Source organism: Anoplolepis gracilipes, chromosome 9, assembly GCF_047496725.1.
Source record: "Anoplolepis gracilipes chromosome 9, ASM4749672v1, whole genome shotgun sequence".
In the NCBI taxonomy this organism is placed as follows: domain Eukaryota; kingdom Metazoa; phylum Arthropoda; class Insecta; order Hymenoptera; family Formicidae; genus Anoplolepis; species Anoplolepis gracilipes.
Window position 1 is genome coordinate 8,540,444 of NC_132978.1, and position 144,179 is coordinate 8,684,622.

At 34.4% G+C, this 144,179-nt stretch overlaps 10 protein-coding genes across 23 annotated transcripts in view; 5 read left to right on the plus strand and 5 right to left on the minus strand.

The window, feature by feature from the left end:
• Positions 1 to 773: 773 nt before the first annotated feature.
• On the minus strand, positions 774 to 4,291 carry LOC140669729 (saccharopine dehydrogenase-like oxidoreductase). Of its 4 annotated transcripts, none has more exons than XM_072899790.1 (9): positions 4,103 to 4,288; positions 3,025 to 3,209; positions 2,701 to 2,876; positions 2,309 to 2,628; positions 1,874 to 2,017; positions 1,705 to 1,795; positions 1,335 to 1,594; positions 1,086 to 1,240; positions 774 to 1,012 (listed from the first exon to the last, which is right to left on the minus strand). In XM_072899790.1, exons 2-8 carry the CDS (start codon positions 3,194 to 3,196, stop codon positions 1,135 to 1,137), a joined length of 1,269 nt encoding a protein of 422 aa, XP_072755891.1. In that variant the 5' UTR covers positions 3,197 to 3,209; positions 4,103 to 4,288; the 3' UTR covers positions 774 to 1,012; positions 1,086 to 1,134. The 4 variants fall into 4 exon arrangements, with proteins under 4 accessions (XP_072755891.1, XP_072755889.1, XP_072755893.1 ...); XM_072899788.1 differs by adding an exon at positions 3,348 to 3,515 and having other exon boundaries at positions 774 to 1,240; XM_072899792.1 differs by having other exon boundaries at positions 774 to 1,240; positions 2,701 to 2,873; positions 4,103 to 4,291.
• Positions 4,292 to 5,543: 1,252 nt separating this feature from the next.
• On the minus strand, positions 5,544 to 26,595 carry Chd1 (chromodomain-helicase-DNA-binding protein 1). Of its 7 annotated transcripts, XM_072899786.1 has the most exons (27): positions 26,338 to 26,595; positions 25,718 to 25,851; positions 25,198 to 25,642; positions 24,800 to 25,105; positions 24,586 to 24,717; positions 18,639 to 18,751; positions 17,060 to 17,344; positions 15,593 to 15,781; positions 15,329 to 15,498; positions 15,062 to 15,225; positions 14,820 to 14,979; positions 14,419 to 14,731; positions 14,103 to 14,310; positions 13,631 to 13,911; positions 12,782 to 13,508; positions 12,447 to 12,692; positions 11,820 to 11,990; positions 11,541 to 11,664; positions 11,304 to 11,458; positions 10,880 to 11,229; positions 10,525 to 10,759; positions 10,069 to 10,188; positions 9,757 to 9,984; positions 9,277 to 9,606; positions 8,664 to 9,151; positions 8,321 to 8,434; positions 5,544 to 8,235 (listed from the first exon to the last, which is right to left on the minus strand). In XM_072899786.1, the coding sequence occupies exons 1-27, from the start codon at positions 26,368 to 26,370 to the stop codon at positions 8,013 to 8,015; spliced, it is 6,444 nt and encodes a 2,147-aa protein (XP_072755887.1). In that variant the 5' UTR covers positions 26,371 to 26,595; the 3' UTR covers positions 5,544 to 8,012. The 7 variants fall into 7 exon arrangements, 5 of the variants coding, with proteins under 5 accessions (XP_072755887.1, XP_072755884.1, XP_072755885.1 ...); XM_072899783.1 differs by lacking the exons at positions 24,586 to 24,717; positions 24,800 to 25,105; positions 25,198 to 25,642; positions 25,718 to 25,851; positions 26,338 to 26,595 and adding exons at positions 21,876 to 23,223; positions 23,526 to 23,678; positions 23,817 to 23,942; XM_072899784.1 differs by lacking the exons at positions 24,586 to 24,717; positions 24,800 to 25,105; positions 25,198 to 25,642; positions 25,718 to 25,851; positions 26,338 to 26,595 and adding exons at positions 21,876 to 23,678; positions 23,817 to 23,942 and having other exon boundaries at positions 8,670 to 9,151.
• Positions 26,596 to 26,703: 108 nt separating this feature from the next.
• Positions 26,704 to 31,496, plus strand: Ints7 (Integrator complex subunit 7). Its single transcript, XM_072899787.1, has 13 exons — positions 26,704 to 27,068; positions 27,215 to 27,534; positions 27,621 to 27,845; positions 27,970 to 28,219; positions 28,303 to 28,376; positions 28,479 to 28,624; positions 28,688 to 29,033; positions 29,154 to 29,413; positions 29,495 to 29,695; positions 29,768 to 29,861; positions 29,975 to 30,078; positions 30,171 to 30,675; positions 31,134 to 31,496. Exons 1-13 carry the CDS (start codon positions 26,978 to 26,980, stop codon positions 31,407 to 31,409), a joined length of 2,892 nt encoding a protein of 963 aa, XP_072755888.1. The 5' UTR covers positions 26,704 to 26,977; the 3' UTR covers positions 31,410 to 31,496.
• A 688-nt stretch (positions 31,497 to 32,184) lies between these two features.
• Positions 32,185 to 84,592, plus strand: LOC140669617 (lachesin). 4 transcript variants are annotated; one of them, XM_072899614.1, is made up of 10 exons: positions 32,185 to 32,432; positions 32,797 to 33,098; positions 70,873 to 70,962; positions 73,386 to 73,507; positions 78,150 to 78,335; positions 80,647 to 80,836; positions 82,189 to 82,317; positions 82,401 to 82,517; positions 82,996 to 83,190; positions 83,487 to 84,592. In XM_072899614.1, the coding sequence occupies exons 3-10, from the start codon at positions 70,878 to 70,880 to the stop codon at positions 83,813 to 83,815; spliced, it is 1,353 nt and encodes a 450-aa protein (XP_072755715.1). In that variant the 5' UTR covers positions 32,185 to 32,432; positions 32,797 to 33,098; positions 70,873 to 70,877; the 3' UTR covers positions 83,816 to 84,592. The 4 variants fall into 4 exon arrangements, with proteins under 4 accessions (XP_072755715.1, XP_072755716.1, XP_072755718.1 ...); XM_072899617.1 differs by having other exon boundaries at positions 32,188 to 32,432; positions 83,020 to 83,190; XM_072899615.1 differs by having other exon boundaries at positions 32,185 to 33,098.
• Positions 42,759 to 44,465, plus strand: LOC140669288 (uncharacterized). Its single transcript, XM_072898974.1, has one exon. It carries the CDS (start codon positions 43,332 to 43,334, stop codon positions 44,463 to 44,465), a length of 1,134 nt encoding a protein of 377 aa, XP_072755075.1. The 5' UTR covers positions 42,759 to 43,331.
• LOC140669290 (uncharacterized) lies at positions 49,410 to 50,085 on the minus strand. Its single transcript, XM_072898975.1, has one exon. It carries the CDS (start codon positions 50,067 to 50,069, stop codon positions 49,410 to 49,412), a length of 660 nt encoding a protein of 219 aa, XP_072755076.1. The 5' UTR covers positions 50,070 to 50,085.
• A 443-nt stretch (positions 84,593 to 85,035) lies between the features above and the next one.
• LOC140669324 (uncharacterized) lies at positions 85,036 to 86,820 on the plus strand. Its single transcript, XM_072899049.1, has 3 exons — positions 85,036 to 85,304; positions 85,657 to 86,013; positions 86,333 to 86,820. The coding sequence occupies exons 1-3, from the start codon at positions 85,090 to 85,092 to the stop codon at positions 86,709 to 86,711; spliced, it is 951 nt and encodes a 316-aa protein (XP_072755150.1). The 5' UTR covers positions 85,036 to 85,089; the 3' UTR covers positions 86,712 to 86,820.
• Positions 86,821 to 87,675: 855 nt separating this feature from the next.
• Positions 87,676 to 91,496, minus strand: LOC140669715 (probable RNA-binding protein 46). Its single transcript, XM_072899772.1, has 6 exons — positions 91,348 to 91,496; positions 90,236 to 90,829; positions 89,268 to 89,442; positions 88,633 to 88,952; positions 88,415 to 88,544; positions 87,676 to 88,124 (listed from the first exon to the last, which is right to left on the minus strand). Exons 1-6 carry the CDS (start codon positions 91,441 to 91,443, stop codon positions 88,036 to 88,038), a joined length of 1,404 nt encoding a protein of 467 aa, XP_072755873.1. The 5' UTR covers positions 91,444 to 91,496; the 3' UTR covers positions 87,676 to 88,035.
• Positions 91,497 to 93,459: 1,963 nt separating this feature from the next.
• LOC140669320 (uncharacterized) lies at positions 93,460 to 95,418 on the minus strand. Its single transcript, XM_072899043.1, has 4 exons — positions 95,128 to 95,418; positions 94,214 to 94,380; positions 93,924 to 94,061; positions 93,460 to 93,843 (listed from the first exon to the last, which is right to left on the minus strand). The coding sequence occupies exons 1-4, from the start codon at positions 95,312 to 95,314 to the stop codon at positions 93,565 to 93,567; spliced, it is 771 nt and encodes a 256-aa protein (XP_072755144.1). The 5' UTR covers positions 95,315 to 95,418; the 3' UTR covers positions 93,460 to 93,564.
• Positions 95,419 to 98,401: 2,983 nt separating this feature from the next.
• LOC140669363 (lachesin) overlaps positions 98,402 to 144,179 on the plus strand; it is a 61,245-nt gene continuing 15,467 nt past the window's right edge. Inside the window, exon 1 of one of the 2 annotated variants that reach the window (XM_072899151.1) lies at positions 98,402 to 98,763. In XM_072899151.1, coding sequence (XP_072755252.1) covers positions 98,712 to 98,763 — 52 coding nt within the window. In that variant the 5' untranslated portion in view covers positions 98,402 to 98,711. The remainder of the gene's footprint in view (positions 98,764 to 144,179) is intronic. The other variant, XM_072899150.1, reaches the window with a different exon arrangement.

Genomic DNA, 144,179 nt, shown 5'->3' on the forward strand with positions numbered 1-144,179 from the left:
ACGACGGAAGAAGGAGCAATGTTTGTCGTGGCATAAACGAAGAAATGATTCGAAAAGATCCGCGGGCGTGAGACACGCGTGTCTATGGATCGCAAAGCGAACACGTGCCAAATGAAGGAAAGAAAAAACGACGAAACGAGAAGCCGGCACCGCATGCGATGACTGATCGGACGCGCGGAGGAGCGTCCCGACGCGTGCACATTAATCAGGACGGACGGAACGCGACTGATGCGAAACTGGAGACTGGACTGGAATTAAACCGAACGGCGGCGGCGGGAATGAACGTCACCCATAAATCCTTCTGAAACTGTATATATGCGCGACCGTCTCTCTCCATCTCCTTCTCTCTTTGACTCTTTTCCTTTTTCTCTCCGTCTCTTTACCTATCACATGGTATTCCTGTTGTATCCATAAACAGCCTACCTCGTGATAAGGATTGTGGGAAAGAATTTAGTCAACGGCAATATTCCTCCCTGTACAACCAATTTCTGACGTATTTTATTATGACGTAAAACGCATGTTGAAATGTCTGAATAATTCTAGTATGTCGCGATGAATTCTTGGTGCTACAATCTATTGACTTTAAAAAATGTATTACCTTTCTTTCACTTACAGTTATCAAAAAGTAAAACTCTAAAAATGAACATTCATTAATGATATTATTTTTGATTTTCCTAAATGTCAATGACGATTTTAATTATAATTCAATTATGGAATGCATACTCTGGAATAGTATTAGTTTCATATGGTAAAAAAATTTGCTCCTATGAATGTAATCATAAAATGTAATAATAATTTTAATTTTCCATATATTAAAATATTCATGATATAAATTCCACATATTAAAATGTTATATTATCTCAATCTTAACATACGTATTATGCATAATTATTTCAAAATTTGTTAGTTCGTCTATTATAAGATATATAGATAAATGCAATTAAATATAATTTTTGGTTCTCTTAAAGCATTATGGAATATGCATGTAAAGCGTAACAAGTTTGCTCAAAAGCTATAAAAATATAATATATAATGCAAATCTGGTTACACAAAGTGCATTAAAAAAAATTCCACTATATCCTCACCTTCACCAAAAATATATTCAAAGAAAGTGTCTAAAATCTTTTGAAATTTCTACTTTTCGATGGATGATATCACCTCGAATTTAATATCATGTTTATTCAATTGCTCGATCAAAGAAGTTTTACCGAATGCAGCACCAGGTGTAAACACTCCTCCACTGTAAAAATATAATTGATAAGAATAAGATTAAAGTTAAATTAATTAAATTGGAATGGAGAGTCACACACATTGTTAACTGATGAATCACTTACTTGTCAGGCATTTTGTCAGCTTCCTTAAGAACTGTAAATGCCGATAGAATAGCTGCAATGCTAGTTATGTTATATGCAGAAACAAAGCTGCATTTTGTAATTACTTTTTTATTAGGTGGATTTGTATGTTTATCTGTAGGTTCAGCCAATTTTTCAGTCCATCCCAGGGCTTTGAATGTTACAGAAAAACGTGTTTTTTCGTGCGCTTCTGGTTTTGGGCTTTCGTGGCTTATCAAACCGCATGAAAATAGAGCCGGATACTGTAAGCATTACGTTTGATTGATACCTTACTTTCATGTAAAATGTAATTTATGGATATATTACACATATTATACTTTTATAGTATAATTACAAATACACTCATACATACTTTCAGGAGTAAATTACAACCGAATGTTGTGCGAGTCATTAAGCCGAAAATCATACCAAAAATGGCAATCATTATGAAAGTAAAGAGAGATCTGATAAAAATGTGAAAAAAATACATTAATACACAAATTACTTTCCAATATTTGCAACATTTCTAATACAATACTGACCGAAATGTGACATAAGTTTGCACTTGTGCAGGTCTCTCTTTATATTTATCGTATAAGAATCGTTGTGTACTCATAGCAATACTACGATCGCCACCCAAAAATAGAGTTGACCATCCTTGAGAAACATCACTTTTATGTAGTATCCTGCAATAAATAAAAATTGCAAAAATTAAAATATATACAAATTGCAAAAAATGAAATATATAAAAAATAATAAAATAATTGTTTTCATCTTCATCTTTACTTCGATTGTTTTTGTAATAAGAAATAATAATGCACGCTTATTATCATAATGTTACTTCTAGAGCATTACTTATCTTCATCTATATGATATGTACATTAATATAAACATATTAAAAATACCACACACACACACACACACACACACATACACATACATACATACATAAAATATTTGAAAAACAAGATTCATACTTTGATTTCAGTTTTGGTGTGTATTCGGGTAATTTAGTAGGGTATAATTTTGTACGCAATGCTCGTAATTCACTTGCATTAGCTACACCATGTATCAGACTTTCCCAAGTGCCATAATTAATAATAGACCCTTTCACATTTTTATTAGTTGTCCACACGTTTAGATATGTTTCAATAGTATTCACTTCTCCTCCAAATTGTTGCTGTGTAAAAATAATTCCCATATCGCAAGGAATACTATCAAAGCCACAAGCACTCACTATATAAATACCAGCTTCTTGCGCTGCTTTGTTATATTTCAATTGCATTGTTTGTATGTACTGTAAAATATTTAAAATATCAACATATAAATGAATAGTTTTTATAATATTCGTTGTAAAGCTATGTATTACCTGTGGTTCGCCAGTGACGTCAACACTATGAGTACAAGTAGCAATACAAGCCTTAACGACTGGTTCTCCATAAAATCTATATGGGCCGCAACAATTAATAATTATCTTGGCTTGTTTTGTCATTTTTGTAAGAGACTCGTCATCCTTTACATCAGCCAAAATAACAGGTATATCTTCTAAAAAAAAATGTGTAACATATAATAAATATTATCAATAATAATATAGAAGATGATCTAGATAGATGTTATCAGATCTTGAAATAATTAAATTTAAATCTGAAATTTTAAGTCTTAAAAAGTAAAAACATAATAAATTTAATTTTACCAATATCTGAGGCAAATTCCTTAATAACCGCTTCCAAAGCTTCCTTCCTACGACCAGCAACACCAAACGTCAGTTTGTGCTCCTTGCAGAAACGTGCTGCATCTTTTACTACATATTTTCCAGTAAATCCAGTAGCACCAAATATTACTATGTCCAAACGATCGTTCGCCATTTTTTTAATTAATCTGCAGCAAAACAATAATATTTATTAGTAAAATAACTTTTTAGTTTTTTTATTTAACAAAAATTTTTCTTTTTTATTTAGAGGCATAAGAATAACAAAAATATCTAGTACAAATATAAATAGACTAGGAAAATCAAACCTGAATCTTTATGTAACTACATTATTACTAAGTTATTCAAATTCTATTCAGTAATGTTTTTTTGCTCATCTACATATATCTGTCTGTAGCTAATGACAGTAGGCTTACATATTAGTAAGAAAATTTTTAAAAAATTTAAGAAATATCTATTAAAATATAATATATATTCTGAAACAAAAAAAACAAATAAAAAAGATAAAAAATAGAAAAAGTAGATAATTTAAGATGATATTAACATAAAAAAATTCTGAATTAATACGAAATATACTAAAAATAACGAAAGAGATATTGTTAAAAAGTTATAACAATAAAATTTTTAACGTATTTTAAAATATTTATACAGTCGGACCTCTTATCCTACGACAAAAAATCCTCTCATGCTACGACAGCGAAAGGGGAATTATACCTCCACTCTCAAATTTTTGTCGTAGGATCAGAGATTTAAGGGAAAGATTTCGAACCGAAAATGTCGTAGGATGAGGTCCGACTGTAAATGTAAATATTATCCAATCCAGTAATCTACGATCATATTTTATATAATGTATGATAAAATGTAAATGACGATTTTATAAATTATAATTAAACACAATTTGGACTTTGTTCAGACAATTTTTCTGAAGTTTTACAACTCGTCTTTCAACAGAAATTCTTTTGCCAGTAACACGTCCGGTTACATACGACATATAAAAAAAAATTTAAATTTAAAAAGTTATCAATTGCGTGCTCATTAAACTTACATGCACGAAATACAATACCTTGATTAAAGCGAATTAACAATTGTGAGTTTTCTTCAAAAATGTAACTGCGTCGCACAAAGTAATAAATGTTAGCCGAACGCATACGTGTCTGCAGTCTGCAGCGATATACATTGAGAAAATGTTGGCTGTCTGGTATCGACTATCGACTTATTGACAGACACATAAAAAATGGCATCCTCATCGTGCCGATGATATCATGGGCATGAGCTGACATTCCTGAAAACATATACTGAAAATAGGCACACTTAAGACATGACATAGCGCATTTAATTGCCGCCAGCTGCCGCTACTGCGAGTACATATTAGATATATCGATTATTTTCTAAATAAAAAATAAAAATTAGATGAATTCTTACATAAATTCATATTATTTATATTTACGCATCATGCAAATTGCGTGAATTATAAAATTGATACAAAAATTATAGAATTCAAATTCATCAAAGAAATAATCAGTAAAAACAAGCTTAATAAATCATATAAGTTAATGAATATTCACTCCGTTAATAAATGCTGGAGGTTATACGATTAAAACTGATACACCATAAAAACTTTGATACAAATTAAAGACAAAATAAAAACAATTATTGATGATTTCAGCTGCCTCACTTTTATCCTATAATTAGTTTTTACATTTTATAAACTATATAGCTATTTGTTAAAGTTTTTTTAATATCTTAAAGAATTGAAATAATACTATTTCTCGTAGAAACATAAATGACGCTCACAATTATACCATGAAAAATTTTTCTGCAGATATATTTTCAGAAACGCTGAATAATCTACAATAGATAAAATACGTTGTTATAATCGCTTTACATATATCTTAATATGATTATAAACTATTTCGCTATACATATCATTTAAATTTATTTTAATCTTTGAATATTTACAATGTATCTTTTTCTTTTCTTTCTTTACTTTGTAATCGTTCTCATCGCTGTTTTTTCATCGGCCACTAATATAATAAATTAGAAACAGTTCATTATTTTTATTTCAACATTATTTCGCAAATGAAAATCTAAGAGTATAAATTTTCATCATTCAATGAATAATATTATCCTGTCTCTAAAGGTGATTAAAAGATGAATTAGCATTTTTCTTTCATATTAACCAGTTTATTGATAATGACTCATATATAGGCAAAAAAGAAAATCATGCCGCAACTGGTAATGGCTCTGCCAATTTCCAACAGATATATGAGCTCTGCCAACTTTTAATAGATTTTTATTACGCATCTATGTTTTTGAGTCGTTGACTGAAGAATGTAAAACACGAAATTATTCGTTCTCACCAGTTTTGGCACAAAGTTGATTTCAAGTTTACCAGTGAACTGGTTAATATGAATCTGTATAATCGCGAATATTCTTTTGCTTACTAAATACATGTTATTATTTACACAAATGCACACAATAATTGCAGTTTGACGAGCATAAAATATATATAAAATAATTTATTTTGTATATGCTAAAGATAGTTTTCAGCATATAATCTCGATAATCTTGAGTTATACAGGATAACATACATTTTCATTTACGAAAAATCTACAAGAATACACATGCATGCGCGCACATATACACATAAACGTACGTACGTATGTACATACATACACACATACATTGTTCTTTTTCTCATAAAAACTATAATTGCGATAAGAGTCCGACTTTCAATTGTTTTTTTCTTTTTTTTTTTTTACGAATATAAAATTTCAGAAGACGTACAGAAATTATTAGCTGTTCTTTATTAATTAGAGCAAACATGGTTAATTATCCCTATAAATGTTTCTTCGAAATCTGTCGAAACTCTTTGAACTAAAAATATATGAATATATATATTCTACACAAAAAAGATTTCCAATTACAGATAATATAAAACCCTTTACATATAATTTTCTTTTCTTTTTTTTAACTAACACAAAATTGAGTTGTAAATCTCCTCATATCCTATTAAATAAAGAAAGCGTAATGCTGCATTAGATGTGATTCAATAGTTCAATATAAACATAATATAACTATCTTATACTAATATTTACATTATGTCACATTGGTTTCGTAGGTTTAGATTAAAAAACTATTAGTATCATAAAATAATGAACGTAAAAATAGTATTCTTGTCTATTTATATTCTCCTTAAATCACGAACGTCAGAAGACTGTGGAAAAAAAGTGCAGCCTGAATTATATTTCTGTTTTGATTTGTATATAGGTAATTTCAATGAATACTAAATAAATGTACGAATTGTCCCTTTGCTGCCGATATTTTATCAAGCAAAATAGATCGATATATATTTCCCGATCAAATCGAACAATTTCATATAATTGTATTTCTTTGGAATATTTATTTAATATATATTTAATATATGTTCAATCTTTTTTTATAAAAAATTTATGATAATGATCAATAAAACAATTTGTACAATTTTAGACATTGCACCTACGTGTCCATTTACATTTAATTGTTAACATTACATGCGAATCAAAATAAAAATATAATTCAGACCGTATTTTTTTTCCATATTCTTCCGACATTTTGATTTAAGGAAAATAAAATAAGCAAAAATACTATTTTTGTGTTTATTATTTTATGATACAATAGTTTTTTAACTTAAACCTATGAAAAATGTGACATACTGTAAATATGTTAGATAAAACCGATAGTTTTATTCCGTTTGTAACGAATTATTGAATTATACTTAATGCAACATTACGCTACTTTGTTTAGGTACGTTCCGAAACCGAGGAAAATTTTACTAAGTAATAGATCGAAAACGTTCGAAATGGTTTCGAAACAACCATCGAGTAAAATTTTCCTCGGAGGAGACGTTTCGGAATCTTAATGGGATATGAGAAGATTTATAATTCAATTTTATGTTAGTCAAAAAAACCTAAAGAAAATCATGCATTTAATATAACTCAATACTTTGAATATGAACAAAATATAACTATCAGCTTATGTCAATTTTACACTAATATTTACATATGTCACATTGGTTTCATAAGTTTAAATTATAAAACTATTGTATCATAAAATGATAAAGGCAAAAACATTCTTGTTTATTTCTATTTTCTACGAATCATAAACATTAGAAGGGAACAAATGTAAAAATAATATCCTGAATTATATTTGATTTGTATTTGATTTGCATGTAGATTAATTTCAGTAAATATTAAATTAATATATGAATGTCCCTTTGTTGCCAATATTTTGTCAAGCAAAATAGATTGATATATATATATATATATATATTACCTAATCAAATCGAGCAATTAGGTACAACTGTATTTCTTTGTAGTACATATTCAATCTTTTCTATAAAATTTGACTGTAATAAAACAATTTGTACAATTTCTTGTAAATATTGCGTTATACCATGTCCAGTTTGATTTAATTGTAAATGTATTCAAATGTTGGATAATGTCGGCATCATCAAAAATCAGAATAAATTGTAATGATAGGTTAAACGAAGTCATCGTGGAAATTGAACCCTTACGATCGTGTGCGCAAACTATAAATGATTTTACGTACATATTTATGTATATAATTAATATCGAAAATGCAAAATATATGCGCAAAGCGCGGAAGCAGTTTATTTATTATAACAAAAAAATATTCAGGCAGAAAATATACGATTCAATTGACGCCATCAATGCTCTGGAGTGTTTAGAATACATTCCGTTTAGTATTTTAGAGTATTCTATAGCAACCAATGCGCCACAGTATCAAGATTTTTAATATATATATATATATATATATATATACATATATATGAACCATCATGTCACAAAAACACCGTGCACGGCGCGTTTATCACCATTTCTTACACTTAGAGACACGTATAACCAACTTTCATTCAAAATCATACATAAGACGGTACTGCTACCGTATCACAACCGAAGAGAAAAGAAGCACTAGGAGTTGGCGTTTGGTGGTGGTGGCCTCCTATCATAGTCTCGCCTATAATCCTTATTCGGTCGCCAATCACCGGAATAGCCATCTCCTGGATATCCACGACCTCTGAAGTGACCCGGTGCAATATCTGTTGGAGGATAACCACCGCCACCACTGCTACTGCCATAACTACCTGGATTATATCCGTAACTCGGCGGCCCCGATGAATATCGGTAATAATCACTGAAAATCCGTTTATTTAATTTCACGTGTACAGATTACAAATTAGATTTGTAAATGAGATTAAATAAAGATCATTACTACCCACCTTCTCTTGTCATTCATGTGCATACCACGATCTCGATCCCTGTCCCTGTCTCTGTGATAACCGCCAGACATTCGGCCATAAATGTCGAAGCGGTCGCGTTTGTGATCTCCGAATCTGTCGGAAAGCAAAATTATAACACAGTTAAAGCAATTAATATAAATAGTAATTTCTATTCAATACCGCACACTTGATACTCTTAAGTATTTTTATATTAAGGTTAAATTAAACAACGAAGATTAAACTATAAATGTAAAAATATAAATTTATATATATATTCTGGAATATATACTTGTCTTTTAATATCATGATATATATCTATATATGTAAAATAAAATGATCTTACCCATACCTGCCGTCTCTCATGTCTCTTCCATCTCTGGATAACCAATGATCGTCGTCCCTGCTGCCACTATAATGCCCCATATTGTATCCTCCACTGTCTCTCCTAAGCCTGTCGTCTTTTCCTCCGCTTATCCTATCCATACCCCTGTCGTTGTGTCCTCTATCTCTGTCTCGCTCTCTATCTCTTTTCATATCTTTATGCTTCGATTCTTTTTGCTCTTTATGTCGTGATGCTTCTGCGCTATTAGTGGTACTTGATGTGGAATTTGGCGTTGATGTTATAGGAGTAATGGTAATAGCACCGATAGTAACTGTGGACGTGCTGCTGACATTGCTGCTGACAGCAGAAATATTCTGTTTCTTACTTTGTGTACTGCTATTTGAATTCTCCTCAACATCGTCTATTTTACGTTTCGTTATTCTGCTGTCCTTATTACCGCTACTACTGTCCGCTTGTTGTTTATCGTGAGATGACCTCTCATTATGTTTCTAATAAATAAAACAAAAATTACAATTTAAATCTGTTATATTTTCTATAAGAAAAACTAAAAAAATTGGATCCAGTATTATCTTCGTATTATTATTATTATTATTATTATTATTATTATTATTACCTTCGTAGTATTGGAAGCATCCTCTTTTTTGTCGGGACTCGACGTAGTACCGCCATTACTATCGCCACCTTGCTTTACCAAGTTCTTGTACATCCTATAAAGCTTTCTCGCTTTAAAGTTTGTGAACTTTGAAGCAAAATACCAAAGGTTACTTTTCCATTCACTAGTTTGTTCAGGGTTTCTATATTCCGTAAGACATGTATTGATATGGTTTCCAATTTGATAGAGGCACCGACGCGCACGAGCAACTCGTTCCTCCTCGCTCAAAGACATATCTGGGGTATCTAAAGCCTTTAATGCTTTTTTTACTGGTCTCATCTTCTCTTTACACTGTATGAGAAAATATAATACTATTATTTCATACAATACATAATATACAAATTTTTTGTTTTAATTATTTTTCATATACATTTTATATAGTCGGTATATACAGACTTGAAGAAAAGTACAAGCTAAACTTGTTAAAAAAATGACATTAACCTCATCAAATATCGCAGGATCCAATTCTCCAATTACATCAACAGCCCTTGGTTCATTGTTCGCAGTAAAATGCATAGGACCTGCAGCTTGTTTATTTTTCTTTGCTTTCTTATTTTCTTTCTTCTCCTTTTTAACTTTCTTATCTTTTTTCTTGTCGTCAGATAAATCATCTATTTCATCTTTGACCTCTTTCTTTATAACAGTATCTTCTTCTTTCTTAATTTCAGACTATAATAGTGAAACATATAGATAAATATGTGAGCATTAAACTTACAAAATATAAAAAACTAATCTCTCTTTTTTAAAACTCACTTTATCATTTTTGGATTTTGATTTTTTAGTTTCATCACCAGAAGTGTCGTTATCTTCTACAATCTCTTTAGTGATTGCTGTTTTCATCTCTTTGGGCTTCCTTGGTTTTCTCATTCGTGTCTGAAATAATTGTTTAACTTACATACAATAAACAATAAACAGAATACATTTTATGTAGTAATGTAAATTATAAATAAAGTATAAAAAAATTTAAATGTTTAACAGCTATTCTAGCATAAAGATCCTCACACATTTAAATATATATTAATATTTCATAGGTCACACTTTTTTTCAAGATTATTGTCAAGGTATGGGAAGGAATAAATGGATGGAGAAGAGTAAGGGTGTTACCTCATATTCAGTTTCTAATTGTAGGAGAAAGACATAATCCTGTTGAAAAATAAAAGGACAAATAAAAATACACTCGTTAATATGTCGTATGCAAAATGACCTTACCACTCCTAATTTAAGATCAATTTGTTTCTTTAAAATCTTGAGAAGATATTCCGCGCGTGCATTCACACGTTTGAGTTGTACTTTATTGCCATTAGGGAAGATCTTATCCCCCAGTTCCAAACTAGTATCCATTTTTATCGCTTCCCACGAACCCATACCATGTTGATATATACCCCTTAATAATCTTGAATCATCCTCGGAAGTCCATTCGCAATCAAAGTTTGCTGGTTTCGACCTAAAATCAAAATCTCTTTAAAAATATTCTGTATTTGATATTTTTCATATTACTTATTTCGATTTTTTTAAATCTAGCTCGACATAAAAAAGATACAACTGATTTAAATTTTAAACTTACTTAATGTCAAGATGCCAATTGGCGCGTTGCTCGGGATCGGATGGCAAAGCTTGTTCCAAAGGCTCAAGTTCTTTAACCGCGGCCGAGAATGATTTCGCGTTTACCATAACATTACCCATCTTGAAAGTAGGTCCCCTCTTACGACCGGGCCCCTTGCCTTCTTCAGTTTTATTCTCCTTTGCCATATTCTCGAATTCCATTAAGCACATGTCGCATCTAGATTTTAATTGTTCGCCTAAGAAACGCAATTCCGACATTGGTTTCTCTTGTAAATCAGCATCAGCCGCGATGTCCTCCAACCGTTTCAAAGGTGCCGGGAACTTCTTGTAACTTTTGACGAATCTTCGTATCTGCGGAAAATTATTATATTAAAGAACATAGAAACAAAAGAATAATTTTGCATAAAATAAAACTTGTTACAAACCTCAACATCCGTGAAACTCTTGATGTGTTCGCGTGGCAAGATTCTCGGTCTACCTCTTTTCTTGGGTCTTTCGTCGTCGCTACCTTCTGCCTCGCTATCCGACTCCTCATCTTCTTCGCTGTCATCCTGTACTTTTTTGCGTTTTCTGCCTTTTCCTTTAAGTATAGCATTTGCTTTTGTTTTTATATATTTCACATTTACAAAAAAAGTGCAAGTTTGTATCATAAAAGTACATACCTTCGCTCTGATTAATTTGCTGAAGTGTTTTCCGACTTCTTGGTGGCAAATAAAGATCCTCCATTTCCTTCGACTTCTCCTCTTCTTCTACTTTTTTTCTAAAGTTCTCCGGAATAATTTCAGCCTAAAGAGTAAGACAATGTTAAATAAATAACAATTTTTCTTCACAAAAACTTGTAATTCTAGTATAAACAGTTTACTCATTCAGATATTAAAAATATTTAAGATTAAAAAGTAAAAAAAAAAAAGAGAGATAAAGAATAAAAAAAAGATGCTTACCCAGTCCTTACTTTCATCGTCGTTATCATTCGGCTGATTAGAAGGTTCTAAATCTTCCTCAAAAGTAGGTTTAAAACTGGCGACTTTAAAAGCAGATAACAATTCATCGCCAACCGTCGTCGGTGCTTCGTCTCTTGTTTCGGCTCTTTTTAGTATTTCATCAATATCGCACTAATTGTACAGAAATTCATAAATGTTTAGACTGGAGTTTCTTTAAGATTTTCTTTTAATTCTAATCCTTATACTTATGCAAAATAAAAATATGCATTATATGTTCTTTCTTTTAGTTACTCTTTTATTTTAATATAATTATGTTGTTTAATATAATGAGTGGAGAAAAATAATTCAACAAGAAAATCCTACTTACAATTAGAGAAAATCAACTGATTTAAAATAGAAACTTTTGGAGATAAAAATGTATTACAGTAAATTACTAAGGAAAAAATTGTTGCGCAAAACATTCCGTGAAATATATAATAAATCATTTATTTACAATTATATTCAAAGTTGATAATATTATTATATAATGTTATAAGTATTATATAATAGAATATATCATATTATTTCGAATTAAACAGTTCTGCATTAACGTTAATTAGAAAATGTAAAAGACAACAATAAACTTACAGCTGGCTCCTCGTCTCCGTCTTCTTCATCTTTAAACAGATCCTCCGCACCGAATTTTAAAATAGCAGTTAAATCTTCTTTGGTAAATGGATTGTTATTGGTCCCTGCATTCTTCTTATCCAATACTGTTCTTCCAGTTGTATCCATTCGCTGTATCACTAAATGGTCCAAGACCATTTTCTGCTTTGCACGTTCCACAATTTCTTCCTCGACTGATTTTTTGGTAACCAGTCGATAAATATTGACCTATACGCAATATAAATCGGGTTATAAGATTGAAGTTGTTCGAAAATTGATACAAATGAGCATCAAATTAGAGACAATTGCAATCGCACCTTATTCTTTTGTCCTATTCGGTGCGCTCTAGCCTGGGCCTGCAAATCGTTTTGCGGATTCCAGTCAGAATCGAAAATTATCACAGTATCTGCGGTGGCAAGATTAATGCCAAGACCGCCAGCTCGCGTCGATAATAAGAAACAAAAATCCTGTGATCCTTCAGCATTGAAGTGATCTAATGCCTGTTTTCTCAATTCCCCTTTTATACTGCCGTCTAATCTTTGGAATGGAAAATGTCTCTTTTGCAGATATTCACCAAGAATGTCTAACATCTTGACCATTTGGCTGAATATTAATACTCTGTGTCCTGTATCACGCAATCTCACTAATAATTTATCTAGAAGTACTAATTTCCCAGAACCGCGAATAAGTGTCTGCAAATAATCTTCATTGCCCTTCTCTCTTTCTGCCTCGATCGGTTTTGTAAGGAAAGCATGATTGCAACATTTTTTTAATTCAATTACGATGTTCAAAAACGTTGAACTGGATCCTTTCATGCCTTTTCTTAATGCGTCGTAATTTTTAGTCAATATCCATTTATAATATTGTCTCTGCAGGGACGACATCTCTACTCGTAAAATTTGTTCAACTTTAGGGGGCAGAGATTTTTCAACGTCCTTCTTAACTCGGCGCAGGATAAATGGCTCCAATTGTTTGTGTAGTTTAGAGTATCCTTTTTGTGCAGCATTGTCATGTTGTTTCTCAAATTCTTCCCATGAGACAAATCTATATTAAAATAATGCAGTAAATGTAAATATAAGAATTAAATAAAAAATGAAAAACACTATATATATTATCAGAAGTACTACATACTATATATAGAGAAATTCGAGTAAACAGAAACTAACTTGGTAGGCATAATGAAGTGCAATAGAGCCCACAACTCTTTCAAACTGTTCTGTAATGGAGTACCGGTGATCAACAAACGATGATTAGTGTGAAACTCGCTAAGTGCTTTGTACAGAAGAGAATCGTCGTTCTTCAATCGATGAGCTTCATCCACTAGTAGCACTGCCCAATTTAAGGCACCCAACAGTGCTTTATCTTTAAGTACTATCTCGTATGTCGTAAGTATGACATTGAACTTAAGTCTCTTCGATCCTTGATAGCACCATTCATATTCTCTAATCTGAAAAGAATTAATACGAGTTTTATTAGATTTATTATATCAATTTATTTTACATTATAAATTATTATTAAATTATTTATATTAGATCATATTAAATTTACTTAGAGTTTATACATTAAGTATATATAATATATAGATATATATTAGAATTATTTAATATTTTAGAAAAAATTGTAAAAAATAATACATACAACATTACGCGAATTAACATCGCCCAAATAAATAACGAAATTCAAATCAGGTGCCCATTGAGACATCTCTCTTTGCCAGGAAGTCATTGTTGACAGAGGAACTACTAGTAAAAACGGCCCGTGAAGTTGTTGCGTATGAAAAAGATAATAAAGGAAGCATATTGTTTGGATTGTTTTGCCGAGACCCATCTCATCAGCTAATATAACACTACAAAAAGATTTAATAATTAATCAAAATAGATTGTAATATAAATATAATAATTTCAAACACATTGTTATTACTCATTACAAAAGTAATAGAGTAGTACTTGCATACCTGTTTTCCTTACACCAGGAGTGAATCATCCAGTTAACTCCATCCATTTGATAATCCCTCAATACTAAATCTTTTTCCTTGCCCATATAAGTTGGCTGTTCGTTCAATTGATAAAATTTAGGTCTAGATTTAAGGACTTTACAATGTTTGCTTGGTGTTCTTTTAGAATCTTCCCTGTCACGGAATTCCTTTATCTTTTCTGGCCATTTTTTCACTATCAATGCTCCATCTTCCCATGTGGCCTCAGCATATGGTAGATTCTCCCATTTACAGAAATAATCAGGATGTTCCGAGTCTGGTTTCTTATACTCAGCTGACAAAAAAATGCGTATAATGGTTTATATAATAATTTAAGATATTCTCTCAAAATAAAAATATCAGTACAATTCAAAATATTATACCAATAATCCTCTCAACGTTGTTGTAACTTTTCAGAAGATCTTGCTTAAGTTCCAATTGACATTCAAAGTATTCCAATTCCTCTGGTTCAGCGTATTCTTTCATCTGTTCCATTCTGCGTTCACGTTTGATAAAATTGTCTAACTTTTTCAACCCTTTTACCTAATAAGGATTAATAAAAATTCTAATATTAAGAAAAATTCATAAAGACTTAATAAAGATTAGAAAATACATTAATAATGACTTTTTGTGCTTTCAAGGATTCTTCCGATTCCCATGTATTGTGTATGTGAGACCAGCCTTTCCATTTTATCCAATATTGTACTTCGGTTTCTACATTATTTAGATCCTCTGGATTAGGATCGCCATTTTCTTCGACAGCATAGATTGTCGTCACGTTACCGGTAACTGCAAATAATTACGTAATGTATATACTTACAATTTTTTTATTAGTATCTTGATTATAATTATGTATAACTATTATAATTATGTATGTAAAACACAAACCAACCTCCTTTCTTGCCCACTCTCTGTCCCAAAATTTGTTCAATAGTTTCTGCATTATCAGGTTCTGTTGACGCAGCATTCGATTCGTCAACTTCAACCAAATCTTCACTATCAGTACCTTCTTCACTTTCTTCTTTATAACTAACTGCTGTACCAGTCCGTCTAGTGACTTGCCTGATAATTAAGTGTATTATAATTAAACGAAATTTGTTATGTATATTTTTATATATACATTCTTCTTTTTTATTTAATTTCTCTTAATATATACCTCCTATTGTCATCACTATCAAAGGAAGAATTTTCAGATGATTCAGAAATCCGCTTCTTTCGCACTCTAGCTTTCTCTTTCGCTTTTTGGGCCGCGCGTCTGTTTAGAGACTTGCTAGGAGGAGGCCTTCGATTTTCAATTTCGTCAGATTCAGAATCTGAACTCTCTGAATTCCAGGAATTGTGTGAACTAAAAAGTAGAGTAAATCATACATATGTATAAAAATGTGTAAATTTAAAAATCAATAGATTTGTGACTATAATTGTCATATGTTTATTAAATATGTGAATTTAATTAAATCAGATATTACTAAACTTTAATTTTCTTATATAATTTTTATGTAATACAGAAAACTGTATATGTATATAAAATTATATACATAATAACAAATGCAAAATTAAACATATGACATAATTTATATTAAAAAAATATAATTATAAAAAATTATATAAAAATTAAAATTCGAATTTTATTTCCAATTTTTATTTTTTGTTATTTATGATTAAAATTGATATAAGAAATAAAGCTATAATAATTTAAGAAAATGTTGTATGAATCATACATTTTACAATACATAAAACTTATGTCTATTAAGTTTTTAATATATTCAAGGTAACATATAGAAAGTAAAACACATTGTGAAGTAAATTGTAAAGTGTAATAAGCACAGAAAGTAATAAGTTATATGCAAAATCAAAGTGAAATCCAATTAGTGCAAACCAAGAGAAAAAACGTATACACACTTATAAATGAGCTTATATATCAAAATATGTATATACATGTGTAGCGTACAACAGACTTTATAAATGTATGTAAAAATGTATTAAAATAAAAAGTAAAATAATTTTGCTATGACTGTTGTGTTAAAAAAAAAGTGTTACAAACGTAGCAATAAATTCTTACATTCATATTTGATTATCAGATAATAAAATATTAAAATTATGCTACATTATGTCAAGATCAATATTGAGAAGTTATAGATATACTATTTATAAATTTACATGTGTAGTTATAACATGTATTTATTGTATATAGTAAATATATGTCTAATGATAACAATGTAAACAGAAATTAGCACAAACATAGATACAAAATCAATTCGTACAGATTCTTCAGACATAAATATATGTATCGAGAGATTTTGACGGAGCAATACTAATGATAGCGATACATAATTGTAAGATGTATAGCTTATATAATAATGAATGTGATATAATTAAAGATCAATATACAGGTTAACTGTATCTAATAGTCATATAATAATCATATTTGGTTCTAGTGATAATTATGAACTGATTATCATCTCTGAACTAGCATGGCACTTCATATAATTCAATAATATACATATAATTTGTAATTTCTCTTACATTACAGTTCTGTAACTTTTTGTAATTGTAGTAACCCGGCCAGTCAAGTTATACATCGATCATTAGATACCGAGGTTTTTCCCTTGATATTTTTACTTACCCTTTCTTTTTAAACTTCTTGCGACCATCGCTGTCGCTCTCGCGATTCGTCGCGAGCCTGTCGGGCTCCTTCCTGGAACGCCCGGATCTCCTGATGCCGTATATGTCAGGATTCTCATCCCACTCACGGCTAGACTCATGTTTAACTCTAAGCTTTGTTTCTGTGCTGTGATTCGAGCTTTTGCTCTGGAAGCTATCACTTTGTGCAGCAGGTGCATCCGACTTCTCTGACTTTCCTGAATCGGAGCCAGATCCGGAACCGGAACCGCTCGAGGAGCTAGAGTCACTGCGTTAGCAGCCAGGCAATATTTCACTAATTATGTATGGACGTTTTACAAGGACGCAATCTTTTTCGAAATATACTTATTTAGATGATAATTAATATACTCTAAGATAACGTAATTAAAAAAAAATAATCGTAAATATAAAATTGCTAACAATTATTAAATATATTGTAATCCAAGTTTTTGCTCGTGTAAATATCTATTAAGAGATATATATAAAAGCTCTAAGATTTTATTTAATTTTTATTTTTGTAATAATCTACACATTGCAGATATATGTCAGATATAATCAAGTGTTAATCTAAACAGTTTAATATCTAAATGTGTAAATTCTTTATAAGATGTAAAGATAAAAATACATTACAAAATATATTTATATATTTATATATTACAAAATATATTTATATATTTATATATTATTACGTAAAACTCATATTTCAAACATAATTATTATAATAAAAGATATAAAATCTCTTTTCTACACATAATATTATTAAGTACAAAAGAAATGTCGAAATCTTAAAAATTAAAATAAAAATGAATATTTGAAATGAATTGTTTTGCAATGAAATTTTCCAAGATTAAAGATATACTTAGAAACACTATTTTTACAGTGTGAAAAAAAAATGTATTTAATAACTTTATAATTTTACACAGATGTGTAAGTACTATTGACTGATCAAAAGTATCAAGTAATGCTACAAGATAATAATAGAACTTCTAGCATTGCACAGATAATTTTCGAGAAAGCAAACATTATGACACAAGTAGGATATATAAAAGGAGTGCTCACAAAAAATCCAAAATAAAAAAAAATGGTACATAAAGTTAGCAAAATTGTTAAAACGTTGTTAGAGCTATATGAAAAGCTGTAGCAGTACACAAGTAGCTAACTGTGAATGGCACTAATTCTGATAAACCCCCCCCCCTTATACACAAGAGAAACCTGATATATACTTGTATTCAGTTCAATTTCTTATACTTTGTTGCATATTAATATCACATATTGTAAACTATCCGTTCTATGCTAAATAAAATAAACACTTGCCTCAATATACAATAACCATTGATCAATCAAATAAAAATTAAAGAATTATCACAATTAAACAGAATTAAAGTTTTTATTCATTTTTTTAAAATAAAAACAAACTCATCTATTATAAAACTAATGGAAATTTTCAAATATCAGATACGTCTCTACGTTCTCAAGCGCAAAAAGTACATAAAATCATACAAGTTTCTGTATCAGGTCTTGCGATTTTCAGGGGATTTTAGCCGAATCTAGTCTATACCCACCTGTCAGATCCTGATCCTGAACCGCTATTGCTCCCGGAAGAGGAGCTATCGCTTTTGCTGTCATTCTCCGAATCAGATCCGGTTTCCTTACCGGATTCGGATTCTAATGTTTTCTGTAAGTTAATATGGCTACATGTGATTTTAATTTTATCTTTACATAAGATATCGCTCGCCATGTGTTGTTTGGAATAGTTCATTTCCCAATTATCACTTATCGCCATACTTTGAAATATTACTAAATTTTCAAGAAATTCTTTTTTTAAATCAATGATAAAATTATAATAACAAAATAAATCCGCAGTTTAAAAAAGCAACCGAATTTTCTTGCACATCCTCTCTTTCATTTTCTTTAAATCGCCTGAAATACCGCAGAAATATCGCTGCCAGCAACTCATCATCCCAACAGTCCGTCCTTCATTTTGTGTCGTCTGCCATTTTGTCTTCTTGAAAGCGCAACACGAATTTCTTGAGAAACTCCTTAAATAATTGCCTTATACTTGTACAATATAATTTTGATCTATATACAAAATAACATTGTCTTGCGCAGCCACTTTTTTATTTGCTTTAATCGCCTAAAATATTGCAGAAATATTACTGCCAGCAATTATTGCAACTGCCTTCATTTTGTGACTGTAGTCTGCCATTTTGTCTTCTCATAAGTGCAACATAAATTTGCTAAGAAACTCTTTAAATAATTCTTTATACTTGTTTGATATAATTTTAACTTAAATAATAAAGCAGCAGGAAATAATAATACACACTTGCAATATTTAACATATTAATTTTAAATTCTTTATGTATTTAACAGATGAATTTAATCCCTTGTTTGTTTATATTCAATGAATTCAATTTTTTATTTATCCACGTTTATTCTTGCAAGATTAAATATAGGTAGACGAAATTTTTCCAAATTCCAATGTATTTTGCATGTTTGTCACAAATGCATGACTGCAGCCATTTCCAAATTCGCACAGAAGGAACATGTGTGTAAAGGTGTTCAATCTAGGTCTGGACACTAATAAATATATAATAGAAATTGCCATTGCAGTACATTTATATGTTTATTAAATTTTTCCATAAAATTACATCTCGGTCATTAATGACCAAGATATCTAAATGTATATATAAATATATTTGATTAATAACACGTTTATATGCTATTTAATTTATAACAGATGATACACTATGTGTGCTATGTTATATACTATTTTGTTATTTTTTAAAAGATTAAAAGTAAATTGGTGTAATAACTAACAATAACTGTATTCACTAATCTCATCAATATAAATCTTAAATAATTGTTAATAAAAACGTTACCTATAATTTTGCTACTAAAAATGTTATTTATGATTTTATTCAAAGTATTAGTATTTTATAAAATATATTTACATTATAACTATATGTAGAAAAATTATATAACATAATTTCACCTATCTGTAAATCTGTGAATAATATATCAATGAATAATAATATAATATTTATATAACTATGTCACAGATATATTGAAAAAAAATGCTAAATTATAATGTACAGAGAGCAAAGTAAAACTCTTTTGCAATCAATGTAGAGTTTTATTCGCATAGCTACATAAATTGAATATAGAGTAAGGGTTCCTGGTTCTTTTTCTGTAACAGAAGTTAGTAATATATACTATGTTTTCCCACATATCAACCCATATATCAATAGTATAACGTGTGATTAAACATTAAATAGACCAGATTATAAACTATAACATTGTTGACATTGTAAACCATTGTTAAACATATATATATGAGTATAAAATTGATAATTTTATTTATAATATATTTTTATAAAGTTTTATTAAATGTATAAAATAATGTGTGTAACGTATTATCAAAAAATTTATGACTGACACAAGAATTCGAGCTTGAATATTGTTAAAGAAATATTAGTCAATTTTGATTTTATTCATTCGGATTGTCCAATCTTATTAATGCATTATGATAATTAACAGATATATTTTGTTAATTAAGAAAAATAAAGTATAAACAAATGCAAATATAATTAAATGATTATTGAGTTTGTCTTACAATTACATCTTTTATATATTTAAGACATCTTTTTACAGCGCTGCTGTCAAAAGATGATGATTTCCACATTTTATACACATATAACAGCAAAAACATATATAATAAATGTATTATTTTAAAATTTTACCAAATTTTGCAATGTATATTAATTGATCTTGTTACTATCTCAAAAATTATATATTTTTTTAAAGAAATTTATAATTAATAAGTATACATTTTCTTTTAGTATTACTTTTTGTGACATATCAAGATGAATCTATTATCAAATTGAATCAAACGTATCACAATACAATGTAGTTTCATTCAAAATATACTTTATTATTATATATAGTATATTTTATGATATAATACAATGATGATTATAATGAAACATGAATGCAAAAGAAATCTATGATTATAAAAGCCTCTAAGAATGGCATGTAGAGACTTTTACAGCATACACAAAGGTTATAAAACCCCTTGACAGATCCAATCATGTCTCAATCACACACTAAAATTGCAAAATTACAATTAAAATTTCTCTGAGACTTTTAGAGGTTGAAACTATAGAGTATTTCTTACATTATCCTAATGAAAATGCGTTAAAATAATGGACAATTGCTGTAAGAATTGTGTAGCACATTCCTGATTACCATATAAGACTGTACACGACGATATTCAAGCTCATTTTGCAAAAATGGGTACATTTTTGATTTTTGAATAAGTGTGACGCCAGGCCGAAGGAAAGTGTGAGAAATCGTTTACAATGAAAATTAGAATGGTACAACAATATTTTCTGTGAAAAATGTCACGTTAACGCGACGTAAACAAACCTTATAGGTTATTGAGAGGCTGGAAAAGTGTGTAAAGTCGCGAAAAATCGTGGCGAAGGAGGGTAAAGTTCCTGAGTCCGGACGGTCCGTGGGACCCCGCCCTATGTGTAGAAACCCTTTGCGATCGAGCTACGAGGATTTTTTCTAATTTTTATGACACTTTTGTCGAACATCATAGACCGAAACGCATACGAGCAACAACGATTTTCCCCTATTCCAAACAACTTCACGGCGGCGACGCGCAATTCGCACGCATGCATAAATGTACGCATAAACGCATCGTCCTTTCGTTCGCGATGACAATTCTCGCGAAAATCCGTGGACACGTGGATAAAATCGCATCTGAATCTCAGGTATCTCGAAAGTACACTCACCTGCATGGTCCCCGTCTACGCGTCGAACCGACGATCCCTCGTATTCTTAACGATCCGCATGCAAATCACGCTAAATCCAATCGTAGCACCGTCACGCATACACGTGTCCGCGATAAAAGATCCTTATTAATGTCGGCGGTCCGACATCACGGTAAACTATTCGAGTATCGTGCACTGTATGGTCACGGACTTGCTAGCTACACCGCCATTTTGTGAACTCGAGTCGCTTCTTCTCTCTCCCCCCCCCTCCTCTCGACCTCGTCCCGACATGCAACGCGCGCGCCATCTTGTCACCAGATCCTCCCCCTCGGCAGCGAATTCCGTCGTCACAACGTAAAGACGACGAAGGCCATTGGACGCGGCGGCGATGGATCAGCTGGGAGGAGAGAGGAGAATCGAGTGGCGCACGCGTCGTACGAACCTTTAACCGTGCGTGCGTGCGTGCGCGGACCGGAAAAGCAATTATTAAAGCGTAAAAAAGTATCTACCTGAGAAACTTTCGCGATGCCAAATGTCGCGATGGGGGATAGATTGATTCGGCAAAAATTTTCTCCAAATTTTTTCCACGTCAATTCGACGATCCGCGCGTCCCTACCTCACGACGAACCCAACGCGAATATCGAACGCGGACCTTGAAACGGAAATCACTCGTCCGACAGCCATTTTGAGCAGTAGCAACGATTTTACCCAGAATGCGTGCGTCACGACGCTCTTTCCATTACCTCGTCACTCGGTTATATGTATTTTATGCGCAATTACTTAGCTGCAGAAAATGGCGCAGGCCTGAACAGTTTGACACTCTCGAAAATATTTTCTGCAAATTTTTTTTTTCTCAAAAATCGACTGAGCAGAAATAGCTTTTACGATCGAGATGAGCGTTATTAAATAAATGGAAAATTATATAGCCCCAATTTCAAAAAGTATCGCGTTATGGGCGAACTGATCTCGTTGTATAAATACATATTGCACGATAGAGAATCTTATGTGTCATCGATGTCTAAAATTTTAACGTCAAATACAGTAAAATACGAGGTCTCTGTAAGCTGATTCTAATCGCGTCACGATTATGAAAAGGGGAAAATCGTATAAAATAATCGTCGCAAACCGAAATAATCTAAATATTCAAATAGGATGTCTTGTCAAACTTTTCGCGATTTTCGCGTGGAACTATCTAGAAAAAAAAATTTTTTTGCAAACGCCTGCGTCACATAATATTATAAATACATACCCGTGCAAGAAAGAATGAATATTTTTGAGGACTCAGGAACCGCGCTCCTAATTTTACCTCGAATCCTTCTCGTTACGTACGTAGGTAGATAGGATGAATCACACCAACCGTCGGCGACGTCTGAACGAACGAAATGAAGACTGACTCTACGAATGTTGACGACGACGTCGCCATGCGAAATGCGCAAGCGAAGACGTTGTAACAAACGGAGCGTTGGTTTTCCATTAAATCGGGACAGGATGGTGCCAGATCGAGAAGCTACTTCTTCTCGATTTTCGACCGATTATACGTGTCGCGATGGCGAAAAAACGATGTCGACTGAACGAGGAACCGCGCCCGTTTTAATGGAAAGCCAACACACCGTCTCGCAGTCGATGAAACTAACGTATTGTGTAGTGATAATGTAAGACGAAAAATATTACCTATACGCCTGTGACACGCCGCACCGGAAAAGATCGAGTTGGCCGAGCTTCCGGTATATGTAGGCTGTCGTGGCTCGATCTAGTGCTCGATTCTCGCTGCTCCAAAGATTCGAACTTGATGGCGGGAAACTTTGAAAACTGAGAGCGACAGGACTGCAAGAAACAATATTAAATGTCGTTGAACGTTACAATAGATACTTAAAAGACAAATTGCTCACAATAAACAAAATATCATAAATCGAAACAATATCATATATACTACAATATAAATTCAGCAAAAAAGAAACATACTTGATGTAAATTGTGATATTTTTGATTTGATAAGTAGATTATTCCTTATATTCCTTTCTTTATAAATTAGCCTCTTCTCAGAATAAATACAAAATATTATAAAAATATGTACAGAATTAGTTGAGAGCTAAAACAATAATTTAAGATATTATGATTTTAATATTGTAGAGACATTTTAAGTATATATTTTTATTTACACAACAATATTGTTTTTGGATTAGTACAATGCTAATATAGTGAGGTGTGCAAAATTGAAATAATGATCAACTGCAATTTTAACAAGGTATATATACATATATGGGTGTGTGTGTATATATATATATATATATATATATATATAGGAAGGTAATTTTTGTACTAACACCAACCATATACTCTAAACAGAAGTATATAGCATTCTTTGACACTAGTATTTGTGATAATGAATAATTCTTATTTCAAATATATATGTCAAATTTTCTATTTATGAAATAATAGTTTAGTCATATAAATTAATTCAGTTTAATAGCATGTCAACGTGAAGCGATATTATTGCGATTATGAAAGAAGAAGCTGATGGAGATAATAATTACATTGTCAAAGTTCGCAAAGATGACAACTTTATTGTTAATGTACCTGTTTCATATTATGCGTAAAGAATACTCCTGTATAACTGAGATATTGATTTTCACTGAGTATTGATAGTGGTACATAGTCGCGATCAAATAAAATGCCGTTATTCCAGATCTGGTATTTCTTTTGCGTTTAGTTGTTTCTCCTTTTCCTTGGCTTTTGCATCGGGAACCCATAGACCGCTATCAACGCAACGCTTCATGTGATATGTCGCCTCTTCCTCCGACATTGACTCTATTGTTTGTTGCAACAAAGGGATATCTTGCGTTTCGAAACACTTTCGTAAAGACTGAAACAAAGAGCGAAAGAATGAAAAAAAAAGGAACCTATCTAGTATCGGCTTTGATATTACAGAACAAATTTTTATTTACCTCTGGAAGACTTTCGAACACTTCGACCGGATCAAGTCCACCAGGACCCAGACGAGCTTTCCTCTCTTCCTCTTCAGCCTCTTTCACCGCATCAGCTATCTTTTCTGCTGCTCTCTTGCGTATTCTGTCCTTAAACGCTCTCAGTTCATCATCAAAGGAATTTTTATACTCTACTTCAGCAATTTGAATACGACTGAAAAAGGATCCAACACACGCTCGTGGGTCAACATCCAATTGCTTGGATAATTCCAATATGTATTGCATACATATACATTGATGAGCAACATGCTCCATCAAATCGTGTTTCTGAAAATACGATAAATATGATAAATATTGCAATACAGAATTAATGATAATTATCAACTGTTAAAAGCTATCTGTTGCAAGACACTACTTACTTCTTCCATTTCTAAATTAATGCACCAGATGACTAAATAATTTGCTGTATTTTCGCAAACCAAATGTGGGTACTCCAGCAAGAATTTCTTACTGTCATCGTATTTTCTCAGCATGCCAAATTCTTTTAATTTTTTCTCATTCTCTTTAACAAATTGCTTCATTTGTTTCTCCTTTTCTTCATCAGATAAACCAGCATCGACATCCTTCCTAAGAGGCTTTGTATTTATCACAGTTTTTGTAAAACCATCTTGGCCAATGGTATCTACATTCCAAGGGGTTAATCTCTCTTTTTTCTGCATTTCCTCCTCCTTCTGTTTAATTTTCTTCTCTTCTTCTTCAAGATCTTGAAGAACCTTCTTCAATGTAGTTAAATCAGCTGAATCATTTTGTTCACTTTCTAATTTAGCTAACTTTTCTTTTGTATCCTTTAATTTCTGTAATGTCCTAAAATAATAAGTAAAATATAAATTAACTTAATTTTATAGAGAGAATATTTATTCAACAAATATCTGTTCATACTCTGCTTTCTTCCTGTTGTGTTCCTCCTGCTCTTTCTTACGTTCTTCCATTCTTTCAATTCGTGCCTGATGACGCCATCTGAATAAGGATGGGGTGTCAATGTTTGGATGTGTATCATCTTCATCGTCTGAAATCTGATAAGAATATTTACCAATTTCATGTATAAAATCTAATACATATACAATGTTATTATATTTTGTTTCGTACAGTTATACAGGGTGTCCCCAATTTAAATGGCAATTGATTTTTTGTGATTTTCTCCAAAATCGAGCAAATCTCTAAAGTAGTTTTTGTCTTAGTTACTCGATCCCGAAGTTTTGCCGTTTAAATTGGGGACACCCTGTATAATTCTACAAAAATTACTTATTAATCAAGACACTAAGTAATTTCCAATATATGATAGCGCATTAAAATATATAACAAATATTTTATTCTCTATTTTTACAATAAATGTACAACTCTCAATCTCTGAATCACAAAATAATTAACGTTTCAGCAGTAATATAATAAGATAGCTTTCGACATAAAAAATTATACATAATCAACCGGCAAGAGTCAATTCCGCGTCTAGAATATTCCACAAGAACGCAGGACCCGGAAAATGAGCGACATATTCTTACTTCGATGTTTTTCCATTTGCTGTAATCCACCATCGTAGCGCCTGGATATACCAGTCGTCGTTCCTCGAGTCGCTCTTAATAACTCCTTCAGTTACACAAGTTTTCTTTTTTTTTTTTTTTTTTTTTTTTTTTTTTTCTTACCGCGAATATCGCGCAGGAAAACCTCAAAATGTTGCTTTTTTCTGCTTTCGCGAGAGCACCAATCCTTGAATCGCACTTGCCAATTTGATTATCAATTGCACGACGACCCTGTCGTCTGTCGTCATGAACTTTGGACCCCTATAAGTGCCGAGGGGGATAAGAGATGTCGTGCCAGTGTCAATCGATAATTCACACATCCAAGCCTACCATCTAGATCCATTTTTGATTATTCATAACCTTAGTAGATTTTGCGATCGCCGTGATGGCGGGCTGGATCAAAGAGTTGAAATAAAGATAGCAGTGGATAGTAAATAATAAATAATTAATTACGCATTCAGTAATTTTTTTCTGTATAGCTCGATATTTTGTTAAATCTGCTTCTGCGGACTTTACGTAAGAATTGTCAAAGAATTATTTCAAGTTAGGTTGTGACACTACTAACAATAGCTGTTAGCATAGTTTTTAAGTTATTTTACGTGTAATCTGTATTGTGAAAAATATGATTGGAATGAGAATGAATGCGTTTAACGATACTGGTCTTGGGGAACCTGAACAAGATGCGAATACAGCGCTTATAGAGCTTGACAAAGGTTTGTTTATATTATGTATTTTCTTATCTTTAGTATATAACTATTTCAAATATGTGTAAAAGAAATAATAGTAATATTTATAACTAATTAAATATTATAGTGTAATTATTGTATAAATATTAATTTTTGTTGGATATGGGTTGTAGGTTTACGTTCTACCAAAACTGGAGAACAATGCGAAGCTATAGTACGTTTTCCTAGATTGTTTGAAAAGTATCCATTTCCAATTTTGATAAATTCATCTCTGTTGAAATTGGCTGAAGTATTCCGCACTGGCAGCAACTTTTTACGAGTATGGGTCCTAAGAGTGTGTCAGCAGAGCGAAAAACATCTTGATAAAATCTTGAATGTTGATGAATTTGTAAGACGCATCTACAGTGTTATACATTCAAATGATCCAGTTGCCAGAGCTCTTACTTTGCGTACATTAGGCAGTGTAGCTGGTATTATTCCTGAAAGACAACAAGTAATTTAACTATTTAATAGAAAATATAAATGCATGTAAATATTTGACTTTATAAAATTGATAAAATTATCAATTATTATTGCAAGGTACATCATAGCATAAGAAGATCCTTGGACTCTCATGATTCAGTTGAAGTAGAAGCTGCAATATATGCTGCCCAAATGTTTGCAGCACAGTCCAAGTTATTTGCTGTATCAATGTGCAGTAAAATTTCTGATATGATCAGAGGTCAAGCTACACCTGCCTCGATGAAAATGCAGCTTATACCGATTCTACAATATATGCATCACGATATTTTCACAGCATCAATGGTATGTAATACTGTTTGTGTACATTTTATAATGTGTTTCATATATTTTACATGCAAATTTAAAATTAATATAAGTACATATACAAATATATTTATTATTAAATATATATATTATTATATTGAAGGTAAATGAATTATGTATGGAACTGCTTGCAAGTTATCCAGCAGCTGAATTTGTTAGAGTCACTCTAAGTGCACTAAGTACACTGGCCTCTGCAACTTTAATAGACGTGCCACAACAAGTTGTGTTATTATTACGCTATTTACAAGATGATCCAAGATTGTCAGTAAAACGTCACGCCTTACATCTTCTACATAGTTTAGCAAGAAGAGGAGCGCATCTCTGGCCACAGGGTGCTCTTAATAACTTAATTGGTACACAAATATATTTGTAATATACTTGCATCGTATATTTGATATTTTTATAAATTATATAATTAGTATCTAATAATTCACAGAAAGTACCACGACACTTTTGCAAGATGGTGCAGGAAATACGGATCTTCTTATACGCACTTTAGATGTAATTGAGGTCAGTTAAATTATATATATAATATAAATTCAGTTGTAAAAATTTATCATGTATGTATTTATATACATGAATACATATTTATTTAAATTTTTTAATGAACAGGTACTTAGTCAAAATGCTGTGACATGTGATGCAAATATGGAAGAAAATAGTCCTTTACTACAGTTGTGTCTGAATGCATGTTATTCTCCTGATCCGTTTGTTGCAGTAAAAGCAATTACTATACTTTCCAGAGTTGCTTGTTATTGGTATATATACATATATTTCTCTTACCCACACATAAAAGATATTTAATGTAAATTATTTCACAGTTACGAAGAAGGATTGCCCGCTTATGGTATACAAGATGTTATTTCTTGTCTCGAATCTCTGATTGTATTACTGGCCTTGGACGACAAACATTTGTATCAATTAAAAGTGTGCTTACGTTCGACGGTAAAACTATGTCAATCGCATCCTAGTCATTGCGCTATATTTGTTGACGCTATTGGTTCCACCCTTATCAATGCCAGTGCAGAAAATGGTCAGAACGAGAAGCAAACAGTCGCTCTGTGCGAAGCCTTAGGCGCTATTGGTAGCTTAGGAGAAAATACGCTGCTGCCGCTTTTAGCAGACATTTTGGTAAAGCTTAAACAAACTACACATGTACATACAAAGGTAATATATTATTCTTTCATATAATACATGAAGAGAATTATCTCTTTTGTCTAGAAAAATTTAGTTTCTTGATTAACAATTATGTTTGTGAAAAATTTTATTCCAATTCAATTTTCAAAGGTAATGCTTTGTACATTATTATTTCAAATGGTGGCTGGAGGATATGAATGGAATTTGGAGTGCTTGGAAGCAGTAGACAATATTGTAAAAAACGTAGATGGTTGGGCGAAATATCGTATTGCGCGTAGCGCCGCAAGATACGGTCATCATACAATTGCCACCGAAATATTTAAGAGTTTAAAAGAAACTGTAGCATCAGAGCAGCTGCATTTCTGGCTGTCTGGTTTAGAATTAGTTACAAAAGCAGAATGCTGTCTCATGTGAGTATTATTTGCATTCACATAAATATATTATATGTCTTCATATTCTTTTTATAACAACATAATGTATAATACATATAGGGATAAAAAGGAAGGCGATGAAAATTTAACTAAAGCTGAGATTGTGGAGAAATTGAATGGAGCGATAGCGCGTTATGCGAGCGCTTGCGCGTCTCTTAAAGCTGCCAGCACTCCCCTACGCAGTTTGCAGTTTCCAAGTGAATACTCGAAATTGCGTTGTGAATTCTTACAGTCTATAGTTCAGCTGTTACATTCATGCATGTAAGCAACAGTATAATATATGTATAAGTAAAAAAATACATTACAGAAAAAACAAAAATTACTTAATTTTAGATCTTTGTGCACTGCACCACCACCTGCAATAGCTGTCACCGTTGTCATTGCAACGAAAGATGATCTTCAAAGATATGGTCGTGTTACACATCAGGCATGATTTCTACAATTATAATTGCGAAATGATTTAAATTTGATTAGATAACATATACTTATACAGTACATGCTACAATATGATATATATTATTAAATTAGACTTTTTTTCAGTTAAGGAAATCAGCGCAAGATTTGAAAAACTGTGCGGACAATTACCAAAAATTGTACCAGTCAGCTTTTGATGCTGATCCAGGATCATTGGCGAATATTCGAGCGTATCCTTTCATTAATGAGTTATTAATTGATTAATTGTCGTTTCTTTAATTATGTGACACTTTGGATATTTATCTTAATTGATCTCATGTAGATTACAAGAAATGTGCCGATTACTCGCGAACAGTGTAGAGCGAGTTTGTGGTGGCCCCAGTATCTCAATGTATCAACAACAGAACGATTCCGTGAATTTTTATTTCGGCGAGTCCGTGGAAATGCGGCAGTTGGCTCGTTGTTGCGCCGAGTTACGTTGTTTAGCACCACCATGGGTGGGCGCCGACAGCAAGACTGGAGCTATCAGTCACTTGAGAGTTAGTTGTTTGATATCGCAAGTCACGTTACTCGCAGGTGGAACGATGAGATTGCCGATACCGAGGTATTTCTTTCAAACGCTGCAGACGACTAGCATTAAGCTCTCGGTATCGCCTCAACCGCGTGTTCTCGGTGAACCCGTTTCTGTGCCTCAAGGTAGTCAACTGGCACTTAAAGTTGAAGGTGTATTACGACACGGTCGAAGAGCATCCCTTTTCCGTTCTGTTGCTGCCGTGTGCATTTCCATCTCGACAACGCCGCCTTCGAAAATAAATTCTGATCAAAAAGTAAATAAAACATTTAATATCGCATCTCTCATAATTATACAAATGAAATTATTAAGCTGTTTAGAATTAGTTAATTATTATCAAAGGCTTATGAGCGTCTCTCATTTCTTCTTTCTATCTTCTCTGTTATATGCGTGCTTTTAAATAACATTAACGTTTTTATTTTATATAAATATTTGTCTCTTCTTCACATTATGCAAAATTCTTTGTTAAATGTTTTTCTTTTAGTTTTTACTTTGTATTGTTTTTTTCTTTGGATCATATATTTATAAGATGGTGTTAGTGGATATCCTTTTTTACATTTATTATTGTATTTTTTTCTTAATCATTGTGATAAAATAAGATTAATATTTTGATACTATTTATTTTTTATTGAATTTCTAACAGCTCTCTCTTATATATTACTATAGTTATTAAAGAATTAGCAGTAATATCAAATAATGTGTTTTTTTTTACAGGATTCTAATATAAATGAATTGCAGCAAACGGTAATACCTCATCGTGATTTCTTCGCTTGTGAGTTCTTACTTTCCTTAGGAATTCCTGGATCTGCGATTGTATTTCCGTGCGGAGCTGGTGGAAATACTGCTGGAGGTACAGGTAGCGGTGGTCAATATCAAATTACAGCAAGCGCGAGTATCCTCGACAAGGATGGTAATGTGTGGAAGTGTGGTCCACGCTCTACACTTCCTGTTAGAGTACATGAAGAACCTGCAAAGAGAAAATTACCTTAATAAAAATATTGTGCCAATAATATGATAATACTTATTATACATATTCAAATCAATTCTTATATAAAAATATATCTTATTACCATTTTATTGTGTGATATCTTTTATACAACTTGATTGTGTGATGTCTTTTATAGAACTTGATTTTTACTTCTAAATGCAGATTACTATAAGAATATATATTCATGTTGATAATTATGCTTATATATTGCAAATATTTTTTTGTTTAGTTCATTTTTTTATAAATAAGACTATTTGAACGCATGCGCATTTATACTGGCGCAAAAGTTTCTCGTGAATTAACCGCATATCAGAGTTATATATGAGAAATTATATATATATATAACGGAAAAATAAAAAAAAAATATATATATATTTTTTATGTTATATGTATAAATATCAAGTCTCAAAATATAGTTCTAATAAGAGAGAGAGAGAGAGAGAGAGAGAGAGAGAGAGAGAAAAAGATATGTCTATAATTATAAATTATTTTTTGAAGAAATATGTTCTTTAAATGGTCTTTTATTTGACAAAATCCAGGATAAAATTCTATTTTATGTGCCGATTTTATATCATTTTATGTTATGTTATATACATATGTAAAATCTGATATATATTGTATGATTTATATGTTCTCAGATTGTTTAAATATTTTTATTATAGATCATTTTTATCATACAAATTGCATCCAAAAATAGGTTAAAGAAATTAATAATATACAATCTTGTTTTAATTTTAAATAATATAGAATATAATAGTTTTAAAAAAATAATTTATTCGCGGGCATTTATTATGAGAGTGACGTTAGCTGTCAATGTCGTGAATGTGACGCTGGTGGACGCGCCAACGATTATAAAAGGAAGCTCGCAAAAGTGGCGGACGCACAGTCGCATCTGTTCGTTTAGAACGCGCAACAGCCTGATGCTATTCAACGTATCCGACTAACATTTAGCATTAGAAAAAATAGTTAATTTATCTTTAAAAATCGTCGCTGTCTGTCGATCTACCGTTAAACTTTGTTGTCTGGTGAGTCAAACTTTTTTAACGGTCTAACGTAAGATTTTTGCGTTCTCGCACTTTGCGTCAATTATCCCAACGAGATTCAAAGTTTAGTCTGACAAAATTACATATTCTAAATGTTCCGTTAAAGAACCTGATTTTAATTTTTAATAGCCGTACTCGGTAAAGTTTCAGTAACATCATTTTAAGTCTATCTACCCACAGATATATATTTGTAATTTACATAAATTTCCTCGACACTAAAAAGACGTCCGTGAAAGCGGGCGCCATTTTTCTCTCAACATCAAATAATATTTGGATGATATAAAATTTATTTAAGAAAATTGCATTTCGGGGCTTAGGACACTAATTGTACGTTATCTTTTTTTAGTTGAAAATAACGCTACGATGAGCGATGCAGGATTCATTGTCGCATGCGAGCGACGTTAGCCGTCAAGTAGCGAGTGTCGACGTTTGAGTGGACGCGCGTGCGACGACCCATAAAAGGGGGACCGCGAGAGTGGCGGACGCACAGTCGCGCACCGTCTACCCGTTGGTACGGAACGCGCGGTAACGTATTCTATTCGGCGTATCGTTCTGCTATCATTTAGCGTCAGAAGCAACAATTATGTTAGCGAAGATCATCGCACCGCTGGCCGCCAACCCGCTACGCTATTGAAACTTCGTCGTGCGGTGAGTGATATATAATTTTTTAACGTGGATTTGTTGCGTTCTCATATTTTGCATCGTCGTCGCTTTTCACAAGATTCAACTTAACAAAGTTACATATTCTGAATGTTTCGTTAAAGTATCTGATTTTAATTTTTAAAAGTCGTGCTCGGTAAAGTTTTTACCGAGTTAGTGACGTCGTTTTAAATGTATCTACATATATTTAAAATTTGCTTAATTTGTCTCGACACACACACACACACACCACACACACATACACACACATACACACACATACACGCACATACACACACACACACACACACACGAAAAAGTAAACTTGTGAAAGCGAGCGCCATTTTTGAAATCACAATATTTACCTGATATATAAAATATATTTCAGAAAACTTGCTTGCACATTGAATAACGTTTCAATAAAAATCATAATTTTTATTTTTATATAAGAATTTACTAATTATATATTAACTCATATTTACGTGCATTATATATATATATATATATATGTTTGAAACTTTATTAAATAACTGAGTATGAAAAATTGAATAGGATGCTCACAATAATTGCAATAAATTATATTTTCATTTTTTTACGTTCATGATTGAACATTTGACTAATTATCGAGAAACTTATCTCTTAAATTGAAAAAGATTTATTATATCTTATTTTCACGTCATGAATATCCCATTGATTGTATATATGTTGGTAAGTAAATATTCACACAAGTTTCGACTATAAAAATAGTTCAATGTAATAAGAATTTTACGTTAAACCATAACTCAATTTACCATGCCTATAGTGCTCAGAATAAAAGCAGTGAGTAAGAACTGATTTTTATTGACAATAATAAGACAATAGATAATCGATTTTTTAATCGATTTTATATTTTTATTTTCTTTAAAATTATAATATATACATTTCTCTCTCTCTCTCTCTCTCTCTCTCTCTCTTTCTATATATATAATTAATAAAAATTATTCTGAAATTGTGTGATTTGTTTCCATCTTCCTTTGACAAATATACGATAAACAATATTAGAATAAAGTTAAAAATAAAATGTCACATAGTTTATAAATATTTTTTATTAATTAGAGTAGTTATTTACAGGGTGATTTTAACATATCATTTTTATATAGAAAGAAGCTCTCGTTTTGATTTTCTTTTTAGAAAACTGATATTTAAAATATAATTAAAAAAACGCGCGGAATGAATCCTTTGCAACAATCTCTAATATATAAATATTACTTTTTTCTATTACTATTTATTTAATAAGTAATTTTGCACATACAGAAGACGAAACCGTGATTTAGGAGAAACGAAAATTGAGCAGCGCGTCCGAACTCTACCAAACTTTGAATCTTGAGATTAATTTGTCGGTACCCCTCGGGAGTTTCAGAAGCCTCGTCCGACGTCCGCGGCTTCTTGAGCAAGAAGATTGAGTCAGGAATATCGTATATGAGATCAAATCAAGCGAGCGCGCTTTCAACTTTGGCAATAGAGCACGGCGAATCTTGAAATTGCACGCGATTATGTTCGTTGCTGTTAACCGAAACGTGAGAATTGCCGTCATAATTCACGATGAAATTCGGCGATTCGCAAGGTCATTCACATGATCTTACCGTTTCTGAGTAAAGATTTTTCTCTCGTTGTATTATCGAGAGACGTTAGTTGATTATACGCATAATTGAATTCGCCGAACATGTTACCAAAATTAAATTTAATTACATTATTTTACGCAGAATTAGATATTATTTTTGTAACACCTTTTGATATATAATAAGTACAATTTCTCATTAGATTCTTCAGTAAGACAGTGAGAAGGTTTAGTTCGTAATTCAAAATTTTTGCAATTAATCTGATTTACTTAAATTCATTATCCTATCGGAAATTCTCGAACGCAAATTCTGTTATCGCTACACTCTAAAATAATCATCCTTTAAGAAAAGCAGATTTCCAGAGTATTGCGTAAAATCGCTACATAATTATTATACGCGACTTTAACGAGTTTGTAAAAAAAAGCGAAAGGTAAATGAAAAGGAAACGCTTGGATGTAATAACATTTTTACGCGACAAATTTGACGAGCCTTTTTTTTAGAAAAATTTAAAAACCATATATATAAATAAAATATTTTACAGGTACAAGTTTTACATGATAAAATATTAGAATTTTACACGTTTGAATCGCTTTTTTGTTCCTTACCTTTCCTTCCAATATTTATTTGATTTTTTAACAATTTTGCCACAAAAACTAAGCGCAACGTATTGTTAAAAAAATATATATTTAAATTATTTTCAATTAAAATAATATAATTGGTTATGATGTGTAATATAATTAATACATTATGTATATTGGTTTTATTTAATCTAAAGTAAAGCAAAAAAGTTTCTCTATAAGTTCTGTATACATTTCTGCAAAAAAGATAGAAAAAGCAAATTCAAAAAGTATCTGAAAATAATCAATTGACTTCAAATGTACCCTGTGGTTAAGTTTAAGCGAATCTCGCTCAAATTACAAGAAAGCTGAAATTTCTCGATGAAATTTCTTCCAGTGAAGACGTATCCTTCGGAAGGTCCGCCACGCGCATCACCCAGGCTTAATGCACAATGACTATATCGCGTACCGTTGTGGTTAAATCTATACGTACAAGCAAGGGGGGTAAAGGGGGCATACGATGTATGCAATAGCTGCGTGATTCCAACTGCTGCCTGTATAGATAGAGAGAAGGAGAAGACGGAAACCGTAGAGTAGTTGTGTGTGCTAAATGGTTCGCAAACTAATGTTCAAAATTCGGGCATTGCCGTGAGACTTATACTGGAGCGGCGAGGTCGACGGTGTATGTGTACTACAATATGTAGTACTTCTGTCTAAAATACTTGCCACAGTATGTTCCGCACGCGAGCGTGTTATCATGAATTATTAAACAGTAGCCTTTCGTCTACCGCGTCTTTAATTTTATCAGTCGGAAAGGGACATGACACTATAATATGCATTAGCCGAATTTGAAAATTAAATGATTGTCAAATAGACCTATCTGAAATTAAAATCACAATTTAAATAATTAACAAATATGGTCGATATCCGTATTATCGATTAAGATCACACGGTGATCTTATCGAAACTTGTGTGATACCGAAACGATCGTTTTCCAACTGAATTTCTAGTGAAGCTTTTGCGACGCGGATAGGGTGCGTGCCAGAAAATGGAAATAAGATTTTGTCCATTTTTCTATGCATAGAAAGTGTCGTTTCCTTTGTATGCGAAACAGATATCTTATTTTCTGCTACGTGATCGAAACACGATTTTCTTGAATTGCTCGTGCGCAAGTTTTATAGATCTCCTTCGAGCTCACAATGATTGGTTTGTATCACTCACAGAGACACGTCTACATAACTTACATCATTTCTCAATGCAACATATGAAACTTTAAATGTTGAATGTTGAACGATCATGCAAAAAGAATAAAATGAATATACATATAATTCAAAATTAATGGTAAACATTATTTTTCTATACACATTTTATAAATGCTTTGTAAATACATATATAAATTTTACCGGTTCCGTTACTTATTAGTTATGTTTTTCACGTAGCTGCAACATGTTAAATTGCCGTATCTATACGACACACGTTCCTACACTATAGTAGATTTGAATGAAAATACTCTACAATACAGCAGCGCGCGCTGTACGTCTGGTCACTTTATTGTTGGAAGAAGTATGTCCAAGCCGCAACAGCATTTTGTTGAAAACTCGGCTCATATATATCGGTATCGGCGAGTTCCGCTCGACAAAACAAATTGCTTATACCTTCGATAGAACTTCGTCGGAAGTGTTTGGCTACGTATATCGATACTTCATATGGACCGTTTGTTTAACTTCGAAAGTAGGAAAAAAAGCGACTCACTTGCGAGACGGTAGACGGAAAACTGGGAAAAATTCCGCTTTCCAAGGGGGTATGACAAAATATAGAGGGTCGCGTGTTAGAAGATGCGTCGCAAAATTCCTAGATAAATACAAGTTTCTGTTCCGGGATATAATCTCCCGACCGTTTGTCTATATATCGAATGCAATCGGTACAATAACGTGTAATATAATTTTTGTATATACAAGATATACTGAAAGCAAGTAAAATCATGAAAACACGCATATACACGTTTCATTTTTCCGAAATAATGACGTTTATTTTTAGATTTAAATAATGAAGTATATATTTTTGTTTAACCAGTCGAAAGTCTAGATTAGAGAACGCTGACAATGAGCGCGTGAAATTTTCTCTACTAGATATATGTATATAATTTAACAGAAGTTATACAGTGTATATACATAATAATACGAAATTTAATTAATAGGATGGATTATACTTATACGCGCAACAAGTAATTATAAAATATAAAATTACGCGTTGGCTCGGTATGCTATTATGCAGCATGATAAAACTACATCATATTATATTAATATTGTTATATTGTATGTATATAAAATATAGCAATAGACGCCGCAATCTCAAGCGAGAAATTCAATTCTACGTAAATTGTGATTCTGTTTTCGTAAATGACAGACTCACCGCTTGAGAAGATAATTGAGAATAAAATTATTTCCAACGCGATTGTCGAGATGCAACGTTGCGAAAAGACAATCAAGAGTTGTTTGTAGTGCTTTAAAGAAAATTCCAGTTTGAATTTAGCAAAGGAGTCTCAGTATGCTTTTCGTGATTTAATTCCAAGGTTACGCAAAGTGGACACGCGAAAATTATAATCTGTACTTGAAATGTATTGTTCTCCGCGGTAATGCATTCAAGCTATTCTTTTTTAATTTGAACTTACTATTAATTATCATGCTCATAGGCTAAATATCGCATTTTACAAATGCGATTTTGGCAATATATTATAACACGCGAATTAATTTAATATTAATTACTCGTGGAAACTTATTAATAATGTGAAATTAATTAGTACAATGCTTGATACTTGCCACGAATGATTGTAGATTATTCCAAATTATTAATAGATATGTAATCGTCATTAACAGTGTGTATAAACGAAAAAATGATATAATATGATGTAAATATACATAACTAATACATAACATATATAATTTTATATTTTTATATTTATTTATATAATAATATTCGAAATTTGGCGCAATATATTCTTATCTTTACATATTCGACTAAATTTGTTTTTATATATAATCAGATCTATAATTAGATTATATAACATACAATCATATCGCGCCAAAATTCGAATTTAATTATATATAGGATTATATAATTATACATAAATCCATTTTTTTGGGGTAATTATTAACAATACTCAATTTTGCTGCTAACTTTTTAGTCGCAACACAAACTGTACATTTAAACTAAAATATATGATTTAAATAGTTGAGCACATTTTCAAATTTTCATTTTTTTAAGTTTCAATCATGTTTTACTATCGTGCGGATTTTTGCATCAATTTTCGGCAGATAAATTGTTGAAATACGTTTACATATATGTAGGTAGACATGCGTTATTGCATTTTATCGGAAATATGCTTGAAAATTTTCCCCGGGATGAAGATCACAAAAAATGATAACAATGCATTGGGGGCTTGTCACATTCCTGCACACGCATGTAAAACAGATAGAATTTTACATGCACGCGTACGATCTCCATTTTTAAAAGCTTAGAAAATTAAACTATCTTACTTCGTTTCCCATCCACTGTCTTTCCAACATTCTTGTCTCGCTCCTAGCACGCTTTTTGTGTGCACACATGCATGTTATATTTTTGAAGCTGAATAATATATACATATATATATATATAAAGTAAAGTTTGTGAATAAATTAATATCTTGAGCATATAAAGAGGAAAATGTTAAACTTTGATGTAACAGTCCATCGACTTCGAGGGCATATTAACGACAATTAAATATCGAATGTGTGCACACGTGCATGTGTATGTGTGTATTACATTCTTGGCAAAGCATATATATACAATATTGCATAATAATTATATAGTAATTATACAAATCAATATTTTTATTCGATATATTTAGAAATGATCAAAATTTCCACCATACGCACTCAATTTCGCTTTTGTCTTCTTCCTAACAGTTCAGTATAAGAATGCATATGCAGCCACTTAGAATTAACCACGTGCTTATAAGAATGTTTTTCCTCGCAAAGTACATACTTTCAACTACCGTGCTTTCAAACATTGACCTTTCCTCGCCGGATCACCATCTAAATTTCGCGCAAAAATACACGGGCGTGTAAAGGAAGTGACGAAAGTGAAGGACAGGAGTAAATGGACAAGTCTGGGGTGGAGTGGCTTCCGTTCTCTCAGTGTAGAGGCATTTGTACCGTCGACACGAAAACGCGCGCGCGCGCGCGCGCCTCGTAATAAACATGCCGACGGACTGACTGATGATACCGTTCACCGGTAGATCTATGTTATTGGTTACCTCACCCGATACCGATGAGCCATTGAACAGAGCGAGAGGAAGCATCCGTTGTGCCCAAAACTAACGGCAGTAATTATCGCGGTCGTTTTTCTTCCTACCGTAACTCTTCCTTCCGGCCGATCTTTCCGGTTTTATGCACGCTCGCACAGAGAAAATATAAAACTTATTTTGCCCTGTATTTCCTCTCGTTGAATAAAGGGTTTAACCACAAACAGCTCCACATATTATGCGAGATAAAGATATTTTTATGTGCGGTTTTAATTTAATTTTAATTTTGCGTAAATTAAATTAAATTTTATAAATTATAATAAAATTATTAAAAAATTAAATTTCTTAATTGTTTTGTACAATTAATTTTTTTATAACATATTTCTTTTATTTAAATTGATTTTATTAATACAATATTCATTTTATAATATAATTATTCTATTCTCTCCAAAATTGATCATAATTTTTTAATGATCGTTTAATGCACACAGCTATTATTTTTTTTTTATTCGCTTTGACATTTTTGAAATATATCGCACCTCGCTTTCGCGCGCGGAGAAAAGTCGCACGTGGAAGATTACAGATATACAAAATATAAATTAAGTAATGTTGTCCATATCGAATACGCTACGTGTTATTGGTTGATAGACTTGCACTTTACGTAAATGAAAACGCCCGTCGCTGCGCGCGCGAGTTGCATAGTTTACAACTTTCAACGTTGGTTGAAATGTTGGCGAGACATGTGTAAATCACCCTTTGATCTTCGTTTATATGGTGCGGTACGAAACGTGTCGAAATGTGTGTTGGATAGTCCCTCATTCATGACGCGTATTTAATGTTAAATGCGGCCGTTTGATACTAATCCCCTTATTAATGTCGATTGCGTATCCGATATGCAACAGATACTAAAGTAAAACCAAATTGTTGCAATTAAATACAAACCGATCAATCTGCGTAATTGCGTGTTACTTTTTTTGTGTAACTAAAATGAAATTATATTTATAGTACATTATGAGTTGATAAAATAATTGATATTGCAATTAAACACTTATCCTTTGCCAAGTGAAATATCTCGATCATGGTGGAAGATATTGCATTAAAATATGTTACGTAAAATGATGTTTATGAAATTTATAAATCTTTTGGTGATGTCACGCGGTTAAATTCAGGATGTAAAAAAGTCTAGAAATATTGGAGGAATTTGCAAAGAGGTGTTGGCGAAGTCCATTTCCTGAATAGGGAAGCCATCGCTTAGCATAAATCTTTCCATGTGTCAACTATTTATCTTTAAAAAGCATTGGCCAGCGACACGGTAACCCCATATGAGTCGCGTGCTTTTTCGAACAATCACTTCAAGTATAGTATGTCATCATATTCACATTACAATTTGATGTGTTTTCTTACCAGAAATTCCATGACCTATAATCATGACGTATTAATTTTTATCTCTCTCTCACACATTTATTATATTTATAATTTTAAACATATAATTATGAGATGTTGTCATTTTCTAAAGAAAGATTTATTTTTTATAAGATTTTATGTACTATTAATTACGTCAAAATTGTGAAAGACATTCGATGTGTAATATTATCGTATAATAAATTTGAAATTAGCACAACATATATATATATATATATATAATACAAAGGCAAAATGCGCATCGTAAATAGTAAATATACATCACGTAAAATATTTCGACTATGTATGTGTGTGTTATGTGATATATAATTTCAATGTAGCATCAGGTAGCTTTGATGCTATTACGATAACGCCGCTATGACAATTGAAATTGTTATCGATGTTACCGCATCGTATCGTGTTGTCCGTCAGTCTATCTGACAGATTAACGAACAACCAACAAAACAAGAAAACAACTAATTGTACATCTCGCGCGGAATTTTATCATAATAATTTCTTATTATCTTTTTTTATTCGTTAATAACGAGCAATTATATTATGAATTGCCAGTAAAAATTTTATATTTTAAAACGCAAACGCGTGCGCATACACTCGCGGATTTATTTATCTACCTAAAAATCTCTCGACGGTTTTAGCGAAATCACTTTGCGTTTAGAAGGAAGATTTAATATTTGAAACGTAATTCATTTGGATTATGCGAATGCATTAGAATGATCCTACCGTCCGAGTAACACGTTTCAAACATCCTCGCGCTAATTAAAATTGCATCGCGTGACGTTTCTCATTATCGCCATAACGTAATTGGTGTAACTGCCCGAAGGGAAAAACGTTGTAACGGCGTACGAGTGGCGCGTAACCGAAATGCGTTAGTAGTGTTATAGTGGGGATTCTAAGCCATGGGGCGTTGAGGGGGGTGTGGGGACGGGGGTATCTGGGAGGCGCGAGGGGTCTGATATTAGGGAAAGGGGGGTGGGGGGGGGGGGGTCCTACACACGTTCGAAAGTAGATCTGTTTATCTTTGCGGTTGATTTATAGCCGGGGGTATTTTAGAAGTCGTAAAACCTTTTTTTTTTCTAGTTTTATGTTCATTTTATGACCATTAGAATATTATGGAAAAAAGAGATTTTAAGCGCCGGCGTTCGGCAGCTTTGTATCCTCGCGGAAAATCTCCCATGAAACTGGAGCGAAACATGTTCCGAAATTTTTAGGGAAAGACCTGCAACTGCAAGGTGTTTATTTTTGTAGTTGATTTATAGCCGGGGGACATTTTAGAAACCATAAAAGTGTTTTTTTCTTTTTTTTCTAATTTTTATGTTCATTTTATGACCATTAGAATATTATGGAAAAAAGAGATTTTAAGCGCCGGCGTTCGGCAGCTTTGTACCCTCGCGGAAACTCTCCCATAAAACTGGAGCGAAACATGTTCCGAAATTTTTAGGGAAAGAACTGCAACTGCAAGGTGTTTATTTTTGTGGTTGATTTATAGCCGGGGGACATTTTAGAAACCATAAAAGTGTTTTTTTCTTTTTTTCTAATTTTTATGTTCATTTTATGACCATTAGAATATTATGGAAAGAAGAGATTTTAAGCGCCGGCGTTCGGCAGCTTTGCACCCTCGCGGAAAATCTCCCATGAAACTGGAGCGAAACATCTTCCGAAATTTTTAAGGAAAGAACTGCAACTGCAAGGTGTTTATCTTTGTGGTTGATTTATAGCCGGGGGACATTTTAGAAGCCATAAAAGTCGTGGGAAAGCAATAGAAATTTTTGGCCAACGCTGCGACGAACATGTTGGAACGTTTTTATAGATGCAAAAGCGTTGACGTTCGGTAGGATGTGTTAAGACAGCATTAGGCGAAATATAAGAAGAATGAGAGCCCCGTCAAACCATAGTACGATTTGAAAGGGCATAGAGGAAGCTGTGGAAAAAAAAAAAATTGAGTGGTTACTATCAGGCATTAGAATTGTTAGTGACAGTGAATAGTGAATAGTGAATAAATGGAAAATATTAATTTTGAAGCGATAATAGACGAGTCGTCAGACGAAGAGCATGCGTTGTCGGACGATAGTAATTATATTAGTGATTGCAGTAATACCGATTTTGACGACAACGTAGTTGAAAATGAACAACTCCGTGCGCAAAATCAACGTAAGATTTGCGCCATACACTTTTATTATTCAACGGGTGGTGCTCTAGCTCTCTGTGCTTCGTGTATGGACACCTTTCGAGATGACATCGGATTAATATACGAAATACGGAGACATAAAGTTACATCGCCCGATGAGGTGGATATGCGATGGTGCAGTAGCTGTCAAATTTTATTACATATAATAATGTCGCGTAATATGTGTTATGTTTGCACACCAAAATAGAGAGAGAAAAAATGGAAAACGTGCAGCAGAAAGAACGCGACTTGTTGGAGCGTTCCCACCAAGTCACCACATTGGGTGAATATTTTGGATGGCTGCAGCATTGCGAGGAGTTTATCGAAGAGCTTGAAGAACGCAGCCGTGTCAAGCGTCCACGACTCTCGATCGGAAATAGACAATCTTTGGTGACAAGAATTGCGCGACTCGAGGGTGCAAAAACTCGATTGCAGAGACAGTTTATACCCAGTGGTGGTGATTATAGTAGTGAAAATAACTCGGAGAGACTCATATGGCGAGAGATTGATACGGCGTTTGAGAGCCGCATCTTGACTGGTGCGGTTATAAATTATAATCACATCGAACCTCGTCAATTTTTGGAAGATGCGAGTGACATTGTGCTCGAGCACGTGCGAGACGTTATGCAAAAACATAACAGTGTGAAAGTGAATACAGTGTTTAACGGCGAGTTTGTGGCGGGCGATAAGCATGCCAATAAATCAATCAATACGAGAAACTGTGAACTCTTACATACATCCGATTTACGCGAGTGGTATGAGCGGCGAGTCGTCGAGCCAATCCTTGCATCGCTCGAAGAATTTCAGGAACGCGATAGCGGATGGGCATTATCGCGTATACTAAATTTGACTGTAAATATAAATAAATATAATCCTATGCGCGCCGGATGTTACGTGCAATTATCGCGAAAGATAATAATGAAACGCGCAGTGGTTAACGTGCAATCTAAAGACAATGCATGTTTTGCGTGGGCGGTAGTGGCTGCTCTGTATCCAGCTGAAAGATGCGCACACCGACAATCATCGTACCCGCATTATACAACAGTACTAAATCTCCAAGATATTGAGTTTCCAGTCACTCTTAATCAAATTAAAAAATTTGAAATTTATAATGACATTTCAATCAACGTGTACAGTTTTGAAAATGAAAACATTGTCCCTATTCACCTTACGGAGCAAAAGAGAGACAAGCACGTCAACTTGCTCTACGTGCAAGATGCGCAAGATATCGGACATTTTGCATGGATCAAGAATCTATCTAGACTTGTTAGTATGCAACTCAGCAAACACAAGACTAAAAAATATATCTGCGATCGGTATGTATATTTAATAAAACTGTCTAAAAATATTTAAAACAAGGATATAAAAATTTTAACTTTTATTTTACAGATGCATGCACTATTTTCACTCGGTCGAGAAATTGCAATCACATACAGTAGACTGTGGAAAGATGAACGACTGCGCTATCCGATTACCGAGCGATAAGGATAAGTGGCTCGCATTTACCAACTACAACAGGAAGGAGCGACTACCTTTCGTCGTGTACGCCGACCTGGAGTGCGTTTTGGTGAAAAAAAAAGAAGAAAATTTTTATCAACATCACCAAGTATTTAGTATAGCTTATTATGTACATTGCTCGTACGATAATTCGTTATCCGCGTATCATTCTCGTCGCGAAGCCAATTGCGTTGCATGGTTCACCGACGAACTTAAAAATTTGGCGCAACATGTAGAAAATATTTTAACAACCAATGTCCCCATGGTAAATTTAACGCAAAATGAATGGAAAGAATTTCGAAGTGCGACTCAGTGTCATATATGTGAGAAACCATTCGTAGAAGATGATACGCGCGTACGCGATCATTGTCATTTGACCGGGCGGTACAGAGGTCCCGCGCATTCAAATTGCAATCTAAATTACAAAGAATCTTTTTGCATTCCAATAGTATTTCACAATTTATCTGGTTATGATTCTCACTTTATAATCGAGGAAATAGCCACAGCGTTCGAAGGGGGAATCGATTTACTTCCGATAACAAAAGAAAAATATATTTCATTTACAAAACATGTTAAAGGTACGAAAAACAAACCGGGAAATCACATTAAATTACGTTTCATAGATTCATATAAATTTCTCACAACAAGTCTCGACAAATTGGCGTCTTTTCTGAGCAAGGATAAACTCAAAATTTTACAATCGGAATATAAAAATTTATCCGCCGAAGATTTCAATTTATTAACAAGAAAAGGTGTCTTCCCGTACGAGTACATTGACTGCGTAGATAAATTGCAAGATGCGTGTTTACCATCACGAGAATCATTTTACAGTTCCTTGACAGGTAACACAGTATCTGAGAGCGATTACGCGCACGCTGAGATTGTGTGGAAGCGATTCTCCATTCGAACGCTAGGCGAATATAGCGATCTGTATTTAAAAATCGATGTTTTGTTATTAGCAGACATTTTTGAAAATTTCCGAGAGAGTTGTATCAAGAGTTATGGACTCGACCCCGCGTATTACTATACTCTTCCCGGTTACACGTGGGACGCCATGTTAAAGTATACGAAAATTATATTTGAATTACTCACAGACATTGACATGGTTATGTTTATCGAACGAGGTATACGCGGTGGTCTGAGTCAATGTTCCAACAGGTACGCGCGTGCTAATAACAAGTACATGCAGTCGTATGACTTATCAAAACCATCAACGTACTTGATGTATTTCGATGTTAATAATTTATACGGATGGGCAATGTGTCAACCATTGCCCTACGCCGATTTTCAGTGGGTCGATAATGTTTCCAATTTTGATGTATCATCGATCGCGCTCGATTCGTCTACAGGCTACATCCTCGAAGTCGATCTCGAGTATCCGCAGCATCTTCACGATTCGCACACTGACCTACCGTTTTGTCCGACACACGACAAACCACCCGGCAAGCGCGAGGGCAAGCTTCTCGCAACCGTATACGATAAGAAGCGTTACGTGATACACTACCGCAACCTGCAGCAATGTTCACGTCACGGTCTTCGTGTTACAAAAATTCATCGTATATTACAATTCACTCAATCTCCGTGGCTCCGTACTTATATAGAACTCAACACAAAATTTAGAACACTGGCAAAAAATGATTTTGAAAAAAATTTGTACAAACTAATGAATAATGCAGTGTTTGGCAAAACGATGGAAAATGTGCGCAATCGCGTAGATGTTAAACTTTTAACAAAATGGGACGGAAGGTACGGCGCAGAGACATTGATTGCAAAACCAAATTTTCATAGCAGAAGCATTTTTTCGGAAAATCTAATCGCTGTAGAATTACGTAAACTCGAGGTGAAATTCTACAAACCAATTTACGTAGGTATGTGTATTCTCGATATATCCAAGATATGTTTGTACGAATTTCACCACGATTATATGGTACCAATGTATCGGGAGAGATGCAAAGTCATGTACACTGATACGGATAGTCTTATATATCACATTGAGTGCGACGATGTGTACGAGAATATGAAACGCGACATCAGCAGATTTGATACGAGCGACTATGCGATAGACAATGCGTACGGTATACCGCTCGTGAATAAAAAGGTACCGGGTCTAATGAAGGATGAAAACAATGGTACCATAATGACTGAATTTGTCGGGCTTAGAGCAAAAATGTATGCGTTGCGCGTGGATGGTAAGAAGGATACGAAAAAGGTAAAAGGCGTCAAGAGTAACGTTGTTGCGAGAACGATAACGTTTGACGATTACACGCGGTGTTTGAACGAAGAGATTGAAATAACGCGTAGTCAATCGTGTATAAGATCAAAATTACACAAGGTATACACCATTCGCGAAACAAAAATTGCTCTAAGTCCGTACGACGACAAGCGGTATATCGTACCTACAACTATTGATACGTTACCGTGGGGACATTATAAGATATCTTTATAAAATATAATGTGTGTGTGTGTGTGTGTGTGTGTGTGTGTGATTTTTTTTTCTTGTATGTATATTTCATATTTTTTTTATATATTGTAATGACTATTGGAAAGGATCTATTAATAAAGATTTTGTATATTTCAAATATTTCATATATTTTTTTTTTTATATTGAATACATTGTATTTCTTATAAAATTAAATTACATGATCCTTATGTACCCAAGAATTGTGCGAGCTATCAAATCCCAACCATTTCACGTAAACCTCGTCACCCCTCCTGCGCAGTACTTTCTCCACGAGATACACATCTGGATAATTCGCGCGATGCAACTCGTGCTCGTAAAATGCTCCAGCGATAGATTTTTTGCGATAATCCTCGAGTAGATATGTTACGGGATTAGTATGTTGCACTTTAACAATCTTAAACACCTCGGTTGTCCAATTTGGCGTGTAACCCTTTTCGAAAAGTTTTTTGTATTTGCTAACGCGTACCAGGTCACCTACTTTAAACTTTGCAGGAGCAGCAATTTTTATACTGTTGTATACAGTATTTAAAAGTCTATCAGCGATCGTGGGAGTAACATCGATAGGTCTCATATTAATAGTGCGATGTTTTCGCGCGTTATATTCTGCAACGAGTCGGGATAGCGCGTCAATCCACTTGTAAGTTCCGTTCAGCGTAAACATCTTCCACATGTCGTTCTTCAGCGTGCGATTGAATCGCTCGACGACAGACGCCTTCAATACCGAATATGTGGAATAGTGATTAATGTTATGTTTCCGTATAAGCCGTTGCACATCGGTATTGTAAAATTCCTTCCCGTTATCAGTTTGTATGTTTTTCGGGCATCTCTTGCTATCTCGAATTATTTTGGCGATTGCATCAGCCGTCTCCCTTCCACCTTTACTCTTGAGTGGTGCAGCCCATGCATACTTGCTCAACACATCGATGACGGTGAGTATGTAGTGGTAACCTTTGTTGAAACGAGAATACGGACGCATCTCGACGATGTCGGCTTGCCACAGATCATCGTATCCCCGCACTATGACGTGTCTTCGGGGAAAATTTTTTCTCGCTGGCGCATGCAGTTCGTTCACCAACTGTCGTCTCTCCAAACTATGTTGATTCTTTGCTTTGTCAGTTTTTCTCGATGTCCGTTTGTTGTTGTTAACATTTTTTTCACTCATTTTCGTTTATCGCCTTTAATAGCCGTTCTTGACCTGTTCTGACCTGTTTTTGACCTGTTCTTGGCCTGTTCTGACCTGTTCTTGACCTGTTCTTGACCTGTTCTTGACTTGTTCTGACCTGTTCTTGACCTGTTCTTGGCCTGTTCTTGGCCTGTTCTGACCTGTTCTTGACCTGTTCTTGACCTGTTCTTGACCTGTTCTGGCCTGTTCTTGACCTGTTCTGACCTGTTCTTGACCTGTTCTTGACCTGTTCTTGACCTGTTCTGGCCTGTTCTTGACCTGTTCTTGACCTGTTCTGACCTGTTCTTGACCTGTTCTTGACCTGTTCTTGGCCTGTTCTTGATCTGTTCATCGCCGTCCTTCACCCATTCGAAAATCGTTCTTGACCCGTTCGCAGCCTTTTTCACAGTCGTTTTTGACTCGTTCGTAGCCGCTTCTGACCCGTTCGTAGCCTCGTTCACAGACGTCTTTTGACCGATCGTAGGAGTTCTTGAGTTGTTTGTAACCTTGAGTGTAGCCGTTAAGAACGTGTTCGTAGCCTCGTTCGCAGCCCTGCTTGAGATGCTGATAGCCTCGTTCGAAGCTGTTGCAGCTGCTGCTAGGTCGTTCACTGCCACTGCCACTGCCACTCATTGTAGTTTAGATAGCAGTTCGATAATTCTTCGTAGCTGTTCGATAATTGTTCGCAGCCGTTCTATAATCCTTCGTAGCTGTTCGATAACCGTTTGATAGCTGCTCCTAACCCGTTCACTGATGCTCATTTAGGTTTGATAGCTGTTTCTGAGTTAGCGTTAGCCGGGCGTTGAAGTTCGTTTAGCACAATCTGTATTGCTCGCACGTCCTTCTCAAGCGAAATCAGCTTCTCGTCTGATTCTTTCTGTTGATTCATTAATCTTTTAACGCAGGACTCCACGTACAGTTTGTTGACGGCATCGGTGTCAGCCTCTGGTTGCGCTACACGGCGAATCTTACGTGACCTTGCATCGAAGTCTGTAACGACGCGACACAAAGCGTTTTCGTGCACATAACTTTTTACCAATCTATCCCAAGAACCGTTTGTGCCGGTTGCATCATTTCTTGGATCGAATAATCCAAATTTGTTGATAGGCATTTTTTCTGATGCTTCGTAAAGTGTCACGCAACGCTGATCGACTGATTAGTTTTATCGAGACACCATTTAATTTATAATAATTCCTGCTTCACGAAGTTCCTCGATGATCGACTGGATCTCGTTGTCGTGAGCGTTGTGACCAGCTTGGCGCGAAGCGTTGAGCAATCGTAGCCGATCCACTAGTTCGTTGGGATCGTCCCAGTGCACGTAATCAATCATATTGTTGGTTAGCGTCATAGCGCGAGGCATAGATATCTCCCCTCCAAATTTTGTATTTTTCGATTCGAGCGACATCAACGGTGCAATTATATGTTTGTACTTGTACCCCCTGTTACCCTTCAAATGGCCCTGCGCATCATAATCGCGTCTATGCGCGTTCGTCACCAATAATATGCTCTTGTATTTTTCCAAATCGTCCCCCCTCGTGTAAAGTTCGTCATCGGGAATTCTCTTGAAGATCAGCTCGTACAATCCTGGCGTTCCAATGTACCGCACGTCGTCTATGATAATAGAGTCATCTTTGTTGATGTTGAATTGTTTGTTGCCGAGTCGCAGTTCATTCATTCTGTCAAAATAGACTCCATACACATGATCAATCTCGTGATTTTTGTCGCCACTAAACAAAGCGCCTAAGTACTTTTGCCCAAGTGGCCCAAAGTACTCCCGCAACGTTTCTTGAACTTCCGGCGTTTGTAACTTGTTTCGAAAAAACGATGATTCGAGCATGTTGCCCGAGGTTTCGAAAACATCTTCGTTTCCGCTTGTTGGTGCGGTTAACGGCGTAGAGGCTATCGACGGTTCATACAGTAAAACGTCCGATCGTTTCCTTTTTTTCGGTGTCGCATCTTCCTCTTCCTCTTCCTCTTTCTCTACCTCCTCATCTTTAGCCTCTTCCTTCTCATCCTCCTTGTATCGCTTGATTTTAATCTTTGCGCTACTCTCCGACTTATTTTTCACCGCGAACGAGTTGTCGACAATCTTTTGCAGCGGCTCGATAATAGGTTTAAAATGGGTCTTGACCGCGATATCGTCATCGATGTTACCGGTCTTCAAAGCGCGATGTTTCTTGCGGATCGATTCGCTCGTTTTCGCAATCTCCTTCGCCATCTTTTCACGCTCGCGAATATTATCGCTCCCAGCCATATCGATAGAGAGTGTTGAACGCTCGCGTTTCACCCTTCACGACAGAATGTAGGCAACGACTAATCATTTTGTGGTATCGCAAACACGTTAAATCCGTTTCTGTATCGCCCGTTTGTAAGCAAGCTATCCTTGTCTATCACGAGAAATCCATACTTTTGCTGCCAACAAGTACGACATAACTCACTGAAATCCTCGTATGACATGTCGGTATTCACGTGATCGTTGTACACGTGTTTCAAGTTGGTGCCATCCTGTTTAAACAAGATTAGCAGGTTCGCATTGTCGCGTAAAAGATGTTTCGGTATTCTCGCGTATGTCTGGCAGAGATAGAAGCAGTCGACGTTCGAGTGGCGTCCCATTGAGAAATATTCTCTTATCGTATTTTGTTTGTCGCACGCCACGTCATCGAAAACGAAAATCGAGTTTGGACGTGCTTCGCTCGGTGGAATGACGTCACTGTTATTGGAGAATGTAAAATAGCCGATTTCATCGATCGACGTTAACAAATTCTCCAAATATTGATATTTTGGCTGTTGCAGTGACTTTGAATACACGTACACATTTTCAAAGCGGACGCCGTGCGGGCTTTCTATCAAACTAATCAACACGTTAGTTTTACCGCAATTCGAGGGGCCGCAAACGATTGCGCGTATAGTATTCGGCAGCATCGTACCATGTCTACGCATCTCCGCATTGTCACCCATCGAGCGTAATCTGACGTCGTAATTTGTCACGCGTATCGCGAAAGGTTGTCGCACGAATTTCATTTTCCCACTTCCGATTCGGATCGCACGCCTGTCTATTTATAGCTGCGCGGAACTACAAAGTGTTCAGTAACGAAAAAATGTTTGTCCTGCTATCAAGTCCTTACGATATTCTCGATTTGAGTGCCGAACAGCTACAGTTTGTATCTAAAGCAGTTTTATTGCAAATGTGTGGCAATCACGTCCACTACGTGTGGGACAAACTTCCGGAATACATAAAGGCGGATTCGGAGGTTCAGACCTATCGTCGCTGTTTCGAACATTACAATCAACCGTGGCAACAAACGCACATTGACGGTCCAGCGCCAATGATAAAAGATTGTCGTGAATGTCAACGCAAATAAGCAGAGGTCTATTAAATCGTGCAATAAACGCGCTTCCTATCGAATTACATATTCCTGGATACCAGTTTTGCGGTCCGGGCACGCGGCTAGAAGAACGATTGGCTAGAGGTGATCGAGGTATCAACCCATTGGACGCAGCGTGTCGTGAACACGATATAGCGTACTTTCGGAGTAACGATCTTGCCGAAAGACACGCGGCGGATAGGATACTCGCCAAAAAGGCGCAAACTCGCATCACTGCGAAAGATTCGTCTCTCGGTGAGAGAGCCGCAGCCACAGCTGTCTGGATAGCGATGAAAACCAAAACGAAGTTCGGTATGGGTCTAAAGACGAAAACGAAGAAAAAGATGGTGAAAAAACGAATACTTCCGGTAGCGAAACGCGGGGGTGTATTACCGATTCTACCAGTGTTGGGCGCTCTCGGATCTCTGATTGGTGGAGCGGCTGGTGTAGCAAAGATGGTGAACGATGGAAAAGCTACACAACGTCAGTTTCAAGAAATGCTACGTCACAATCGTGCCATGGAAGGTCGCGGATTGTATCTCGCACCATACAAATACGGACGAGGAGTCTCAATGAAAAAGAAGAAAAAAAAAAACATCAAAGAGACGCTAAAAATGCCAGAGGGCGTAACTACCAACGTACAATTGCTGCAACTAGCAAAACGTATGCACATTCCATATTTTAGAGGTGTTTTTATGCGTAACTCATTACCGATCGGTGGTATATATCGAAACGAGAGCGGGATCATAAATTTGGATAACGCTAAAGGCTCGGGTACTCACTGGGTAGCGTATGCAAAGAGGGGGAATTGTGCTATATATTTTGATAGTTTTGGCAATCTTCGACCGCCGAATGAATTGGTGCGATATTTAAATGTGACAAAAATAGAATATAATCACACATCCTATCAAACTTATAATCAAAGCATCTGTGGACAATTGTGCTTGCAGTTTCTCCGAACGGTTGATGCACGCGAATTTAAAGACATACATTGTGCTATTTAACTTAGTATTCGTTAAACAGTTTGGCCAACATGTCTATGACATTCACGCTGACTGGAAAGAGCAGCGTTCTCGCGGCAAACTACTTTCCCAACGTAGATTTAAGCGACGGTGAATACGAGCTTGGTCTAGCGGATTTTGAAAGTTATCACACGATATCGAACGTGAATTCCTCGAATAATAAATTTTATTTTGGCAAAGACGATGCGGAAATTACGATTCCCGAGGGATCGTACGAGCTGCAAGCGATAAATGAATTTTTGAAACATACAATTTTACGAAAACGTTCGCAACACACAGTTCGTGATGGTGATAAAAAACACACTGACGACGACGATAACTTTGAGCCTGGAGAATGGCCTATAGTGCTCCGCGCTAATTACAATACGATGAGGAGCGAGATCAAATGCGCCTACAGATTAAATTTTAGCAAGCCTAACAATATTGGATCGCTGCTAGGATTCTCGAACCGTATACTGCAGCCGCGAAAATGGTACGAGTCGGACGTGCCGATTAACATTATCAACGTGAACATTATCCGCGTCGAATGTAATGTGACCGCGGGTGCGTACAACAACGGCAAACTCGTTCATACGATACACGAATTTTCACCGAGGGTACCACCAGGATATAAGATATCGGAAACACCGGCGAACATCATTTACCTACCGATCATCGTGCGGTGCATTACGGATTTAACGTTACGCGTTGTCGACCAGGAAGGACGATTACTCGATTTTCGAGGAGAAGAGATCACCATTAGATTGCATGTACGGCGGCGGCGGTAAAATTAGCGTGTGATGCTCGTGTTGAACGGATCGAAAGACGTGAGAGACAATACAATCTTTACGACGTCAGCGACAACAACATCGACATTTGCTAATATCCAATCATCCGGCACTAAGAAAAAGAAATTGAACGCATCAAACGTTGCGTTTTTACAATCTTTGGGATTCGTGGTGCGAAACATTTAAACGATGACTGACATTCTCGACATCGCGGATGAGCCAATCTTTGACGATCGCATCGTCAAGATTGAGACTCACTCCTATAACCCATTCGCCAACACAACGTTCGGACACAGTGATGAGATAAGAATACCCATACAACAACAGGATCTGTATACATTGCCGTACGAGAGTTTCTTATACATCGAGGGAGAATTAAAGATAAAGAAGCCAGCTGGAGGATTCAATGTAGTACTGCAAAATAATTGCGTTGCATTCATGTTTGACGAGATTCGATATGAACTCGATGGTGTGGAGATTGATCGAAATAGAAACGTGGGAATAACAAGTATGCTCAAAAACTATGTAACAATATCATCCGATAGAAGCGTGATTATGAGAAATGCTGGCTGGAGTGAGCCAACTATTGTGGATGGACACTTTAATTTTTGCGTACCGCTCTACATGTTATTGGGATTTTGCGAGGATTACAGACGCATAGTAATTAACGCTCGTCACGAATTGATCTTAATACGATCGCGCAATGACAACAATTGTCTGCTTGGAGCTTCGACGCTGGAGCCTGTGATCAACATATTCAAGATACAATGGCGAATGCCACATGTGTTGTTGAGTGAAATTAAAAAGCTGTCTATGCTGCGCGCTCTGGAAAGCGGACGCTACCTCAGCATGGGTTTTCGCTCGTGGGATCTGTACGAGTTTCCGCTGTTGCAGCGTACAACCAAACATTCGTGGGCCATTAAGACCGCGACTCAGCTGGAGAAACCACGATACGTTATCTTTGCTCTGCAGACAGGCCGGAAGAATGTTATGTCCGAAGATGCGAGTAAATTCGACGACTGTAAATTAACAAACGTGAAACTCTATCTGAACTCGGAATGTTATCCGTACGATGACATGAATCTGGATTTCGATAAAAACAGATGGTCGATTCTGTACGATACATACGCGCGTTTCTGCAAAAACTATTACGGATACGAGTACCTCGAACCGAGTCTCACTGTCTCACTGTTTCTACAGTACGGTCCGTTTGTGATCATCGATTGTTCTCGACAAAACGAATCGGTCAAGAGTGCAACCGTGGATGTGCGATTGGAATTTGAGTGTAAGGAGAATGTGGCTAATAATACGACTGCGTACTGTCTCATCATACACGATCGCGTAATCCAGTACAACCCGTTGACCAACGTTGTGCGCAAAATTACCTAAGTGTTTGCAACAATAATTTAGAGAGAGGGAAAGCTGGATATAAATCCGAGTGTTACGAGATGGTTGTCATTCTTCTTAACTGACGAAAAGAGATCTCATCATGTCTGTACCAACGTTTGTCGATCTGCAAGGATTTGTCGTTTCGAATAAATTCATCGCAAAGGAGGTGGCGGTGCTGAGAAGAGGAACTGTTCTCGCACACTACATTTTTCGGAGTCCTATACCATGGCATCTCCTTACAAAATCCGAAAAGTGTCAAGCTTCATGGTTGATGGCGAATCATCATGGACTACAATGGGAGGATGGAATCGTTGCGTACAGCATGGCGAAACGATTGATTACAACAGCTGTAGTTGAAGAAGAAGATGATAAAATGCAGTGTATCGTATACGTTAAAGGATGCCAGAAACGAGAATGGCTTGCTAATATGCTCGGCGACGATGCGAGAGAAAATTTAATCATTGAGACCTTGGATGCTGATTACGACGATATCGAATCTCTAAATAATCTAGATGTTAAAAATACTATACGATGTGAAAAACATGTTAAGAATTGCGCATTACAAAATGTATTCAAAATATTTAACTGGTGGTCGCAACGCCAGAAAGAATTACAAGATTTGGAAAAATAAAATATTTAAACACTAATATGTTTTATTTCTTATTCCCCCTCCTCATTCCCTCCCTCCCTCACGAGTCATTTAAGAATTCTTTTTATCCGAGTATCGTCTCTCTCTCCCTTCTAAAAATTTCAGAGCACTAAAGTATTCTAGAATCTCCCACCACATTTACCACTAATCTCCCACTAATCTCCCACTACTTTGAAAAACGGGATGTCACGTATATTTGATTCTTCATACGGTCAGTGTTGCGTTAACCGTTCGTGAAAGTGTTCCACTTTTGAAATCTGGAAATATGTACTACGTCGAAAGAAGCAGTGGCGGCCCCAGCAGAAGCGTGAATAATTACGTACCGAATCGTTATGAAACTCCATTGTTTGAGAACAAATGTGACAAGTAAGTTTTTGTTTAACTTCTTTCTATTTTTTTCACAAATTGTTTTTAAACTAATTTTTTTTTATTTTATTTTTCTACAGCATTTCGTTGAAGCGTCGTGCGATTCGTATACTAAGTAGACGATACGCATTGACAACCACGGAATTCAAATTCCTTGAAATTGGTATCAACGTGGGTACACCGAGTTACGTGGAAATTGTCATAGGAGATCATCAAGGAAAGGAACTGGTATTATCTCTCGAAACGTGGAAGGGACTCTACGAGCAACGTCGCAATATTCACGATTTACTGCGAAAGGACTCTAAAGATACCTATAATTTTATAAGCGTTGGACCGCTAACAGTGCGAGTTCATACGATTAACGATACTAAACTTATAAGTCTCGAATCTTTAAACGTACGCATGATGATGATTGAACCGACGTTACACCGTATGTTTAATCTCGATCAATGCATCGATGTAACCTTTGATCGATTGGTTAGAATCACCGAGACAGTCGATACTAAGTTTACACAATTCTCCAATATCGCGTCCACTATAACGGATAATAAAAAAGTGTCAAATGTAATATGCGCCAGCGACGCCTTCAATAAACATCAACTCGTCGATTGCGAACTGGTAGCTTTAGTTTTTAGTCACAATATGTAATAAAAAAAAAAAATATATAAAAAAGAGAAGAATAAAGTTTTTTTAAATTTAAATCATGATATAATTTACTCGCACGCATTTCCCATCCGTGCTTCCTCCCACCCGTAAACAGTCCCAGTTCTCATATGTAGCTTGTTGCGGGGAATGACGTCATGCTAGGAAGGGAGATGCGAAGCTAGGGACCGCGAGAGAGTAAGCGCTAGGAAAGAAAGAGATAGCGCGAGGCGAAGGAGAGCGAGAGAGTAAACGCTAGGAAAGAAAGGGATAGCGCGAGGCGAAGGAGAGCGAGAGAGTAAACGCTAGGAAAGAAAGAGATAGCGCGAGGCGAAGGAGAGCGAGAGAGTAAACGCTAGGAAAGAAAGAGATAGCGCGAGGCGAAGGAGAGCGAGAGAGTAAACGCTAGGAAAGAAAGAGATAGCGCGAGGCGAAGGAGAGCGAGAGAGTAAACGCTAGGAAAGAAAGAGATAGCGCGAGGCGAAGGAGAGCGAGAGAGTAAACGCTAGGAAAGAAAGAGATAGCGCGAGGCGAAGGAGAGCGAGAGAGTAAACGCTAGGAAAGAAAGAGATAGCGCGAGGTGAAGGAAAGCGAGAACGCAAACAGTAATTATTTTTCTTTTTTCTTTTTATAATTTTTTTCTTTTTTCTTTTTATTATTTTTTTTCCTTTTTATTATTTTTTTTCTTCCTTTTTATTATTTTTTTTCCTTTTTATTATTTTTTCTTCCTTTTTATTATTTTTTTTCTTTTTTTTTTCTTTTTATTTTTTTTTTTTTATATTAAATATTAAGTTATTATATCTAATTATATCTAGTATATGAAGGAAGAAGGATGGGATAGATGAAGGAAGCGCAAGCAAGCAATTATATGTGTTTTAACATAATTTTTTTTTATTTAAAAAGTGTGTGTTTATTTACAAAAATGTGTGTGTGTGTGTGTGTGTGTGTGTGTGTGTGTGTGTGTGTGTGTGAATTTAAAAATAAAAAGAAAAAGATATAAAAAAAAAAAAAAAAAAAAAAAAAAAAAATATATATAAGAGATTGCACGCCGATGGTCGAGCGGTACGGCACGACGGCGACTGCTGCTGCTGCGAGGCGCTGGAGGGGATGACCGGGCGGTCGTGGTGGCGTCCAGGTAGGGCTCCTGCATAACAGAAAAAAAAAATTTATTAATATTTTCATAATTTGAAAAAGAATACTTACACATCAAGGATTACTTACAATTACTGATCAGAATCTGAATCATTGTCGATAACATGTTGTAGATACAACATGTTATCGATATGTTGACGGATTTCCCGATGGATTTCTTGTAACTGCTCAGGACATGCTTGCCGATTTCCGCCTGGTAAACAGCAATTCTCGCAAGGCTTTCCCCTTAGTCTGTTGTTTTCATTCGTCCATATATAACTTTGTAGTTTAAAGATCACTGTTGAGGAATTTTTTATGCCAAGTTCGCGATTTCGTTGAAACTCCACCACCGCATTCAATAGTTTTTTGGTCACCATTTTTCACAGCACTTAATCCTAGCAAATGTCTACAAAAGTTTATTGCTGCGCACAAAAACGGCACACACTACATGCTATTACTTGGCACAGTGAGTGTCCACAATTATTACACGAGTTCCAACAGTGATAAATATATTGTCCTGTGTTATGTTTATACACAATTTTACCTTGTGTATATAAATCTTGAACTTCGATGAAACATCCCGAACAAAATTTTTCACTATTTTCCTCGTCGTTGTCATACTTTTTTACTTCGTAATAAAATATTATGTTACACATTTCCTGCCGTTCAGTTATAATTCGTAAATCTTTACGCACTAACGGCACTACTTGTTCATTCAAATAGTCTTCCGGATCACTCTCATAATCAGAGTCATTTACTATTTCCACTTCTTCATCGCTGTCGTCGATAATAACCACATCTTCATTGTCTTCATTGTCTTCATTGTCTTCGATGACAATCACATCTTCTATATCCATTTTAGCACTAAATCGAAAGACACTCGACGACTGTTGAATACGTTTTAACGCGGAGACAGATTCTCAAATTCGAGCAGCCGAATGTTGGCGCTGGTGCGTTGCATTCTTTCCTTAAAAATTTCGGAAGATGTTTCGCTCCAGTTTCATGGGAGATTTTCCGCGAGGGTGCAAAGCTGCCGAACGCCGGCGCTTAAAATCTCTTCTTTCCATAATATTCTAATGGTCATAAAATGAACATAAAAATTAGAAAAAAAGAAAAAAACACTTTTATGGTTTCTAAAATGTCCCCCGGCTATAAATCAACCACAAAAATAAACACCTTGCAGTTGCAGTTCTTTCCCTAAAAATTTCGGAACATGTTTCGCTCCAGTTTTATGGGAGAGTTTCCGCGAGGGTACAAAGCTGCCGAACGCCGGCGCTTAAAATCTCTTTTTTCCATAATATTCTAATGGTCATAAAATGAACATAAAAATTAGAAAAAAAAGAAAAAAACACTTTTATGGTTTCTAAAATGTCCCCCGGCTATAAATCAACTACAAAAATAAACACCTTGCAGTTGCAGGTCTTTCCCTAAAAATTTCGGAACATGTTTCGCTCCAGTTTCATGGGAGATTTTCCGCGAGGATACAAAGCTGCCGAACGCCGGCGCTTAAAATCTCTTTTTTCCATAATATTCTAATGGTCATAAAATGAACATAAAACTAGAAAAAAAAAAGGTTTTACGACTTCTAAAATACCCCCGGCTATAAATCAACCGCAAAGATAAACAGATCTACTTTCGAACGTGTGTAGGACCCTCCCCCCCCCCCCACCCCCCCTTTCCCTAATATCAGACCCCTCGCGCCTCCCAGATACCCCCGTCCCCACACCCCCCTCAACGCCCCATGGCTTAGAATCCCCACTATAACACTACTTGCGTTTACCGGTACGGCTTACCGAACGGAAATCGTATAAAAATTAATGCGCTAATCTACCGCGTGGATTTATTTTAATTCAGTCTACCGTAACTAGCTCGTTTCACATTCATTCTAAATCTCGAATTCATTCGCATAGATTCGAATTGCACTTTCCTCTCCTTCTTCTCTTTCCTTCCTTCTTCCCTCCATCTCCCTGCATCACACCTCGCACTCTTTTGATTACAACGTCGATTCGTCTTTCACGCTGCGAAACGCTTAATAGAATCGTATCTACCGCGTATTCGCTATTACTGTGTTAACAAATAGAATAACTCTCGTTACTCGGATCTCGCATTTCTCGTACATTCCGGACAAAACATGAAATCGTTATAGCGATTTGCAGCGCACTTCGAAAACAGAGAACGTGTCCGCTTCTCCATCTCTTCCCTCTCATCCCTTGCATAAATCCTTCTCTTCTCTCTCTCTCTTTCCAAAAGCGGGCTAATCCCCCTTCGTACAAACCGATTCAGTTATCCCGTGACGAACTAACGGATACTCCCGTTACCATTCTAAATGGATCGATATTTATTCGGGATAGAGGATCCGCGAAAGCGGATCCTCTCGCTCGAACCTCTCATTCGTTCAGCACGAGATGGTTCCTTCACCAGCTATAAACATTGAACAATTGGTAGAATGACTTTGATATACCGTCGAATTACATTCGCACTCACAATTTAAGTCCTAATTTTAATTATAATTACTTGGCATTTATAGAAACTCTTGAAAAAATTTTATTCTGTTTTATTATAATTTTGGTATTATAACAAATTTATTTATATAATTATAAATATATTATTCAATTATATATTTATTATTTTTAATTATTTTTTATTTAATAATATTAAATGATTTCGAAAAAATAAAATAAATATTAATGAAATAAATATTTTCAAGTAAAATTAAAATTAATGTATTAATATAATAACATATGATATATGTATGTACATATATACATTCCACAAAAATTTAATATAAAGATATAATTTTTTTTTTATTAATATTGTTCTTCAATTGTTAATTTGATTTTCCGATATACACGAAAAACCTTTTATTCTAATACATGCTCTTTTTTAATTCTATTCATATCATTAAATGAGCCTTCGCATAGGCAGTGATTTACAAAAATGTACAGATTCACAAAAACGATTGTCGGGAAAAAAGCAGAGGAAAATGCATCGCGAAAATGTTCGACCTCGCGATATACTACCTTCATTATCATAATTTTTTGCCAATGACGCTTAACGAACGACGTAACGCGTACGATGCGTGGCACGATAGATAACGGAGGGGGTTGAGCGAGACAGGTATCCGAGGGGCGTAGAGAAGCAGGTAGGATGGAGATGCGCGACGATGAAAAGGGGCATCTGCTGTATCTCTGTGTATGCATCCAGCCTGCGGGGTGCAACTTAATGAGCTTCCTGTGTTGGTTCCGCTTTTAGCGCGTAACTCGTCTCTTGCGCACCCCTTCCTTCGTCCTCTCTCTCTCCCTCTCACTCTCTCTCTCTCTCTCTCTCTCTCTCTCTCTCTTTTTAGTTTGTGCACTATGTCCGTCATCATCCTCCATCATCACGAGCATCATCACTAGCGCGTATATCTCGGAAGAGGATCTTTTCCCAGTGCTGGAAGCTGCATTAAGATGCAATCACGGCGAGTCGTAAATTAGCCGGTTGTCCATCTCGAGAATCCAATTCTCGAGTTCTGAATATTGGAAGCGGACAGTAACTTGTCATAGAGGGAAGAATTTCTGTGTTTGTTAGTTTTGAATATAATTGCATAAATTATTGTCTGTTTTAGTGAAGCTAGCATTTTTTATGTGTAGAAATTAAATGTTAGATCTGTTTCATCCCACGCGACTTGCAGCTGAAGGATATATGGAGATTGAAAAAATACCTCGAGAGAGAGAGAGAGAGAGAGAGAGAGAGAGAGAGAGAGATTATTAATATTTATAATTAATTAGAGTCATCAGTCTTTTGTATAATAAATTACATAGTTTTTCAATTTGTACAAAACGTAATTTCGAGATATTAAGCGATAATAGTTTTTCTTTGTGCGATTAGCATATACTTTTTTTTTACAAGAAAAATAATTTTTCATTTATACTTGAGATATAGTTACCTCGCGGATAAACTTCTACTTTGCTGTCGCTTTGTGTGTTATTTTCTCTCGATTCGACATTAGGTTACTCGCGCGGATATCAATTCCTTCATTCTACCACAATTCCATCGGATCCGCTTTGTACGGCGTCTGAGAAATAACAAATTCTCCAATTTTTCGACTCCCGTTCTCGTCATGAAACCGATTGTTCGTTACCTCGCGAACGAACCGAGGAAATCATGTATCGATCTTTGCCGAGTTACGAGTGTTGCTCGCACAGTTTCCTTCCCGCGTTATGTACCTTCTAATTTCGCTGCTCGCCTCCTCCGCCAACTTCCGGCACATTTTTATTATCTGCATATCTCGATGTGGTATGTGTCTCTCTTTCTCTCTCTCACACACACATATACATACATATATTTCTCTGTTACATTTTTATTTAAATTCCCTTTTTATTTTATTACTTTAAAACAGCATCACGCTTTATTCTTGGTTTGATTTTTATCGAATTTATTCTTTTTATTGGTGCATTCTGTTTTATGAAGAGAATAAAAAGAACAAATATTGCAATACTTTATTCATTTGTGTGTTTTTTTTCGATATGTAAAAACAAGTCAATATTTTTTTCTCTCAATTTGTTGCAATTTGTGTGAATATATATATATATATATATATATATAGAATTGTAATTTTTTATTTATTCAAGTTCAAAAAAGTAAAATTAATTGTGAAAGTAGATTTTTTCAATATAATCTTTAAGTTTCTTTAATACATTAACAAAGAATCACGAAAATTAATCAGGAAAAGTATTACTCATAACATAAATATTAAATGATAGAAATTTACATGAGTTAATTAATTAATATAGACAAATCTGCAAAGTAATTAGGTTACAACATTAAATAATATATTATCAGAATATTTGGCAAATTCCTTTGCAAGATTTCGTCATTTTCCTACATTTGACCGCTCTCGAAAAATACAAGGGAGACATGAATCAAGATGTAGTCACGACTGCATTTATCGCGAAACTCTTTCGTTCACATCACAAGTGAGCGTCATCCGTCTGCGCGTATGTAAATACACCGTTCTTTTCTCATTCTGAGCTACTAATTCTCCAAGAGAAATTCGCACTATCGTCTCACCTCTCTCGCTTCTCTCACGTTACAAATCCACGTCGTATTACTGAGAGATCAACGACACCCTCGCACACAATGCCGGTGCGCCACTCGACGTTTGAACGTCACCGAACCCTGTTACAGAGGTAGTCCTTGTATTGGAAGCGAGAGAAGATGTCCGGATATATCTATACATCTATATGCAACACTCCCGGTGTTGTAAAGTGCTACGTGACGGCGCCGATTTATCGCCTCTTTACGAATGTAGTCTTTTTTTGCTCTCGCGATTTCTTCGTGACCTGATTTATCGCTGAATAAATTTGCACATGTTGCTCGATTTAAAAGCAAACAAAAATTAAGTTATCGATTTTGATTTAGATTATGTGCAATGATGTTAAGGGAAGTTTTATTCTAAAATAGTTTATTTTATTTATTTAAAAACCTGCGTTATAGCTATTTTTTACAAAATTATCAAAATAAATAATAGAATTCATATAAAAAAATTCTTTTGTATATGTATGTAATTTATTGTACATATATTAGTGTGATGGTACATTAAATGAAGGATTGTATATATATATATATATTGTAAATGAAATCGTCGAGTAGTAAGTATTTTCGCTAACATCCTATCGCTTAACTCTCACGTCAAAGTGCATATATTGTGCTCGCATTTATCCGCGTATTTTATTTCTTACGGCTTGATTTAACAATTGACATGAGAATACATAAGTAAAAATTGCTCCTTTCTCAGCTGATATTTCGATATTTTTATAAAGTCGCTATATTTTTGAAGCTGTTACACGCGAGAAAAACGTACAGAAGATGTAAGTAGCTCTTGGGATATGGTAAACGAAAACTATAGTACCGTATGCACGCGGGTCGCATCTCGGGATGCGGGGTGAGTCAGGGTTACTCCTAACTTTGCAGACAGTTTGAACCACGATCCTTAAGTTCTGTCGCGCGAGAGGCGAATTCCCCACGAAACCCATCCTAACCGTTGCTCCACGACGATGGCGTTACACTCATCGATAGTCGATTGCTATTTCACGGCGTCCTTTGCATGCCAGTGTGTCATGTTAACGCGTAAGGAACTCAGAGAGCGAGCATGAGAAAGAGAGAGAGAGAGAGAGAAGAGAAGAGAAGAGGGAGGCTGGAAAAGCAATTCGAGTTTCTCACGTCGTATACTCGCTCGTCATTACGACACCGGGCCGCTTCCTCTCGTGTCGCCTTGAGCGATGGTCAACCGCATATGAATGGCGCGATGTAAGGTTTGACAAGTACATATTACCTACTCCAGTAAAGTAAAGATAGTTAGTGGAAAAGTTGAACAATGTTCCGACATATTCGGTCACAAAAAGTCGCTTTTATAAATATTAGTTGAATCATACAAATATATTTTTATTAAAAAAAAAAAAAGTTTAATTTTTTAATGAAATGCATATGTATATATCGGCGTGTTGATAAAAATAAATATTACTTATTCGAATGAAAAGAGAAGACATTTTTAAGAAAATTAATAAATGTTTTATATTCTCGAGTAAGAGCGGAGCTAACTCTTTGTGCGCATGTAAAATATGTAGACAAGTACTTTCTCTAAAAACATTATATGCAAGAATGACATGTAATTCACTGTCCACGAGCTCGACATTATTTTTTGATACGACATGTTTGTCGGACAGAAATGGCGCTTATAATACTAGTAAAGTCGCGATGTACCAAAAGATGACTAAATATTCGCATTTATTGCCACGAGAGCACGTTTGTAGTGACTCTACAAAGACTAAACAAAACAATTTAAATCTGTTTAATGTATTTTATAGAATGCAAGTATTTTATATATATGTATATGTATCACCGGCACGACTTGTCACGGTTTGTTCGGCGAACGACACGGAAACCAAAACGAAGAGATGACCCGCTGACAAAAGTTAGATACTAAAAGATGGTAAATTAAGTTTAACAGGACAGGGAGCGGAAAGGAATGAAGAGGGTGACGCCGACTCCGGAAAAGCTGGCGAACGCAGACGGACATATAACTTCTTTTACAGGAACTTCAGTGGCAATCCTTGTAACATAATTAGTAAAGTAGCTCGCGCAACGATATCGTGAGGGAATATTTATTTTAAGCTCAGGAGGAGGAGGAGTAATAGGGAGGGAAAAAGTTGGCCGACAAGTTCGCCGGAGCGTGGAGAGAAATTTAGAGATCGTGAGTTTGACGGTGGTAGGTATATGTGCGAGAGCAAAATTCATTCGGATGGAATATTTGTCGCGTAATATTGTAACGTATATTTTATTATATCCGCGCATTATACAGTGACGTGACATTATTGAGATTTGTTTTAATTCCTGAATTTTTCGCGATATTTGTTCGTTGATCTTTCAATATTTGACAGCAGTAATATAATGCAAAGCGAATACGATTATTATAATCGTTTAGTCTGGAAGTCACATACTTTTTTGGCGTTTTTTTGCGTTTGTGAAGCATTACCGTGCATATACAAGTAATTCATTTTCAATTTCACATATATTGTGAGAACATCAAATTTTACACATTTTTTCGAAATAATATGCTGTTGATCTGTTTAATTCACAAAAAAATTAAATGATGTACATTTCGATGATAAACATAAAATTGAAACGTAAGATAAAATTGAACGAAAGATAAAATTGAAACAAACTATGATTAAATAACATTTATATAATATTATAATAAAAACTATCATATATATATATATATACATATATAAAAATCTTAAGTTTTATCATCATAAGCCTTTTTATCTATTTGCCAATTTTTTTCTCTTGAAAAGTAAAGCTCATTTTTATTATAATCTTTTATAGAAATAAATATGTCTATTTTTTGATTAAATCAATGTTTATAATAAACTTTTACAATAAACTTTTAAATATGAACGTTTTTTCGTTAAATAAATATTTTATTGCGTTATTTTTTAAAACTCCGTGAGTATTTTCAACACAAGAAATACGCGAAAATAACACGTGAATTATAGAATTATAATCGTTTGAATATATTTAAATTTGTGCGCGATGTGATAATATCGTATTTTTTGCTGTCGCAAGCTTTTATTATGTACATACATCGAACGAGAGAAGTATGATACTCTTATGCATCCTTATATTATAAGTTGCAAAGAACATCAACAACAAGACGTTATAATTACTGCTGTAATTATATTGAATCCGTTCTTATATAACCGGTTATATAATGCATAGTTAACGAAGAAATTTAATATGCTGTAGTGCGGGTTTCGTTGTTGCAATACTATATAAGATATGGCTGTAGTATTGGTATAGGTTATTGTATAGGAGTTTATCAGGCATAGAATTCGATAACGAAAATATATACTATAAATATATAGATTCAGTCGCGCACACGTGCAAGGAATCGTTATCTAGCTTAAGTGTCAGATTGTAAATGAAACAAGCTATTGTATCATAATGTATACAGTGATATCTTCAATAGAAAGTTTAATTTTAAAAAATTATTTGTCACAAAAAAGAAATAAAACACAATACAATAATATAATTATAATAATATAATCGATACTGAGAGATATATTTTTCTTTGACATCGAGACTGAATATTATTAGAATCGACAAGAAAGTAGTAGTAGCAAATATATTCGACTAATTTTGATCTCTCTGTCACTTTTAAAAATTTACAAGTTGTCTTATAAAGTTAAATCTAAACTTGTGAAGGTACGGGGAATTACAAGATTCGTATTAAACGTTTTCGCAACTTATATCGTCGTTGATAAGCGCGTATTAAGTAATCATAAACCAACGTGGTTACGAAAATCCTTCGAATAATCTCGAGAGCCTCCGTCACGAGAAACAGCACCTTATCAATAATCAATCGCCATTTCCGCGCTCTTGTCGCGTTGAGGAAAGTTTCACAATTGGTGAAAGAAAAGTAGAGAAACGAAGCTACGGATATGAGAGTAAGAAAGAGAATGACGGAAACTGCAATTTCTTATTGTTAAGTCAAGTTGGTGAACGGATGAATATGCTATGGAAGTTTCGTTGTCTGTCTTATTGTATCGGAGATGAAATTTTATTGGAAAGAGAAAGCTCCTTTTTTCAACTGTAAATGATATATATATCACCTTTTCGATGGAGAAAGGAATCGATAAATCTCTCATTCATAAATGTCGAGAGGATGATTGATCAAATTTCTTTGTTACGCGAAACCATTTCGGGGTAATGTTTGAGGAATGCATTTATCATTGTTTTATTCACGATTTGAAATAACTTGGTATCTTTATAATTAGCAATGGAAATCGAATATTTATAAATTAATCGGTACGCTGCCAATTCCGTAATTTGAGAAAAATGTACTTGAAAAATTGAATTCTGCATTTTATGCAACGATTTTATATTTTTTTTAAACGTTATCCGATACGTATTGAATCTTATATTATTTGGCATACGCATTTTTTACACGTTTATTAATTGAAAGCTTTATGGAGATATTGTACGATACTGTTACTTCTAAAAATCTCCGGTGTTTCATATGCTACGGTCTGGATATATGTATGGATCATTTTAGAACAGTAATCCTCAGTAGAACGAGAGATGTATTAGCCTTGCTTCTCACGTCGATACTTGATTTCCTGGATAGCTTTACATGCGTTCAGCATTACGTACAGCTTTTCAATGCTTTACCAAACTCGACATGTGAATTACTCTAACGTACTCACTTGCAGACGCAAAGGTGGTATTATCTGCCGGAAAACAGTCAACTCGAATTAATGTGTAGATTATCAAATTAATTAGTTTTTCTTATCCCACGTGTTATTTAAGCGTGTGCGTTATAAAAGAAATTATTTTCTATATTTTTTTAAAATTTTACTTTTTGTACACTTTTACAATTGAGCACTCAAAAAGAATGTAATGTTCATGGAAAGTAGTAATTTGGAAAGTTTGTAGTTAATAATTCTGATGACTCTTTTATATACATATATTCTCACATTCGCTAAATTCAAGATTCAAGTTTTCTAGATTATAGTTTATGATGTATGCACTAAATTAATTTTTACCGCTCTTTTAACACTTATAACTATTAATGTAGATTAAACGAAATTAAATCGTAATCAAGATTCATATTTTGAAAAAAAAATGTAAAGCATATACCCTTAGAAGCAAATATATTTGCTTCACGCGCAAACTAAACCAATATTCAAGATTGCTAGCGCGGATATTAAGAGAGGAATATAAACCCTCGCGGGCGGAAAAGATCCGGCGATCCTCTTCTAACGAAGAACTCTGAATATTTACTTCTTTTCGGGCCGGGATACATAAAGAAACGGACCGCCGGCAAATCCGGTGAGAAGATTAGCCGTATGCAAAAGAGTACGGAGGTGCGCCGACGAGAGGATAAGTGTATTCGTTAAGTGCACGTGAGAATTTCACTGAGAAAGGCGAAATGCATAAAAAGAAAAAAGAAGTAGAAACCGAAATAAAAGATACCGCTATGGAAACGTGTAAGTAATATCTCTGGCGGGGCGAATTTGATGAAACGAACGGGTAAGTGATGCCACCGTGGCTTTTATTTCTTCTCGCGTGTTTCTAAGAATCGAAAGTGCTAAAATGGATGAGAAAGAATGTGAAAATGAGAAATACTAACTAAAAGCAAAAAAACGAAAGATAAGAAGTTATTTTTTTGAGTCTACGGAGAGTCCTTTCTTCAGCAGAAGAAATTTTGCCATTATCAATATCGCTAATGTCAAACTTGTCAGAAATGCGATTCAACAATTCGAAATGTAATAAGTTCTGTAATTTTTCATATATGTATAATTGTAATTACATATAATGATATTATATAATATATAAATATTTCTTATATATAACATTTCTATATATAATCTTATTATTAGATAAAACTCTTATTTATTTTATATGAAAAATTTCTCGCGCGCGCATCAGCCTTAGATTTCAAAAGTTATTAATGACAGAGGAATTTTTCAGTTTTAATTCAATAAATTCCTCAGTTTTATATTTAATATATATATTTATTTTATGCATTTCTAAACAAAAAAGGGGATAAGAAAAAGCAATTATGCAGTTCTCTCCACATATGTACATACATACATACATTCAAATATTTTCACGACATAAATGTGAACATACGCTGCTATTTTTTAATTTTCAACTTTTTATAACCTGTTGACATCAATCGAAATAATACCAAGCTTTTTTAAAAAAAGCCGTGTAGTTGGATCATATATTTCGATATTAGCGATGATTTATGTTTAATTGATTTTTTTACCTTATCATAAATATTCATATATAAATGATTGAAAATCAAAAACATAGAACATGCAGAATTCTATTCATTCTACAACTAACTCTAAATCCGATAATTGATAGCAAATAATCATTTTTGCAATTATTTTGTAAAAAACTATTTTCAAAGTTAGCATTTCTTATTATTACTATTAATACTATTAATTATTGTTAATTAATTACTAATAATCTTATTATTATTATTAATTAATCCATACAGAAAAATTTGTATAAGAATTATTGTTTCTGTATGAAATATATGACAAATACATTAATATGTATGTGTATATGTTCATAATTCAATTAACTACATGTTACGAACGATCATACTTTAATTACACACATATATATGTGCCGTTAAACGTCTGCTTTCAAGTAAATTACACATCTAAATTATCTTATACAATTCCAAGCCGGACGCAGATAGATATGCTTGATTAACTATCAGAAGGAAATAGTTAAATGTACTTGCGCATTAAAGGAACAAAGTTGCACGCTTGAAATCAAAGAGCGATTTGATATTCTTACCTAAAACTGCCCATTGGTTCTTGTACGCGTAATACGCAATTCTACCTTCACGTACTCACGTTTACGACCACATACTTACGCGTATACGTTATCAATTTATCATAATAAAATTCGGTGTTTTAATGTTTTGTAATGCGGGTATTAAATCGGTCACACAAAAAGACATAGAAAAGAAAAGAAAAAGAGGGGTTGCTTTTATTAACTTGTCGTTTAACTCGCAGGCATATACGATAGCAGAATTTTTGATAGACCCGAAGGTGAAGGCCGAGTGAGGTCATAAAGGGCGAACTCGAGTGCGAGCGAAATTTCCATTTGACCATTGGACTGTGGTCGTTACGTACGTAATATATCCATCTACATACATACGCGTACGTGTGTCCCCGAGACGCGACGTGTGCGTATCGCGAGAGGGTGCGGAAAGCATGGAGGGGGTGTACCTACTGCCGTCCGAGAGTATTATTGCGGAGCTAGTCGGTGGGAAGAGGATGGCAGCGGGCAAACGGGGGATATATCAGCGGGTTGGCGTTTATGTGGCGACCAACTGTCGAGTTAATATTCACGCGATTCGGAGCTGACTCTTCCCTTCCTCCTCTTTTCCTCCTCTTCCAACCTCGCGTTCCGAGTACGACATCGTGAAATTCTCGATTCCGACCCCCGACCTCGCTTTTCTCTTACCCTCGTCATCTTGTCGCAAAAGTCTTCTCTAGATCGGGTGTCTTCCGTTTTATATTTTATAATTTTATATCGTGATGAATATTTTACTTAAGTTTTCAAAATTTTGAAAGCTTAATATAGAAAATAACTGGGAAATTATTAATATGCACCTAAATAAGATATAAAAGCCAACATAAAATGTCAATATCGCTGCGCGCACACACATACACACACATACATACACACTCCTTTCACTAAATTAAATTTTCCGGAATATTTCGAGATCCCTATATAATTATGAGCCTTTTTACACACGTCGTCGTACAATCTTTTTTTTTTACATTTATAGACAATTTACAAGTATAGAAATGAATAAAACATGAATGAGTAAAAAGAAGAAAACAATACAAAAATTTATAATAAAAAGAGTTTTTTAATCGAAATTTATAATATATGATGAGTTTTACAAATAAAGACTCACAGGAATTCCGAGATAAAATGTCAGAAGAGCCTACGTAGTAGTAGTGTTCTCGTAGCTGATTGAAGACCGAGAATATAATAACAAATCGATCAGCTGGGAAAAAGAACAATAATGGAAAAATTGTAAACACAAGCGATATAAGAATTATAAATGACAACATTGGAAAGAATATATGCGTTCGCAAGTTTCAAACATTTAAAACAGCAATAATCTTATCAAAGAATAATTAAATAATTTTGTTTTATTTTCTAATATGTATTGTTTCGGAAAAAGAACGCTCCATTTTAATGTATTTTACAATTCTCGTTGCAGTACGTATGGCGTATGGCTTACCCTATGGCATGGCATCGCAGAACGTCGCACTGTGCGTCTTTATCGCCGCATTTCTCCACGTCACTCTCGGTAAGACTTGAATATACCGCTTTCAAGAAGGTAAGTATATCTTCGCGATGTAGATCCTTTGAAAAATAGGAAAAAAAAAAAGGATTGGTCGGAAGTTACGGGAAAGGAGAAGCAAAAGTTACGAGTTTTTAATCCGCACGGAGAATCACAGAAATCCTCCTTTTACCCCGCCACCGATCGCCGCGACAGTATCGTGCCCGTTACTTTTGCGCCGTCTTTCTTTGCTCCAGTTTCGGTAAGAATCAAATGGAATCTTTCCGGAGACATCGCTATCGGTAGCTTCGCGTTTCCGCGAAAGCTTAAAAAGGCTCCTTGCTTAAAAAGAAGCAGGAATTGCAAAGTGGTACAAGCCGCCGACTTTTCTCCAGCTTCGAGAGAAATGTTTCGCGTTCCATTGTTATATTTACTTATTTATTACTGTACTATTGATTTATCCTGTAATCAGATATGTAAATTGTGAGATTTTTCAGAGGAGAAATAATGTTTAATTTTGAACTTGAAAAAAATCTAAAATGTGTGCGGAAAATTAATTAATCAATCGAAGCGCGAATATGAGAAAATTGAAGACTGTTGTACACTGTCTTTTAAAACAAAAGTTACTTATAGAAAAGATACTGAATTTATAAAAAAGAATACAAGAAGTACGTAAATACAATTTACGAAAATTTTAAGGAATTTATTTCCTTATTATCGAATCTTTTCAATGAAGTTTTCTTTTTATTCGATGTTCGTGTCAGGTTGATTTCTCATTACATAGAAGAGACATGAATTGCAATGAATCGTCGAGCACTTGACTTGCATGTACGAACTAACAAAAATGTTATCCGGTCTTCGCAGTAGCTTTTCCACGCGATAGATCATGATAGATGATGATTACTCCACAAGTCAGCGAACTTTCGTTCGGCCGTGTTCCACGTGATTAATAAACACCCCGTTTCTCGCGAAACTTTCTCCCTTTTCCTTCGTACTCGCGTGCTCGCTTCGAGAAGTTAACCGGAAAGGATATAGAAAGAATACATCTCCTTTTTTGTCTATTAAATATCATTCTGTTATTGCGAGGATGATCAATGCACGATTTCTGTCTGAAACGTAATGTCGCGAGTTATCATCTCACCATGCGAGGGACGAATATCATTGATGACATACCGGTGATCAGAGGATTTATAAGGATTTGACGTGACCAATAAATATCCTGTTTTACAGCCTACTGATTTTTGCAATTTGCGTAATACAATATACAAATAATCATTTTAGAAAATCTAGAATATAATTATAATATAGAAGAAAGAACGCAAAAGAGAATGCATAAAAAAATATTGATTTTATTACATTTAAATATATACATATAATATCTATAATACAAACGCGTAAAGCGTAACGAATGAATATTTTCTATAATATGATACAGAAAAATTTTATTAGGCCAATTTCTTTTAAGGTGTACACATATTTTTTGAACGTATATATTTTGTTTTGAAGGAAGAAAGAGTTCGAAGTCAATAGAATAACCGCTTGTTTTCTATCCGTTATTTTCATTAATATTGAACGATGATCGCAGATTGCTTAAATTGTGAACTGCAATTTTATATGCATATTAAAAAATATATCATTTTATTTTAAAAAAATTGTCGACCTCAAAAATTTTTTAGCATTTTCATATAAAAAATAATGTATTAAATGTTATAAATAAAAAATAAATATTAAATATATTAAATAAAAATAATAAAAGATAAAAATAGCCAAGATGCAAAAGATGCAGAAGCTTTCCAAAACATTTTATTTTTGTTTTCTAATAAAACTTATTTATCAATATTTAACACAAACTTATTATCAATATTTTTAAAATATATTTTTTTATTTAACTGCGACTGTATATATATTTATAATTAAAACTCTTTACGTTTTGTTCTACATATATATATATATATATATGTATATGTTTATATGCAACAATGAATTGAGAGAATTAAGAATAGACAATATAAATTAATTTGTATCTATTGTATGAAAAGCTAACAAAAAATTTTTGCATTTTTTCAAAATTAATTTTTATGAAATTATTAAAAAATTTTCTGAGTTATCTCCATTGTATCATAGTGGATACTGGTCAGCCATATATCAAATATGCGTATACCGAAAGAATCATGATTGCACGTTGCACGATGAGATGTGGTCTCGCTCGTTACGAGCATAAATAACGCAGCGATCTAGATTAAATTTTGCGCGCGCGCACGCGATGCAAAAAGATGACGGGCATTCGGCTACCATTCCCGAAATTTCCTCTAATGCACCGTTCATACATCATATTCGTAACGACGGCGTATCGGCGGCAAGTTGGTGGCTAAGGGCACTAATTAAGGATTAACTTTATGGATCGTTAGCCATAATCGTTAGCGCATATAATCGTTAATTGCATAATTCAGGTCAAACACCGCCCAAATCCGAGGTCCTGCCCGAATTTCTGGCACTCTTGGAGAATCACACGGTCACTCAAGGTCGCGACGTCTTCTTCACCTGCGTCGTTAATCATCTTCAGTCTTACAAGGTAAACGTACTCGTGCTGTTCGCGCAAGTGTAATTAAGTAGTCGATTAGGGCCATTGCTTGAAATAGTTAGTAATATGACCTGCATCATATTTTCACAAAATATATTGAACGAATTATCATGAACGATTTAGGGTTTAAGATAATAACGTGCCGAAATATATTATTCTATTACCAATTACTAAACGCGAGAACCACTACTAACTCAGAGCGACAGGCTGTCAAGCGCTTTAAATAAACGAACATGGATTGTACAGTAAAAAAAAAATAATAACACGCAATAATATATGAAATATTTATTCTTAAGAAATTGAGAGAGAAATATATAAAAAACGTTGCAAATACATATATTAAATTAAATATATTTATATATAAATATTTTATTAAAATTAATAAATTCTTTCATAAATTGATTACATTTTTTGATTCTTAAACAAAATTTATATTATAGTTGAAAATTTAAAAAATGTAGATTTTAAGAGAATGTAAATTTTTTAGTCTAATTCGCGAATATTATTTTCTTTTTTTATCAATTTTATTGAGTATTGTCAGATTACACTGGCTGTATTCTTATTGTTAGTATTAGTTACGTTATATTATGATAAGAAAAAAGAAGGCCAGTTCGTATATAGAGAGATAACTTAGTTCTCGTAAAAATATCACAAGAATTCTTCGACAAATATCCTTGTTCAATTCCTAAGAGAGAAGCCGCGAGCGACGCCACAAACGTCAAGATGTTTTCCTTGGATCTGAATAGCGAAACAATGCAAATCAAGCGGAACTATCGAGTATTCGATGTATTTTCCAACGGCAAGAAGAGAATGTATACTCAAAACGTCGCTTACATATCGACTAAACTAGCTATTCCGATCCGTTTCGCTGTACAACTTCTTCCATCCTCAATATACTTACATACATTGCAATGACAATAGATACATAAAAATCGAACATTGACTTTAATTGCACAAGATGATATAAATAAATTAAATACAAACGAGAATAAAAATTAACTCAAATAATGATAAATCTTTATTACATATATACATATATATATATTCTATATAATTTTGCATAATTTAATATAAATCTGAATTCTACTTTTTTTACATCATCATTTACTATTAATCTTCAATTTTTAACTTTACATATTTCCGCAATTATAAATTTCAAATTAAAATTCTATTAAAGTAAAATCTATTTGAAATTAGTTATAGATTTTAGATTTCTCGTCTATTTGCTTTTCCGCAAAGCTCGGTTTGCGAAGAGAGCTCTTTATTTTACCATTGATTACTTGAGAACTATCCTTTTGAATTTTTATTGAACGGAAATCACGTTCAAATTAAATGAAGAACTTATCGTTATAACAATGATCCTTTTTCACAATTTTGCACATTTTTCAATATTTATATCTTTAATATTCATATCTATAATCGGATGTTGTCTAATTTATTTAATTAGTTACGGGCCAATAATTTGCATATTTCACGACGCGATTTTGTCAGAATATTGGTCATGATTTAAAACGGAAACATTCGGTCTCAGCTATCTACAGTCACTCGCGTGTGCGTTTGCGTGTGAAGAAAGTGTTCAATTGTATATACCAGAGTCCAGGGAAACCCTTCTAGGATACGCGGCGAGTAATTCACTTTCAAGAAGAAGTCTAAGTTTGATTGCGCGCTCGGATAGCGACAATCGTTTCTATCGCATTTCTAACGCTGTCGGAGCGTGCTTGCGGGAGCTTGAGGAAGAAGAGGAAAAGGAGGAAAGATGCGCCCGTCTTGTCGCTTGCGGCTGTCCCCTGAAGAGTACCTCTCTCTCTCTCTCTCTCTCTCTCTCTCTCTCTCTCTCTCTCTCTCTCTCTGGAAAGAGAATGGAAACGACGGAAGAAAGAACATAAATCAAATCCGCTAATATAGTGTCGATGAATAGCCCTCATTTTTGCCACCGACTTCTTCATGCTTCTCGTGCAATTGCGTCATCGTGCTGACTTTGCGATATCGTTTATATGCACCTTTCAGCATGATGACGATTAGAGGGAAACTGTGCAAAGAATATATTTTTTCTTATGTAATTATCAGTGTTGACTTTAAATTCGTGACTTTAGAATACATTATATATATAGAATAAGAAAAATGATTCTTCTTCTTTGATAAGTGATGATATAAATTTGACATATTTTGATTAACAGTGAATTATTATTATATCAGACTTTTCAAGTTGTAGCTTAGTTTATATGTAAAATTCTAGACCTGACAATTGTCACAAGCGAGACAAAAATCGCGGAAAAAGGTAAAAATCTCCCAATTACGAAGCGAAAAAACTTTAACGATTTTCTGCGTATTGTATTCATTTATATATATTTTTCATATATTTTGCAATTGTATTTATTTATATTTCTATGTAGAATTTCGGAAGCTTTAATATCAATTTCGTTCAAATTTCCGATAAATGATTCTGATAACTCGTTTACCATCTATCTTGTTTTACTTCCCATCTCGTTTAGATATATTGTTGTCGCAGAGAAACCTGGCGCGCACGCAAAATATTATATTTTTACACTCTTTGTTTTTTTTTTTTTTTTTTTTTTTCAATCAATGTACATTTTTTTCACGTGATTTTATTTTTATGGATTTTTATTTTATCTCTAACGTCGAGAAGATATGTTTACGCGATTAAATCGCTTATAAATAAAACAAAATTTATTGCGGAAACAAAAATGTGCGTATGTAGGTATACTTGCCGCACATCTAAAACTGTTTAATTTGGCAGCCGTCTGTCGTCGCGTTACATGTAACCGTGTCTCATATATCCCGTAACATCTAATCTCAGAAATTTAACCCTTTACAGTCCTATGTAGCAAACTGATGCAGCTGTATCTAAAGCTTCCGGTGTCTCTCCACGGAATTCAAGCCTTGCAATTAGATGCGAATTGAGTTACGTCAGTAAAGTTCGTTTTGAATTAATTGAGAAATGTATATCTCTCTTTTTTTTTTTAAATATAGACTGAAAAACAGGTCAATCTCTCTTTGATGATACGTGCAGATAAATCTAATTGAAAGAAATGCGAAATCTCGCGACATATGTGTATATATATATATATATATTATGCATAAACATATACATATACATACATATATATACAACTAAATAATATAGCCACCTAACACCGTCGTAAATGCAATACCCTGAGATGTGTAATACTATTATAGATCTATAGTCGCATGAGTCAGATCCTATATATCGAATGTCTATAAGGACACCTGCCAATTACTCTTGCTCCACGAAGGATCATCCCTCGAGGGAAGGAGATCTAGACGCGACAAAAGCGTGTATGTATTTCCAACAGGTAGATCGCGATATCCTTTCACGCACATTTATGCGCATCTTAAATTCTATTGCCGATCGAAACTTGGCAACGCGATCTTTTGTTCGCGGTTTAAAAGCCCTTCCATTCGCTCCACCACATGCCTTCACCACCGTCATCTGAAATATGACAGATCGTGGTGTCAACCGGGCGCGAGGGCGGAGGAGGGAGCCTAGAGAAGGGTGGTGATGTAAACTCGAGCGGAATTTGAGAGTGCAAAGCCCCAACGCGTCGCGCCAGCGACTAGTATGAATACCGATAAGCGCCTTTCGCGAGTATCGCGATGCTTTTTAAGCACCGCGTATCCGGTACTAATGAAGGGTTCCCCCTTTTGCTGCAAAGTGGCTCGATCTTTTCCCCGCTCTCCTTATGGTAAAATGTAACTCTCTGTGCGAGAAACAGCAAAAATCTTTCTCTCTCTCTCTCTCTCTCTCTCTCTCTCTTTCTGCGCACACATTTTTCGCGTACCGTGTGTTATTTATCTTTATGGCATCCTTTTGTTGCGTTCACACAAGAAGGTAATACAATGGTGTTGTGTGGAAAAGAATTATGGGGGATTATATAAAGCTAGAAAAATGACCATTTGATACAAAATGTTTTAGATTCTTACTTTATAATCCAATTATTTATCTTTGCAACATTATATATTCACTCAGTAATTATAGGTAAAATTCTCATTTGAAATTATATTAATATATAAATATATAAATGTATATATATAATCACTGTCAGCATAACTTAAATTTTATGAAAAATTAATTTATCGATTTTTTTTCTACCAATCACTTATATACACACATACGTACACATACACACACACAAACACACACACACACATATATATATATATATATATTCCGTTAGATGCGTAAACATCAAAGGGAAATATTTGACAACATTGCGAGCTAAATTAAATATATATTTTTCAACTATTGCTAGAGATATGAGAATATTTTTATATTCACAATCAGATGCGAATACAGAAAACCGTTTATAAAGAACACATTGCTACCAAATATTTACAAAACATTATAAAATATAATTTGCAAATTATAATATAACAAATTATAATAAATTCATAGCGAATATATGTATATTGATAATGTCAAACGTTAAATAATAATAGTTAATTAATAATTAATAGACAGAATAATTAATAGTTTAAGATATTAGTTACATTTTCTTTAATATACTGCATATGTAATTTTTAAAATATTTTTCCACGATTTCACTGTATCCTATTACGAGCAAAATGAGCAATTTTGTTACATCACGCACAGGTCGCCTGGATAAAGTCGGATTCGCGTGCGATTTTGGCCATTCACACGCATATGGTAGCACACAATCCACGTTTGTCCGTCACTCACAACGGCCATAACACATGGAAGCTGCACGTGACTAACGTTCAACCGAACGACTCCGGCACGTACATGTGTCAAGTTAATACGGATCCTATGAGGAGCCAGGTCAGTAGAGCCGTTCAACATTAGAGCGACAGTCGTCCTCTATCACGTCTCCTATCACGTTGCCGCCGAATGGGAGCGATGCATTCGTCCCTTTCTATCATATATAATGCAATTGCAGTACGTGCACATACGTGTATATATGCATTCGAATACGTGCAAAACGGCTAATATTCAACGTTAATTGGAAAACGCAAAGCCCGAAATTCATTAATTTATAATTATTTTTTTTAATTGACTTAAAAAATTGCTTACCTTAAATTCTACTCACTATTCGTTGTCTTCTCTTTCTTTTTCATCCTTTGCTATTTTATGACATTCACTCGCGAAAACATTAATTATGAAATAATTAATTACGATCGCGCATCAGTAGAATATGATGGCTGTGTAACACTTTGTACGTTTACACTTTTACAACCCCTGATATTTATACATAACATAAATTTATTATATTAATTATTATTATATGATGAGAACAATGAAGAAATTACAATCGTATAATCTCACAATTCATTCAGTGTCTAAAAATCATGCGATTAAATTAATTGCAACGCAATTAATTATATTATTAACTAATAATATAATGATCCCAATTAGAAAGATTATTTTACGAAACCTAGATCTGAATGAATATGCGAGTTAAAATTAAAGTCCCCAAATAAGGCATCCAAAAATATGTTATCATTTTATTGAATTGCGCGATAAATTTTGATCGAATAAATTACATAAAATACACAATAATTCAAAACAAATAATAAAAAAGACAAATTTATTATTTTTAAATGGTCAATCACATCACGTTCTTCTTTTATTTGAATTACTCGATTTGTGTATTATTCTCTCTGAAAAAATGGACAGGAATATTATATTTATGTAAGTAGACGAAAAATTCAAATCTCATCATGCGAGATATATTTCGACTTCAAACATATTTACAAATAATTTTCCATAAAATTGGAATAAACAATTTATAATTTATAATTTTCGTTCGTCTCAAATTTTATTTTAAATAAATATATGTTTTGCAAAATATATATATAATTTGAAATAGCTGTCGTTGCGATAAACAACTGCTTAATATGTCACTTATCGTGAAAATTAATTAATCATATGATTTGATAATTCATAATTGTAATAATTTTAATAATTATAAAGAATGATAAAAATATTTTTATACACGTGTTTATATACATTTAGAGGCACATTTAGTGATAAATGTGAGCTCAGAATACGGGCCTAAGATGATACAGAAAGCGTGTGCGTCCTTCGTTCCCGCTTGACTCTTGCCGCGTGAATGATAACAACGCGGTTATGGTATGTCATGTAAGCAGTACTGTGCTATATGTCACAAGGAGAATATCGTATATAATTAGTTAATACACTGTCGTTGTGATAACGCGCTACAAAATGAACGGAATATATTCGTGAATTAGAAATTAATTATAAAAAGGATTTATTTATCGCACGTACTTTTCTTTACTTGAAAAAAATCGATGGTTAATTATAATAGTATCTTACAGTAGATATTTTTTTTATGAAATATTTTATTTGAAGTAGAAATCGAAAAGGATAGGAATTATTCTTTCATTATGATGTTTACAGAATGTTGTTACGGTTACATTACTATAAATATTGCAGTAGAAAGATAATTGCAATTTCCCTTGACTTTTATTTCAAATGACTGAAAAAATATCAGAGAAATATCTATTTTGGAGTAAATAACCACACATACACACACATATCGATTCGATATAATACTCTTATGTATCAGTCGTGAGAATTAATTAACTGTGCGAATTAATAATCTCTAATTATTCGTAAAGAATGATTTGATATCTCTTAATACCTGTCACAATTATATTTCGACAGCAGAAAACGAAATAAACAAGCGAATTTTCTGTATACATATTCTGATATAACGTGTTATCATTTATAGTAAACTTGTTATCCGCGCAGTTATCGACATGAAGTTTTTTATATGTCATTGTTTTATTTTATTTTTTGAAAATATACGATTGAAAAAAGTAAAGGCACTATATTCTTACAATCTTTCGCCGTAATTATTATAATTATAATCACTGTAACTGTCTTACAAATGTAGTAATAATATAATTTTCTCAAGAAAATGATGAGATATTTTACCATTAAAATTGTTTATAAAATTTTTAATTTTTTGATAACGCTTTATTATTTGAAACATAACTGTGTATGAATGGCTCAAAATCTATATTAAATAAAGTTTAAATTTTTTTTTTATTTATCCCACAAAATCAATACTTTTCAGCTCAGTAATAAATACTTATCTTACACGTAGATCGGTTACATGACAGTGGTAATACCGCCTGATATTATGGATCTGGACGACACTTCCCTGACCACTAAGGAGAATGGTGATCTGCTATTACGATGTCGAGCGACCGGCAGACCAAAACCTGTGGTGACCTGGCGTCGAGAGGACGGTCGGAACATTACCCTGAGGAACGAGCATCAAGGAGTTCAACGAAGTACGTTATTATTAAGTAGGTTTTGAATATATTGACGAACACACGTGAAAGAATCCAATAAAACATGAAATAAAGAACACAAAATATTAGATAAGAGAAGAAAGAAGAGATTATACCAAGTATCAATATAATAAAATTTTTTTATTCCAATTAACATAAAGATTTAAAGGGATCGTGATGTGTTTTGCAATATATATATGTGTGAAATGTGAAATAATTAATGCTGACACGAATACGCTTTTTTAATGCGATTATTAACGGGCTGAAGGATAGGATTCGCGAATGATAATAGAGTTTCAATTTGATTAGGTGTTAATTACCAGATAATGCTTATATTATTGCATAAAAGAGAAATAACCGCTATCAGGCGGTCTTAAAATGGTGAATTAAAATTCCATCATATATTCGACCGTAGTGTGCCGTTTTAACGTGAAATACGTCACTCTCGAAAAAGTAAATGAAATTTCCATCGTCGGTATGACTGATTATGAAGGTAATTCTAGAGAAACGCAAATGGTCGTAAACGGAACCGTTGAAATGATTTATCTTTAATTGATCCGTATGTGGCACGCGCGTACTCGATTTTGAGGATGAAATATTTCAAACGCGGAGATCACTTCTAAAAAAGCGCCCGTGTACGGCGCGGGACGACCCTGTTGGATTCACCGCGGAAAAGCAGCCATCCGATTAGCCTTCCTGACTGTGAGTGATGGATGTTGACTTTACATATATTTCCTCTTCGCCGCCCAAGCCCGTATCGACTCGGTGTACCCGATTGCAATATTCAGTGTGTACATTGCTTCGCGAGAGCGTTACTGCCGCGATATCTCCATCCCGTCAGTAGTCCCGCCGCCTTCTCCATACGGAAACACGCAGACCCATGCACGTATTGGAATTTTCGGTTTGACATTGTTTCGAAATTTTTTAATGTCTTTACACAAAAACAATTTTGAACTTATATACTTTTTTTCACAAATATTTAAAGAAGTTATATAAGTGTTTTTTCACAGACACGTGTGAAGAAATGCAACAATTTACAATATATTGTACAAAATGATTCGCAATTATTATATACAATTTTTTAAGCGAATTTGTTATTTAAATTTGACATAAAAGTTTTTACGGGAGAATTTATTATTTATTACAATTTTCTCAATTTAATTAAAAAAATAAACCACGCAAAGATGCTACGTACGTAATACATTATCTGAAAGAGGAGAAATTTGAGAACTAATTAATTGAACTCACATTTTTAAAATAAGACTATTATACAAAAAATTGAAAGCACCTAAAAAAAGATATCTGTGTTCGACTTTCTTATTTTTTTTATCACATTAAAAATGTTAAAATAGTAGAAAAATACGAGGGCGAGCAGCTTCATTTGAAGAGCATTCAACGGCAAGAGATGGGATCTTATCTGTGTATCGCGTCAAACGGAGTGCCACCAACGGTCAGCAAGAGATATTACGTCAACGTCCGTTGTAAGTGCATACGCGCATTACGAGGCAGCAACTTCCTGCCGTTTGACCGAGTTGCATGACTAATTGCATCTTTCTCGTTAAAGTCAAACCGCTGATTAAAGTCACAAACCAGTTAGTGGTGGCGCCCGTCGACAGCGATGTCCTTCTTCAATGTTACGTGGAGTCTTCGCCGAAGCCTCTGAACACGTGGTACAGAAATGGTGAGAGACATATCGACTCTTTCGATACATGTGCAACTTGCCTGTTCATTTCTGAAAGGGTTAAAGTAAAGTAGCTGTCAAATGTCTTGTATTCAAATTGTGAAAAATTCTATTATATGTGTATATGTATAGCGTCACCATTTCAACCGAAAATTGTTACATCAATTTTACATCATACGCCGGGACTGAAAAATCATAAATATTTTTATAATGCGATATGAGAAAAAATTTGGATAAAAATGTATTTTTAAAAGTAATTTTTTTTCTGCGAGAATAACTATACGCCAGTTTTACTAGTCATCTCGTCATTAATAATTTTACCGAGAGAAACTAAAAAAAGACAGTAATGTATAGTTTGTATAAGTTCTTTGAAAATTGTTAGATGCATCTTTTCAAGCGCCTTCTCTCCTCGTTTGTTGAAGAAATCCTGAAAAAGACTTTATTTCTTAAATAGATACAGATAAAATGTTTTCAACAGAATTATTTCTGACCACCACTTTAGGAGTCAAATTATTAAAGGACGAAAAACATGACATATCAGAAGTAATCATCAACGATTATGCATATCAGCTAAATCTCACTATCAGGCAATTAGATAAATCTGATATCGCCCCTTATACGTGCTCCGCTGAAAATGCCTTTGGGAAAGCGGAAGCATCTATAAGATTGCAAGGTAAGTAGTAGTCTATATATCCTACAAAAGTTCATACGATAAATATATCATATAATTAATTTAATTATTTTATTAAATTTATCCCGTAACTAAACATGTTCACTTTGTTATTTAATGATTTTTACTGAATCATAATAACACATATGAAGAATTGGTGACAATAGAATTGATTTACGTCACATTTTTATAGTCTTTTCATTTATAAAGTTGCCTTTACAGTTCACGTCGTGTATCTCTTAATTATTAGAAAATTATAGCAATGATTGTTCCTGTTTCTCCGAAATCGAATATTGCAGAGCTGCTGATAGTCAAACCAACGATAACTTCCCCGCGCAATCCCGAAGTCATCGAGAAGCACGCCTTGCGGAAACAAGCAGAGAAGAAGAAGTACGGATCTGACCTGACTCCGAAGAACGTGGGCCATACCACGCCGATATATAGGAGAAACTCGTCGAGTTCCTCGCCGAATATCGCGAACAAGTCGAGAAATTCTGTGTTTCCGGCACCAGCTCCGGCGCATTCGGCACCGACGCAACTGAACATTCAGAATGGCATTAGGTCGTCACGTGGTTCGCGATTTTGTCACATCGGCCTCGCCGTGGTTGTCCTGATAATTTTAAATTGAGACTAAAATAAAAAATGAAATATATTATGACCATGAAATTATTAAGTTACAACGAAATCAACTATTCATCGTGATTTTGGTCGCTAGAGGATATATAGGATGAAATAACGTTGAATTGACAGTGGAATTAAATTTACATTAAATTTTACTTTTGTTAAATTTACATTAAATTTATAGAATGTATCATAGGAGAGAACGTGAGAAAAATGAGAGATACATCGAGAACGGTTTTATTGTAAATAATAAAACATTTGTACGACAATAAATGTATAGGTACATATATACAAAAAATATTATAGATGATCACGCTGTTAAAAACGCACGCTTATATCTGCCATCATTATTCAAAATACATTTCAAAAAAATATAGTATTTGCTAAAATTAAATTTTCATCGGGCTTTAGATGATAAATTAACGTCACATATATGATTCTGTTTAGGCGAGAGAACATTACTTCGTATATTTTCTAATAATAGGTATTGTATTTAAAAATCTGAAGAGTTATTCTTTCTCTTTCGTTAATTTGTTCGTGTAATTATCGTGCGATTAATCGATAAGCATAGATATACATTGATAGAACAAATATGAAAAGAGGTCCATACTGAAAACCGACTAAGTTGGGGATTTGTTGGTCTCTAGAAACTGACTGAAATAGATTCATTCTCAAACTGTATTTATTTCGAACGAGAATTGTGGCATTCGTGTATATATGTATGACAATAAATGTTGTTTCTACTATGAATTCGCAGAAGCTCCTTCTTTTTCGGTTAATTCTTCAGGATGCCTCAGCATTTTTCTTTTTAAATGCATTTTTTCTCGAAATTAAAAATTTATTTAATATAAATATATTGTAAATTATTTAAAAATAAAAGAAAAAATATATATATATATATACATACATATATAATGTATATAATTATCAATTTATTTGTGAATAGTGATGTGCAATAATGCAATGTTATAAAATTAGTCTAAAACTTCTGACGTACGCGTAAATACATCTATTGTCTAATATACAATAATTATTGATAATTAACATACAATTATTGAATATATATATTTTGTAAAATATTATATGATATTCCCATATAATATAGTGATAAAGATGAACGCGGAATATCTAGTTATTCAATTACACAAACTGATTTGCTTTATCATCGACAAGAGGAAGAAGCCACGAGGATAGGATGCCGCCCACATATCTGTCCATTACTCACTGTGTCGAGGATGCTCAGTTAATTTAACAATTTTGTCGTGAACGGATTTGACAACGATGAAGCGTTTGTTATTAATTTGTCTTTTTCACATGCTCTTTAAAACGAGTTTGTCGACGGAAGCATCGCCGTGTGTGAAAATTACACATGAGCGAACAAATGATGTCGGCTTTCGATGCACTCAATTGACAACGCTGCAAAAATATTTGGACCAAGCGAGGACCAATACGACGATTATCACTGTTTTTGATTCTAATATATCCAATGTACCTGGGTAAGTGACAGATATAAAAAATGAATTTTTATAGTAGACAGTTTATGAAAATATCATAAAAAATACGAGTGTATATCTTTTGTAAGAGATATTTTTAATATTGTTATATATCTTTTGATACATATCTCACACAACTAAAATTTGAGGCTTATTTTTTCTGCTCCTTGCATTTTTACATTTTTTATTTTTACTATCAATTAATGTATATTGATCTTTTGAATATTAATTTATTCTAAATATTATTCTTTTTTAAATATTTATTTTTTGTCAAGGCATATTACTTGTATTTTTGCGCTGATACCAATTAGTTGCATCTTTAAACTAATTGAAATTTTATTTTTCCTTACCAAAGGCATAGTTTCGCGAGATTCGGAGCGACCCTTGTGACTTTAGACCTGCACGAATCGGGCATACAAACATGTGATGCTGAAGCATTTGTGGGCCTCACGAAGTTAAAGAAACTAATGCTCTGGGGCAATAAACTGACGTTTGTGCCGAGAGATTGGTTCGCGAATATGTACTCCTTGCAGACCCTGGATCTGTCGTTCAACATTATCCAGGGAATCGATTATGCGATCTTTCAGATGCTCCCCAATTTGAAAAACTTTTACTTCGACTACAACCAACTTAGTTATATCGACTACAATATGTTCGCTTATCTCGGTAATTTGCAGAGAGTGAAATTCAGCAAGAATCCGTGGAGCTGGCCGTAAGTTATTATTGAAGTGAAATATCGATGTATATAAAGAGGAATAACTTTACATTATTAATATTATTTTATATTATTGATTTTAGATAAACTGTGAATTGTAAAATTTATACTTATATATTTCGTAAAATTTAATTATTTCGATTAAAAAAAATACTTTTAAACTACATTTAGTTAAATAAATAAAAAATGTTAAGAGAAGATAAATTTTTAAACCATATTTAGTTAAATAAATTTAAAATGTTAAGAAAAGTATAAACGTATAGTATAATGGTTTCTGTTGATGTAAACGTAACGCATACCTATCATGTTCTTTTAGGTATCGCGCTCGTTTGACATGGCAACTGGAGAACCAGAAGGTCGATGCATCGGACGTATGGGAAGATTGGAACTGGATGAACGTCGTCATCAAAGATTGCGTCGAGAGTGGCCGTGGGGAGTTGCCCAGCGACAAAGTGCTCGACTGTGCCGTGGAGAAGTTGCTTACATTCACGTACGAAACGTTCAGCGCGCAGGAGAGAAGCAGCATGGCTGGATGTAATGAGCAGGCAAAGATATTAGTACGCTGCATGAGACCAACGTCGACCAACACCACCGGTGATACAGATTATGAAACAGTACGAAGGATTCTTGAGGATTACTCTACGATTTTGTCTCTAATGGAAAGAGCGCTGAGCCCCTTCTCGTTCAACCGGTAAATCTATCTTGTTTCTATTTTCTCAGGAATTTCTCTTTTAGGATAAAGGTAAATCTTGAGATAAATTTTTGTATACTATCAATTTATATTATAACAAAACTTTTAATTGATATATTTTTAATTCTCGATATATCTCGTATATAAGTTAAAATAAAAAAATAAATAAAAGCACTTTTTCGGTTAGGTTTAAAATTTCAGTGAGATATGAGGAACGTAAAAAGATAGGATTATAATATTTTATAAATATATAATGCTTTTATTATCTTAACTATTTATGCAATATAAATTACACATGAAAACATTTCAAAACGAACACAACACATTTGTTTATAATTAGATTTTATAATGTAACATGTACATTCTAACTATGAGAATTATTCTAAACAATTGATATTTATAAACATATTAAAATAAATTTTCTCCTCTTTTTTATTGCCATTTTTTAAAAAGTATCTAATCGAGTTCCGTATGTAATAAAACTTTTAATAAATGTATATGCAAAACTTTAAAAAATAAAGTATTATAAACTAGTAATATTTTCAATATAAAAATTTTAATCAGACGAGAATTACGAGTAAAAAATTATAGATACTGTTGCACAAAATTTATATTATTTATGTTATACGAAATTTGCAAGTATCTGTGAATCATTTTAAATCAATCTGAATCATGAATAAATATATTTCGGAAATATATATCCATCACACATTATATAAACAATGTTTTAAACTGACCATCAGTATAAATATTAAATCATATTGAATGTTTTTTGTATTATTATAATATAGATTATATTTAATTATACTAGAAATTTATCTTTCTAATTTTTATTACATTTGATATAAATTTTAGTAATCTAGATTCAAATATATATCTTAGGCATATTTTTGAAAGAATATTATTTCAAAATCGTGACTTACAATCAATTCTTTAAAAACTCTATTAATTCATATAATTTTCGAAATACATATATATCATGTGAATGAGATATTTCTCGTATAAATGTTAAAATTTGAGTTAAACAATTTCATCAGTTTCAATAAATCAGAACTAAATATATCTAGGATTTTTCTTCAAAAGAGTTGTCTCTCGAAATTATAACTTAAATTTTAAGTTTCAAACTAAAAATAATTCCATTAATGTCATTAGTAAAATAATAAAATTAAAATAAGATTATTATCTTACAGTTAATAGGAAACGATTGTGCAATATTTTTTCTGCAGTCACATCTATAAATTTGGTATTCGTAAACAATGGATGATTAATTAAAAGGAAAAAAACAAACGGACAATAATGTAGCAACAGATCATAAATCTAATTTTGAGTTATTTCTGAATGCCAACCATCGGCATACCAACTGCAGGATTAACGTTTATTTCTGATTGGATGCATTGCTGATCGAATGGTTGCAGCGCTGTAAAAATATACAAAATAGCATTAAAATGCAATATATTGTATATTGCAAAAACATTTTTCGAGGCGGAAACAAAGCGCAAACGAGATTTTACGATAAACGCCACTTGTACCTCGATTATTACTGAAAGCTCAAATTTTATGAATGTTACGCGTGTTTTTTGTTGTTGGATCACAGCTAAATTAATTCGCGCGAAAATATTTTGTCAAAATCCTTTGATTCAACGCGCAAATAGAGCACGAAGTAATCAAAAGCTTTTAATGTAACACAAGCCAAAATATTGTACGTACCAGAATTCGGGAGCGTGCTTGTCAAATACTGATATATTTTAACACATACCACGCTCAAGGCTTTATGTTTCGACGCCATAGGTGTCCCTTGAAAATCAAACAAAATTGTCTGATTTTTATGAATAATTACCTACAACAGTACAACAAAAGAAGAATTAATTACATTGAACATAAATAAACAGATAATAAGTTGCAAATTTTTAAATTGAAACACTTACTGTACCGATATATCTAGAAGCATCTGGCGTTGGTACACAATCGAAACTGCATGTCGCACTGAATCTTTCCTTGACGAAATTTTGCAGAACCTTCATCTGCACCAAGTAAACATCGTCATTGGGCGCTGTTTCTGTTTTGAAGCAGCGTTTTTTATTCCAGGCCTGTTTTGAGCTTGATGTTTCGGTCTTTTGAAGTTTGGATGTGGATTGCGAATTAGTTACCGCTTCTCGAATATGTTGTTGTCTTTCCAAATTCTTCGCTCCGATCGGTTTTGCCCAAGAAATCTCCCAGCCTTGCTTTTCGATGATACTACCCGGTTCTAAAATAGAGACACATAATGTAAATTTGTTAAAACTGAATTAAGATAAAATTCTCGAACCGATGCTTATTTGGTTAAAAGTGAGATTATAACATTAATTTGATGATACATATTTTTTTTAAATTTCTAGACTACGCATATATATACATACAGCAAATTAATTTGGTATAGTTAACTAATTGTCTGTCATTTGCTATCTCTTTGCTCTTTCGAATTTAATGAAATATTCGCTCTGAAATCTTACAGTTACGTCATATTCTCTTTGATTTTGTCCTGGCTTTTCTGGTTGTATACATACATCATTTGTATACTCACTCTGCATTATGTCCATTACGATCTGCGCAGCTTGACGATTCTCGTAATGAATGAAAGCAAAGTGATTGATCTTCTTCAGTTTCAATATTGGCACATTCGTGTGCCTGTGAAATATTCCCCTCACATTTTGCTGTGATACATCGAGCGCAAGGTTTCTTACGAATAGAGTCGTAACCTATTTATCATCGCATACGATATTAAATTAGTGCGATATGTGTCTGTGTCTACGTATTATACACAGTGATATGATATGATTTTGTTGCGACAGGATATCCTTCACATGAATGTAAAGAAGGATCTCTGACAGGATATCCTTCACATGAATGTGAAGGATCTCTTTCTAGAATTTATTTTAACGTTTCTTTTCACAATACTTATTTCTTTGAATTAAAAAGAAAATAAGGAATTTTTTTTACGATTGCACAAATGAAAATATTCAGTTAAATATTTGTTAATTTAATTAACAAAAGAAATTATTATTTTAATAAATACTATTATATTGTGTATTAAAAATATAAACAAAAATATCTATACTAAACAAATGTGTTAAATTTTAATTATTGGAGCATTTCAATAAAAAAGTTATTATCGAACCATCAAATATGAAGTGCAGAAGCCGTTTTATTTTTCAATTCTTTCTGATTCGTTATATATTTTTATAATTACAGAATAATAGGTTTCAATTTTCATTCTATTTCGTGATAGATAAATATACATATACCATATATAAAACATATATATTTTTATTTCCTTTCCATTTATTGATCATTACTCCAATATCATATGTGCTCGTATACCGATAAATGTTAAATTAATAAAATACAAATTACAAATAATCGGAGAAAAACTTTCAAAATCAATTATCTTTATAAAAACAAAATATAAGGCAAATGTAAAAATTATTTTTTCAAGGACAGAAATAAAATAACAATCGTAAATATAAATTCCTTCAAGCGAGGAAAACTCACCCTTTCCATGAGGTCCTCGTCGACCGGTTCGCCAGGCTCTGGATCCGCCCAGTCCACGGCGATCTCATGATCCCACAGCGTCACTTTACCAGGTATTAGCTTGCGACGTGCCATCGCGGCCGCCCGATGATCTTTGAATTCGACGAAGATGAAGCCACGATTGAGGCTGCGATCGTGGGCGCTCGGGTAGAGATAGATATCCGTGATGTCGTCCAGCATTTTGGTCAGCTCCTCCATGAACTCCGGCTTGGTCTTGTTCTTGGGCACGCCGCCGAAGAAGAGCCGGCAGTTGTCCATGGACTTGACCACGCCGATACGGTGTCCAGGACGGATCTCGTAACCGTCGAGACGAGCGCACGCCTCGCGGGCGAATCGCGGAGCCTCGTACGAAGCAAACGCGTAGCCGCGGGTCGACCCGGAGAAGTCCAACATCAGTCGCAGCTCTAGGAGCCGGCCCACCTGTTCCAGCACCGGCATCAACTCGTCCTCGTAGCAGTCGCGCGGCAATCGGCCCAGGAATATCTCGGCACCCTTGCCGCGCTGTCGCTTACCCCCGGCCACTTCCGGTGCCATCAGTCGTCGCTGCCCGTTCACCTAATAAATGTGTGAAAATAAACTTATTAATTTTTTCCTGGACAGCTGGAGAAGTAAGAAAAAATTGAAACATTCGACAATTTTAAAAGAAAGATGAAATGTTATAAATATTATAATTGTGATACGAATATGATATTTATATATGATAAATATTCCTTAATGCATTTTTAATTAACTCTTTATTGGAGAGATAGATAAAATTAATTATATTTTACATATAAATAAACGCGGTGGTAAATACATCATAGTATTTCAATATCATGTTCAAATATTATAGAGAAGAATGCATATGTGCTGTTATATTTTTGGCAAATATTTTTTTTCCCACTTTTGTTCTTTTATATATGGAATCATTGATAACTATCTATAACTATTTTTTAACGTTTTAGCCAACAATAAGTATAATTCATACCGAAAAGAATCTCTGTACGAAGGAAAAATAGCGTGGAATAGCAGATAAACAAAGAAAAATATAAAAGGACATGTTTTTAAAAATTCGCGGATTTGTTGGTAACTACCTGCACAAGCTCGTACTGCGTGCGTTGCAGCAATTCCAGGAGTCGCATAGTGCGTTGACATTCGTCGGAGAGATCGACGTCGTCGTCAATCATCATCGATACAGGATCGCGCAAACGACGTGTGGTGAACGACTGGTCTCTGAGTTCGTCAAAAGGGGGACGGCTTGAGGCGAAGAGGGGATAGGAGAGGCAAAGGATTGGATACGATTTTCGAAGCTCGAATCTTTTCCAAGAAGACGTGCGATACGCACACAAGCGAGCTGTCCGTGTACGGTTCGCTACGTTTCTAGGAATTAAATCCATAATGTTTTCGAGGAAGTACCTCGTCTTTTCGAAACTTAAGCTGCTAGCGATTTCGAATTCTCGTTTCATCGAATGATTTATTTGCATTTTATATTTGTTTATTTCGACGAGGCATATTGATAATTGTCAATAATAGGCATATCGATAATTAAGGCCATAATTTCTTTATTATTATCTTTATGGCTTTTTTTCTTAACACTTGATTAACATATATGAATAATTTTCACTTTCTTTCTCATGTATTAATAATCAGTTTTGAACAATGCTTTTTGTTGTTAAGCTTTTTCTGAATATTAATAAGGCATGAATAAAGTTGACGTTTTCGGATTCTCAGCGATTTTAATCGTTCATAATCTTTGATAAAATTACAATTCCATGAACTCGAGCGATCATAAATCATAATTTATTTATTTCTGAACAGATTCAAAAAATGATATATAATAAAATAATCGGACGAGGTAATTTCCAAAAAAGATATATAAAGATAAAACAGAATTTTATAAAAGAACAAAAGTTTTGACTATTCTATTATATATATTCAATATTTCTTTTAGATACTCTCTCTTATACTACATATTCAAAAATTATTTTATATATTTTATTTATTTTTTATATTGTTGATAGAGCCACTTCGACCAAGCTCCGATTTATTCATTTTTCTTTTCTCTCTAAATAAAAAATTAAAATCCAGAAGAGGAAAAGGAAAGAAAATTAATCGGAACTTGGTCGAAATGGCCCTTAGGCCTGATTGCATCAACATTATTTTGATTTCAAGCGAGACTTAAATATATGTCTGTCTTTATTTATTTAGAACGAAAGATAAAGATAGACACATGTTTAAGTCTCACTTAAATCTAAAATAATGTTGGTGCAATGGGGTGTTAGTCTTTTTAATTTTGCATTTAACTATATACCTGTATAAAAATATTGCATAGTATAAAAATCTAAAAATTATTGTATGTAATTTATAGTATAAAAATATTTAAAAAATTATCTATTTTTTAAGACAAAAAATTTTGATATTTAAACCATTTTCAAGCACCATCTCCTTAAGTTATTACAACAAAAAAATAATTGAGATGTTTAAAAATAGAAACATAATAAGTACGTTAAATTATTAATTTTTAAAATTATTTGTTTATGCTATTGATACCGCTTTAGTTTTTTCATTTAACTACACATGTCTGTATATAAAAATATTAAATGACATCATTTATATTCTTATATCCTCATATTCCTATATATGTTTGTAACATTATATCATATTTATACAATACATCTTATTACAATTAATTTCTGGCAAGTTTTCAAAATTAAATCATTTATGACATCGATTTTTAAATCAATGTAATTTTTTTATGCAATGTTAACAGAATATGATTGTAGAAGACTAATATGCAAAAAAATATTATCTTATTTCTAAACGTTTAAGTAAAAAGGAAAAAAAGAAAGATATAGAATGTAGTTTCTAGGCAAGATAAAACATAATCACATTACTACGAATTATGTATATTTCAGCCTGATTAAAATTTTTAAATATCGAAATACATTAGTCATAGAGCGCAATCATATTTTGTAATGCATTTAAAAATAGATATTTTTTTAAATATGCTCATAATTTACATTGAATAACATAATTTTACTAAAATTCATTACATATATTGATGTAATAGAGAAATAATTACAGCATCAAATATTATAATCTTTGCACATTTGAAGATAAAGGAAAATAAATGGTAATATTTATATTAAAAATTCAAATATATATTATTTTTTAAAAATTGTAAATTATATACAATATACAATATATAACATTTACAAAATGTGTTTATTTATATAAAACTATCTATTTACATATTCAGGAAAACAGTAATAATCTAAAAATACGTCATGAAAATAATTTCTCCTCTATAATCATATGGTATCCATGTCGTAATCTATACATTTCAGATCATCAATCGTATTATAGAGCGTTTTTTGCGATATGGGTACTCCATCGTTGAAGCACGAGTTAAATTGTTTGTAATCCTCGATCAATTGATGAATTTTGTTCCTGATATTTGGGTGCGCCATTTTTATCTCGGCAACGCCATTTTCAGTGATTTGAGTTAGCCTGTCTATATTATCCACATGTATCAAACATTGCTGTGTCAGTTGTAATTCCTCCTTCAATGCTGCATTCAATACAGTTGCCTGGAAAATAAACCCAGATTATATAATGCTTAAATATTCCAACATATATTCTGGTAAACATATAATAATGATATACATACTTGTTTTGCTCTTTCTTGAAATTGCTCCAGTTTCTTACGCATATCTACAAACTCTGCTTCTGTATACTGTATTCTCTGAAGTTTATCCTCATCTGCCAAAACATTGTCGGGTACAGTAATGAATTTGTTCACGATATTCTGCACAGAGCGAAACAAGAATTATGTTCATGTATAATTTTCATTCCTTTTTTAATATATACATAATTATATAGAGATATAAAATGTAATATGTATTTTTTTAAACTAGATATAACTAGACATATAAGTTTTTTGTTTTAAAAATAAACTACCTTTATATTCTTCAAATGAGGTAAGGAAGCTGCGTAGTATGCTTTTTTAAGTTGTTCTTCATTCATTTTTAGGTTGACTTGGTTTTCAGAATATTGTTTATGACCTTCCAAAGCTTCGCATAATTTTCTGCATTTGGACTGTATAGTTTTCATTACGATACTCTTGACTACAACAAAGCAAAGAGAAAGCAGTAAGATTACTACAGGCAGTCAGGCATGATTTACAGAAATAAAAAGACATCTAGCTACGAGAACAATGGATAGTCTATATGTATATGCAAGAATGTTCAGTATAACAATTATTATTCACAAAAGAAAAAATATATTAAAAGTTAGAGTGAAAACCAAATAATTAAAAATTTCGATTTCATTTTTTTCAAATAAGATTAAGCCTTTGTAGACTTGAGTAATAGTTGTCTTGTCTTTATCATTAAATTTTTTCAGTAATTCTTCAGCAAAAGCAAGCATATTTTATAATCTATGTAATGCACAGAATTATTAAAAATCAAAAGAAAGATGAAAGAAATTCTACAAATGTAACGGAAATTAAAACGAGAAAAAAAGGATCAACGAGATAAAGGACGCTTTCATCGACAAAGGGGGAAGGGGGGACGCTTCTCGACCGGCGCAGCACCCTTGGCGTTCGGCGTCTCGTTACCGCATCGGAAGATGCGCATTCCCCTTTGTCATAATTCGACGGAAGTGTCCCGGTCGCTGGACGAGTGTGACTCTAGTCATGATCGAATGCCACATGAAACTAGAGCACACCCGTCCAGCGGCAGCGAGAGACCAGCGGTAGATCGACACGGGGCGTCCGTCCGCGACGGGGTCCCTCCCTCGTTCCCCCCCTCGTACAATGGACGCGCTCTGAAACAATAGCATCGTATTGAGGCTAGAAGAAGACGGCGACTTACAAGTCGCGTACACGGCTCGAGAATGGAAGCCGAACAGCTGCATCTCGTATTCCTCGCGTTTGCGTTTCCGCGACTCGGCGACGGGGTCCCTCATGACGGGATGAGGATCGGACGAGTCGCACGAGAGATCCTCCGCACCCGCGGGCCGAATTTCCGACTCTTGTTCGGGGACAGTTGGCTCGCTCATCCCGCACGGGAACACCTTGACGTCCGTTGACAAATGAACATGGCGTCCTTCTGCTTGCGTACGAAAGCGTCCTTTGTCCCGTTGCGTTTACCAACGCATCAACGGCCAATCGCGCGTCGAGGAACCTACACTAGTGACACTTCGTACGTGATGGTTCGTTTTCTGAAGTAGAGTGTTTATGTACTCGGTCGATAAAAGAGCGAACTGCATTACTTACAAATGATAAAGGTCCATTTATTTTTAATTTTTTTTTTTTTAATCAAAGAAAAACATACAGGAAAAAGAATTTAAAATTATAAATCGTTGGTTAAAATTATTGTTTGATGCATTTTCATTGCAGTCTAGTTCTTATTGACTCTTTCCACATAATAGAGACACGTTGGCAAGTGATGTACTGTATCGATAAAACGGGTAAACCCTTGTGACATTTGAACAGAAAATCCCTTTGTATAATTTGTGTTTTAATTAAGCGTAACCGTCGCTAGATGGCGCCCTATATTCTTGTGAGCGTTAAACAAAATTCAAATTTATTCTCAAGTATTCGCGAGTAACGATAGTAGCGAGAGCGTTTTTATTGCCACTTATCTAAAAAAAAGATGTGAGTATGATAAATATATATATTTTAATTTTTTACTTTTTTCTCATTGCAAGATAATTATATGTTGGAACTGGCTTTTATATTCTTGGTAATTATTCAAGTTACGAGATGATCCGACAAATATTAATAGGGTTAGATTAAGTTAAAAACATTTGCTTTTTTCAAATATTATATATAGATACTTGTAATATATACGCAAATTCATTATATGCGCAGTAGTTGTCGGTTTGCATTAACATTTATAAGATATTTATAGAATAATGATAACTACTTAGCAAGAGCCTTGTTATCGAATAAACCGCGGAAGTTTAATTGCCGTTCACCTGGCGGCGAGACAAATATTTTTTTTATTTTTATTACATTTGATCAGTGTCGAGTAAATACGAAAATATTTCTTGTATTACTTTACACATAACTTTTTTTCGTTCAAATCCTAAATTGAATTATTCAACTCTAAATTGTATTTAAAATCACGATTTAATTTGATTTATTTTTTAACTTTATTTATTAGATAAAAATTACAAGGTAAATTATATGTATACACAAATATCATTAGGATATATAAAATAGATAATAATAATATATAATGTAAAGAAAATATATAAAATATTAATTTAATCATTTAAATGCATTGTGCATGAAGTGAATTAAAGTTTATCGATTCAGATATTAATTTTATTTATAAGATATTACATATATCTTCGTGAAAGGATGTTAATTACAATTGCTTATTTGCGGTCGAATGAATCACACTTGACTTCGTTTATATGTTTGCGGTCAATGTCGATTGAAATTATCTGACGTTCTTTCCTTCCGCATATAGCATGACAATATATCTATTTTTTATAAAAGTGATTATTCACGATAAAAGTTCTTTCTTTCATAATTCCTAAAAATTTGAATTTCCTTAAATGTAGATTTCATGGAGAAAAAAAAATTAAATCTCGACCGGATTCGGTATTTCTCGTAAAAAAAAGTGAGCGGTCAGTAATTTTTCGTGAAACAGTAAGTCGTGTTATCCATCCTTCAAATAAAATATACACCTTCTCACATGCATGACATCATTATTTTTTGCGATATTAGTCACGCTGTTGATAAGTCATACATGACAATACCATAATGACATTGTACATACAACATACATCAGTGCACCAAAAGAAGAAACTTGTCGCAATAACTCGTAATATCTCATGTATATTTGATGTAATGGTTCATTTGTATTTAATATCAAATAGCTAATAACGATATTAATAGTCCATTTTATGATTTATATTGTTATTGCTTATAGTTATCAACAATAATATCATGAATATGCAATATATAAATTGAATAAATATTTATATAGAAAAGATTCTATATGAAAAAAAAATTAAATATCATTTTAATTTGAATTTTCATGTATATGTAACATTATAAATATATGTGGCAAAAATCAAAAGATTTGAGAAAAATAAAAGATCTATTTTCTTTAAGGAAGAAAATTAGTTTCTGAGAGAAGAAAAAAAGATTAATTCAAAGATATGCATTTGAGCATATGTAAAAATATGATTCCACATTGCTGAATACTAATGAAAGAATGCCCATTTGACGTACAAATAGTTACGAAACTGTGTATAAAAGCGAATTGCTTGTTAACGGATCGTTAAACTAACAGCACATTCTTTCTGCGTTGTGTAAAATCTCATGACTAACAACTTCTTTTTTTTTTTTTTGTTTTAAGATCGCAACGTATGAGAAGAATGTCGAACGCAGCCTTCAAGTTAAAAGGATACATCGTCCTTTATGCAATGCAAAAGTGGCGTCGGTGTTTGTACAGAAAGCTCAGAATTAAACGTTTTATGCCGTCATCGTATCTTGCACAATAAAAATGAATGGATGACACGAAGGAAGGTTCTCTGCGAGGCGGTACTCATCGCGTGTAAATCGTGTCCATATATATATATGCGCACACGTAAACGATTGTTGGTATGCTATTGCATTCATTCTATACACATATGCATCAGAATCTTTGCGAGAAAATTTACACCTACATTTTCTTGTTTACAGCGGCATTGACAAGACTACGGAGGATTTATTGAATCAAGGCACCTGTTATATCGATGTTAAATGGCAAAAGAGGCGCGGTATAATTTATAATCAAATTTAAAAGAAGATTTACATCATACACAGATGAGTAGATTTGAATAAATTCCATCAATTTTTTATTACCAAAATGAGAGAAAAAGAGAGGAGAGAGAGAGAGAGAGAGAGAAAGAATTGCAATTGTTATATATTGATTTTGATATACTTTTATCCGGCACGTATCTTAACTCGATCGATCGAAAAAAATTGGAAGATGTGAATTTTACTCCATTTGTGCGTCACGCACACGTAGGAGAGCACGCGGCGCTTACATATGCACACGTACACAGTGGGAAAGCCATCGACTGCGCAGCCTGTTCGCGCAAGTCCCCGTAAAAAGCCGGGGGCGCGATTCCATCGGTCTTCGTGCGCCGCACGCGCTCCTTCGCTCAGTTTGTATTCGGTATCCGAGTGAATTCTCTTCGACAAAGACGATAGGAGGTACGTTCGATTCCCGCGATTCGAATCGGACACTTTTACTTTTCTTCTGCGAAATTGACGTGATAACAAAGGATCGAGCGACCGCGGCGAATAAGTTTCATTTTCGTGAGATTTTTCGAACGGACAGAAAGAGAGAGAGAGAGAGAAAAAAATAGTGATCATTGTGCCATTATAGTTTGCCAAGTGTTTAAAACAAATAAATTTTAAAGAAAGAGACGTGCAGGTGTCGACGGGAAGATGCTGCCACCGCGAATACTTGGTCTGTTGGTGATCCTTCTCGCCGTACAAGGTGAATGTTTTTCGATTTGTTTGTTTCTTTTTTTCATCATATCGGATAATAACAATGTGTCCGATGGCTGTCATCGTGACTTCATAACAAAGTGTTGCTTTTGAGACTTTAGACATTTTTTTTTTTTTTATTAAAATAGATCATTTTAAAATTGAAAATTCGTGAGAAGATGAATGTGTTACTTTTGATGTGATGTTTGGAAACTATTAATTATGTGATAAAATGTCGTTTTTCCAAACTAGACTTTGACATTTGGCGAACCTACTTTAGATAAGATTTTGTTATCTATACTTTGTTATCTTCAATATTTGTTGTGCAGAGAACATAAAACATTTTGTTTTCGTTATTTAATGTTTCACAATAAGACTACTTTTTACACAAAAGTTAATAAAAAGAATTAATTATCTTATTAGATCCAAAATCTTATTATCTCTTACTATGAATATATGAATAAAATATCGAGCAAAATGCAGATATTTCATGATTTAATTTTATTATTGATTTGGGATATTAATTCAGACCAATAAATTACAAGATGGAAAAAAATACATAAGATGGAAATCAAAAAGTAAGATAAAGTTATTCACATTCATATTCTTACATGTATTTTTGGGTGAAAGTGATGCGCTAAGAGAATCCTTTCTACTGCAATACCCTGGATTTATTATCACGTCACGTTAAGAAACACCGCGTTTACAGATACATGTTACAGATGATGACCTAAAGTAGATTGCGGTAACGAATAATCATTACGCCAGTGAACCAAGCAAATGCTATCGATCATCATCTGATTACGTGTCGGTAAAAATCTAAATTGCATCGTCAATGTGCATTGTCGATCTCTCTCTCTCTCATTGCGCCACAAGTTATTCAAATAAGGAGTTCGAATGAATTTATCCATGCGCGACAACTCGGCGCGATGGAATAAGTTTCGTACCTGAGGAAGAAGCAAAATGATATATTTATAAATTTAAACATCTATTCCAAGAAATTATCTTGAAAAATTAATTTTCAAATCTATATTTATTTAAGGATTATTTTGATTTTTTAATTATAACTTTTAATTTTAATTAAAAATGTTTCTTTTATATATAAATAAATATATATTACATTATTAGTATAAATATATAGGATCGATTTACTTTTTTAACTTTTATAACTTTTATTATCTTTAAATGTTACTTTCTCGCCAGATTTTGATAATGTAATTTATAATTTTTGGACTTGTTTTTACTTCTTTCCGGATACAGAAATATCAGAACAAACAAGAAATTATGATAAATATTTAGGTTCATATTTACGCAGATTTAAAATAAAAATTGCGAGAGAAGAAAAGATCTCGACACATCTTCTGTAGAAATGATTGCGAGCAACGCTAGTTGCTAGTGTGCGACTTGTAATCGACATGCAAGTCGTAATCGCTGCTGCGGAAGTAGCTATTACGTATTTTAAAAAATTTAATTACGCTTCCTGGTGTACCTACGCACCGGAAAATATTGTATTTATGCCTGGACAAATCGGCCTGGCGATACACAAAGTCGCGATCGCGTCTCGCATCGAACTCGATCATCAAGTTGCAGAATGACACTGATTGTGCTAATTCGAAGATGTCGAATTGATTGACCGAGGTTCGATCAAAAAGTTATAAAGAAAATTTATAAAATTGCATACCAACGGTTGTGCAAAGTTTAACATTTGTCTTTCTTTAAAAGGAGATTCTGAAGAGAAATTCTCTATGTTTTTTTTTACATAATTGTCTTTATAAAATAATGAATAACAGAAAATTCCACGATTATTATTTCTTACATTAATAAATTGATTATTATTGGTCGTTAGAATGACGTTGAATAAAATTTACTAAAAGGATCTAATAAAAAATATACTAATATATATATTTAGAATATTAATGGCTTAAAAACGTGTGATATTCACTTTCACACGATCATCGAGCGGTTTTCCGTTCTGCTCGTTTCTCATTTCCGGTTCTGTCGTGGCGATTACATAATTCGCTCTTAAAAATCAAGAGGATATCTGACCGTGCCGCGTTTGAGAAAAGATACATTGGGGACAGATACCCTTCATCGTCGGAAGGAAGAGAGTCTCGCAAAAAAGAGCGCGTCCGTCTCAGTATAAATTCCATTGAGAATTCTGCACATGAGGCATCACGAGCGTTTGGCCCACAGAAAGAACCGGTGGCAATGGCTGAATGGCTCGAAAATAAGATGAACGAGACTGATTACCAGATAGGGGGGGGGGGGAGAGTGCGTGGGGGGATAGGGGGGGGGAGAGCCAGCCAGGTGAACACGAGTTTCAGGTAGGAGAAAGAAAGCCCGAGGGGGCAGATGGTCGGGACGCGGCTGACCGATGGCCGGTTCGAAAACGATTCACAGCTTTTTGGTAACTGTCCGCTCAGAGAAATCCTCTCCTCTTCTCCTTTCCTCGAAAGCGCACATTCAGCGCTATTCCATTTTCTTCCTCCTTAATAATAGGAGCGGCTTCCTTTCTTTCTTCTTATCCTGGACCACCGTTGAACCGTCGCGTCGACTCGTTTTATACGTGACTGCGATCATGATACGCTGTCTAAAGTTCTAGACGAACCGCAGGATTAGGAAAGAACCGGAATGCGTACATATTATCTATCTTTTTCTAAATCAGCTTACCACGAAGTAGTAAGAAAAATTAATTAACCATGAAATATTATTTTGGCTTATTGTTGACGAATTGCAAAGATATCTTTTAGCTAAGCTTTGAAATTTATTTCGTGAGAAATATAGATTCTTAATTGAAATAATAAAAGAGAACAATAAAAAATAATATATTTACAATTATTAATTTATTTTTAAATGCAATAAGATAGGAGAGGTTTTTAGATTAAATTAATACGAAAAATTAATATTAACAATTTCAGATATCTGGCAAAGAATGCTGCTCATCAATTTTATTGAAAAACTTTTACAATGTTGCAATTATGCTATCATAATTATTCGAATTAATTCTATCCACTTTATGTATCAATTTCTGTTAAATTTTATAATCTTTTATTTCATCCTTTGTTTTTTAGGAAGGTAAAAGATGATCTTTTGTAAAGATAATTCTTCAAGAATGTCGTACGAACGGTATCACGTAAGTGAAATAGAATCTTCAGTGCATGAGCGTGATACGGAACTGATAATAACCGAGAGGAGAGCGCGGCGGCTCGATGACAGCTGGGCGACACAGTGTCGCGGAGCAAACACGCGGTTGAGTCTCCAAGGACTCGGTTGGAATTTGAATTGGTGATTCGATAGTGGTGATGTACGAGTCGAGTCGCGCGGCAACAGTCGCGGGTGTGCGATAATTTAGGTGCAGTACCCCGATGACAGACATTATCGCCGCGAATTATGCTTACGATCGCAATCCGTAAAATTTAGCGGCTCGGTTCGGTTTATCATTATGCACGACCTACATAAGGTTAATGCTAATTTATAAAACGATGTTAGGTGCTTTTAAAGTCAAGAAAAATGGCAAAAACTTGTACTTTAAACATGCTGTTTTAATAGATAAGATAATCAATGGAAAAGTATAATAAATTACAGTTTTAATAATATTAAGTAACCTTCCAGTAAATTTAAAAAAGAAATTTTACTTTTTTCTCAGTATATGATAATTGTTAAATAATTAAAAAGATAGCTAAAAATTCTTAAATTTGTTTTAACTTGAATTATTAAAATTATTAAAAAAAAAACTGAGTGAAATGACAATCGGAAGATGTTGAAAGATAACTGAAAATTTCTTGCATTTCAAAAATGTATTATTGGTTCATAAATCACTATCGATTCATATGCATGTCAGAGGTTGCGAGCACTAACGGTTCTCCCTTTCGCAATAAGATAGCATATTTTTGAAATATGTCGAACGCGGGGAAAAGAGGAAAAGCCGGTTGCACAAGATAACATGTGCGTACGATACGCGAACACGCGTCGCGTATCAGACGGTTGCGCAACTAGATAGACATTACAAGGATCCTTGTCAGTGTTTCTTGAATTATTCGTTATTTTTCCTCCGCTGCGCCATCGACATTCGTAAAGAAATTTAAGGGTCAATGTAAATGAGTCTTGATAGCAACCAATCCTCGTTTAAATCCTGAGTTGTTTGCCGATGTCTATGAACACGGGAATTTGTTCCATTCACATGATTCTACTATTGTCTGTACATTGTCATCAATCTATTATTTCACTCTACATACTTATGATCTTGTTAGAAATATTCTCTAATAGTGTATTGTAAATAATTATTAAAAGAACCGGGTTTTGAAACACGTCAACTTTTTATCAATTTACTGGAAAGTTACTTAATATTATTAAAACTGTAATATATTATATTCTTAATAAATTACAATGTATTCTTTTTATATCACGATGATAAAACTTTTTGATACAACGGGAAAAATAACTATCATAAAAAATCTATCTCTTCGAATCTCTGGATTCTAACTCTGCCGAAGCAATTTGATTTACATAACTAAAATTCGATTTGTCATTGAAAGAGACTTTCAGTAAGTTTAGTGTTTATTTCTTTACTTAAATGATTATATCGAAGTAGTAGGAAAAAACCAACATCTACATTTTAAGCGAGTAAAATTTTTATCTAATCTGAGAATACTAATAAGATAATGTTACGATATAATTCATATTACATGTTTCACGTCATCTTGTATATTTGTACGCGTATAATTTTCTCTTAATGTTTTCTCCCTCGAGAATACGTGTTGATGTGATACGAATATTTATCAAAAGATTACGTCACACATGCATGTTAGTTTAATCCTCTAATTAAGTAATTGAGCTGGATAAAGTTGAGGAAGAACGGGCGAATGCTCTACGGGAGATCGGAAGCCCGCATGAGAAAAGAAACGTGTCTGCCCGTGTATACCTTAAGCAAAAGGCACTTTATTCTTTTCTCTTTTCCGGTATATCCCTTGTAGGAAGATGGCAACATTAATCGCCATATACAACGCATCCATTCCGTTGTGAGGAAACGCGATACTCGAGTCAACCGGACTATTACCGTCCATAAGTTTGTCAGTAGAAAGGACAGCTGGTCTCCAACTCTTCGAATCTCTGAATCCTATTTCACGTTGTATAACCGTCATAAATTTTTCGTATTCCTATGACATATTAATGCGAAGAGGGACATGGAATAAAATTTCGTTTCTTTGATTTTATTATAAATTTCACTGTAATCCATCCTTATTCATAAATTTATGGACGTGACAATACATTCGTTATTGAAACTGCTGTTTTGTTTCACGGAGAAACGTTAGAATTTCGTTAATCGATTCTCTTCATTTCTGATTTAATTTTTCATTTCATTGCCTCCGGCGTTATGTCGTCGTTGCAAGATTACAAGAGAGATTACGGAAATAACTAGTCTTGAATCACAAAAAACTACGGTAGTACAAATGGATGCAGTTTCGAAATACTAATTGAATGTCTCCTTTAACGCAAAGTAGTGCATTAATTAACGTAACAAGTAATTAAAAACGTATTTAATGTAATAATAATTGCGTGTTGTGCACACAATTTTCTCGATCCGGTAATGCGCATAAGAAAAACAAGGGAATGTATGATTATCGGTCTTTGAATTACAGCTCTGCTCAAGCAAGATTGCGCCTTTCGCCCTTACATAACGTGCGTTTTATTATATCTTTGTAGCAATTCCCGTGGATGATTTGAATGCGAAGCATTTGGCATTTTTCCTCATTCGTTGGGAACGCGATAAAGCCGTTATACGTATTTGCTTAAGAATCTTATCGCGCGAGTTGAACATGCTTTCAAGTATGCCGATGTTTATTGGAAAAAAATTAGCATGTAATTAATCCGCGATTAATGCCGCAGTTTCGTTAGCGCCAAGTTAACGAAACAAGAAGCTCTTACGACCTTCGTTCCTGTGTATCAAAATATAAATCAAAAACATAATTTTTTTGTCACGCTGCCTTTGACTCCTCGCGAATGCGATTGATAGCGCTGTTCTTATTCTTCCTCTACATTACGTAATCATTACTCCGAGAAATATTTATAACAGTATCGCGTTTCGCCACATCGACGCTCGCTGATCTGTGTTTTGATCTTTGTAGCGAGTATATTTTTCTTGTAAACTGATCTCGATGTAACTGCTGGACATTCAACAGAACTGTCGCTGAATTTTTGCAAATCGCATTTTTCGTAAAATTTGAGACACACGTGATGGATGTTCAAAATAAATACAAATTCTCTTTGTTAAAAAATAATTGAACTATACAATTTAAAAAAAATATATATATTTATATTCTAGATTTAGATCTGAAGAATCTCAGTGTTTTATTTTTAATTATTTTTTATAGAAACGAAAAACAAAATAATTTCTAAACATATACAAAGCGATTATAATAATTTCTTGATTTTTAATATTCGTTCTATGTTACTCTCTATTGCGTTGACCTTTAGGCTGTCAAATGTTGTAGCGTCATCTGGGCTTTAGGACCGATCGAGACAGTCCTACGTTCATGGACTCGCGTTTATTATACGAACCACGAAGAGAAGAATATTCGCACGAAGAAGACACGATTCCGATGTTCCCGTTTCGTTTTTAGGCCGAGTTCGTGTCGAGTAAAATTTCTCGCCGCGGTCGGCGTAATCCGAGAAGAAAGCGAGATCGTCCGAGATCCCCCCGCGGCAAGAAGGTACAGCTTTTTTATTTTCTGTTGTTTTTCGTGACATGTCTGTCTTTTACATGCTCATTACACGTACGGCAGCGATTTGCACAGCTGCAAGTGAGAGAGACGTCAGGGGCCGCGCCTCACAGCAGTCATGTAAATATCTTTTCTTCGGAGGCATTTTGTCTCTTTCTTTCCTGAAGAAAGAAAGGAAGAGAGAGATAAGATAAAATCGTGACTTTATGCGCAAAGCATTCAGGCGTTTCACTTATTCGATCGACAAAACGGCGCGCCAGAGAACGAATATTTCCTTAGTTTGCGCAATTCACTCCCAGAGAAAAAAAGAAAGAATGTAAATTTATCTAGATCTTCAACCTCTTTTTGTATGCCCAACTTCTTTATACTTCGTTATATTTGTTATATTACTGAGCTGACGTATTTTCTTTGACAAATGTGCATTATTTATATTTTTGAAGATTATATTTTTTTATTTCATTAAACGATACGCACACGTGATTGTGGGATATAAAAAAATTTGCAAAATGATACAGCAGGATAATTTTAATTAAAGCAATAAAGTATTCTTGACTAGTGACTCATCAACATATGATTCTTGTAACAGCTGGGTATACAGGTATTCTTGTAGTAGCTAGGTTTGCTTTGCAAAAGCAAGTTCAAGTGAGCATCCCGCTAATTATAACCGTGTGAATGTCTTGTGGATTATTTTTGGACGTGAACTTAAGGAATCTTTTCGTCCTGGAATTTTAATAGATCGGACGTGTTAAAAATTCTTCCAACCATTGATTTTATTAGTATTCGGTTTATTCGCGGCCATGTGGGAAATTATACAATGCGAATGTCAAACGAGATCAATCGTCTTCGAGCAAACATTCTTATATACCTAATAAAACTTCATCATATCAAGAAGTGTGCAATTCGTGTTTGTCTGACATTCCACGATCACGGGACATTTTATGAAGCTCGTAACGAATCGCTTAAGTTGATAAGCTCGACAACAAAATGTTTGTTGTTACATCGAGGCTATCGACGGTTTATCAAACTAGAAACAAAAATATATGTTATCATAGAATGTGTCCAACTTTTTTATGTTAATCGTTATGACTATAATTTTATGTTATGCATAAATATTTTATTAGTCATGCTAAGGGAGAGATTTGTCACGAAATAATATAAAAATTATAATAAAATCAAATATATGCGTCACACAAAAATCAAATAAACACGCATGCCTCGTGTATACAATGAGAGAATGCTAATTACATTTAAAAAGCTTTAATGCGGATAGAGAATAGATCAAGCATGAAGATTATTGCTTTTCGTAATTAGTGGAATTTATAAAAAAATGTATAAAAGAATTTATAAAATTTATAATGAGGCGAATTGTCAGTGAATCGGCAAGCGACTAATATAAAATCTTACCTGTTATATAAATTATATATATATGTGTGTCGGTAGAAGTTATCATATATTTCTGGTATACATCGAACACGTGTATGTCGCACGGTGTAATATATCGTAGCTTCTGACTCATATTCGGCTCGATTATGATGATGCTGTAAATTGAGTGACCATTGTCCACGCTCATGAAAATCTTGTTATGATCCAAGTCCATTAATAAACCGCCCATCAGATCCAACCGGTTTCGGATCTTCGGGACTTATCTACACGGTTTCGGATATTTTTAGTCGCGTTTAAACCATCGACCTGCGCACGTTTTACGCGTGACATGCTCTCTTTTTCCTCCTCCTCCACCGATCTTTCTATCTTTCTTCTAAGGCAGTAGGTATGTGTGTGCGCTTCGGCGAACATAATATCTTATAAATAGGGATTAGCTAACAGCTAATGCGAAAGAGTGATGCAGGTTTTATTTCGGTAACGCTTTCCGGTCACCGCATCTAATAGATATAGAGAATACTCCGTCTGTGGTCTGGTCTGGTCTGGTCTGGTTTGCTTTCTACGAGGCGGAAATTGTGTCGAAATCATCGTCAACTCGTGATCCACGAGCATTCCCGGTCTGTTTCTACTTCATAGCTTGCACAAACACATCTCGAGCCAGTATTCTCTTTATATACTTGATGTATGAAACATTTTGACATTTTAAGTCATAATTTGTAAAATATATGAACACTAGAGTTTTTCTATTACATTATATACAAGAAAGAGCTGTGAAATCAGAATCTTCAATTATTCATCGATTATTTAAAACTTGTATATTTATAGATCATATATGAGTTACACTTGAGTCCAAAAATAATAGTTACGCGATTTCCTCGTGTCGAAAGATATTTTCGGCAAAGCAATATACAATTATTCGTGTCAGTTTTCGGTAATCCGATCCTTGTTACACGCACGTTTGCTCGTGCGAAAATTTCTCAGAGAGCTTACCCTCTGACTTTGGATTATTATTATATATAGTATATATGGTAGGATCATTTTTAGGACAAGACGTCTTTTCTAAAGAGCTTTAGATCGACGTTAAGCCGATAAATTATATCCCCGTGAACCCTTACCAGGATAACGCCCAACTCGATAATGAGCACGCAGCCCACGCAACATTTCCAAGCCTCCTAAATAGTACCGGTACTGTTACTATAGTCAACAGACGAAACTTTTACCGTCGTGATAGCGGAATGGATTGATTCGATAATCGATCATCCGGTTGCGCACATCCGGTACTACGGAACGCATCGGGTACTAATTTTCGTCCGCGTAACTCTTTGTTTTTCTTCCACGATGCATTAAGAACTTTTACCTTTTACCTTTCTGATGATGATTTTTCGAATTAATTCAAAACTTGCCACAACATTTTGCGAAACAAAGTGACAAAGTATTATTTTTTTTATGTCAGTCTTATTCAGAAGTTTTAATTAGGTGTGTCTTCGGGATGTCTGCTTCTCTGGAAAAATATGGAGAACGTGAAATTCTCAGGGATTTTATATCTGGAAAAATCAAGAAAATCTTATGGAATTTTATCGAGAATTTTTTCAACAATTTTTCTCTTTTTGATTTTAATTTTACTCTCATAATGTAAACAATAGTCTTGTGTGTGAAACTAGCATCTCACTTCACTGACACTCATTAATTGTTGTGATTTATATTTTTAATAATTTTTGATAGATAAATAAACAAATGGTGCATCTAAGCACTTAAAATCTGGCAAGAATGCTAAAAAATCGTCGAGGGAAAAAATGAGACACAGCGTGAAAGAATTTTCAAGGAATTTTTTTATAAAATTTGAGATATTCTGGTTTCAAACTCTTTTTTTATTTTTGCTTAAAATTGAAAGTTTAAAATACATACTCTATAAAGAGAGATAATAACATGATATTAAAAAGATTAGCAAGATTTTAATCAAAATTATATGGAATATTTAAAAAAAAAATATTTTTTTAAAATTATACACATATACATTTTTGTATAATGTCAAGAGAGAAAAAAAAATAATTATGTTTAAACGAATATAATAATTGAACTTAATTCACGATTAAAGGTCTGCACATGATACAATTAGTAGAAATAATATACATCAATGATAAACAAAATAGTTTATAAATGATCTCGAGCCTTGCATTAATATCAAAATAACTATTGCTTATTTTATTCGATGAATGTAATAAAATTAGGTAATGCTTATAATTATGTTATGTTGAATTTTTTGACAATAATTCTAGCGATAAAAAATAATATAGATGTTACAGTGCAATATTAAAAAATAAATAATAATTTTAATCTTTTTTGTACATAAGAAAAAGAAAAAATTGCTAGAGAATTCGTTATAATAAGATATATGAGAAATCAATTAATACAAAAGTAAATATTGAACAAAATAAATCTACATATTTACCTATTAAATTGAAAAGTCTTACGTAGGAATCTTTTATGTTTGTCGCGTGCTTATATATTTAAAGGGATTTTAGAGACCTTTTCCCCAAAGCGAGTTGAATCGATTTATCCCTTTCTCAAAGGTTCAACTCAAGACCATATCCCCAATAACCAAAGGTGGTCCTAACGTATTTTTAGGATGTCGCTTGTGTACACATTCGACAAGAATAGCCCATCAGATCGATATTGTCAACGACCGCGCCGCTCAAGAGATAGTATATTATAATTATGTCTCAGTTGACAAACGTTACCGGCGTTTATTGTACGTGGCCGTGTGGAGAATAAGTCACATTTGTTAGCTCCGATTCGTATGGTACGTAAAAGTTGAGAAAGAGGAGTAGAAGAAAAAAAAGAGACTGACAAAGAAAGAAAGAAAAAAAAAAAAAAAAAAAAAGAGGAAGTCAAATAAGGTGCGTCGCGTTATTCCGTTCCAACACGATTTTCATCGCACGACCAAAGAACGGAATGCTAGTCACCGACATAGTCGGACTACTAACGACTCGTCCGTGTCTCTCTTCCCCGCTGCCCTTCAAATCTCATTGAGGATTCAAATCTCGTGTTTTCATTCTAATTACGCCGAACGCATAAGCAGCTAACGCGTCGCTGAGTCGTAAGGAGTTTCCGCGTCGTTTCGATTGCATCGAGATGATCTAGCGTCGAGATTTCTCCGAGCGTGACAAATTAGTTCCAAAGTTTAATGACATATCGGTTTGTATGTAATTGGTGTAATATTGTTGTACCTTTAAATTGTTTATTCGGGTACTTTTATTTAGGTTATTTATAAGAATTTTAGAGTCTTTGAGAATTTTAAGACGAATGTCAAAATATACCTACTTTTTTTTAAATGTTGAAAGAATCAATTTTAAAGGTGAAAAAAATTAATATTTTAAAGAAGAAACTAAATTATATTTAAAATATTTATTTTTTGTTAGATTTTGTTAATTGTATTGTTATAAATAATATTAAAATTAAGTTTAATTTACAATTAATTTTTTAAGTAAAAATTTAATCTCTCTAATGGTTTTGTGTTTTTAAAATTATGATCTTTCTCAGATTTAAAATTTTTTCAAGTTTTTAATGAATTAATAAGTATGTTAGAGAGTGTTGAATTAAACACCTTCAATTAACGCCTCAAGTCGAACGAAGGAAGATCTTTCTGTATCGATAACACGCGCTCGCTAGGACGTAACGCTTTTCGAACGTAACGGATTCATTGAGAGTTTAATGACGTGAGGTTGAATCACGATGACCGTAGGGGCATCGTGTTACGCGTCCAAGAAGTCGTATTCTATATGGTAAAGCGCAATGAACCACCGTCAACCGCGTTGGTGTTTCACTTTCCATTCTGCGATTGTTGCATCAGAAATTCCTAACAAACGAGTTATCGCCGAGAGTGTACACTGCAATTTAAATCAATTTTCTTCTATGCTGCGGCATCCGTGTTATTCAGGCGAATCGATCTGACATGGTAAAATCGATATACGCGGATTCCATAAGTCTCGTATATCACGTAGCTCCTTCCAATGCGAATGGACTCGGTCGAAATTTTGCGAAGCAATGTTTACAACAGTTATCTCATAACACAGAGCATTATATAAGATTAATAGTGTTATCGAAACTTGTTGTTTGTTAATATTAATTATTAATATAAAACCCATATAATGCTCAGAAAATTATTATGATTATTATTATTGCAACTTCGTCGTTTTATATCCACTTATTGTTAGAATCTTAAATATTTTCAATAATTATAATATATATATATATATATATATATAATATTTTTGATATGTTTTGATATGCAAAATTAAAAACATTTTAATAACAAAAAAGTTTTTTCTCTTATTGTTTTTTTTTTAATTACTATATAAATAATTACTTTATAATATAAGTGCGAAAATATATATAGAGGAATATTGTAAACAACTAATATAAAAATGTTACGCTTGAAATTGATTGAAACAGTTCTGCGTTCTTATTTGCTTACGGAAATAGGTTACCTAGGTAACTGATTAAAAATTCGCAATTACCTACGCAACCGCCAAGTCATTTCCTCGATATATGTAGCGCGAACGAGTGATTTGAGCGGAGGTCAAATCGCAACCGATAAGAGCAAGTTTGACACTCATTCGGAAGTTCGCGTAGTCGAGCAGGGACGCGCAGCCTAGTTTCCCTGAATGCGCTCGATTCATTGAGGGTTTAACGACACGAGATTGCACGGTCGTTATCGGGGTGTGTAGTAATACCCGGCGATAATTAACATACGCTCCATGTCTACCACTACCAGTATGTTTTTATATATTGTCGGGAAATATCTGCGGATCGCCCGCTCGTCCGGCAGATAAAGCACAAGCGAATCCCTGTTTAAATGATTCGCGCTTTATGAGTAACCTAAGAATACGTCGACAGTGTCGTAACAATGAGATGAATTGACGCGAATAAAATAATCAGCAGAGACTTTACTTTCTTTCCCTCTCTTTCTCTTTCTCTTCTGTCGAATTAAGGTGTAAAATATTATAATATTATTTATAATAATAATTATATGCTCAAACAAAATCAATAAAAATATTAGAAATATTTGAGAGTTAATATTTAACTAATTAAATATTTAAATATTTAATTATAATTAATAAATGATTAAGAGGGTTTATTAATAATCGACCAAACTGGTTAAATTAAGCTTTATACTTTTATTTTTTAATTAACTTATAAATAATATTATTTATAAACAATTTAATTATTAATAAATAATTTAATAAATTAATTACAAATAATATTTTAATATTTTAATTATGAATAATATTATAATCTATAATATACACCGCATATGATATAAAAAGACGACGTCAGTTACGCTTACACTTATTTAAAGCATATTATATTGAGGTAATTACGAATGAACAGGTCACCCCAAAAATATATGTTAGGGTCGAGGACCCTACATATGTATCCTCCATATATATCCGGGGGGTCAAAAAGTGCCCTGCCGAAGTCAATGTTAGTACATGCCGTTCAGTTTCCTAGAATGAGGCAGACTCATTCAAGGCAGAGTTTAACGACACGAAGTCTCAATCGTCCTGTTATCGTTGTAAACGCTGTAATATAATTCCACCACCATCGTGGTTATGTGCCATTCGCAGAAAAGATACAACGATCTCGCAGTGAGGTTTTTTCTTTTTATGATAACACGAGAAAACGCGGCGCTAACGATACCGCATAATATATTAATTCACACATAGGAAGTAAATTCTCCAGGAGTAAATTCGTAACCATAATCTCGGTGAACGCGTAATATATTGTTTTGACAGTTCTCGGATTGGAGATACGTAAAGTTGAGTAAAACAATTACTCATTACGTCCGGTACCGTTAAGGGGATATCAAACATGCGGGAGGGAGCATTATCGTATAAGATGAAGATCGATGAGGAATAGGCAATTATAATTATAATTAATCGAGATGTCTCCGGCGCCTCGGACCTCTCGTTATAATCGTCTGCACGCACTATGTGTATGCGTGTATACATATATGTGTACGAGATAGATGAGAGTAAATAGGCTTGTCTAATACGGTTAACGGATAAAATTATCTGCCAATACACTAGTGTATGTTCGCATTTTCATCAACGAGCGAGACACATGCTCGCGCTATCGATGCGTTATTTTCGTGATAAAGTATGAATATAACTTAATTGGGAGAATATACAGAGTATATTTTATGGCACTTGGATCTGTTGCTTGGATAGTTTATGTGCGAAAAAAGTGTAATTTCACTGATAGCATTTGATTATAGCTATTATAAATAGTAAACGATAATGATTTTGTTTGTCTCAACAATTCAAATTTTTGTTATCGGTTTTCTTTTAGTTATAATTTAACTAGGCCCTTCTCACTTTCTAATTCTAAACAGAGACAGAGAGATTAATTAAAGCGAGGTTAAAGTTAACCAACGTTGACGATACCGGTCACAAGTAATATTTATGGTGCGTAACTATGTAGGTTATTAAAGACGATACAGAGATCACTTTCGGTCAAAGATAGCTCGATTAAAATAGTTTTAAGTTATACAAAGTCGTCGATTGCTCGTACATACGTATGAGTCAAGAAAATTAATTATTCGACAAAGATTACATCAGAATCTCTCAGGACTATAAACTATTATCTTATTGCATTTAAGTGCACATCTACTTTTTTTGTAGCCTTGACATTAACGTTGCACTTGAAAGGTTTTTATGAGAGTCACATGCAATCAAAAATCATTTCCACTGTATTAAATTTATTAAGCAGAAGGTACAAGTTAATTAAATCTGATATCAATGGGACATTATTTAAAGATGATTTTTTTTTTCATAAACAGTGAGTAGCATAAAAAAGAATATTCAAAATAACATTTATTTGTTATAAAACATACAAAATTTTTGAATTGATAATTAAACAATTTTTATACGTATTAAATATTATATAAATTAAATTAATTACATTTTTTAAATAAATATTTAATATATACACGGAAACTTTTTGCTATTAAATACAATAAAATATTAATATTTTTATTCAGATATACAATGTAAAATATCTCAGATATATATCGTTCTCTTGATATTATATCGTAACATCTCGTTAAGAAACTCAGGAAATTAGTCATGTGGCAGTTCATTATCGTGAGGCACGGTCTGCTGTTTTTAATTAATGCTCGGTAGAGAGAGTCCCGGGTTTTCACAAAAACTCTTCGTCGACGCAACGATAGCTATCAGCAAGGTCTAGCTTTAGTATACCGAGTTGAGTATACTCTAGATAGATTCTATCAATGATTGGAGAAAGAATCTGCCATCTGTCGCTGGATTAGGGTGTCCTCCGAACAGTTGCATTATTTTTTTTCCTCGTATAAATTACATATCCCGTTATAAATTTTCAACGCGTGAATGCGTCTTGCACATAGGTTCCTACTCTTCGAAAGTTTACCTTTGAGATTCATCTTATCAGTAATTGTCAGATAATATCGCTTGAACGAGATTATCTTCGTTTGGACGTCATCTTTAAGTAGCATTTAATGACGCAATTATTAACAGCCGATAGCAATTCTTGTTATCTCTCGCTGCACGTGCGGCAAATTGTCAAGCGCCTCGGACCTTGAACCGATTCACGTGAACGGTCTAATTTTCTCGGGGAATGATCACGGGGTGAGGAGAGAACGTGCTCTCGTGTTCCACACGTGTGATTCAAATTTTGAAAGACTCAGATATATTCTCTATACTAGCGGAATTTGCATCATTCATCCTCGGGATTTTGATAGATGTTATCTCGCGGTTACTACCGTAACAAAATAGAGGCGATGAATTACTCTCCTATCATCATGGTCATCTTTCTTTAGTAGGCGTGATTATTTGCATCGATGCATTTGTAAGTACAAAGTATGAGACTTCCAATCTCCCTTTTGTATAACAGTTCTATAATTTTTGAAATATTTATATTAAAGAATTTTAAATAATTTTAGAATTATTTTTTGAAATATGTAGGTTAAAAAAAACATTTCGAAAAATATAATCTCGCCAAAATTATTTGATATTGAAATAAATATTTTTAAGTACGAATCATATATAATATATATTTATGTTATAATAATATTTACATTATAATAAATATATATTTATTATATATTATATAAAATATAGATTTTTTAAGTTAAAATAATGATATTGATTTTTATTGAAAATTATGCTACATTTTGCAATATTTTAAAAAGTAAACTTGATATTTTTGATTTTGTGAAATAGATATTTTTGTTAATTTGACTTTTTGACTTCTAGTATTTACAATTTCCGGTGTGAACGCCTAAATATGCGATGAGAATTAGAGTGGTCGAATCAGTAGTTAGATTCCTGTAGAATTTGTTCCCTCCCCCTCCTCGCACATAATTAGTCAATAGGTCAAGTACTATAGCCGTACGCGCAATTGAGAGGAAAGAACGGAGGCTCCTTTCATCTCGCCGTCTCGTCTATTCACGGCTGCCAGACTTTCTCGATTAGAGGAGCATCGCCGCTGCAGGCTCGAAATCACGAGCACTCGCGGCTCCGAACTTCTCCGGAGTTTCGAGAACCGTTATTAACCGAGACGCGAGCCGCGACCGAGGAGGCGGTTTTCTTGCTTCATTGCCTTGAGTACTTACCGCGACCCTTGTCTTGTCCTTCTGAAGACGACGTCATCTGACAAATAGATATTGAGGACTAGGATGTTTGAGAGAAGGTCAAAAGAGATCTCTTGTATTAGTTTTATCATCAACGCTGCTATAGCGATCTTAAACGGTATTACAAGATACATAAAACAAAAATTACAGTTACAGGAAGTTGTACCACCTGAAAGAAGCAGCGATCATTTTTATATCGCGACATTAATGTTATTTATGTTAACATAAATTATAATTTTTAAAATTATAATTTTCTCAATCCAGATAATATTTTAAATAAGGAAAACACTTTAAATTTTAATATCTAGAGAACGAGATGTTCAATAAAAATGTTATTAAAGCAAAATATTTAAGATGTCGCAAAATAGAATAGATACTCTTAAATATTTTACTTTGACAAAGTTTTAATTGGAAATCTCGTTTTCTATTAAAACGTAATTTCTTCCCCCCCCCCTTGATTCAAAATGTTTGAATCATAACTTTGAAGATTATAATTTCTGTTGCTACAAAAATTATATAACGGTCAGAAATTCTCATGATTGCGAGCTTGTGATTGTGTTAGAATCGTCGAGTTATTATCATTTGAATTTGTTTGAATAAAGACACGAAAGAATCACGTTAATTCTCATGTATACAAAACATTCGGAAATAGCAGTAAAAACATACACTTCCTATTATCTTCCTGCGATTGCGCGAGATCAGTCGCGGGGTCAGTCGCGGAGTCAAATATGCTAGTTGCTTATAACACCGTGTATTCGTTCAAGTAACGAATGATCAATAAATGTTTGGTATCCCCCTAATCTTTCACTACTATTAAACGTCAATCACATAGACATTTTATCATTATGCAATATTAAGAATGTCATTACATGTACTGACTTTTTCTATTTTTGGTTGCACATAATGATACTGATAAATCACAAACGACGTTGATCGTCTTTAATAGCGCGATGATTATACAAAATCGTTTTGATACTTCCTGTTTTTTATGCTTCGAATGGCATTACTTATTCCTTGTACTTTTAACGTGATTATTAAACGTGGGTTTTATGGTAATTGGTACAACAATTATCTCTTTATGACGAAGAGATTATGATTATTTTTAAGATAAAATTATTTACAGGATAAAACATTTTTTACATTGATTAAAAATTTTATTTCTATTTTTAACGTCTATTATTTATTTTAATTTTTAAGTATATATACATATATATAAGCTTTTTTATATATTTTATGGAGATTTGATAGCAACTTTTAATATATATATATATATATATATATATATAACATTGCAAACCAATGTAAATATATTATGATAAATAAATTTAGAAATAATTAATTTATGAAAATATTATAGAATTGAGAAAAATCTTATTAAAAAAAGTTGCTCTCTCTGTCTCTCTAAAGTGTTGTGAAATATAAATAGCTAGGCAAATTATTTCAATGATAGAACGAATAGTGACAGGAATTTCGAATGAGAAAAAAGGAGCGGGTCTCGCAGATGGTGGATGAATGACGTCATCCATAAAGTTGACGAGCAGCCGTTTTGTAGGGGAAGGAACATTATTTCCACCCGCGTCGTGGTTGAAATAACTTGTGGAGGAAATTTACCGCTTCCGTTTTAACCATCATCACCCGGCGCTACCCCATTCCCAGAATATGTAGGTCGATCACTGTCGAGCATTGTCGTCGTGAACTAATACGAAACGCTTGGCTTCACTTCCGTCGTCCCGTTCCGGCGTTTCGCGTTTCGTAAGCACGATCACGTAACGATACGATATGATAAAAAAAAAAAAGCGCGTCGAATTAAATCGTAAACACTATCGCGATGCGCAATCGCGTATTTTCATGGTCAGTAGTTCTCGCTAGATAAAATTAGAATCTCGCGATTGTTCGGTTATCTGATTTAGGTCGTGGTTTCATTAACTTGTTGTCGAGTGGAATATAATAAGTATTATAATAAGTACTCATCTTTAATTATTTTTAACGCTAATATTTGAGAGGCTCTCGTGTATTCCTTTTAATTATTACTTTATTCCATCTGATTGATAAACTTTTATTGTATTAAGAAGAATATATAGAGTGACATGGATAAAGATTGATGAATGAAAGTAAATACAGTATCGAAGAAGATATGCGAGAGATCAAATTAATTTCAGCTACTATTTCTAATTGCGCTTGTAGTTTGCGCACTTTAATTAAAACATTCTGGTAAAAATACTTTTGATTAACTGCGAATGCTATTTCATTTATCTGCGTTCAATCTCCAACGGGTATATGGAAATTTCAATTAATATCTCGCGAACGCGAGCGAATATGCATCACCGTCATATTTAATAAGAACACAAACAGATATTCTCGCTTCATGGTGGTGTTATAAGTTGAATTGGAAATATCTGAGGGTGTCAGATGGTTACCGTTTCGTGGCACGTAAAAACGAATCTATTTTCAAAGATTACACGTCAATCGTTCGATGATCAAATAGAACATGACGAAAATTCCCGATGATGTCACGGGTACGCTGGGAGAAGAATCGGCATATTAGTATAGACTCACTATGCGTATGTGTGTGTATACACAGTAAGGAACGAATGGGTATTAACGAATGGAATGGGAAGAATGATGTCACCGAGCAAAAGCGGTGTCCCCAAAATTACACGACCGTCCGTCAGTCCGAAAACGTGGAGAGAAAGCGCTGGAACATGCTAATTTGTCGGATTGTGTAGCCTTGCTTACTGACCAGGCGATATATTTATTTTATGAACGATTATGTCATACCGAATAATTTTCTAACAATAGCTCGTAAATCTTCAAATTTTTTTTTGTGGAAATATCCACATATTTTTTAATGACAAAATACACATCTCGAAACATTTAAATATTAAAATATACATGATATGAACACAAAAAGAATCGTCTTATAAATTTTATTCTGATATTTGCAGTTCAATGATTTCATGTGAAATAAATATTAATATGATATCTAAATCATTAAATTACAGTGTCATAAGGTTATTGAATAATTTACGTGTACATATTTTCATTGACTATAAGATAAATCAATGTTTGATTCTGGTCTGCTTTCGTTCTGTGAAATGTTATTCAATCCTTTTTGATAGACATATATACATTATCGTTACTTTCTCACCTTCAATATGTACATTATGCAGATCACATAGCCTAACGGAAGAGACGTAAATAAATACTGCAAAATAAAATTGAGACCTACTATTCTGCCAGTCTTGTTTTATTTAATCTACGTTGGGTCTCCAGGAAGTATTACATATATACGTTACTTATATCTCTCGCCCAACATGTTTCTCTCGCGTTCGCTGACAATCGCTTGCCATTAACGAATCAATATCGTAACAAACACAGGCATTATCCCTGGAGACAAGAGCAGTCAACCGTTCATCGCCCTGCCAAGTATAGGCTGTTACTTTAATTAATATGCAGTCGCGTCAGTAAACGCATGCGTTTCATATGCGGTCAAAGAGCACTCTTGCCTGTTATTTGTTATGTAAGTTTCCAAATAATCGTAAAATATGACGATTCGATAACTTTATAATTATTTGAAAAGTCATTTGAACACATTTTATAATTTATTTTGTCAAAGATCTATCATTTCTTTATTTTTAAAATATTATTTACAATTTATATTTTTTAAATAAAGTAGAAGATAGGCACAGAGTGTAACGTATATTTCTTAAAATCTGTAAATTTATTTATTTAAAGAATTATAAAAAATTTCTCAAGAAACAATAACTGCATAAAAAAAGAACTTTTATAAAATTCGAATTTATTAAATAAAGCGTTGGTAGCAAAAGAATTAAACACATTAATTATACACAATTGAAATAATTATATAATGGACGATTTTAAAAGAATTATTGCATAACACTCAATCGACTGCAAAGATATTTTTCTAAAAAGAGTTGATAATAAGCGCAATCAACCATTATTATTTTATCCTATTCTGTTTGCCAAATTACACAATTTAGTGCGACTTATATGGAAGTTTCTGCAAGTGGTAACGTTAATTGGTTGAACCAGCAATTCCAACACTTTGCGTGCGCGATTGCGTAAAGATTGGACTTTTTATGCTTTCACTAACGGAATTTGCTTACGAAGCATCTGAAACGTTGATCAATAGGTCGATATTTTCGCATCGATACGCGCTGAAAAAATTTCTTGTGAAAGTGACCCACGCAATTTGCCGAATTATCGTTGACCATTGATTCGCGTCATTTATTGTTAACATGTAGGAACATACATTAAGCACAATTAATAATGGAAACAAGGGTGGATTAACCGCGTGAATATATCTCCTCAGGTCGTAGCCTAGAAACCTCTGGGTGTTAGACAGATAAGTGAATAGACAACTGATGAGTCATGGTTTATTAACGGCGAACGGTTTTTAGGTCAGGTTTTTCGTTATTATTTCTCTCGGTGCCATCACATAAAAAGCACAGTTTAACGTGAGCGCGTCCAAGTTGATTGTGTTGTAGACTTCAATTAAGGTCTTTTTCTCTCTCTCTCTCTCTCTCTCTCTCTCTCTCTCTCTCTCTCTTCGCAAGCACGCAATCTTCAAATGCACGCTGGGCGAGTGTCCGTTACAATTTAAATTCACCAAGCTAAATTTAAAATACGTTTGTATCTACTTCATGAAATTTTAAAAATCTCTTTTACAGCATTTTAAAAATAGACATCTAATATAAAGCATTTTTATATTTTAATACAAAATTTAATTTATAAAATTATTTTTAATTTACACAATTTTTAATTTATAAAGTTATATTGTTTTTAAATTTTATTATTTGATAAAAAACTAAGTAATTAGAATTATAATATATCATTATAATTCTAATTGGCCTTTTATTTTCGAATGTATCAAATATATTATTTTCAATTTGTGCAAAAAATGCATTATTTACATTTTTATCGCGTGTACATATGTACATATGTTGTAATTATATTTATAAAGAATTGCAAAAATTATGATAAAAGCGATGTATTTATAACGGGATAGTCAGGAATTTCAAAGCTAAGTATTGACGTAATGTGAGAAGAAACTTCAGACTGTGGGAGATCGATCAGCCGTGGAAGTTACTGACGAAGCTCTTTAAAGAGTGAGATATCGAGACAGACCGGATATCGATACGTCCCCTAGACAGTTAAACAGGACCACAATTCGGGCCGTTCCTTTTTTTATGTCTGGGTCACCCACACGTTGTACAAGACGAACCGACAAACGGGGATACGATAAATTATCATGTGAATAAATACGATCCTTCAATAAATCATTAAACATCAGCTGCGAAAAGTCTATTCGGTTTCTGAATTTAAGAAAATTTACCGCTTGATTTGATTATTCCTGGAATGCACGATTCGTTCCGATAAATGCAAGAAAGTCGTAAAAGTCATTCTTGTGCCGCCACGATTGTGTTGCATCTTGATTGAGAGAGCAATTTTCTGCTACTCTCATTTATAACGAGAAACTTACGAGTTATTTCTAATTATTATCGTGACGTCAGTGCGTACCGTATGATGAATCATACTGTATTGACTCATTCTTTTTATATCTAACAAAATTTTTTGAATTCCACATTTATTACGCTGACAATGGAAAAAATAACTGCAATCGCTAACGAATTTAACCGTACGAACGTATGACGGTGCGAATGCACTGTGAAAGTGCTGCATAGTAAAATCGCAGACTAAACCACCAAACCGCATATGGATTTTATGACGCGTCGAGACGATCTTTTGTCTGCGCGCGAACAGACGGAGTTTCCTGTTTTCTTTGTGATCATCGCGACACATTCAATGGTTTTTTCGCCGTTATCATTGCTGATGGCGTAGAGTTTCATGAGCAGCATCATTAAAAGTTTCAGATCATTGCACTCTGGCTCATGATTTGTTTCATAAAAATTCACGAATTTCGTTGTAAATCTTTTCATGCTTTTCCTTATTTATTTTTTTTTTTTTTTTGGGGGGGGGGGTTTTCTAATTCAAAAACTACGTCAAGATAAGCCGATGCCAATGGCTTCTTTGCATTCACGCGTGTTGTTCGTTCACCTCCTCTCCTCCTGGCGACCTTCTACTCCGCGACTCGTAGCGTGCCATGGTTGCCATGGTTGCCAAGCCCAGACCCATCAAGGTCCACAACCGCACGGCACCCGCACATGGTACACTACGCTACGAAGGCGAAGAAAAAAGCTCGATCCGCGTCTCGCCGCAAAGCTAACTGCGCCGCATCGCTCGGTCAGATTTTTCAGACATCGCGATTTGATGCGGTTGAACGATGTAGCCGCGAAGTAGGAAGGTATAAGAGAGACAATAAAAAAATCAAAATAATAAAAATTAATTTGAAATATAAAGCAGGACGAAGAGATCAAATATGTTTATCAGGGATTAAAATTGTCGAAATTATACATCTTTTTATATGTAATTTTAAATTATTTAAAGAATACTTGTGTGCAAATAATAATTTTGTTCACACACTTTTATTACAATCATATACAGTCATTGACAAATATATAAGCAACTTTAATGCGTTATCAGTATATTAAAAAATTTTTGTATTTTTGACACTCTGCAACTCGGTGAAAAAATTTCTCTCGAAAAATTTAAGTCAAGTTCCATAAACTAGAACATTTTGCCTACAAAATGCTTTTTTTTTTAAACTTTCCTACAATTTGTTTTGGCCGAGATACATAATTTTGAAACTAAATCTGTATTTTTCAGACATGTTGTCGAAAAATACAGATGGGCGAAAAATGATCGCGGACGAAAAATTGAAAAAACGTTTTAAAGCTTGAAATTTCAGCTTTAAAGTGCTATGGATAGTTTTTAAAAATTTCTTAATCTTTTTAGTATTTATATAATATTAACAAAATAAGAAATACGGAAAATTTAAGGGTGCCTAATAATTTTGTGTCAATGGCCGTATATATATTACACTACACAGAATGTTCCCTATCATATTTTTTAAATCAAAGAAGATAAATAGAGTTCAAATGATTTGATTTAAAATGAATTCTATCGTATGTTAGAACACCCTGTATATTATTAACGTTGTACGTACAAATAACGGATACTTTCGTTTTCTGGTTTCACTCTCGGCACGTCCTTGACGAATTCTTTTACGAATACGCGACAAAATACTCGCATGCTTTCGCTATCGGGATACACTGCCAGGCTTTCATCGGTTCCCCGACAGTTATTAATCTGTCCAGCGCGTCGGGAATATAGCGTGCTCTCGGTCTCTGTACGATACGCGCCATTTTCCGTCTAGCCGCCTATAAATACATTAGACGCATCTCCGTACGAGATGAAGAAGCCCGCGTCGCGACGCGCGCTTTCATTTTCGATTCGTCCGGAATCTCGACCGCAAATAAATCCACGGAATTCCCTTCTACGAACGGTGGTTATCGTAATGACACAGATGTATATATATATATATATACCTCGTAAAGCGAGTTTTAATTTTTTTATTCCATTTTCTTAGCTTGCATTTTAGTTATATCGTTTTCGTTGTCAACCGCTGTCGGTGTCGTCGAACTCTCGGCGTTGTTCTCAGAATCTTTCGGGTAGGGTCTGTGTGACCTTCGTAGAAAGCGGGCTTGCAAGAGGAAGGGGATCAACGAGATCTGAATGTCAATATGTTTCGTATTTCAGATAGAGTTGATAATACATTCTCGAGATTTCTTTGCGTCTTTAAACGTGCAATTGCATCAAAATACATGTAACACGACTCTCGACGATGTTTAATTTCGATTTTCGTATTTGATTCATTTTTAGAATGCAATATAATACAAGCCTAAAATTATTTTCAAACTATGCATCCGAAAATGTATCGCCAAACAAAGATTTTATTTTAATAAATTCATAATTTCTGTCGCACAGAGTTTTATGCCGTAAAAAAGTTATAATTTTTTATGATGTTATTTAATTATTGTTGAATATAATTTTTTCTTACTAGAACATCTCATTTTTCGGCTTTTCTAGTTTCTCGTGAATTCGTGTATTCTTGCAAAAAAAAAAAAAAAAAAAAAAAAACGGAAGGAATTGAATTAATCTTTGAACGAGCGTCTTAAAGTGTTAAGTTACATTTTAAACGTATCGATGTACGATCATGTGACGATTCACGTAACATCGGGCATATCGAACAATGTAACTGCAGCTTCGGCGGTCTTGAGTGAACGCGAAGACTGCCTTATACAGGATACGAAGGGTTTGTTCCGCTCGCGGAGCCAGCGCTTCCATTTTCCACGGTCGGGACTCGGCTATCGAGTTCCTGTCGATTACGGTGTCATCGAACTCTCGAGGCAGTTGCCGTGATCTTTCGAGAGGGTGTCTGTAAACGACGCGTGCAGAGAAACGGAGATGGATAAATAGATAGAAAGAGAAACAAGCACCGAGGTCACGGAATTCGTCGCTTAAATGACGTACGCTTTGATTAGACAAATCTTGCGCAGGCTAACATCACGAATTATTATGACACACATTTATGCGGTTAAGATTTGGGCATCTCGAGGCTGAGAATGTATCAAGTGATTTTATACAAGAGAAACTTTATTACGATCCTTCTGTGAATCTCGCCGGATTTCGTCGATATCTCGCGACTCGAACGAACGACCGATGATACCGTGGGTCATCAGATAAATGCTTCGTGTCCCTGTCTTGATCGTTCTCGTAGAATCGATCAATCATATTTTTTGCAACTCCATCACGCTCCATTTAAACGGCCGACGCGACGTAACGCGATACGCACGTATTAATATAACGCGTGTTTGCCATATTCGCGCATTATTCATAGTCTCGTTTCTCATCATGTACATTTTTCATCATTTTACTTGTCTACTCCCATGATCGTGCGAGCAATATTGAAAGCAAGAAAAATTAATCTATGGATATTTACGAAGGCGCCCATGTCTGCATATTACTGCCTGCATTACTATCGACATCTCGTTGTGTTGCTCTTATGTCGCGCGATTAAAGAATGATTCATACGTCAAACGTAACACACTTTCAATCGATGAGACAATCAGACCGTGGGGTCAGCCGCGCTCCGATTATTTTCAATGAAGTTATGTTGACACGATTCTCTCCTTGCATAATTATATCCAAATTAAAATAACATATACAACATAATTATCAGTTTTCTTATTAAATAATAAATAAATATATATATATATATATATAAATATAAACAAGTACAAAAAATAAAAATATACATATCTATATAGTTTAGGATACTTATTCATATATCTGTCTTGTGCTCTCTAAGACTCTAATAATAATTATAAAAATTAGTTGGTACCAATTAGTCGAGAGCCATTATCTTTTCGATGCATTCTGAAAGGATAAAAGGTTCATCTTAAATTTAACAAAAAAATTTATAATTGAAATAAATGAAACCAGTAGTGTACTTTGAGATGTCTCGATTATTTAAGTAACGATTGCATACGTAATGCAATTTCTCTTGCTTTGACGTTTTCCGTTTCATTCATAAGTAGCGAGAGCACGTCTGGCATTCAATCTTAACATGTGATTTGACGCACATCACGCTTCGTGTCCACTTCTCTCTCTCTCTCTCTCTCTTTTCTCTCTTTAGCGGACTTGAGCTTCTTCGCCGACACAAGTCAGCACTGTGCTCTCCATATGGTCAATCTTACTAATTAAGTATAAATTGCTTCTCTTGTGTGTACATAAGACTCGCCGCTATTGTGGAATTCGCGAGCCGCGATTCAGTTCAAATCTGCATCATTTGCTTCAATATCACGTCGACGTTAGATTCGATGCAGACAGCTTTCATGATTCATTTCAATATCGTCACGATCAATCGGACGATTGCGCGTCTCGTGACTCGTGGGTGGTCGAAGGCTGGCGGCGGCACACGTCACGGCTTCAATCCGAGGATTAAGTGAGAACAACTTCGAGATGAGAGAAAGGCGCTGGAAGCAAAATTGAAGACATAAGCTACCTCACATCGGGTGTGCCTTTCACGATTAAAAAAGACTGAACGACTTGAAAAAAATACATTTGCGAGATTAAAAAGTACATGATATTATTCGAAAAAAATTCCATATACATATATATATATATATATATGTATAATATATTATAATATTTTTTAAGAATCGTGAAAATGATAAGTTTAAAATAAAAATATAGATATATAAAGAACAGTAAAAAGACTGCAGATAATTTAATTTATTATTAGATAATCTCCATTCTTCTCGAAAGTTACTAAATTGTACTATCTCTAGATGAGATAGGAGAGACATTTCGTAATGTCGAAATGTGCAAGAAGTTTGTGATCACGTTCGTGATTTTATCTCGAGCGAGGAGAGCATGGTGAAATTTATTATCAAAATTCATTACGCGAAAGAGCACGGTTTGTAAACTGTTGGTGCGCGGATAAGTGCGTAAGAAATGGGCGCGAGGTTGGTCGATTATTCCTCGAGAATCTGGTCACGTTGCCGGCTTGTTCTCCGACTCGTTACGAAATCCGTGGAAATGCCGCGTTTCATTACACCGTGAGGTGATAAAGCTGCACTGTACGGTTTTGCAGGCACGAAACGAAGCGTTTCGTGTATCGTTAGATGGGGAACAAAAGTTTCAAGGACGCAGATAAATTTTGAGAATACGCTCGTTTACGTCGAGAATGTTTATGAGCGCGTACATAGTAACGACAAGACGACCGTTACTATTGTATATTCATGTTCATGAATACGAATAAATTGCGCAACTAGAAGGATGCTTGAGTCCAAGTTAATGCTTCTTGTTTCGAGTAAATGCCACAAAACGAATCCATTTGATGGTGTATTATTTAACGGTGAGAACGTTCAAGAGAATATATGACATTTAATTAATTTGGAAATAATATGGAAAAGAAGTATACGAGAGAGAGATAATATCCCTGAAAAGCACTTTCATTTCAACTTGCTTATCGACGTCGAGTCGTTATCATTAACATCGAATCTGAAGAAATGGAGGCCACGCGACGTGGAATGCATGTGCATGTCGATTGCAAGCCAACATCATCGCGAAGGCTGCGTGCATCCTTCGCATCGTCTACGAGTGACGCTATCCTTCGAATTTATTTCGGGACAATATCTTCAAGGATACACCGTCTACTATCTTGCTCGTTTCCGAGAGAGAAAATTCCGTCTGTAGGATTTTAATCGCGACTTCCATACTACATTTATGGCCGAAATAAAAAGTGCATCTCGTGGACCAACCTGGCGCGGTTACATTCTTACGTAGATACACTCGTGTAAGAACCTCTTAAAACCATATAAAAAGAAGAAGTAAAGTATAGAGAAGCTACAGCTTATCAGCTCTTCCCTGAGCGACCCGTCGCGACGTTGTTTACTTTGATTATCATGGATCCGGAGAATGCTCAGATATTCATTGTTTACGTGATGCATCAAGCCGCTATCTCGACTAAGGTTTCTCCGTGCACGTAACCAAGACGATATACATGCACTTGACCAGTGATAACGTAACAAAGATGATCTCATATTCATTGCAGAACAAATCGTCTATTGTGCGTGTACGGCTTTTTATTTAAAATGTCATCTCTCAGTAGTATAATTTTAATCTATTTAAGGATAACAACATTTTTTTATTCATATGTCTTTATCAGCAGTACGAGATTTTGTTTCACGTATTTTTTCAGTAATGTTTGATTAACCGAGGCTTTCTCACCGTAGAATTCCGTAGGGTGCGATATCGGGTCAGTATTCCTTTCGCTTTCACGACTGTATTCGTGGGTGCCTCTGTTGCGTCACGTTTGCGAGAGAAGAGAGATTCTTACCTGTGTGATCCCGAACCGCCTCGTGATTAATCGTTGCCATTCGTTGCCGTGGGCGATCGGCAAGGTAGCCGCTACAGCTGGTCGCCCGACACCTTCTCACGATAAAAATTTGGGCGCGCGCGCGACTACGATTAACATCTGTGAGAATAATCGAGGAAATGCTCGAGAAAGAGAGAGATAGAGGCTTTGATTTAAATGTCGCGACGCTTAGATCTCGGAAAGATACATCCGCAATGTAGTCTTCCCGTTGTAGTCCCACGTGGATATTAATTGTCTCGAGATTGTATTGCAGCGATTATCTCCGAAAGAGACGTCAAATCAGGGCGTTTTACAACAAGAGATATTAAAATTAAGAAACTAAAATATCTTTTTAAAGATCTTCTCAAGATTTATTCGTATTATTTAATATTTTGAATATCTTGTCACATGTTAACTTTAGATTACATTAATAGTTCAAATTTCAATCTAATTGAGACATTTATCCATAGATATCTCCTTCTAAATAATAATTATGATTCTATTCATTTCATTCAGAGTTTGAATAAATTTAGTTAGTTAAAATTAACATTAATATAAAATTAACATAAATTTGATACAAATTCGATTTCTCTCGTAATTTTATTTTTTACATATTCCTTTTTATTAAATATATTAATAATTTCCGTAAGCCCGTTTTACATTTCTACAGCCTGTTAATCGTTTTACTCGGTTCTAAACTTCGCTACGACGCGAATAAAGTCGCTCGTAAAGCGCGACACCGCAAAAGTCACATCGCACTGACGCTTTTGTGTGCTTTTACTAGTCCATCTCGTCAGCGGCGTTATGCAACGTCAGTAAAATGGTAACGCGTATCCGTGCATCGCTCGTGGAATTCGTGTCATAGAGATGCAAGCCAACGGTTGATCGTGAACAAACAAGAGTTTCTGCAACGTAATATATCACGTGCATCCGCATAATTTGGTTTCGCTTGATGTAAAAAAGTCGGATAAAAAAAAAGGTAATAAAAGAAAGTTTTCTTCGAAGTAATAGGGTCATTTCTCGAATTGTGAGCAGAGAGAAATTAAGTTTCAAATACTTGAATGACTCTACGACGAGTATAATAAAAATTACTACGTACATATATATATATATATATCTATATTCAATGAAGCAGTCGCGTGCAGCGGCTTCAAGCTCGAGTTTCTCGACGATCGCGGTGACCTATTTTTTCAAATGCCACTGGCCCCTCTGCTAGGATAGAAATTTTCGGCGATATTTTTGGATCGGTGTGGTGTAATTCATAGCCGGGAAGACGATGCGGCACATGCACCGCAGTTCGCGGAGGACGGATGATCTAGGCACGGTTTCCTTTTTTAATCGGGCGCGTCCGCGAAAAGTCGGCCACGATCCCGGCCGGTCACGCGAAGTTTCGTTGAACCTCCCGTTAAAGTTAATAACAAGTCGCTCCCTTTGCCAGGATCGATGTTTGATTAAGAACGCGAGATTGCCCGAGTGTGTAATGCTCGTTCGCGTAAACGGATACCTCGTGCCTCGTTTAAGAACGCGGCCTCCCCTGTTCGACGTTTAAGTAGATCACCCACCGGTGGCATAGTTTACCGTATATATATGTATATATATATATCGCTGCCACAAGCTTCCTGCTTCGCGTGAATCGGAACAATGACCTGAAAAACGTACACTTGGCAATAAATAAAGCTTCCGTTCGCTACCTCTTTGTCGAAACATGTTATTATTCGGATCGTATTCGGAGTTTTACAGAAGGCTAAGACTAAGATAAAATATAAGATAGATTCTTTTGTTATTTATATTTCCAAAGCTTAATTTATTTTTAATTAATTTTCTTCAATATTGAAATAACCATTATTTCTGAACTGACAGAAAAGAAAAGTGTACGCTTTATGCACTTGAAACCTCTGTGCCTTCAAGCGTCTTTGGATTACAATGTCTCTTAGAGTGATTATCGCTTAACAAAGAAGGCGGAAGCAATATCGCGACTTGAGGCTTCCGCGATAGCGACCTAATCGCAACGTCGTAAAGTCACGCCTCGCGATCGACGGTATTACGTAAAATGCTATCGCTTACGCCATTGATGATGTACTGTCGCGGAGGCGAGAGAATCCTCTTGGTCCCTTTGCGTGCCTTTTAATCGCGGATAACGCGCTCTTTACTTCCCCGTAATGGGTGGCTTGTCCGAGCAATAATGCATCGATTGCTCGCGCGATTCGCCGGCTCGGTGCACTCGGGCGTTGCGATCCTCTCCGAGGAACTTGAAGCTCGACCGCGATAATCATAGTAATTTTCTAGTGGTCGGCGTTGTGTCGCGACTTTTTAAATGACGACGACGCCGCCGCCTCCTCTGGAATCCTCGGATCGCGGCGCACGCAGCTGCACTCGAATCATTGTCATTGCGTACATCTGCGTAGGGCGTTCACGCTATCGCTTCACCGTAATCTAAACGGCCGTACGATGAGATGCGACAAATATGTTTCTTATCTCTTATCGACTTAAATTAAACGACACTTCGGAGTACCTCGTACCTTCTTAGAGATTAGCATTCTTTTTATGATAATTAAATAGCGTTATAGCGGATTTTAAAGTTGTAAGCTTTATAATTATTAGCATTAAATATCGAGAATAAAAAGTAAACTTCGTTTATTTATTTGGATCCATTATAGAGACTCATTCATAGAAATTCTTCAATTTTAGATTACTCAAATATGCTGTCATTATATTAATAGTCACATTTCTTATTTTGATATGCATAATTTGCCGAACTATTCATCGACGATTTTCGACAGCCGGCATACATACTTTGGAACGAAAGAAATGCTCATCAAACGAACAAGCGAGAAAGCAGGCGAAAGGAACAAAGAAGAAAAACACGAAGAGAGTCGGCGAGGTTGCCAAGTCGTGTTTACATACCGTCTACGTGCGCCCCGAAGGGCCGTCGGTTAAGAGGCAAGTTTAACCCGATGCGAATCCGGTCGACATCACGGACTGAGGATCGTATTCATGGCATAGTTGCAGTACCGAGCTCATTCGGACTGATCCTCTACAAAGGCTCTGCTTTGCAAAAGATTATGCTGCATATTAAGAAGCACTCTTTGTAAGTTGTTTGTACGACGAAGTCACGAAGCTGTCACGAAGTAGGAGACATTTGACATCCCCTTATTTGACGTATCATCATTGAAAGATGGAAGAAACTAACAGTAAGCTGCATATGGTGAAGAGGGTGTGTTCAAGGATAATACTACTTGCTGTCACTTTGTACATAACTTTTAAATTGCCATACAATTTAAGAAAGAAATAATAAGGAAAGAAGAATGGTGTTAATGCGATGATTATATGTTGATTTATGCGGAGGATCATATTTTTCCCTCGTTCGTATGAATTTCTCAGATCATTTTGAGATTTTCTTTAATAGACGTCGTGCGATAGATAGATAGATAAACAGATGATTCGATATACCATTCGAATTACCTTGAGTAACTAACTATCATGCTCCGTAGAGGAAATAAGCGATATTGTGGAAAGTGCGTAATGTCGGCGGTGAGTTATATTAGAGACCATCGCGGGAGACCGTGCGAATAAAATGCGTGCGATGTTGTCTAAATCTAATAAAAACTGCCGCTTAATGATCCCGCGCGCGGAAATCACTGGGCAATTACCGGGAGAATTAAGGACGATGCCTCGAGGGGCAATGCATTCGTACCGAATATTTTCTCGAGGTTTTACCAGAGAACGGATTCCTTTTTGCTCGCATTTACCGTGCGCGTTATGGTGTGCAGCTTGCGTCCTCCCCATCGGATACTATATACCCAACACATTTAACAACGCCACGTGTCTGTCGATGTGGCAAATGGCTTTTTACGCGTACACATATGTCTCAATTGCATCGATTTCTCGGGGTTATCGTTTCGAGCGACATGTGAATGGCTGAATTCTTTCATATAAAATGCACGCTAAATAATTACTAAGACAATAAAGATTAAATAAAAGTAGATTAATTGGATTCGGAGTCATTTAAAAAAAAGAGAGAATTCTGAATAGAGTAGTAATTGTATGATATAAAATATTATTGTATTAATTGTATTATATTAATATTGTATAATATAAAATATTATTTTATTTTATTAACATGAAGCGTCGCTTTTGAAATTGTAAATGGCTGATAAAAGAAAAAAATTTGATCTGGAAAAGTATAATTTTCTTATTCTTATTGTATCAATGTATTATGTCGGATATTTTTAAAGCTTTTTTTAGCCGTTAAAATATTTTACAAAAATATTTACAAAAAGAGAGGAAAAATTATTATCAGAACAAGTGTTGTTTGCGACTGTTATGTACACGATAGATAAGCTCCATTCATATACGCAATCTTATCGTTGCGTTTACATTCCATCATTGTTTCTTATTTTCTTTATTTTATTGATTTATTATTTTAAGAGCTCATTTAAAGCGTGTTTTTTTTATAAAACGTTACCGTTTCTAAAATATTCTTAAAATATTTTTACTGTGTGGTCCGGATTGTCAAAATTGTTTTTATCAAAGGATGCAGGAGACACATCAGAGTAGCAGGATCCATCCTTCTATCGGCAAATACTGTTAGTCATGATGCCTTTTATCCTGTGGCGTGATATAAATGCATTTCCAGTCGCAGTAGCGTATATAACATCGTTTCTCGTCACCTTCTTCCGTTATCTTTCGTGCTGTTGCGAGACAGGATATGGAAAGGGTTTTGTAAACTGCCAAGCTCGACACCCTCGTGGGATCGTCTGGCATTTAAACTATAACAAGCATGTGTCATTGCCTCGCTGAATTACTGCTATGCTAACACGTTAATCACCAGAATACTTATAGCTCTTTTAAATTAAAATCAGTAGAACATAAATTGGGAGAAAATTATAAAAAATAATTTTTACACAAAAAAACCTAACAAATTATATTGACAAGTTTTAATTTATTTTGTAAAAAATTTATATTGTTTTTATTTTAAATCTCTTCCACATAGATCTGTTTTAGACGTAATTTATTAAAAAATAGTAATATATATTCAAAATTACTAATTTGCTACTTTTAATTATTCTTCGAAAAAATGCAAAGATTATAAAAGTGAATCTCACGAAAAATATATGCGATCAATTTATATACACATATATCACTGGTGATCTTTATACAACAATGTGATCCGTGTTGCATGACAACGCGTTTTGAGTGCGTCGCGGATCGTTTAAACAGACTCAGTGAGTGTGGGGCCACATCGCCTTTGCGCGTTGACAGAGCAGCCTTTCGTTTACTCACGTGGTCGGGAATTTATTATTACTGCCAGCCTGGAAGCCGCAGGGGCGAACGAGGAGGAGGAGGAGGGGCTAATTATCTTTTGGAAAGGCGCGCGGATGTATGTTTGCTATACCTGATCCTGCAATCTGTTCGATACGGCACCCCATGTGGAATTTGTCGGTAAGACTTTGAAGTGAAGTATCCCGTGAAAAATATGTCGGCGCGAGATAATCAGATAATGGAATCTTCCTGCCGATTTTTTCCGTGTAACGAAACGAGATAGCCAAGTAATGCGTCTTGTTGTGTTTTATCATATGCTCTTTGTTCCGTATCCTTTCTGATAATCCGGAGTGCGAATCCGAGCATCGCAGTAATCTTCCATCATCGAACGAAACTTTTACGTTTTGATATCGTACCTTTCGCTAAAGATAATTGAAGTAAAATTTAGGGAACAATGAAAAATTGAAAATTATTTTAAAATTGTCATCCCACTGCTTTTAACGTCAATATAATTCTGAAAAAAATTACACCAATAGATTGTCTAGGGAATGATTGTCTCCGGAAACGTGAATGTGTCCCAGATTATAAGGGCGCGTACGTTTGCGAAATGAACAATGATGATCTATCTCGTGACTTGGCGCGATTGGCCGTATTTCGGGGGATGAAAAATGTCGATCGCGCGTAATTTTCACAAGCATACACACACACACACACATACAGAAACATACGAATGTAAATGAGGTCGCCACAGTAGTAAATGCTTATTGTCATTTGGAATGGATCGCGGGCACGCTCGGGTTGCGTTCTTGGACTTAATTACCCGCATGTTACGGGCTGTTTATTATGCCCTGCTTTATCGTCCCCGAGCTGACGCAGTGCCCTGTTCCTAGGACAACCGGAGGAATTCATTTATTCATTAAGCGAACGGCCGGATTATATCGCACGATCCTGAAACTTTGCGAGAAGAGAACTCTTTCTTCTAATTATTTCTTACTGCTACGGCTGCAATTTCGTTCTCCAATTGAAACATTTCAGATAATGAATGTTTCTTTGTGCACGATAAAAAAACCGGAAATTCCACGCTTGACCACTATATATATTATACATCTCGTGTTCCATTAAGCAATATATATACATCCGGTTCATATTGGACATTCCATTCTTTCGCTTCTAGGTCGCATCAATTCTCCCGAGATGCCGAGCATCCTTTTAGAAAACTGTATCTCGAAATGCTCGTGAATTGTTCCATTATTTGAGACAAAGGTATTTTATTAATATGTCTGAAGCAGATGAAAAAATTTTATATCAGTACAGAGTGAGATAAATTTTTTTTTTTTATGCAAGAGTTAAAGATGTAATCTATAAATAAAGAACCATTATTTGTAGATAAAAAATATCCTAAATCATTTTTTTCTAAATCTTTACTGACAAATTAAAAATTATAAAATTTTTAAAATTAATAGAGTTATATATATATAAAAAAATAAGAATTTAATTATTATTAGCGTATAAATCACAAAAGTTCGTGATCCAGATTACAGAATAAAATTTAAGATTCGCAAAATTGAATCTTAATGAAATATTTCAGAAATTTTACACCCCTCTAAAATTAATTAATAATTAAAAATTCGCTTCTTTCGTACAAACAATAATTCTCATTTTAATTATATTATAATTTCTAACTATATATACAAAAAAATCACTATAAAATTATTTGATATCTTAATTACATTATCAGTATTGCAATAAACTGGCATCTATGAACTTTCTCCATTCAATCGGATATTGGTTCAGCTTGAACGACAAGAATGTTATCGCATACGTGGAACACCAGGGGCAGCGAAAGTGTCGTGATCAGTGAACAGTGATTAATTAAAGAGTATGAGAATTAATAGACCGTTCTCGTCACGCGAGAGCAAGGCGTAGATGCGATTAAACCTGCTGAGACACCTGGTATGCACGTTTCTCAGGGTCCAGGTTTGGGAACACCTGCTCGCATAGTGCGAACGGCGGATAGCATCTCTCACAGCCTCTTCTCGGATTTACACCTCAATTCTTGCGGTGGCGCTTAATAATTCACTGTGCTTCACCGCCTTCTGCGGCTACTGATTTCATGAATCGGATTTTACTCCCACAGCACCTAACCGATAAGCGTCCAGCTTTATCGCCAGCGCGGTTACCTTTCGCACTTTTCTTTGCGGTTTCCGCTTTACAATGTTTACTCTAGACTGTTTGTTTTCTTAACTCATTCAAAGAGAGGAGATATCTAAGATCTTTTTTTAGAAATTAAAGAAGAACTATCACGGATTTATTGTACTCCTTTTTTATTATTCATATGTATGTAAAATGTTTAAATTTTTCGAATATAAGACTTTTATTAATAATAATATTTACAAATAAATAGATAGGAAATTGGCGAATAAGAGTCAACGCGGATATTAAGTATCGATTTCGCAGAAAAGCGACTTCGTCCGATATTTTTTCTCCCCCACATCTCTTTAGGAGGGGTTTCTAAAATTCTCAAAAATGAGAATAAACATCTTGGTGAAATACACCAAGGGAAAAATATGTGCCCTGTGCACTCATCAATTTCGCAGAATAAACTATTGTCTACGAAATTGACGCATTAATATTCGCGTTGGCTCTTATTCGCCAGTTTCCTATTTGTTTATTTAAATTTTTGTTAATGTAAAATTTATATTAAAATTATTTTTTTATTTAGAAAAAAAAGTTAAAATTGATTTATATAATTTATATCGGTATCTCGAAATGTGTTAATGCTATCTTGTTAACTTAAATTTTTTTACGCATATTTTCTTACGCAATCTCACAATTATTTCTTTCCGTTTCATTTTTAAATTACTTTCAAATTAATTATGCAAAAAATCTTTGAAGCTCGAACACAATCATTCTTATGCTTTTACACGTCCATTCCGAAACATATTGTTTCAAAGGTACCGTATTCACAAATTGACATGCATCATATTTTAAGCGGATTTATTATGTAAGAAAAGGCAGCGGCTAAAGTCGTCGTAGATAATTATTCAAATTTGACATCTGTATTCGTTATCGCGCCTCGTCGCGCTCGTTATAGCTCACGACGCAGAGAATATGGCAGGTACATGTAATAAATAATTATTATGACGAGCATACATAGTATCTAACGGACTACCGAATTGTTCTGTGAATAATGTTGCCGGACGTGTTGGAAGATTCATTAAAATTCGTTGCGATTTGCGAGACGACTATAAAACGTAGCAAAAGAGATATTACGTGCGTTGTGTGCGATGCAGCTACAAATATTACGCATGATTTAGCGATCGATAACGGTATATTAATTCAAACGTATTATTACGTCACTTCTATTTACTTGAAAGAAAATAAAATAATTTAAGAAAAAAATAAATAAAGAAATTTTAATATAAGAATTTTTTTTTCTCATTTTATTTAATAATTAATATTTTTTTTATAAAATATGAATAAGACGAGAGAAAAATGTAAACAAGAGTGCATATTAAATATCACATTAATGCACATATATATATATATGTTACATGATTAAAATTGTGATTATGAATTTCTTTATCATTAATTATTACAATCAGAATCTTGTATTTTTGGAAAGCTTTCGTTGAAAAGCAATAGGTTTAATATAATAAATAATTGATTTTTGATGTGTTTTTTAATCGATTCGTATATAGGAAAGCATTGTCCATAAGCAGTGTCATAAATCTTCCGCGTGCGTGCGCACGCGGTCATAGTTTTTCCGTTTGCGAGTCGAGTTCTTTTCGCGTGAACACACACACACACACACACACACACACAATCGACGACAGTTTGGCGACAGTGGCGGCATTATGGCATGTCCAGGATGAAGTATATGAACGGTACAAGAAAAGGGAGCACGGGCTCGCGCGCGCACACGAAGAGAGAACTCGGGATGAGAGAAGAACAACCCACAGGGAGGGCGTTGAACTGCTGCCCGTGGCATTCCGCCGTGTTTCCACCGCCCCTCTCTCCCTTCGCCGAGGCTTCGCGCTTGTGGACGCATAGATGAATTTTTAGGCGTAGACGATAGATCACCCGAGTTGGAATACCGAGCGGAGCCCGTGCGTGTACATACGTTGTACGCACGTGGTTAGCTTCTGCCGCCTCGTCGCGTCGATACTCGGAAAACGGCGACGTCAGCGGCCAGTCAGAAGATGTGCATCACTTTGACTTGCCGGGTTCCCCCTCGTCCCGTCGCGTCCTGCACGGTCTAAACTCGACGATGAGGGAACGTCGGTTCCTCGATTCGGCTCCTCGGTTGCCTCGTGTATTATCATCACGCGTCATGGTATAGTGTTGCGTACACGTTTTCGCCAGTCGTATTTCTTGCGTATAACGTGCGTCAGAATGGACGCGCCACTTTTGGTTTTATGGACGATCTCGCGGCAAATTTATCGCTGTATAAAGTGATAACAGTAGTTGTCGAAAAATGTCGATATACATACAATATCCCTAATATATAAATTGATATATTTTCTCAACATCTATTTTCAGAATTTGAGGATGATATTAATATATGCGACTCGGCATCCAAGTTTATTTTTGACATTACATTAAATGTTTCACTATTTTGCTTCGCTATCTTTGAATATTTCCTTATATTGCGTCATTCGACGACAAATACTCGATGCACGTGAGAAATGCAGGTAGTGGTCAGGAGTTGATCGAACATTTTGATGATGCATCACGTACAGTGATGGCCGGAAAATGGTGACATTTGCGCGTAAAAGAGGGTCGCCTTGCTGGCGGTACATTGAATATTTTAGCGGTTTCTGGGTCAGGGGAAAATGATGTCAATGGTGAATTAACGCCGCTTTCGTTATTCCGTTGTCCACTCTGTCGCACGATGTAATAAACACGTGCATGCCGACACAATTAGCTATACTTAAATTGCAATTATTTGAAAGTGCAATTGACGTCGTAATCCATGAAAATTTCTATGAAATAATAACCAATTTGAACCTTAGACACTATAAATGTAATTTTTCGTATCAATTTTTTTATCTAAATAAACAAACACATTTTTTTTCTATTTGTGAAGCTGGAATTAATAACTCAGCGCAGGATTTATTATTTTAAAATCGAGAAGATTAAATTTTTAAACTGCCATTCTCAAATTCTGAAAAAAAATATATCAAGTTCTTCGTTGCACAGAAAATTTTTCAATTATAAAAATATTTTGTTGTTATTATTATTACATTTATAATTCGACGAAATCGATAAATTCTCGGAATTTAATTCATTTTCTGCGAAATGAACAATCGTGAAAAGAGAGTGTTTAGATCTTTTTTGTGTCATTCTTTGCCCATTTGTCATCGGCACGTTGATCCATTGCCATTGGATGGTCGCAGCGAAAGACGCGACGTGCACGCGATCAATCGTTGATGAGAAGCGGCGATGATAAAGCCTTATCACGAGAGGCTGGCGATGATAACGGCGTGGCTTCGGCGATGAAAATTAGGCCTCGCGTGTTGCTGGCCTCTCGACTTAATGTCTCACGTATTAATAGAGCGGAGCCGTTCGCTCATTCGTCGTTCCAAAGTACACAGCAGTCACGAATTAGGCCACAGCTGGATAAGGGCGATCTTTATGAGCGTACAGTGCCTCTCCTTGTCGTTCTCGACACCTGCCCGTGGACGTGTTTTTTCCTATCCACAAAGCGAATGCTCCTCATTCCTCAACGAGGGCCATTTTTCTGCTCATTGAATTCCACGTGAGTGTATCAAGATATAACCGTGGGGCTCTCATTTAACTGTTGTTGCTTTTGCTGCTGTTACGAGCGCATAAGCCATCCAGCTCGTTTCCGCAAAGTTGCAACCCACCGGTTGCGTCGCATCGACTTGTTGGAAAACGAGCGATGCGTTAACTCGGCGAGCTTTACGCCCCGTACCTCCTGCTCCCCCTTTTTGCCTATACAATTGCAAAGCCGATGAACAGACACACAAGCCGCGTTCCTGGAAAGGGGCGGATTATTTTCGTCTACGGCAAACGTTGCAAGGCCGCGTAATTCACGCACGCTTATTGCTGCGTGAATTTATTGCGACCGGTTGGTCGGCATGTGCCAAGGAATCGACCTGCTCGATAACATAAATCGTCCGAAATAAAGCATCGATTGATTCGGGCATTTCAGGAATGACGTCATCTCTCAAATCTTCATTTCATTAAAATCACATCTTGTTCAATGGAGTATACAACTTATAAAATAGCCCTTTTTCACACATTTCAAATATTTGTCTAAAATATAATAAAAAGACAATCTGTAGAATGGAAGTTTATTTTTGTAATGTTTCGAATGAGAAAAACCGCTCGATGCATACGCGGCGAATATTAGTATTTGGAGCATGAAGCTGCGCCGACTCATCATTGGTTCAAGTAATAAGCCCCGATGATAAGGTTTCATCGCTGCGCGAAAAAAAAGAAAAAAAAAAAAAAACGAGCATGTGGCGAGGACGCGACACAGACTCCCTTGCCCGGATCTTTCGCCTTAATCGCGCGTCCAATAAAAATGAGTAATGTTCCAAGAAAATATCGGAGCGGGCCGCGTTTCTCTCTCTCCCGGGGATGCGACTCGCGATAATACGTGGAACTATTAATGCTACTGAATTCCGGCATTGGCGAAGGCAAACCCGGCGATCCCATTTGCATTATCGCCGGAGGTCTAAGTGCACGCATAATTTATACTATGGCGAGTTTCAGCCCCAGCTTCGGCGTGTATAAAAGCTCGAATTGCATCGTCGTCTCGGAGATGTCCGCAATTATGTAGATATCGCGCAGCTCGATAAAACTAATTAACAATCTCGTCGAGGCGCGCACGTTACGTCACTTGCATTAATGGCGAATTTACGCGAGTTATAACCCGTAATTTTCAACTATCTGTTATTTTTTATAATGACACATATTTATTTTTGAAGTATTATGAAAATGTTATTCGTCGAATAACATAAAGCAGAAGATCCGGAAATTGAACTCGTAAGTCTTATAGCTCGATAGAATATTGATCTTTGTGATTAATGCTAATCGTAAATGCTAATTAGCATTGAAGATATTACATTAATAATATTTCAAGCGAGAATATTATATAATTTTCCCAATATTAAAGAATTAATATCAATTGACAAATTTTACTAGATTAAATTTTTTAAATGGATTATAATACTATTTTTTAAGTATTTTTAATTTTATAGAATTTTAATATGAAAACCGTTATTGTACATAATTAATATTTACATATAAAATACACAGGAAGAGAGAAATAAATTTTTATTAGAGACAAATATTCTTATCTTGGGGAAAAATTCACTAAACAAAGATAAACATCCTCTGTACATTTTACCAACGGCAAACATCGACCTTCCTATGCAGCTGCCAAAATTTTGCGTTGGTGGAGCTCTTTCAAGCGGAACGGAGAACGGGGCGCGTCTGCCACAGGGCTGCCTTCTCCTTTGTTATGAATTCTATCGTTCTTAATAATAGACCGTAGCTTTGATGAGTCGCGCGTCTCGCGCATAGAACGGGTGTTAAAAAACGCAAGGCAGGTCAACATCCGTGTGCACAAACAGCGGGCAACTGTTGGTGCGGGCGAAATGCTACCGCATGTGAAAACAAGAGAAGCGACGATGAAAGGGCCCTCTTATTCATATCATCGTTCCACATTCGATTGTCATTCACCCGATTGTTTCATTCCCGCGAAACGGTTCTAACGGGTTTTCCCTTGTCCATCCATACGTGGATTAATTAAATGCGCTAATACACGTTTTATTTTTCGTTTATGAATGTGTCTTTTAATTTGACAACAATAGCGTACGGTATAATAACGCTCGTAATGCGTTTCGGAGAAGCTTCAAAAATCATCTTTTCATTTTGCCATCTTTTCATTAGATCTGCCAAAACAAGAATGTTGAAATTATTAATGTTTTTATTTCTCTTAAAGCATTTTTTTCTCTTAAATTGCAATATTTACAAAAGTATAGGATATTTACAAGTTGATTATATGTTTGTTTTAATAAAGCGATAGAGAGAGATTTTCAAAATTAATTTCAACTGTTTAACTCATATTCTGATTACGTATAGAGTAATTAAGCGCAATGTAGTTTCATCAGTGATACCGATCGTGCTCATCCTTGCTCTTATGAGCCGCATTAACGGATAATTAGAACAATGAGTAGCGGTTGATGGTGGGTCGCGACTAAATTTAGTGCAAGTCATTAAGCCACCATGTAAATCAGTCGGGCCCTGTTACTTCGTTACTTGCCTAGGCCGATGACCTCTCGGCGTGGCACGCAACTATAGGAACATAGCGAAATTAACCACCAAGAACAACACACGGGCCGTCCATCCAGATATAGCCAGCGTATTACGCGAACCGTTTATATGATGTCTCGTAAAGTCGCACTTCTGTCAAGCTTCATTCTTGTTGCTACTTGATTTTCCCATTACGAGTACCTATATGAACGCGACGCGAGGCTGGACACGAAACGAACGACTCGTGACGAAAATTTCTGACAGCGTCTCGTGTCTCTTAGTTTATACTCCTCGAGTGCTAGCATAGCTTTGACAGTTCAAAGCAGTTAGTCATGATTTTGCGTAAATTGATTAGTAGGATTCTAATAAATATCCTCAACGTTAGATGATGATCATGTATCCTCGTTAAATATTATCGATGACAAACATCTACAAAGATTAATTCTGAAAGAATCAAGGAAGTTGCTTATCAGATTCAAATAAAGTAATTATAAACTGCCTCGTGATAACACAAAGACAGTGTATTAAAAAGTGTTTTGTAACTATAGTTTGAACATTGCAGAGTAGGGTTGTTTTTTTTAAATAATTCTTACTCTGCGCAATTATTCTGACGTGTGATCTTAGGTATTTTGCTCATTTTAGATGTTAATTCTGTAATTTATAAACTTACTTTCTGAGTAAACAGACGTCTCATGAAACAATGCTGAATGGTAGCAATGATTATGCGTCGCACATCTTGCACGAGACGAGTCGCGCTTTCATTTAAATAATTCCGTCAACGAGTCGCCTCAATTTGTCCAACTCGGTTTGATATCTCCTAAATAGAAATAAGTACGCTAAAGATTCAGAGGCAGGAAGCGGCTTGTTTTCGTATGACGTCGTGTCGAGAAAATTTCAGAAGACGTTTTCAAGAGAGAATATTATATCTTTTCTTTATTTATTATCTTATTATTTTATTATCTTATTATCTTATTATTCTATTATCGTATTATCTTATTATATTTTATTATCTTATTTTGCACTTTTTAACACTTTTAGGAAAACTACAAAAATTATTTTTCAACGATTCTCTATGTACGTTAATTTTTTATTTAACGAGTATAACTCAGAGCTTGTCAAATTTCATCTGAATTTTTTCGCCAAATACCATTTTTGCCATTCAGAGAGTTAACCAACATCCGGTCCATTCTCGCTACGAAACTACGTTGTCCGACGAAAGGTTTGCTATTAAAAAGCGAACAAATATTTGTCATCCATTCCGAGTCCACTTCATCATCGCTTTGTTCTCGCTGAGATTCCCAAAGAGTCAATAACAAGAAAAGATTGTCAAATTCTATGGAATTGGTTAGGAGTTATTTCGAGAAGCACGTTTTACCTTTCACCTTCCATACCGCATTATTCTTCTCGTGTTGCAAGAATCGCGTCTTAAGACAGGATGAGTTTGCCGAAGCCCGGTAGCAACCGGACGTGGTTAACTTCTCTCGAAGAAACTCTCTTCGGTGTCGACGTTGGCCTTTTTTACCCACGCAAAAGAATGATCTCGTGTCTTGACTCTCGTTTATAATAATGACGTAATTATCCTGGTCTCACGCGCGCTGACTACCGAGCCGGACGAAAGTGCGTTTGCACAAGTGAGTGATTTGAATTCACATTCTTATTCAAAAATAATAAATTGTACAAGTAATAGAAAGAACAGAAGGATTAATTTGAATTATTATTTTTTTATTTATACAAAGATACTTTCAGTTATAATAGGATCGTTCTCAATTATAATTAATTAAATTATTATTAATTAATAAATAAATATTTAATTAATTAAATAATAAACAAAAATATCTATATGACAACGTAATAAAAAATGTGTGGTATTAAAATGAAAAAATCAATCAAATTGGTTATCTCGTTTTACTTTATAATTATTTCATTCATTTTTGTCTGCTCTCTTCTTTATAAACTTCAGTCAAGATTTATTCTGATGAGCAACACGCAGTATAATCACACTCGTAATTCTCGGTTCAGAGAGCTCTGAATGACACTTTGTATCGAACGAGACAACGATCCCCATTGAAACAGACGCGAGTTGAACGGCAAACATATTAGGAGACAATAATCCTTGAATGCGTCTGCGGCGCTCCGGTGCTGAATGAGGCTAAAAACGGGTGGGTGCATCCTCGGCATGTAAATGCGAACGGCGCGACAGCACAATGGATCCCCGCGTAAGCGCAACCGGTTGCGTAAGCGGAAGCGCGCGCGTTCGATTGTACCGGCACGAGAGCGAGTTATGCATTCGACTGCGAAGGGTGATTTATAGAGGACCGTGGAGCGCCGCGAGAACAAAGAGCCACCGAGATAGGAATCCTCCCTCGATAAAGGTGAGCAAAAACCGAGAACCAGAGTGCCCCCAGGAGGATTAAGATTTAAGTGACACACTTGCGCGCGTGGAATTGCATTGGCGCAATTCTGTGCACGTTAGCGGAAAAATCCTTCCAACGCGTGATGTAATATTTTCCTTGAGCAAGGTGTTTATGTATTTTGTAATGCTTCTTTATGTAAAACATATAAATTATTCTGGGAGATAATTTAAGAGCGGATATAATATACACGCATTATCTTCTTGTTAGAAAATGATATTATATTAAAAGTATATCTTTATTTTACAGATTATTTAATTCACCCTTGTATATTCATATTAATTTCAATATATAAAGTATTTCGTAATTGCTGAAATAGAAAGACGGTTTTTTTTTAAATTTAACATTGTAATTTATATATTTATTACTCTCTTATAAATATTATTATGTTTTTGAATTTCTATATTACTAAAAAATCATATTTTCCTGATAAGTATCATACATGATAATACTATATTTTGAAAATTTTTTCCTGCCATAAAAACAAGAAAATACATAAAATATTACTAGTTTCTAAATTTTCAAACACACAATAGGAGTATTAAAAGGAAAATAAAATATTATTAAAGTCAATTTTTCTCTGTCTATCTCTGTCTGTCGTTTAACGATGTTCGATAACACATAATCTTCCGTGAGATCGCGGGCGACGGGATACGAAGTAGTAGATGCAGCGTAGACTGCAATATAATACATCGCGGATAATCCGCAGGGGATGCTCGCGAACGAAGGCCAAGATCTATAGACGCGCGGCAAAGGTCAATGTTAGTATGCGATCGTAAATCGAACAGGATCGCACGACGGCATTTTCCTCGCTCCCCTTGGCTTGTCAGTGTCGAGCGTCACGTCCGTATA

Bases quoted from the DNA above. Each gene is read 5' to 3' on its own strand.
- LOC140669729 (XM_072899790.1), bottom strand. From the start codon at position 3,196: ATGGCGAACGATCGTTTGGACATAGTAATATTTGGTGCTACTGGATTT. The intron at 2,018-2,308 runs GTATGAATCTTG...TATTTATTGCAG, and splicing joins ACACCAAAACTGAAATCAAA to GATACTACATAAAAGTGATG. The intron at 1,796-1,873 runs GTCAGTATTGTA...CATTTTTATCAG, and splicing joins CAAACTTATGTCACATTTCG to ATCTCTCTTTACTTTCATAA.
- Chd1 (XM_072899786.1), bottom strand. From the start codon at position 26,370: ATGGTGGATTACAGCAAATGGAAAAACATCGAA. The intron at 18,752-24,585 runs GCCAAGGAAAAG...ATTAACTTACAG, and splicing joins TATGGGTTCCCGATGCAAAA to AAAACATTAGAATCCGAATC. The intron at 11,459-11,540 runs GTATGTACTTTT...CTATACTTAAAG, and splicing joins GCAAATTAATCAGAGCGAAG to GAAAAGGCAGAAAACGCAAA.
- Ints7 (XM_072899787.1), top strand. From the start codon at position 26,978: ATGATTGGAATGAGAATGAATGCGTTTAACGATACTGGTCTTGGGGAA. The intron at 29,862-29,974 runs GCATGATTTCTA...ACTTTTTTTCAG, and splicing joins ATGGTCGTGTTACACATCAG to TTAAGGAAATCAGCGCAAGA. The intron at 30,079-30,170 runs GTATCCTTTCAT...GATCTCATGTAG, and splicing joins TCATTGGCGAATATTCGAGC to ATTACAAGAAATGTGCCGAT.
- LOC140669288 (XM_072898974.1), top strand. From the start codon at position 43,332: ATGGAAAACGTGCAGCAGAAAGAACGCGACTTGTTGGAGCGTTCCCAC.
- LOC140669290 (XM_072898975.1), bottom strand. From the start codon at position 50,069: ATGCTCGAATCATCGTTTTTTCGAAACAAGTTACAAACGCCGGAAGTT.
- LOC140669617 (XM_072899615.1), top strand. From the start codon at position 70,878: ATGGCGTATGGCTTACCCTATGGCATGGCATCGCAGAACGTCGCACTG. The intron at 80,837-82,188 runs GTACGTTATTAT...ATGTTAAAATAG, and splicing joins GCATCAAGGAGTTCAACGAA to TAGAAAAATACGAGGGCGAG. The intron at 83,191-83,486 runs GTAAGTAGTAGT...CGAATATTGCAG, and splicing joins AGCATCTATAAGATTGCAAG to AGCTGCTGATAGTCAAACCA.
- LOC140669324 (XM_072899049.1), top strand. From the start codon at position 85,090: ATGAAGCGTTTGTTATTAATTTGTCTTTTTCACATGCTCTTTAAAACG. The intron at 85,305-85,656 runs GTAAGTGACAGA...TCCTTACCAAAG, and splicing joins AATATATCCAATGTACCTGG to GCATAGTTTCGCGAGATTCG. The intron at 86,014-86,332 runs GTAAGTTATTAT...ATGTTCTTTTAG, and splicing joins AAGAATCCGTGGAGCTGGCC to GTATCGCGCTCGTTTGACAT.
- LOC140669715 (XM_072899772.1), bottom strand. From the start codon at position 91,443: ATGATGATTGACGACGACGTCGATCTCTCCGACGAATGTCAACGCACT. The intron at 89,443-90,235 runs GTGAGTTTTCCT...GATGATAAATAG, and splicing joins ACGAGGACCTCATGGAAAGG to GTTACGACTCTATTCGTAAG. The intron at 88,125-88,414 runs GTACGTACAATA...ATATTTTTACAG, and splicing joins AAGCACGCTCCCGAATTCTG to CGCTGCAACCATTCGATCAG.
- LOC140669320 (XM_072899043.1), bottom strand. From the start codon at position 95,314: ATGAGCGAGCCAACTGTCCCCGAACAAGAGTCGGAAATTCGGCCCGCG. The intron at 94,381-95,127 runs GTAAGTCGCCGT...GCTTTGTTGTAG, and splicing joins TCGAGCCGTGTACGCGACTT to TCAAGAGTATCGTAATGAAA. The intron at 94,062-94,213 runs GTAGTTTATTTT...CGCTCTGTGCAG, and splicing joins CTCATTTGAAGAATATAAAG to AATATCGTGAACAAATTCAT.